Source organism: Microtus oregoni, unplaced genomic scaffold (assembly GCF_018167655.1).
Source record: "Microtus oregoni isolate MIOR12 unplaced genomic scaffold, Mior012 000049F_ref0000343, whole genome shotgun sequence".
NCBI classification, from domain to species: Eukaryota; Metazoa; Chordata; class Mammalia; order Rodentia; family Cricetidae; genus Microtus; species Microtus oregoni.
Genome location: NW_024543223.1, coordinates 2,206,151 through 2,308,498, shown reverse-complemented (window position 1 = coordinate 2,308,498; position 102,348 = coordinate 2,206,151). Strand labels below are relative to the sequence as shown.

Genomic DNA, 102,348 nt, shown 5'->3' with positions numbered 1-102,348 from the left:
AGAGCATTAACTGTTCTTCCAGAGGACCCAGGTTCAATTCCCAGTATCCACATGGCAGGTCACAACTGTCTGTAAATCAGTTCCAGGGGATCTTACACATAAAATAGTTAAATCATAAAAATTCCTTTAAAAATATAAATTTTTTAAAGCTATAAAAAATCAGCTATAAGAAAACAACATTGCTTCTGTTATAAGGCCTGAACAATGTTAAAAAAAAAAAAGGATGCATAGAAAAGACTGGACAGAAATGTAATTGCACTTGGCTTACTTGCATGCCTCACCCTGAATCAATACAAAGCACTTTACAGTTGTAAAAAGTCAAACCCTTCTTTTCCATTGGGTGGTTTGATGTATACCAAACAGGAACTTGAAATGTTGGCACAGTAGTAAGAGCACTTGGTATAAGGTCAAAAATAAAACCCGGGTTTGACTACAGGTATCACAAACAACACAGAATTTAAAACCTTTCAGAACTGAGTCTCTGTTATGTAAGACTCATTTAAAATGTTTACAGACATAAGATGATTCACCTTTGGGCTGGAGAGGTGGCTCAGTAGTGAAGAGCATTGGCTGTTCTTCCAGAGGACCCACAGTCATTTCTCAACACCCACATGGTAGCTCTCTAACTCTAGTTCCAGTCTATCTGATGCCCCCTTCTGACCTCCATAGAGATCAGGCACATACATGCGGGCAAAACACCCATATATGATTATAAAATCAATCGTTAAAAATATTCATTCTGTATGCGTATGAATGCAGGGGCTTGTTAATGCTAGGTAAAGGTTCTACCATCAAGCTATAATCCCAACTCTAATATTCATGTTGAAATGCTTATCTCAAGATCCCCTTCCTGGGATCAAGGGGATTCGTATTGGAAAGGAAGAAGTTAAGCTTTCGTTATTTGTAGATGATATGATAGTATACATAAGCGACCCCAAAAACTCTACCAAAGAACTCCTACAGCTGATAAACACCTTTGGTAATGTGGCAGGATACAAGATCAACTCCAAAAAATCAGTTGCCTTCCTATACACTAAGGATAAGGAAGCAGAGAGGGAAATCAGAGAAGCATCACCTTTCACGATAGCCACAAATAGCATAAAATATCTTGGGGTAACTCTGACCAAGGAAGTGAAAGATCTATTTGACAAGAACTTTAAGTCTTTGAAGAAAGAAATTGAAGAGGACACCAGAAAATGGAAGGGTCTCCCTTGCTCTTGGATTAGGAGGATCAACATAGTAAAAATGGCAATTCTACCAAAAGCAATCTATAGATTCAATGCAATCCCCATCAAAATCCCATCAAAATTCTTCACAGATCTGGAGAAGACAATAATCAACTTTATATGGAAAAACAAAAAACCCAAGATAGCCAAAACAATCTTATACAATAAAGGATCGTCTGGAGGCATCCCCATCCCTGACTTCAAACTCTATTACAGAGCTACAGTATTTTTTTGTTTGTTTGTTTGTTTTTCGAGACAGGGTTTCTCTGTGGTTTTTGGAGCCTGTCCTGGAACTAGCTCTTGTAGACCAGGCTGGTCTTGAACTCACAGAGACCCGTCTGCCTCTGCCTCCCGAGTGCTGGGATTAAAGGCGTGCGCCACCACCGCCCGGCCAGAGCTACAGTATTGAAAACAGCTTGGTATTGGCATAAAAACAGAGAAGTCGACCAATGGACTTGAATAGAAGACCCTGACTTTAACCCACAAACCTATGAACACCTGATTTTCGATAAAGGAGCTAAAAGTATACAATGGAAAAAAGAGAGCATCTTCAACAAATTGTGCTGGCAAAACTGGATGTCAATCTGTAGAAGAATGAAAATAGATCCATATCTATCACCATGCACAAAACTTAAGTCCAAATGGATTAAAGACCTCAATATCAGTCCGAACACACTGAACCTGAAAGAAGAGAAAGTGGGAAGTACTCTACAACACATGGGCACAGGAGACCACTTCCTACGTATAACCCCAGCAGCACAGTCACTAAGGGTCTCATTGAATAAATGGGACCTCCTGAGACTGAGAAGCTTCTGTAAAGCAAAGGACACTGTCACTAAGACAAAAAGGCAACCCACTGACTGGGAGAAGATCTTCACCAACCCTGCAACTGACAAAGGTCTGATCTCCAAAATATATAAAGGACTCAAGAAACTAGACCGTAAAAGGCTAATCAACCCAATTATAAAATGGGGCACTGAGCTGAACAGAGAATTCTCAACAGAAGAAGTTCAAATGGCCAAAAGACACTTAAGGTCATGCTCAATTTCCTTAGCAATCAGGGAAATGCAAATCAAGACAACTTTAAGAAACCATCTTACACCTGTAAGAATGGCTAAAATAAAAAACACCAATGACAGCCTTTGCTGGAGAGGTTGTGGAGAAAGGGGTACACTCATCCATTGCTGGTGGGAATGCAAAGTTGTGCAACCACTTTGGAAAGCAGTGTGGCGGTTTCTCAGGAAATTCGGGATCAACCTACCCCTGGACCCAGCAATACCACTCTTGGGAATATACCCAAGAGATGCCCTATCATACAACAAAAGTATATGCTCAACTATGTTCATAGCAGCATTGTTTGTAATAGCCAGAACCTGGAAACAACCTAGATGCCCTTCAATGGAAGAATGGATGAAGAAAGTATGGAATATATACATATTAGAGTACTACTCAGCAGTAAAAAACAAGGACTTCTTGAATTTTGCATGCAAATGGATGGAAATAGAAAACACTATCCTGAGTGAGGTAAGCCAGACCCAAAAAGAGGAACATGGGATGTACTCACTCATATTTGGTTTCTAGCCATAAATAAAGGACATTGAGTCTATAATTCGTGATCCTAGAGAAGCTAAATAAGAAGGTGAACCCAAAAAAAAAACATATAGGCATCCTCCTGAATATTAACCTTCATCAGGCAAGGAAAGGAGATAGAGACAGAGACCCACATTGGAGCACGGGACAGAAATCTCAAGGTCCAAATCAGGAGCAGAAGGAGAGAGAGCACGAGCAAGGAACTCAGGACCGCGAGGGGTGCACCCACACACTGAGACAATGGGGATGTTCTATCGGGAACTCACCAAGGCCAGCTGGCCTGGGTCTGAAAAAGTCTGGGATAAAACCTGACTCGCTGAACATAGTGGACAATGAGGACTACTGAGAACTCAAGAACAATAGCAATGGGTTTTTGATCCTACTGCACGTACTGGCTTTGTGGGAGCCTAGGCAGTTTGGATGTTCACCTTACTAGACCTGGATGGAGGTGGGTGGTCCTTGGACTTCCCACAGGGCAGGGAACCCTGATTGCTCTTTGGGCTGACAAAGGAGGGGGACTTGGTTGGGGGAGGGCGAGGGAAATGGGAGGCGGTGGCGGGGAAGAGACAGAAATCTTTAATAAATTAATTAATTAATTAAAAAAAAAGATCCCCTTCCTGGGTGACTTGTGGAAGGTAGATGTCATAGTCTGGATCTAGCATGCCCTTAAAAATCCTGCCTGTGTGTTAAAGACTTGGTCCTCAGCTTAGCACTATTAGTTTGGGCAAATTTGAATAAAGCTGCCATAAGCATCCGTGTGTAGCTAGGTGGGCGGACATATGCTTTCAACTACTTTGTATAAATACCAAGAAACATGCTTGCTGAGTCATATGGTAGGAACATGTTGAGTTTTCCTTTTCCTTCTTTTTTCTTGTGGGTGGGTGCATTTATGTGTGTACATGTGGAAGTCAGAGGCTGATATCGGTCTCTTCCTCACATTTTTGTTTTTTAAGACAGGGTTTCACTGAATCCGGAGCTCACTGATTTGGCAATTTGGCTGCCCCAGCTAGCATCCTGGTCAGTGAGCTCCAGTATTGGGACTGCAGACCTGTTCCACTGTGCTTGACTTCTATGTGTTAGGGATCCAAACTCAAGAGTCTCATTCTTTTTTTTTTTTTTAGATTTATTTATTTATTATGTATACAACATTCTGCCTCCATGTATGCCCGCACGCCAGAGGAGGGCACCAGATCTCAGTACAGATGGTTGTGAGCCACCATGTGGTTGCTGGGTATTGAACTCAGGACCTTTTGGAAGAGCAGCCAGTGCTCTTAACCTCTGAGCCATCTCTCCAGCCCCAAGAGTCTCATTCTTATGTAACAAACACTTTGCCCACTGAGCCATCCGCACAGCCCCCCCCCCTTTTTTTTGAGATGTGGTACCATTTAGGCCAGCCTAGTCTTAAACTCATATGCAGTTTAAGGTGGCTCCAAATTCCAGATCCTTCCTCTACTATAAACACACACACACAACTTTTTGTTATTGTTTGTTATTTGAGCCAGGGTCTCATTACATGTAGACAAGGCTGATTCTGAATTCACAGAGATCCCCTGCCTTTACCTCCTGATTAAAGTTGAGCGCTAAAGATGGAAACCAGGGCCTCTGAATCTGAGGTGAGTGCTCTGACAGTAAGGCTCAGCAGTTTGGTGTCTGCTTTTGTTGTTGTTTTGTTTGTTTTTCAAGACAGGGTTTCTCTGTTGCTTTCTTTGGACCCTGTCCTGGAACTAGCTTTTGTAGACCAGGCTGGCCTCAAACTCAGAAATCCACCTGCCTCTGCCTCCCGAGTACTAGGATTAAAGGTGTGAGCCACCACCGCCCAGTGTCTGCTTATTTTTTAAATAATTTATTTTTATTTTATTTTGTGATTGTGTGAGGGTGTTAGATCTTGGAGTTACAGATACTTGTGAGCTGCCATGTGGGTGCTGGGTTCTCTGGAAGAGCAGATAGTGCTCTCAACCACTGAGCCATGTCTCCAGCCTTGTTTTTAGCTTATTTTTAAAATGGGTTATTGTTTAGTTTTAACAGTATATAGCTCAGTGCTGTATAGCACTTTTCTCAATAAAATATGCTAGGTTTAGTGGTCCTTACTCTAAAACTAGCTCGTAGGAGACTAAGGTAAGAGGATTTTTGTGAGTTCACAACCAGTCTGAGTTGCAGAGATCCTGTCTCATCAAAGACAGAATTAAAAATTAGTGTCACAAGTAGTTTAGGTCACCTGTGCCGGCACATACCTGTATGTAATCTAGCATTTAAAAGGATGAGAGAGAATTCCAAGTTCTAAGGCAGGGGCTGGAGAGAGGGCTCAGTGGGTCAGAGCATTTGTTGCTCTTACAGAGGACATGCTGGCTCACAACCATCAGTAACTCCAGTTCCCAGGGAATCTCTGAAGCCCTCTTCTGACCTGTGGACACCAGGCACATGAATGGAATACACTGCTGGAATGGAATATATCTGCTGACAAAGTACTTATACACATAAAATTTTTAAAAAAAAATTAAAAAAAAACCCAGCTAAATCTAGGGCCAGGCATAGTGGTACATGCCTTTAATCCTAGCCCTCAAGAGGTAGAGGCAAGTGGATCTCTATGAGTTTGAGGTCAGTCTGGTCTGTATAGTGAGCTGCAGGCAAGTCAGGGTATAATAGTGAGACTCTGGCTCCAAAAAATCCTAAATAAATAAATCTAAAACAAATCTTGTTTTGTTTTTGGTATTTTGAGACAGGTTTTCTCTGTGTTGCCTTAGCTGTCCTAGAAGTTGCTCTGTAGCCCAGGCTGGCCTTGAACACCTGTCTCTGCCTCCTGAGTGCTGGAATTAAAAGCAAGTGCCACTACTTCCTGGCAAAAATGTATTTATTTTATTTTATTTTTTTTTTTAGGAAAAAGTTTTAGGACAGTCTGGGTTATATAGTGATTTTTTTTTTTTCCGAGACAGGGTTTCTCTGTAGCTTTGGTGCCTGTCCCGGAACTAGTTCTTGTAGACCAGGCTGGCCTCGAACTCCTGAGTGCTGGGATTAAAGGCGTGCGCCACCACCGCCCGGCTAGTGAAGTGATCTTATTTTAAAAAAAAAGTTCTAGCCGGGCGGTGGTGGCGCACGCCTTTAATCCCAGCACTCGGGAGGCAGAGGCAGGCGGATCTCTGTGAGTTCGAGGCCAGCCTGGTCTACAAGAGCTAGTTCCAGGACAGGAACCAAAAGCTACGGAGAAACCCTGTCTCGAAAAATCAAAAAAAAAAAAAAGTTCTAAAGCAGGTAGTAGTGGCGTTTAATCCCAGCACTTGTGAGGCAGAGGCAGGCAGTGTCTGTGAGTTCCAGGACAGCAGGGCTACACAGAGAAACCCTGTCTGGGAAACCAAACAAAGTTCTGGGTATATTTTGCATAATGGTCCTTAGTCAACTGTGTCTCATGCAAATATTTTCTTCCAGTGTGTTGGCTCATCCTCTCGTTCTCTTGATACTGTATTTCCCAGAGCATAAACTTTTGTAATTTTCATTAAGCCCATCTTATCAATTCTTATCAATGGTTTCCTTCATGCGTCATGCTTTTGGCATTCTCCCCCTTGCTTTTCTGTCTCTATCTAGTTATGCAACCTGGGTCAGCTCTGAACTTGGCTTCGAAGTGACTCTTAGCTGGAACTGATCACCATGGCATGGTGTCTCTACAAGTAATCACTATACTCCAAGTCATCTAGACTTTTAAAAAACCATGTAATCATGTGTGTGTTCCTTCAGCCAATGGGCTCGTACTTCAGCGACTATTGGCTTGAAGGAGTGGAAGGTCCTCCCGCAGCAGTGTGTGTGCATGTATGTGTCACAGCACACATGTGAATGTTAGAGGACTATTGCTGGAACTTGTTCTCTTCTACAATTTGGACCAGATACTCAATTCAGGTTGTCAATCTTAGCAAAATTGCTTTTATTTGCTGAGCCATCTCACTGACCCTCCATCTAGACACCCTTTCTCCCATAGAGTTTCAAGTTTAGTTTTATGTATTCTATGATAGTAAGTTAATTTTTGTTAAGGTATAATGTATGTGTCTAATTTCTTTTTCATGTAGCTGTGTAGTTGTTCTGCCATCATTGCGTATAAAAACTATCTTTTCTCCACGGTGTTGTCTTTGTTCCACTGGGAACAGTGGCAGCACACCTGCAGTCCCAGCTACTTGGGAGGCCTAAGGCTGACTCAGGAGAATCAGTTGAGCTCAGGAGTTCAGGACTGGTCTGGGCAACAAAGTGATCAGTCTGCGCTATTTGTGGGTCCTATTCTTGCACTCATCTATTTGTCTATTACATGAGGTATCTATCGCCTGTCCTCTCACCAGTAAGAGGCTGTCTCACTTGTTATCATTTGTGTGCACGTGTGGCTGGAGACTGGAAGTCAGAGGACAGCTTCCAGCTGGCTCTTGACCATTTCTTTCCAGCACATGGTCCTAGGCATGGAACCCAGGTCATGCCGCTACCTACCAGGTCTTGCCACTCCCCTCATTTTGAGTCTGAAGATCAGAAAATGTCAGTCCTCCAGATGTACTCCCTTATTTCAATGCTGGTTTGACTATTTTGAGTTTTTCTCCCTCCAGGTAAACTTTAGGATTAGTTTGCCTATATCCACAAAACAACTCACTGGGACTTTGGGATGATTCTCAATCTACAGGTCAGGTTGGGGAAGACTTACATCTTGGCAACATTGTGTCTTCCTATTCACAAACATGGAAGGTCTCTCCTTTAGTTTTCTGATTTTGTTCATTGAAGAGATTTGTAGGTGTTTTGTTAAATCTGTGCCTTATGCTTCATTTTCTACTGGTTCGCTGCTGGTGTATAGGGAAGCAACTGAGTTTCGTGTATTAACCTTATATCCTGTAGTTTCTCTACAATGGCTTATCAGTAACAGTTTTTCTGTCAGTTCTTTGGGTTTTCTAGAAATGGGTAGATTATTCCAAGCTTTGTGTCTTTTATGTCTTTTGCTATATTGCACTTACTATGCCTTCCCACATGGTGTAAAAAGGAGCAGGAGAGCAAAACCTAACCTTGTTCCTTACCTTGGTGGTGAGAAAACTTATAATTTAACTATAATATTAGTTAAAGTGTTTCACATTGAAAAGGTTCCTGTGTACTCCTAGTTTACAGTTTTGAAATCATAAATGGGATTAATTAAAAATCTTTACATTTTATTTACTGTGTGTATATCATGGTGCATGTGTGAAGGTCAGCAGACAATTTACAGGTAGGAATTGGCTCCTTCCTCCCACATCCCCACATGTGGGTCCTGGAGTTGAACTCAGCTCATCAAACCTATCAGAAGGTACCTTTCCCATTGAGCGTCCTGTCAGCTATTTCAAACATTTCTTTCTTATGTTTAAAACAACTTTTAAAATTTTATATATATAGTTTTTTTTTGTATACATGTCTGGGTCCTGCAGAGACCAGAAGGCACTGGATCCACTAAGAATGGAGTTACAGATGGTTGTGAACTGCCATGTGGGTGCTGGGAATTGAACCTAGGTCCTCCCCAAGAGCAGCCAGCACTCTTGACTGCTGAGTCTTCCCTCTGGCCCTCAAATGTTTCTTATTAATAGTCATCTCCCTGAGTAAGCCCAGTGGTAGTTATAGCCCCTTCCTTGTTCACCACAAATGTCGTTTACTCGTGTCCTGAAGAGAGACTATTTCCTGTTTTATTAATTTGATGCTGGCTGCTAATACCTTCCACATTCTAAAATTTATTTTTGTGTGCATGCAGGATCAGTTCTTTCCTTCCACCATGTGAGCTTTGGTGTCACATGTCATCAGCCTTGTTGACAAGAACCATTATCTGCTGAGCCATCCACTGCCCCCAAAGCCTATTGTCTTTGTTCCACTCTAAGTGGAATCATTCTGGAGCTTAGGGCTTGGGATTGGAGAGGAGAGGTTCTACCCTTAGCATCTTACCATATATAACCCTCTTTCTGGGGCCTCAAAAGGGCTGGAAACTGGGGAGCATAATTCTGCTCTAGCTCACTTTTTGGAGAGCTGTGTCTTGTGGAAAGACAAGCCAGTAGGTCTGAACAACTAAGAAACACGTGATCTGGGCTGTGGCAGGTATGGGGACTTCTGCTTTGTACTTAGGACTGAAGAAGGTAGCCCCAGCAGAACCCACCCGAGATTCAGAATAGTTAATGGGTTTAAGGATTGAGGGCTGGGATCATGCATCCAACGCAGGATGGCAAATTCTGAGCCACTCCACTTTCACTCACCATCACACTCTGTGTATAGGAACCCAAACAAGACTTTGACAGCTCTGGCTGCCTGTTGTGACTATGCCTGACCTCAGGCTGCCTTCTCTTAGATGCAGAGGGAGCTCATCTCTGCTCTCAATGTGGAGTCTGGTCTTCACAAATGCTGAGTCAGTGGTGGACTCGTGTGGTTGGAATTCTGCTTGTACAGTACTTCAGACCAGGGGACCCACCTGAGGCGTGAAGCCACCATCCCTGATCCTTATACAGTAGGCTACATTTCCATTTTCTTTACATCAAACTGTCCTCTTCCTCTTCCAACCTGTTTGAACTGGCTAGAGTATTTCACCATAATGTTCTCTTTTTCTCTTCCCAGAATTAGCCTCTGGTTCCAGTCCTCTGTCATCAGGAGTGCTTGAATGCATCTGACCAGAAAAGACCAGAAAGGGGAGCCATGAGGGTGGAATGATATTCTTCAGCTAGGCAAAACACACGGGCTAGGATGTGGGTTCATGGAAGAGTACTGGCCCAACATCTGTGAGGCCCTGGGTTCAATCACCATGATGACCACCACCATCCCACCCCCTCCACACTACCAACATCTGTGAGGCCCTGGGTTCAATCACCATGATGACCACCACCATCCCACCCCTCCACACTACCAACATCTGTGAGGCCCTGGGTTCAATCACCATGATGACCACCACCATCCCACCCCCTCCACACTACCAACTACATATTTGAAATGGCAGTTTTAAGATTCAGGAGACTGAAAAGTCGTATGGATGTTGTATAGTAATTTCCTTGGATAAAACACTGCATCTTGGAGGGAAAATGTGAAGATGCTATATGTTCTGGGTGGTGGTGGTGGAGATAAATATTCCATCTCGAAAGCAAACTCATTAAAACTCAGAAAGTAAGCACAAATGTTTCAGCAAGTTCCTGAAACTGACCAGATTAACTAGGCCTGGTTGTCCCCAAGATACATAAGCAATAAGAACGGGAGAGAGACAGCTCTGACCAGACCAGCTGCCTGTTGTTTATGAGCTCCATAGTTCCAGCTGCTACCGATGCACTGTGAGTTTTTGTTGATTAAAAATAAACTCACTGGTTTGCCAGGCTGGACTCTGGTGGTCCCTTTACTTTGCTCTGTCACCACTTCACAATCAGGAGAAAACATTTGCTCACATCTCCCCATCAAGAGTGTTGCACACGCCGGGCGGTGGTGGCGCACGCCTTTAATCCCAGCACTCGGGAGGCAGAGGCAGGTGGATCTCTGTGAGTTCGAGACCAGCCTGGTCTACAAGAGCTAGTTCCAGGACAGGCTCCAAAACCAGAGAAACCCTGTCTCGAAAAACCAAAAAAAAAAAAAAAAGAGTGTTGCACAATAACGGAGTTCGTCCATCCATTTGTCAGCAGTTTACTAAGGGGTTGGGAATGTAGCTCAACTCACAGAACGCTTGTTAGGAAGCCCTGTGTTCAGTCCCCAGCACCACATAAACTGTTCCAATCCTGAACCTCACGTGGTACAGTGAAAACATGGAAGAATTGGTAAGCAGAGGTCAAGCATTTGGGACAAAGTAGTGTGTAGTAGGTTCATGTCACTCAAGTGGGACAGACAAAAAAATGTAACTTGAGGCCTGAAGAAATGACTTGATGGCTAAAAGCACTTGCTGCTCTTCCAGAGGACCTGAATTTGATTTCCAGCACCCATGTCAGATGGCTTACAAACAGCTATAACTCTGCCTACAGGGGACTCAGCAGCTTCTTGTGGCCTCCACAAGTATCTATATGCACGTGGTGCACACAGACTCATGCACACACACTTTTAAAAATAAAAGCCAAGCATGTTAGTACATGCCTTTAATCTAAGCAATCAGAAGACAGAAGCAGGAAGATCTCTATGAGTCAAGGTCAGCTTGGTCTACATATCAAATTTCAGACCAGCAAAGACTACATAGCAAGACCTTATCTTAACTTCCCCACTCCCAAACAACAAAATAATAGAATGTACGGCCAGAAAATACTGTTTCTACAAAAAGCTCAATGACAGAGCACTTGCCTAGCATGCACAGTATGTCACACACACACACACACACGTGCAAAGGAGCACATGTACCCCCAGACACACATACACAGAAAGAGAACAACGTTAGGTATAATAAAACCTCCAACAGCAATAAAAATTAAGCACACTCTTCCCATCCAAGGGAAAGAACATCAAGAACAAGTAGAAAAGCCGGGCAGTGGTGGAGCACACCTTTAATCCCAACAGGCAGAGACAGGCGGATCTCTGTGAGTTCAAGGCCAGGCTGGTCTACAAGAGCTAGTCCTAGGACAGGCTCCAAAGCTACAGAGAAACCCTGTCTCGAAAAACCAAATAAATAAATAAATAAATAAATAAGCAAGCAAGTAGAAAACAAAACCTTGATGAATATCCTGAAATCCACTTCAGAATAAATGGTGAAGAGGGGATGAGTAGAGGTACAGAAGGAATATGACTGGCTATGTATATCTCTGGTCTCACAATCTGACTGATAAGTACCTGGCAGTTCAATGTACTAATCTCTTCCTTTTTGCATGTTTTAAAAACTCCTGCTAGGACGGGCGATGGTGGCGCACGTCTTTAATCCCAGCATTCAGAAGGCAGAGGCAGGCGGATCTCTGGGAGTTCGAGACCAGCCTGGTCTACAAGAGCTAGTTGCTAGTTCCAGGATAGGCGCCAAAGCTACAGAAACCCTGTTTTGAGAAACCAAAAGAGAAAGAAAAAGAAAAAAAACTATTCACTACACTAGCACACTAACCCAGTTATGATAGAGAGTTGCATTGGGATGAAGGGAGCAAGCGTGGGGGATATGGAAAATTAGAACTTTGCACGTGCTTTCTTGGAAGTTGTATATAATGAAGCCAGGGTTTGAGAGATGGCTTAGCAGTTAAAAAGCACTTGCTGTTCTTGCAGGGGACTGAAGTTCTGTTCAGAAAATCCAAGATAGCAGCTATCCTTGCCTCTTGTTCCATGAGATTTGGTACCCTTTTCTGACCTCTGTGGGCACTAGGCATGTAAATAGTACACAGACATACATACAAGGCATGTAATAAAATACAATCAATAAGCTAGGCTGTGGTGGTGCATGTCTTTAATCCCAGCACTTGGGAGGCAGAGGCAGTCGGATTACTGAATTCAAGGCTAGCCTGGTCTATATAGAGAGTTTCAGGACAGCCAGGGATAGACAAAGAAACCCTGTTTCAAAAAAAAAACCCAAATGAATAAATAAATAACATAAATAAGCTAAATGTAAAGCTAGGCATGGTAGCACATGCCTTTAATCCCTGTTTTTAGGAGGCTGTGCAGACTGCTGAGTCCAAGGCCAGCCTGCTTTACATAGCAAGCTCCAGGCAAGTGAAGGCTACATAGTGAGACCCTGTTTCAAAACAAAACACACGCAAACAATATAAGCCAACAAACAAAATTAAAAGAAAGAAAAAATTAAATGTAGCTCAGTGCCTACCTAGCATGCATGCATGGACCCTTTTTCACTCCCCAACACTGAAAAAAAAACCAATATTGTTCATCCAGGACAAGAAATATTAGGGCTGGGGAGATGGTTCTATCAATAAAGTCCTTGCCTTGAAAGCATGATGACGTGAGCTTGATCCCTAGAACCCATGTACAAAAAAAGCTAGGTGTACCCCTGCACTGCTTACAGTCCCAGTGTTTGTGAGGCAGACACAAGTGGATCCCAGCCTAATCTGTGGGGTCTAAATCAATGAGAAGGCCCTGTCTCATAAAACCAAAGTGGAAGTGTCTGAGGAACACTCCCTGAGGCTGACCTCTGGCAGTACACTAGCACAAGCACACTCACAAGAAATAAATCTGAAACCATGTACTTTCAAGCCTCAATCATCACTGGATCTCCACATAATCTTTAACTTTTATGTGTATGGGTATGCTTGTATGACTGTGCAAGCCTGGTGCCCCAGAGGTCAGAAGAGTGCACCAGATCCTCTGGAATTGGAATTAAAGATAATTGTGAGCCATCATGTGGGTGCTGGGAACTAAACCTGGGTCCTTGGAAGAACAGCAGTACTCTTAACAGCTGAGCCATCTCTCCAGCCCTGACCTTTCTTGTAAACATGGTGCTGGGGACTGAGTCATGAGCTTATATATGCTAGGTAAGTGCTCTACCATTCAGCTGCATCTTCAGTTCTTCTTAGTTTCCTTTTGCTAAGGTACCCAAGTAGGCCTTGAACTTGTGATCCTCCTGCCTCAGTCTCCCAAGTAGCCAGGATTTGAAATTTACATTACCCTTGCCTACCTCATCTGTAGGATTTAATTTCACCTTGTATAGTCCATGCTAGCTTCCAATAGTTACAAATAGTTATGCACTAACAACTTTACTGAAATGGGCACAGAACCTAAAAAGGAATGCCAGCTTTTTCAGAAAGTAAAAAGGAACTCAAAACTGTCCATGGGAAAATTACTGAGATGCACATTCTTTCTGTTGCTTAAAAGGGAAAGAGTGTTCAGTAATGATAGTAAGGAAATCCGGGGATGGGGCAGGGAGCAGGGCTGAGGAAGCACTGAGTGAATGAAGTCTTGAATGAATGTGTATTGTTTAACATGGGCACAGCTATGGAAAAATGGGAAAGTCTTCCCTGAACTACGCTCAAGGAAATGGCAATTCCTTCTCTCTTGGTGCTTGTGGGAATGTTGACAGTATATGCAGAAAATGCCCACCATAGCTCCCTGTCCTCCATGTTTACTGCCTGAAGACCCCTCCCCTACAGAGATTGCTCCTGTCAAAATTAGCTAAACCTGCCTCTTTGTTTAGCTTCATGCAATAACCCTGCCCTCCTTGTTCAACAGGGTATAGTAAAAATGCTTAATTTTCTGGATGCTGAGGCTTCTCCATTAGACAGTTCAGTGCATCCAATCCAAGCTTTTTTGTTAGTGAGTTTGTCTTTTCCTTATTCCCTTGCTGTCCCAGTCATGTGGAAGCCTGTAAGCCATGCTAGGACTTGGCAAGGGTGGGGAGTGAAGGTTATTTCTATTAGCACTGAGGTCACCAGGTTCTTTCAACAGGGCCTAGATCGTCTGGGAGTTCCTCTGTAAACACAGGACAGACTAGAAATTGCTGGCAGCCCGAGAGATTCAAAAGACAAGTTCTCTCAGTCAGTAATGGATCTCAGGAAAAGGTGTTCATGTGTGTATCCCAGCACTTGGAAATACAAGATAAGAGGTTTAATACAAGTTCTAGGCTATCCTGGGCTTCTACTTCCAAACAACAAGAAGCTAGTCATGGTGGCACAAGCCTGTAATCTCATCACTGAGGGATGGAGGCAGGAGGGTCAGTTCATCATCAGCTACACAGTCAGTTTGACCCAGCCTGGCTACAAAAGATACTGTCTCAGAAAACAACAAAAATCCTTACAATTCAGGTGGTGGTGGCTCAAGGCTTTAAATTTTAGCACTCGGGGGTCAGAAGCAGGCAGATTTCTGAGTTTAAGGCCAGCATGGTCCACATAGTGAGTTCTAGGACAGTCCAGGCTACACAGAAAACCCAACCAAACATAAAAACCCTTCCAAACAAAAAAGAAAGTGAGAGAAAATGGTTGCAATTTATCACAAAACATATAGCACTGTCGCAAGGCTCCTGAGCTTTTCTTAGCAGGCCTTCTGTCCACATCTGTCAGGAAGGGTCTGTCTAAGGGAGACGGAGCAGCCCAAAGCAGTCGCTAGCACTCCCTGACATCTAGGGGGGAAACAATACCTAAGAAGTTTGTGTACAGATCTCATAATATGGGGCCAGGCTTTGTCGTATATTAAAAACCAACAGATGAAGCAATAAGCCAACCACAGCAGTTAGGCGGTAGGACAAACACTTCTTTTTTAGTTACTATTTTATGTACATTGGTGTTTTGCTTTCAGGTATGTCTGTATGAGGGCAAAGGATTCCCTGGAACTGTTATAGACAGCTGTGAGCTGCCATGTGGGTGCTGGAAATTGAACCCAGGTCCTTTGGAAGAGCTGTCAGTGCTCTTAACCGCTGAGCCATCTCTCTAGCCCCTGGACAAACACTTCTTAACTACTTTAAATGGTAACAGTGCTGACTATTTGAGTGATCCACAAAGGAGTTGATGAGCTAAGAAAAGCAAAAAGGAGAACACAAAGTACAGATTACTGTATACAGTACTAAAATCACAAGCATATTTGGAGTAATAAAAATGACCCAGATAAAGCAGCATGCACCTATAAATCCAGCTATTTGATAAGCTGAGGCAGGAGGACACCTTGGAGTCTAGGATTGGAAGTTTGAAGCCAACCTCAGTGACACAGTGAAAATCATTTAAAAAAATAATAAAATAAAAATGTGCGGGTTAATAAAAATGAACATTTATACAGCTAATAAAATTATACAGTACTGGTATAGAGGATGTGTGTACCTCAATGAATAAAATTAAGAGTCCAAAAATAGACAGCTCTATGGACTATTAGTTTTCCACTAGGGTATTAAGACCATTTAAGAGCACACTGAAGTTTAGCAAGATTTAAAGTTTTGTACATAGGACTATCAAGAAAGTGAAGAAGGGGCTGGAAATTAACAATGGAGTGCATGTTCAGTATTCAAGAGGACCTGAAAAAAAGCAGGGAGGGGCGGGGGCGGCATTAGTCACAAGAATTCCAGGGAGCTAGTTCAAGAGCCTCAGACCCCAGGATTAGGGCTATCATGCTGTCCCATTCCTGAAGCCTGTGTGAGGACCATCACAAGAGGCTGCCAAACACTATGGGAAATTAGAGTTGCTGTGGCATGAATGAGGAAGACACTCAATGTCCTCCTTCAGTCTAATGCCTGGACTCTTAACTCAGGTCTTCAAGCTTGCAGGACTGTTACCCAATAAGCCATCTTGCCAGCTTCGTTCTCTCATTCTCTCCCTTGCTCCCCTCTCTTCTGGTTTTGTTTTTGGACAGCATCTCACTACATAGCCCAAGACAGCCTTAAACTTAGGGATACTCTTGCCAAGCCTCCTAGTGATGTAATTACAGGCATTTTTTTTTTTAACCGTGCCTGGCTTCCAGTAATTTCCTATATGTAAACAGGTCCTATGTTTGTCCCTTCTCATGGCCCTGTTCAGTCTGGACCCTCCAGACCTTCCAGATGCCCCTGGTTGAGCTCTCCCTCACATCTACAACAAAACCTTCTCCTCAACCATAACTAGGAGTGGTCGTGTCCTCATTTTCATTCAATTTTTTTGGCTATCCCAAGTTGCTTTTAAGTCAGGGTCTCTCTACATAATCCCAACTATCTTGGAACTCACTTTGTAGACCAGGATGGCCTTGAATTCACAGAGAATCATCTGCCTCTGCTTCCCAAGTGCTGGGATTAAAAGTGTGAGCCACCACTGCCAAGCTGTTCAATGTTTTTTAACACCATCACTATAAGTAAAGCACAGATTCTTTTCAAAGTTTATGCTCATAAAGTATTTGATAAACTTCTGTGTAAGTCAGTGCTATGCTCATGCTAGGTTTTGGCAAATCTTGCTTTATATTTATTTCAGTTTTTTCAAGGCAGGGTTTTTCTGTTTATTTCTGGCTGCCTCGAACTCACAGAGATCTGCCTGTCTCTGCCTCCCAGAATGCTGGGATTAAAGGCACATGACACCACTGCCCAGCATTTTATATTATTTTATGTGTATAGAATTTTGCTTTTGTTTTTTGTTGTTTTTTGAGACAGGGTTTCTCCGTAGCTTTGGAGCCTGTCCTGCAACTAGTTCTTGTAGGCCAGGCTGGCCTTGAATTCACAGAGGTCTGCTTGCCTCTTTCTCCCGAGTACTGGGATTAAAGTTGTGCACCACTGCCGCCAGGCCTGTATGGATGTTTTTCTGCATTTGTCTATATTGTTTGCATGCCTGGTATGACAGAGGCCAGAATAGGGTGTTGGATTCCCAGGCCTAGATACAAAGCACCTATTGCTCTTTAACTCATGAGCCATTTCTCCAGTTAGCAAGCCCTTTCCCCCAAAACACACATACACATAATTTAAAAATAATAATAAAATCTAAATACCTCTGGTCTATACTTACCAACTATCTCATGCTTAACAGCTAAGTTTACAGTATCCGGTCTTCCTATGACCCTATGAGCATGTTTTCATAAATGGGAAAGCTATGTAATTTTTCTTACTTCCTTTCCTTCTTAGTTTCTTTTTTCTTTTCATTTTCCAAGACAGGGTTTCTCTGTGTAACTGCTGTGATTATCCTGGAATTCGCTCTGTAGACCAGGCTGGCCTTGATTAAAGGCGTGAGCCACCACCGCCCAGCTCAAAGTTTGTGACAGGGTCTCATACAACTTAGTCTAGTCTCAAACTCCCTGTGTTCATACTCAAGGATGATCTTGAACTTGTGATCCTCCTGCCTCTACATCCAGAGCTGGGATTACAGGGTTGTACTCCCCCACCCAGTTTGTGCTGTTAGGGGTCAAACACACTATCAGCTGAGGTGTTTAAGAGGACATGGCTCTGCACTTATGAGATCTGAGTTCAAATCCTCAGCACAAACATTAAAAGCCAGGCATGGCTATGTGTGCCTTATAATTCAGCACTGGAGAGCATGGAGAGGAGGGTCCCCGGAACTTGAGTGTGTTCTCAGGAGGATCACTGGCCAGCCAGCCCAGCTTAAGTGTCCTCCTTCTGCTTCAGTAAGAAATCCTGTTTCAAGGCAGTAAGACCCGAGACATCCTGCTCTTCCTTCTCTACACACACAGGCACATATCACACACCCCACGGGGTACCGCCCCCCACATACATGCAAATTCTTTTGGGAGGGGGCATTTATTTGTATGAGTGTTTGGTCAGCATGTGTGATATGGGCCAGGCTGGTGTCTGGAGGTTAGAAGAGGGTGCTGGATCTCTGCAACTGGATACAGTTGCTTTTGAGCTAAGTGAGGGGAACTGAACCTGGACCTTCTGCAAGAACAAGTGCTTCTAAGCACTGAACCATTTCTCAACCCTTACACAATGTTTGTTTTTTTTTAAAGAAACACCTCAGGAGAGTTGGAGAGACAGTTCAGAGGTCAGGAGTACTTGCCGCTCTTCCAGAGAACCTGAGTTCCCAGGGCACACAACAGTCACATCCCATGGCCCACAACTGCCTGGAACCCATGTTCTAGAGGACCCGAAGCTTTCCTCTGAGTGCAGACACAGATAGACACACAAATAAAAATAAACGTTTTCTTTTAAAAAGACACCTCAGGATTCAATCACTTCTAATTAGTTAGAATCGTGTCAGCTTTCTACTATGATAAAGTCCATAAAACTTACTTAGCAGTGTTACTTTCCCCTCCCTACATTATTGTGGCAAGATCAAAACAGAGTCTCCCATTTCTATTCTGGGACTTGCCTGAGTCACAAGGTAGTCTTGGCAAATCACTCTGCTCTATCTCTCAATTTACTGAGGCTGCTTGGGAACTTCAACTGCCAGCCAAACTAGCTCCAAAAGTCCCAAGTTACGTGGTGGATGTGGTTTAAGGATAGGAATGCATTACTGCAACTGGATTTCCTACAGACTGGTGGGGGGAGCCATTTTACTTAATTTTAGGGCTGGTAGAAAGGGCAGACTTTACAATACAGCTAGCAATCCCAGTGTTTGTATAACATGCATTTTCAACTAAAGACACCCTCTCCGCATTCCTACTATATATGGGTACCCCAAACCTCAAATGTGAGTAAAGGAATGTGACTGACCTGACCTTGGCAAAGTACAGTTTAAATACATACATATGGCTAGAGTTGCTTCCAATATTCTTACTTGTGCTGCCAATGTGCTCTTAAATGCCTCCTGCTTTTGTAATCAGCATCATCTCTCACTACTGCTCTGGGCTTTAGCCCTAATCCAGCCCACTCCGCGATGCCTTCTGACACAATGGCTCTGTACTCACAGACGGAAAAAAGAAGAAAAGCTCTGGGGATGCAGTCGTGCAGGTCGCAAATGGATCTGCTGCTAAGCAAAGCCTGAACCTCTCGTCATTCTTGACTTGGCTGAGTTCCTCTCTTGGCTCAGGGTTAGTGATCTAGTATGGTCTAGGAGGCTTAGGACCCAGGGGGCGCCTTTTAGCTGACAAACACCTCGACTGCAGCAAGCTAGCTGGGAAGCTCCCAGTTCTAAAGAGAGGCTGTTTACCAGAAGAGCGAGCATAACAAGGGCCGGTCTCACTGCAAGGCTGGGAACTAGGAGGCAAAACTGCTGCCAAGGAGACCCCATTCGGACACTGGCTGTTCAGTCACCTGCAAGCCGGAAGAGGCAAGGATGCTGTTGGCAGTGGTACATATATTTCTTCTCAGCAACATGCTTCTGGCAGGAGCCTATGGATCTGGAGGTGAGATTACATTTTTTTTTCTTTCTGCAGCAACTTAATGAAGCAGAACGGGTAGAGCCCCCCGATTTCCCAAACGTGGCTAGGCTGACAGAGAAGGAAGCTTTTGGCTGTTTTCTTGTTATCCTACGAAAGCTCTTCTTCTCCCCTCTCTCTCCTTCCTTGCCAGAGGCTTGCAGCTCCATCTTTGCCATTAAGAACAAAGACAAGTCACTTTCTCTTCCCCTTTCCGTGTGCATGAGTGGATGGAGCTTGGTCCCCAGAGTCCTGCCCTTTTAAAGTCCTTTTGCTTGATGTGGCAGGCGCACAGACCTCCTCCCCTCTCCAGCTTCCTCCCGTGGCTCTCCGCTGAGGGGAGTGGGAGCTGAAGAAATGTGGCAGATTCCCTCAGCTGAAGTCTCAAATCATTGGCTTCACTAAATCAAAGGCTTTTGTGGAATTCTCCTGGGAGCTGGTGGTGTCTGTTAAACTAGCAGAAGGTGGCCGTACCCGCGGAGAAGGGAACATCAGTTTATATAACATGGACTTCTCAACACTGGGATGACTTCCAGGTCTGACTGCCCAGAATCAAAATCTCCACAGACCGACTTTTGCCAGTCCTCCGGCACCTCCACAGCGGCCCCAAATCCAAGAGTAACAACACCTTGCACCTGGGTAGGCTTTAAAAAAACAAAAACAAAAAACAAAAACAAAAAAAAAAAAAAACAAAGCTAAATCTCTGAGTGTTGCCTGTGACCGGACGCCGCTAGGGGCATGACAAGAGCTCTCTACTTTCACTCTGAGGTACACAGGGCTTTCCACCCCACGAGGCCAGAGAGCCGCACTCAGGGTCCCGGGCGGGTTGCTCTTCCTCACAGGCTGCTTCTGGGACGGCGGCCACCTGTACCGGGAGGACCAACCGTCGCCCGCGCCGGGTCTCCGTTGCCTCAACTGGCTGGCTGCGGAAGGCGGCCGTGGGTCGCCCCCCGAGCCCAGTGAGTGTCCGCCGGGGAGGCGGGCGGGGTTGGAGGGCGGCGGCCAGCGGTCCCTGACGTCTCTTCTCTCCGCCTCAGGCTCCGGCAACCACAACTACTGCCGGAACCCGGACCAGGACCCGCGCGGGCCCTGGTGCTACATCAGCAGCGACACCGGCGTCCCTGAGAAGCGGCTTTGCGAAGACGTGCGCTGTCCAGGTACCCGCCCTGGATCCCGGGGGAGAGGACGCCAGTCCCCCAGGCGCGAGGCAGCGGCGGCTGCACCCGCCTCGCACGTGCGGCCGCACGACGCCCGCCCCGCCCCGTCCCACCCCCGCGCCGTCCGATTGGTCAGAGTTATCTCCAGGCCGCGGAGCCCGAAGCCCATTGGCCGCCGCTGCATTCGGAGTGAGCTCATCCTCCGCGAGCACTTGTAAACAACGGTGGGAGGCAGCTTGCTTCTTCAGTGAAGCGCCGCACCAGCGTTTGCTGTGTGTAGCGTCTGCTGTGAGCTAGACACAATGCTCACAATTCCCCGGGAAGAAGCCGTGTGAGGGAACTGAGTCACCCAGAAGTTCAGGAGACCTGCCAGAGGCTGTGGGGGTATCCGGATTTGTATCCAAAGCTTTTAGGCTTAAGATAACTAAGACAGTTCTCTAGGAATAAATGCAATTATTCGTGCCCTTAACACTAATTGGCACGAATCTTGCGCTCAGTGTGGACTGTCTCCTGACGTGAAGACTGTGTCTGTGGCGACATTCTCCAGCAAGTCCAACTGGGTGTTGGAAGATAGTAAGGACTTGAAGAGACAAGTGGGAGGCAGGAGAGAAGTTGTTCCCGAAGACGCTTTCCTCACATTTGCCTTGTATCACATCCCCTCCCTTTCAGGCTTCATTTTGCCCCTGGGGCAGGCAGGGGAGTTGTTTTTTTTTTTCCCTTTCTATTTTTGAGACAAAGTCTCACTGTGCAGCTCTGCTTGACCTGGGACTCACAGAGATCCTCCTGCCTCTGCCTCCGGAGTGTGTCAATTCAGGTGTTCGCCACCACGCCTGCCCGGGGGCAGGCTTTGGTTTCAGTCTAGCGGAGCATTTTAGGGTGAACCCCTTCCCATAATGACCCCAGCAATCAGGTCAGGTTCAGCTGTAGAATGCACTCCGGGCAGTCTCTGATGAGAGCTTCTTCTCACCTCAGCTCCAGAGACGGCTTCCCAACCACCATCAGCTGCTACAACCGAGCTGGAAGAGAAGTCTGAAGCTCCAGGTGACAAAGAGGCACAGGTGTTTCCTCCTGCTAATGTCCTGCCAGCCAGGAGCGAGGCAGCAGAGGTGCAATCAGTGATTGGCATCAGTCAGCGCGTGAGGATGAATTCCAAGGAGAAGAAGGATCTGGGAACTCTGGGTAGGGTCGCCTTGGTTGGGATTCATCAGATGACGTCATTTGCTGATTTCTGGGGTGTGGCTAATAGGACTTTGTGTCCTGTCCCCCGCAGGCTACGTGCTGGGCATTACTATGATGGTGATCATCATTGCCATCGGAGCTGGCGTCATCCTGGGCTACACTTACAAGAGGTGAGTCTTTTCTCTTCCTGGCTCTCTCTAAATAGGGCTACAGAAGAGACACAATGTCATATCGGCTTCTAGGTGTCTTTCCAAAGGAGAAGGAAAACCCAGCTCAGGAGCAGAGATCTGGTTTTCGTCACTGCCAGGTGACCTTAGACAACTAGGGCAAGGACTTAAATACTGACACCCCCTCCCCCCACGCCCAGGGTAGCTCAGACTGGCCTTGAAGGAGTAGTCTCAAACTCATAATCCTCCTGCCTCCACATATCACCATGCTCTGAAGAAGACTAGATTCATTTTTGTCGAATTTTAAAATTCTGCTACTACACCGGGCGGTGGTGGTGCATGCCTTTATCTCAGCACTTGGGAGGCAGAGGCAGGCGGATCTCTGTGAGTTCGAGGCCAGCCTGGTCTACAAGAGCTAGTTCCAGGACAGGCTCCAAAGATACAGAGAAACCAAAAAAAAAAAATCTGCTACTAAGATGGGTGCAATGATGTATATCTGCTATAATCCCAGAATTCAGAAGACTGAGGCAGGGGGTTTACAAGTTTGAAGACTGTGAGACCCTGTATCAAGAAGAGGAGGGAGAAAAAAACATGTCTTTTTTTTTTCTTTTTCTAGGCAGGGTTTCTCCGTGTAGCCCTGGAACTCACGCTGTAGACCAGGCTGGCCTCAAACTCACAGAGATCCGCCTTCCTCTGCCTTCTGAGTGCAACCGCCTGGCTAAGAGTTATTTTTCTTTTCTTTTCTTGAGTTTTTGTCTGTATATAATGAATGTCTGTGCACTCCATGAGCACTTATTGCCTAGGAAGGCCAGAGAGTGGCTCTGAATTCCCTGGACCTGGAGTTCCACACAGTGAGCTATCCTGTGGGTGCTGGAAATTGAACCCCGGGTCCACTGGAAGAAGAGTCAGTGCTCTTAAGTGTTGAACCACCTCTCCAGCCCTAAGACACTATCTTTATTTATTTTTTTTTTTTTGGTTTTTCGAGACAGGGTTTCTCTGTGGTTTTGGAGCCTGTCCTGGAACTAGCTCTTGTAGACCAGGCTGGTCTCGAACTCACAGAGATCCGCCAGCCTCTGCCTCCCGAGTGCTGGGATTAAAGGCGTGCGCCACCACTGCCCGGCCTAAGACACTATCTTTAATCTCAGCAGGCAGACACTGAATTGTGAGTGAGGCCCTGTGCCAAAACAAAACATTCTGCTACTGGGAAAGGTTCCTAGCTCCTGGTCTTGCAGTCTTACAGTTGGGGCTTAGAATTTCCTCAGTGGGATGTCTTTAGTGAAGAGAAGAATGGTGACAAAAGAAAACCCATCGCCACCCCTTATCCCGTAGGGAAAGTACAGGAGACTGCTTGAGAAGCAGGGACACACTTGCAGCTGGAGGGCAGCAGGAATGCTTGTTTTGAAAGGTCTCCTGACAAAGCCCCATGGGGCAGGTCTTGGAATCAGTGCTGTGTGGTTCTGAGTCCAAACTGTTGTTACAGAGCAGGCTGTTGGACAAAACAGGGTATTTGACTTCCAGCCCCGAGGATCAGCTATATTTCTCTGACCCAAAAGCCTTCCTATAAAGGAAGTGATACAGCGGACTGCATTGTCCAGCAGTGAGAGCCATTGTCTGAGTCATATCAAAGTGCCTCTCAGCCATCATTTTATAAGCCCAGGGTATTCTTAAAGGTTCTGGGTTCAGCCCAATTGCAGACTGAAAAGGAAGTGTGATAATTACCACAGCAACCACAGATGTCACCTGCTGTTCCTGCTTCAAAGCGTGACACGCCCCAGCTTCACCTTTTGTTTTGAGACAAGGTAGTTCAGGTTGGCCTTGAATTCACTGTAAAGCAAAAATTGACTTTGAGCTCTTTGTTGCTTTCTTTCACGGTGGTGGTGGTGGTGGTTTTTTGGTTGTTTCCTTTTTGGAGACAGGGTCTCACTATGTAATAATTCTGGCTGGCATGGATCTCTCTGGCTAGATCAACCTGGCCTTGAAGTCACAGAATCCTTGAGACAGGGTTTCTCTGTAGCTTTGGAGCTTGTCCTGGAATTCACTCTGTAGGCCAGACTGGCCTCGAACTCACAGAGATCTGCCTGGCATGCGTCACTATGGCCCCACATAGCTTCTTGAACTTTGAATCCTCCTGCTTCCTCCCCATTATGCTCACAGTTGCGTTTATGAAACAAATGCTGTTCTTCCCAGTTTTCTGAGGAAACTTGAAACAAGAAAAAGTAGGTGCCTTGCCTGTGGCTTCACATCCAGAATATGGTGGAACAGACTGCCATCTGGGTGACCGGGCAGGTTGTTTCTTGTTACTAGTCCAAAGCATTCCTGGGGGTCAAATGTGTGTTAGCTCAGTGCACGGCACACAGGAAATGGTTCCTAGTCCTGTTGTGCTTATCTATACAGTGTGGGTACTTGATGAGTTATTCACCTTTCATTAGGTGGGGTGTTCGAGATGATGATGACCCTGCAGCTCTGATGTTTCTGAGAAGGCACTGTTGACTGGATTGGTTTAAATCCCAGCTCTTCCATTGGCCTGAACAGATGGCTTTGCTGGTTTCTCTGATTGTTCATTAGTCAGAGAGCAGAGAGGTTGTTCTGGGAGCATCCTGCCTCCCAGACTGAGGCTGTGTCCACAGAAGGACTGCTGACGTGCAGGTCCAGGGACACCTGCTTGTTCATTTAAAAAGTGAAGAAACAGAGTAGTTGCTTTGCCGGCACCAGCCATTGACGCAGACCATGCACTGAGCCCTGAAATACTCCCCTCTTCCTCAGCGTCTGGTAGTATTTGGCTGCCATTCAATCTGTGACAGTTTCCAGACCTTCCAGGTGCTCAAAGTAACTGCTCTTAATTCCAAGCCCAGCTGGTGCCCAGTGGAGAAACCAGGTCTTATTTCTTTTGTCTTACTCTTTTCGACTGTCATGGGACTGCCATATGACCTTGAGATTACTTTCCTGTAAACTCGGGGGAAGGCACTAAGTCACTAGACTGTCACTAACCTCGGACCACCCTTTTCCTTAGCAAACATGTTCTGAGAACAACCTGTTCAACAGGAAACCACATGTGGGTTAGAAACAAGCTCTGAGCCTCCATCTCCTCACAATTAGGGGACAGATGTCAGGGCAAGAGCTGGAAGGTGAATGGCTTTTCAGGCAGCCTTTGCTTGGTGGATATCATGCCTGTTAAGTGGGGATATTTCTCCCCATACATCCAGCTACCCACAAGTGTTGTTAAACATTGTAACAGCAGGATGATAATCAGATAGAAACACAGCATTAGCTCTTTGTTTCATGCTTTCTTGGTAAGTCAGGCCCTGCTGTGCGCCTTTCTCTGCTCTTGCCCAAGGCTCTTCCTAATGAGGAGCCCAGGCCTAGAAGAGTTAAAGTACCAGGTCCTAGGTGCCCAGACTAGACCATGTGTTCTTGTTGTTATGTGTGTGTTCCTTGTTTTGACATAGGTTCTCACTGTGTAACTCAGGCTGGCTAGGAACTCTCTCCCTCATTTATATGTGTGGATATTTTGCCTGCATGTATGTCTGTGCACCATGTGCGTACATGGAGGGTTGTGAGTTGCTATGTAGTTGCTGGGAATCAAACCTGGGTCTTCAGAAAGAGCAGCAAATGCTCTTTCCTGCTTAGCTGTCTCTTCATCCACGGCCAGGAATTCGTGGTCTTTATGCCTCAGCTTTCTTGAGTGCTGGAATTTATGAAGCATGAACCACCATGCCTGGCTGTCGATTATCTTCAGAAAGTCCAGCGAAGCCCAGTAGCCTCATTTAAATTTAAATTTCTCAGGACAGTAGGAAAAAGTGAAACTTCTCAAAGAATGACTGAGTTTGGAAAGCAAAAGAAACAAGATCTTGTTCTGGAATTCCCTCCACTTGTGGACGCCACGCACTAAGCACATCATTTACCTTTTGTGGGTCCCAGCTTACTCCCCAGGCGTGAGCTCTGATGACCTACCAGCACTGATATTTCTGTAGAGGAAACTATTGCTTGGTTTAAATCCCAGTTCTGCTCTTGGTTTACACTTCCCTCCCTCCCCACCTCCTTCTCAGTCTTTTCAGGTCTGACATGATAACAGAGGGCACATGGGTCTCAGGAGGATGGAATCAGGGTGCTTTGGATGTACAGTAGCGTGCCTGTACAGTAGCCACCTTGGTGGCACAGAGCAGCGGGGTGGCACAGCATGGCTTCTGACTCAGAAAACAGCAGCAGCTCAGAGTAATCTCTGAAGAAACCTGCACTGCCTCGAAGAGGCTCCGTTGTTTCCATAACCCAGGGGTAGGAAGCCAGAGGCAGGTAGCAGCTCTGTTTCCTTTTCTCTCTGGCCAGCCCAGCTTGCACTGGCCCCAGAGCAGTCAGGGTAATTCCTGCAAGTCTTGAACTCTGCAGGGCCACGGACTTGGCTGATGGAGGGAGCTTTCCAGAGCTGGGAAGGGTAGGCAGGCACCAGGCTTCCTCCTGCGAGGAAGAGCTAAAGGTGGGGGTAGAAAGGAACTGTTTGGCTGGGTCTTTGTCCTAGTAACTCTGGCCACGAGGTGGCTAAGCCCTTGGCTGGGGTAACTCCCTGTCCCTGCTGAGTGCTGTCTTAGCTCTGCAGGGAGCTCTTATTCTCTGATAAAAAGGGAGGGAAACAGTAAGTCAACACCATTTCACCCCCTTGGGAGAGAAGCTGAGTCGGTGAATAAGCCTTTGTTCTATCTTGGCAGCCCGACAACAGCCCGATTTTCTCACCCGCCCCCACGGCAGGGAGACGGTTCTGGGCCACCTAATGGTCAGTTTAGCAGGCCTGGCAGCATCAGCTACTTCATCTCCAGGATTCCCAGGCAGGACTCAACAGGCACGTGGGGTCAGGCATGCTTCCAGGTTCCTAAATGGATGAGGCCAATCTAGACTAGGCACACTGTCTGTTTCCTTTACCCCAGATTGCCTTTCCAGCCCTGCTTTTCCCATGAATAGAAATAATCTCTCCCCCCCCTCCGGCCCTGCGCCTCCCAGACTTGTGTGTGATGAGGCCTGACAGTTATCAGCTGCTCAGCAGGCTACAGATACATGCTTCCTACGCGAGGGAGCGGAGGAAAGCAAGGCTTCTTCATGTAGGCAGTGGACACTGCTTGCGTAAAGTGTGTGGCATCCATCAAAGGTGTAGTTGTGCTCTTTTGCTGGGTGATGACACCCTTGGTACCTTGGCTAGGTATTTCGGAAGTCATGGGTTCCTGGCTTGCCTTCTTCCTCCATCCTTCTTGTAGACTTTGAATTTTAGCCTCTGGCAAAAGATACTTGAATGTTTCATTTTTGCAAATCGCTGCTAGCTTAGGGAGGAGGATCTCTTACCAAAATTAAACCCAGACCTTCCAAATGTTTCCGTTCACGAGCAGTCTTTTAGAAAGTGGCTTTTTATTATGCAGATAGCCATTAGCCACCTCCGATAGGTGACTCAGGGTTTGAGAAAGGGAGTGGTTATTGTAGAGAATCCCCTCTTCACGAATCGTGTACCTATCTTTGCCTGTGGTGCTCCGGGAGGTTTTCTGCTGTGGGAACTGATCCCCAGGACAGATGCTAATGAAAGAGTGGGCTAGGCTGGGATTACATGTTGAGAGACTTGGTTGCCATAGGAAGATGAGCTTACTGACCTCCTTCCTGTGACCTTCCATTTGGGATCAGAGCATATCTCAGGTGGACAACTCTTCCAGAATATCCAGGGTTCTGGAGATTATTACGTCCCAAATAGGCTGAGCAGGATCCACAGCAGAGAGACATGGCTAATGAAGAGTCCTGAGGCCTCTGCGCACTTGTCTCCTCCAGTACTCTGTTCTCCAGCTTTTCTCATTGTACATCACGTGACGGATGCAGACTACAGCAGATCAGAGCTATGTCCCTGAGATCTGAACCAGGCTCCTGTGCTGCTTTTTGTTTTGTTTCAGCTGGAGGGCAGGGCAGGGCAGGGAGCAGGTTCTCCTGGAGGGAAGCAGCCCCTACTCTGCTTGCCTGGGATAAGTGGGGTCCACAGCACACAATGGGCAGGTCCGTCTTGGAGATGTAGCCGTCCTTGTTGACTGGCGTGGATGCCTTCTTGTCCATTACTCTTAGGGGTCCACATCTCCTTCCCATTCCCCAGCACCATGTCGAGTGCCTGTTGAAGGCCTTCGCCTCGCCCAGGGCCTTCTTGTTGCAACTGTTGATGAACACTAATGTGGTGGTTTTTCTTTGTTTGTTTTTCGAGACAGGATTTCTCTGTGTAGCTTTGTAGCCTATCCTGGAACCCGCTCTGTAGACCAGGCTGGTCTCGAACTCAGAGATCTTCTGCCTCTGCCTCCAGAGTGCTGAGATTAAAGGCATGCGCCACCACCGCCCAACTCAGTGTGGTGTTCTTGAGCGACTGCATGAGCAGAGAGAGGACCTTTGTTGACTTTCTCATCCTTCCACTTTCGCAGTCCCTCTGGGGGTCATCTCACTCTTGAGTTTATTGAGACTTGTGGTGGAAGTTTCACTCAAAGATCACTCCCTCCTCCGTTGCATTGCTCTGGCCTCTACCCCAGAGTCCTGTGTTTATCACCCACTTAGTTCATATCTCCTTCAGATAGTTTCCTTGGCAGCTGAGCCTAAGTTGTTGGCTTCAAAGGATCTGCCCTGGGCTCTGTACTGGTTCTGCCATGCAGTCTATTGGAGTGTGTGTGTGTGTGTGTGTGTGTGTGTGTGTTGGTGGGTGGGCAGGGGTCCATTGGAAAGCATCATACATGTCCATTAAGAAGACCTAAGTTTGCCAGGTGGTTGGTGGTGCACGCCTTTAATCCCAGAATTTGGGCAGAGGCTGGCAGAGCTCTGTGAGTTCAAGGCCAGCGTGGCCTAGAGTGAGTTCTAGGACAGCCGAGGCTACAGAGAAAAACTCTTATCTCCAAAAACAAAACAAAACAAACAAAAAAGACCTAAGTTTGAATCCCTGTACCACTGTGCCTTAGGGGCTGACTCTTAACAGCAGTCAGTGCACAGTAAACTTGTTGGAGCCTGTCCTGCATCCTTGGAGCATCCCTTAAATGCACTGGGCCATTTATTTGTTTATAGAATGAACAAGAACTAAGTCTTTGGGCTGAACTGAGAATGACGTGAGATGATCTGTACATACATACGTACATAATACACACATCCATTCATCCCCGGCATGGCGTGAGTCGTCTACGTAAGCAGAGCGACTCTATGGCTCAGATGAGTCACTGAGTATCAGGAGGAATCCAAGGCAGTGACTGAGATGTTTGATTGCCATTTTCATTGTATTCTCTTGCTCGGTGCAGCCCTGAGTCCTTTTGTCTCTGCATGGGTTGGGAATAGTTCACTGCCAGCCTGGGCTCCCACTTTTCAGGACTAAAGGATGACAAGGCAGTCTTTGAAACACACAAACTTGTTTTGTGGTGGAGAGGAACATGCCTGCTCCTGCAGTTGTAGATGTCAGATGTCAGCTTGAGATGGGTTCTTCTGAACTCACGTCATCAGGCTTGGTGGTAGGTGCCTTTACTGGCTGAGCCATCTCACCAGCCCAAAAAGGCAGTCCTGTAGCAGGATGGGCTGCTCCGTTTTCTGGACAATTTCATTGGTTAGGGATGAAGCTAGGGTAGGTCTTTAGGTTTCTGGGACCCCTGGGCTGGAAACAAAGGCCTGCTTTCTTTCAGTTCCTTCTACACTATCCCCACTGAGTCTCATGCAGCAGCCACCCCACCTTACAGTAGGGGATCAGAGACAAGAGCCGGCAGCAAGGCCTTATGGAGTTTAAGGCGGCCAGGAGGACGGACTAGCCAGTGTTAGTCCTGGCTTGGTCAGGTGATTCGCCGTCACCAGGGTGAGCTCCTGCTCAGGCTTTGGTAAAGTTAATTGAGCACAATCTGAGTGTTTTCTTTTCCTGACAGGGGGAAGGACCTGAAAGAGCAACATGAGCAGAAAGTGTGTGAGCGGGAGATGCAGCGAATCACCCTGCCCCTGTCTGCCTTCACTAACCCTACCTGTGAGATCATGGACGAGAAGACCATTGTTGTACACAGCAACCAGACTCCCGCTGACCCTCAGGAGGGCAACACCCTCCTTGTGAGCCAGGCTGGCACCCCTGGGGCCTGAGCCCTTTCAATGGACAGGAGCCCATGAAGACACTGGTACAGGACAGGCCACACTCTTGCAGCTGGGAGGAGCTATATTTTGTGTTGTGGTTAAAACCCTATCCCATTTTTCTTTTGAGCGGGAGACAAGACTCCTCATGACACAAGCAGAAGCAGGGAGCATTATGGGTGAGTGTGAGGAGGCTGGGTAGGGTCCCTCAGTGCTCCTTTGCTATCCCTTGGAGCGGACTTGCCCCTGGATAGCGACTGCCACAGTGGTGCTGTGGCAAATAAGGGCTTCCACATTGCCTGACCCAGGGAAAGACAGGGAGTTGGCGAGGCTCCCCTATGCTGTACACCTAAGGTGGCCTCAGTCTCTGCCTTTCCATTCGTCACCCAGGAACTTGAGTGGCGTATACTGTTATTCATAGTTAAGGTCAAACAGGTTATGCATGAGGCAGCATTTTTATATATAGTATTTGGGATGGAAGGTCCCTTCTGACTTCTGAGAATCAGAAGTGAATTTGTACACGAGTCAGAACTTGGGTTGCAAATGGGTTCTGGATGAGGGCTGCTGGGCGTGCTCCAGCTTGCTGGTAGTGTTGTGCCTTGACAACTCTGGGCCAGGCCTGGGCCCAAGGGACTCTTCCTGTTCTGTAAGGAAAGAAAGGGAAGAACTGCACTAAACATTTCGCTGAGGAAGACACACAAGGGCCTGCTTCTGCCTTCAGCTTCATATTTGGGTATCCAGATGGTCTCTCTCCATTTTGTGCTGATAAGAGAATAACCAGTCAACCCATGGGAATTACACATCAGCGTCTGTGAACCTAGAATAGGCCCAGAGGCTAGGTAGCAAAGGCATGGAGGGGCTTGCCTTCACAGTACATCTTGGCCCACAGGCAGCCCGATGGCCTCCAGGCCAGTGCCTTCCATAGGGCTAGGATTGCAACCTATACAAAACAATCACTGAAGCACTGGGAAGGACCTTAAGGGGTTCCAAGTTTGAGACACAGGGTCTCCAGAGAGGGAAAAGTGTCTGCATCAAAGCAAAATCTGGATGGCCAGGGGTGCCCAGCTTCCTGGCCTGGGCAGTGTTCCCCAGCCAGACGCCCTCTACCGCCCACCACAGAGAGGGGTGGGGCGGCCCACTCCCTTCCCCAGGCTGCTCTCTGGAGCCATCTGTTGAGGGGGCCTAGACCTCAGGGTTCCCATGGTGGAACTGACTATGGGAAAGAGAACAGTACTACTTCCGACTTTTCTATGAAAGTATTTCTCTGTGTATGTTTTATATACCTCATTCTGACACCTGTGTATGAACTGTGGGAAACTGCTCTGCATTTGACTTATATAAACACAAAACATAACTCTGCTTGCCACGTTTTTGTAGTGCTGGGAATGCTCCCGAGTACCAATCCATACTTCCACCTTCTTGATCACTGTGACCCAGCCACTGGGAGGTAGTAATGGCTGAACTGTTACAAACTGCAGCCCCCGCACCGACTGTCAAGGCCGCCATGACCATCTTAAGGTTGAAGCGGCAAGTTAATCCCTTTATGTCTTCTCTCCTTTAGTATTCTTTCCAACGTAGAGGACTTAGGATGGACCCTCCCAAAATCTTTTGTTGGGGACTAGAAACAAAGGGGCACTTGGCAGTTCCACAGCAGCCAAAGGAGAAACCACTGCCTGGGGCTGAGGGTGGTTCTTGCAGGTTAGGAGGGAGGCTCCGGGGTGGGGTGGCTAGGTAGTGTGTGGGGTATTTCTTCAAGTTTCAGCAGTGGACTCAGCAACAGGTCAAGTTCTAGGTATATCAAAGCAGAGTGACCTTGCCTATGTTCAGCCATTGCTGTTTTTAGATCACCAGTGTTTACTAGGGACTAGATTCTGCCCGTATTCTGCATCCTTCAGCTTCATAATACTTAGGTGAATTTAGGTTTATAGAAAAAAAATCTGGCTGTTGGCCTGACACTCACTAGGTAGGCTAGGCTGGCCTTGAATTCATGGGGATTCTCAAGTGCAGATGTGTAAACATACTGTAACACCAGGTGGAAGTTGTAGTTTGTGTTTGTGCACAGGACCTCACAACAGTAGCACCATTTGCTCCAGCCTCTGGTGTAGAAGCCTGGAAGCAGAAGGTCCCTGAGGACTGAGCCAGCAGCTCAGAGCCTGGCCTAATAGCCCTGTGGTGGGACTAAAATGAGGCCACTGACCTGCTCCACAGAGAAGGCTACCTCAAGTGGATGTGCATGACCTCGGAAGGTTTGCTGTCCAGGGGAGGGGAATCAACTTGAGACTGAGAATTCCCTGATGTGAGCACTTATGTGGCTTGGATCTGGAGGTGGGCAGACGAATGTTTCTTTAAAATTTTTTAAACAAAATTTGATAAGTGTATCTGTACCTGGGAATATATATGTGTACTGCATGTGTGCAGGAGCTCACAGATATGAGAAGAGGTGCTGAGTGCCCCTAAAACTGGAGTGCCCCCAAAACACCCATCATGTGGGTGCTGGGAACCAAACCTTGGTCTTCTGCAAAAACAGTAACTGCTTTTAAGGGCTTACTATCTCCAACTCCTCCAGGCCCTGAGTTACTTTTCCACTCTCAGCGCCTTCGCTATGTTAACCGCTTAATTTATTTAGTCTGCTTCACGGCCCAGCTCAGGCCCACCACTCCCACACTTGCTGGGGACAGTTCAAGCGTAACCAGTTGCAGGATGCTGTACCATGCTGGGAGTTCAGGACTCCCCTACAGCAAGTTTGCAAACTCCACACACAAGGACAGTCCACACAGTAAGTAAAGTGACCAAAGATGACTTCCCACCCCACAGTTCATCTTGTCTATGTACAGTATTTCACATGTCACCCAATAGAGAAAAACTAATAACAGCAACCACTCTCCAGATCCCCTTACCAGTACAACCCACCACACATTGTATTTATAACCAAACCCACTCCCAATTTGTCAAATACGGTGTGAGCTGGAGAGTCCCTGGATACCTGGCAGCCAGGGGTGGAAGGTACCCTGAGGGTTTCCAATGCCCGTGGCCCTGGAGTGTGGCTCAGGAAGCAAGAGCTGGGCCCACAACAAGGGAGGTAGAATCAAGAGGGCCCAGCTCAGGGAACTCTCTTCGTATCTCAGCTTTGGGACTCAACAGCCACCAGTTCCTGTCCCAAGTTGCTGCCTGGAGCGGACATGCTAGAGATGTGCAGTAGCTGCCACAAGGATGCCAAGAAATTGACGGGCCTCCCCTTTCCCTGCTTAGACCCAAAGTCTGAGACAGACCACATGGCCTCCAGAACCCATCTAGCATTGGACTAAGCCCACCAGCCAGGATATGGGGCTTTTTAAAGGGCAGGACCTCCTTCTCTCCAGCCCCAGCTTCTTTGGTGCTTTTGTGAGTGGCTGCTTGTTGAGACAGGACGTTGAAGTGGAAACTCCCACACACTGATGTGGTCCCTGGGCCGGTGAGCAGAACCAGTCCTTTTTCTGGATCTTGTGGGTTTTGCCACATACTAAGAGACTCTTGAGAACCTGCTCCAGAGGGCAGGGCCTGGAGTGGAGGAGGAATCACTGCTGCCACTTGGCATGCTCTGAAGGCTCTTGGTTGTCACTCAAACTACTGCTTGAAGTTCTGCACCTTGCTGGACCAGACTCCAGAGCCCTCAGGCCAGTTCATCTGTCATCCTGCCCAGCAGGCCCAGGCCATGTTGATTAGTGTAAAGCTACAGCCTCCCAGAATCTCACTGCCGCAAAGGTCCCAGGTAGTCCCTAGTAACAGACTGGTCTAGAATCCAGGCTCTCTTTATCTTCTTCACAGCTTTCAGGCGAGTGTTGGATTTACAGAGAGTAACCAGGCCCAGCACCTGTGGAGAACTGTTTCCCTGCACCCGCATGCCTCCTGGGGAGGTAGTAGGGATGGCTTATTCTGCTTCTAAGCAAGCCGTCAATCCACAGGAAGCCTAGACAGTCCTGCTCCTAGCAAGGACAGGGCGCAGAGGGGGCAATGCTGGCTGTGGAATGTCCCCCTGCAGGGGGATGGACCAGGGTTAGGGTGGCGAGTCCCGGGTCAGGCCGTACTCCATGCTCACAGTGTGGTCCAGTTCTTCCAGCTCTGCGGGCAGTGGGATGGCTAGCTCTCCCAAGTACAGAGACAGTGCCTCAAAGGAGTCCTCCAGCTTTGAGAATGCCGGTCTACAAAGAAAAGGGATGACAAGAGAGGGAGCCTGTGAGCATGGAGGGGAGGACACAGGGCTGGCTCTCAGCTGTTTCCTGGGTCTATGAGCCCTTTAACCTCTTGCTGTAAATATAAAAGGTAACGCTATGAGACGTCTAGCCAGGCTAGAGGTCCTGGCCTAGGACAAAAACATCCACAGGGAAAAGAAGCCCTTTCATGTCTTCTGAGTAGAGGCGACAATCAATGGTTAGATTGGACTTTTGCACTTACTAAACGAACATTTCGGTGCTGGTGATGTGGCCCAGCTGGTATGGTGCTTACCTACCATCCACAAAGCCCCGAGTTCAATTCTCAGCATATTAACGGGGCATGATAGTCCTAGCATGGAGGAGGTAGAGGCAAGAGAGCTGGAGGTTCAAGGTCATTTTCAATTATATATCTAATTTGAACCAATGTGGGCTACATGAGACATGGTCTCAAAAACAAATCTGCAAACACAAAGATTGTGAGGACCCCAAAAAGAACATGTGTCAGGGATGGGAAGAGCTCTATCACCAAGCTGCATCCTTGGCTCCTGTGGTGGTTACAGTGAGCTCACACAGGCTCATGTCTGATGAACTGTTCTGGAAGGATTAGGACGTGTGGCCTTGCTGGGGCAGGTGGTGTGTCACAGGGCTTTGAGGTTTCAAAAGCCCAAGCCAGACCCTGCTGTGGATCAGATAATGCTCTAGTGCCATAGGTCTACCTGCCTGCTGCCACAATCCCCTCCATGATGACATGGACTCTGACACCATCAGCAAAAACCCAGCCAAGTGCTTTCTTTTATAAGTTGCCTTGGTCATGGTGTTTTGTCGTGGCAACTGAAAAGTAACTTAGGCAGCTTCTAAGTCTATTTTTATTATTCAGTTAGGTGCTTTATGTACAGGTCTCATAGTCCTTCTCTAGGTACCTCCTCTTCACGTGTGTTAGGTGTGCACCTGCCTATGTGGTACTGGGGATAGAACCCAGGGCCCTGGACATTCTAGCCAAGTGCTGTACAGGGTGATATCCTCGCCCTCTCCCCCTTTAGATAGCGCCTCACTGTAGCTCTGGCTGTCCTGGAACTCGCTCCATCTTTCCCCTAATGTGGCATGTCAGAGCTATCAAATGGCTTCAGTGGTTAGCAGTTTACCCTCGAGCTCAAGGTTTCTGCCACTGCTTGTGCCAGGGAAGGGCGTGGGATCACTAAAGCGAGCATCTCGGGACCTTGGGACTGTATGTTGGGAGGAAGGATGAGCCACCAACCTGCTCTCAGGCTCCAGTTTGCAGCAGATAGCAGCCAGGGGGAAGAAGGCTGGGGGGCAGTCTGTTGGGACAAACTTCTCCCAGAAAAGCTTTACATTGAGGCCAAAGTCCAGTGTGCGGGGCAGGCAGTCAGGATCAGCATACACCTGCCCAATGATCTGCAGGCGAGAAGACAGCTGGTCAGGAGGGTCTACAGAGGCCGCAGACACATGGCAGGAGAAGTAGCAAAAACCTAACCTACGCTAGAGGGCAGCCTCGTGTCCCCATCTCTCTTCATCTTGCTAATCCCAACCTCTCCATGCACTAGGAGTCTGGCTAATGAGGAGGGTTTAGAAGAAGCCTCCCTGCAGCAGAAGCAATGCTGGTAACTAGTACCCGAAAGCTAGAAGCTTCCATTTACCCCACCCTGTCCATGTCCCTTTGTAGCTATGTCCTCTACCAGGGCAAGGCTCTACAGGGTGAGGGGCTGGGTCTGATTAATGTCTGAAGTCCGTTAGCAGCAGCTTAGTTTTCTGTACTGACAGCTATTCTATCGCCATCTCCTGAAGGAAGTGATGGGTAAGAAACTTTCATTGTTCCACCATTGTTTGACCCTCCTCTCCCACTCATAACTTTGTAGGAGTCACAAAAGCTGTCTGATGTGACTGCTTGACCAAGTGCTTGGAGAGATACTGAGCTATGCTGCAGCCTAACTGCTGATTTTGTGGCAAACTGTTCACTTCCAGGAGAGCTCAGATCTGAGGCAGGCAGGGCCTCTGAGCCGGGGCTCACCTCACAGAGAACGATCCCAAAAGAGAAGACATCCACTGTCTCGTCGTAGCTCTTGCCTTGAGGAAGAGAAGAAAACAGGCTTAAGGTCAGGTCTCTTACCTGCTCTGTACTGGGTCAAGTCAAGCCACAGCCAAGAACTAGGGCTAGAACACCATAAAGGCATCCCGAGATGGGCATCGCTTGGAAACCATCTTTACGGTCTCGGGTGGCCTGCCTGGGGGCTTGTAACACATTCCTCAGGATGCAGCTGTATGGCAGAAAGAACTGCACCCAGGTTCAGGTTCATCCAGGCTCTGGCTGTGAGCCACGGAAAGGCTGTTTCCAACAGTTTCTAAAGTCTGGCAACCCCACTGCTTTTCAAGAATGCAGGCCAGCATCCACCAGGGGGCACTACACTTCAGTTCTTGATCTGGAGCACCAAATGACCTGGCACTTAGCTACCCTTTGGAGACAAAAGCTAGTCAGGTTTCACCTGATGCCCAGGATGGCATGCTGCCACAGCTGAGTCTGGAAGGAAGGAATTTATTAGGTCTGGTTTGGCTGAGGCTTAAAAGAAACCCCATCCCCTACTGAGTGTCTGTCCTTAGCAGGCTTCCCCAGCTTATGGCCCTCAATTTCCCACCAGAACTCACCATTCAGCATCTCGGGGGCCATCCAGTAGGGATTTCCCACCACAGTGTAGCGCTTCTTGCGGTCACTCTTTCGTAAGGTGCGTTTCTTGGAGGCGGCCTTCTCTACTGGGGGCCTTTTCCTCTCTTCCACTATAAGACGTGACAGCCCGAAGTCTGCTACCACCACAGTCTTGTCCTGACCAAACAAGGGCCAGGTAAGAATTTGGCAGAACATTCTCTGGCCTGTCCCTGGGGTGTGGGCATAGGCCAGAAAGGTCACTGACAAGGGGAGTGGCTACATAGCAAAGGAGGGTCACACGGAAAGTTCTACAGAGAGGGAGTGGTTGGGCCTTTGTGGGTCTTTTCCTGGAAGTCTGATATCTGGCCACAGCAGATTCCAGGCTAAAGAGGGAGGAGCCCTGGACAGGTGACATTCTGGGAGCCTTCGGAGTGCATTCAGGTGGGTCAGGATTTTGTCTTGTTCTTAAAAATGACTTGTGGTTGCCAGAATAGGTTAAGAGAAAAGGTCAGGCAAAGGACCGGGGAGAGCTGTGGAGTAGTTGTGAAAAAAGGGGTAAGATTATTTTATGTTGGTTCAGAGGGAACTCAGCAGGAGAAACAACATGGGAACAACTAACTGAGGGCTGAGGGAGGAAGGCTGGCCTCAAACTGGCCACTGCAGCCTCAGATCCCGCAGGTGTCAGTGCGGTAGAATGGGGTTAGCAACTGTTTTAGGGGCCTGTTACAAGACAAGACCCGGCAGTGGGCTAGAGCTCTACATACACACAGATAAGAAATACAACCCCTATCCCCACCAAACCTGACACACTAAATTAGTGTGAAAGCTCTGGGTTGAGCCCAGAGCTTTCTGTCTGCCAGACAAGCAAGCTGATCCTTTCTAATAAAATGATTTCAAGGACTGCTACCGTGTGTGTGTGTGTGTGTGTGTGTGTGTGTGTGTGTATGTAAGAGAGAGAGTGAGAGAGAGAGAGAGAGAGAGAGAGAGAGAGAGATTGTTCCTGCATGTATGCACACATCAGAGAGCTTCCAGAAAACTGACGCAGAAGCCCCTAGGTGGTGTGTCCACAGCTCGGGCAGGAACGGGGACGTACCAACTTGATGAGGCAGTTGTGTGAGTTCAGATCCCGGTGGATGATGCACATGGAGTGCAAATACGCCTGCAACAGAAGCAGGAGCCATGGAGCCAGACAGACCCTGGCTCCGGACTGTGGCCAACGAGCCTGTTTTCCCAGGCCAGGCCTGCCCAGCTTCCCTTCCCTCAACCCCAGCCACCCTAGTGTCCCTGGAAGCTTGTTCAGCTTCCCATCCCCGCCTCCAAGCCATGCTTGGGACCCACACCAGCAGAGAGCAGCCAGCTCCTGCCCAGGTTTTCCCTATAGTCTCCAACTCTCCTGGCATGAGCTTCCATCCTTCCATCCTTTTTACTTAGACTGAGGCAGCCTAAAGGGAGTGCCCTCAGACACACTGCTCCTTCCTCCTCCTCCAGTGTCTGGCTTCAGCCCCTTTGGAGCTTTCCTGTCTGTGATGGGGAAGAAATGGCCTCCTGACTCACCTCCCCTGAGACTCCATCCGTCTGTCTGTCTGGACTTTAGTCCCCTCCCTCTTCCTGTCCAAATTGTTCTAAGCTAGTTTTGCTAGACATTCTCTTGTCACTCTTAGAAACTTTTTTCTTTCTCTCTCTCCTGCCAGTGTGGAAGGTACACTGCCCCCTTCCCTAAGCCCCTGTAGACTGTCTTACTGTTCCCAGGCCCACAGAGGTCTTCCTATAGCTGGACTACATGCCCTGGCTGCCTGCACCCGCCCCCAAAGGCTGTCTATTCCTCTCCATGCTCCCCCTGATACCCCTTGTGTGTTTGAGTTTCTCTTCCAGCCTCCTCAGGGTCAGTCCTTTCAAAGTTATCTTTTATTTAAAAGTTTTTCAAGACAGGGTTTCTCTGTGTAGCCCTGGCTGTCCTGGCACTAGCACTTGTAGACCAGGCTGGCTTCGAACTCACAGAGATCCACCTGCCTCTGCCTTCCGAGTGCTGGGATTAAAGGCGTGCGCCACAAATACCCAGCATAAAGCCATCTGCTCATGTGCTGACCACACTGCTTCAGTCTGTATACCTCTCCGTCACAGAGCTCTAGCCGCCTCTTCTCTTCGGATAACTAGGTGACCACCCCCAAATTCCTGCCCAAGGCATGCTGGGATGTTCTGCTGACAGGCAACAACTGCAGCTTTCCCGATCCTGTCCCTGACCATCACTGCTTGGTAAGTGGCAGCACCATTCTAGGGGCCATGAGGCTACCCGACTGCTAGCCTTACAATGTTTCCTCACTGCCAGCCAGTCTCTCCATTCTGACCCCACCCTGCCTCCCCACTGCCATTACCTTAACTACACAAACCTGAAATGTTTTCATGGCCTCTAACCTATTCTCTCTGCTTAAGGCTTCCTCAACTCCACCCTAACACCTTGGCGAAAGCCCAGTTCTGTTCACAACACCCCCCTCCCCGGTCTTCCTGATGATCTATCTATAAATCTAGAATCCTTAGTAGCTGATACACATGGCTCCTTACTGCCTCCAGCCTTCTCTTCCAGACTGATACTGTGTGAGCCCCCATGTGAGGAGCAATGCTAAAACCTCAGGTGTGGAGGGGTCACTGACAAGCCCAGGATCCCAACCCTGACCCTTTCTACTCCACATCTCAACTTGACACAAAGGTTACGGGAGGAATAGCCTTCCTGGGTGCTGGCCCCCGCACAGTGCCTGCCTTGTGGAAGTGCTCATTCCATCAGGACTCGTAAGCTGTGAGGACTGCTAGACTCATGCCCATAATCCACCCCATTCACTCTTCTCTCTTCCCGGTCTGCTGCTGTCATTACTAAAACTTGGGGCCTCTTTGTCTCTAGAAACCTTAATGTACTTCTGACTCTTCAGAATTCATCTAGAACTTGTTTCTTCCTCCTCCACTTCCTATTTTCTAGGCAGTGAGGTCCTGTGTTTACTCAAGGACCTTTCGCACCCCAACAGCTCTTTGGCAGCAAGGTCAGGGTACCCTGTGCTATGATTTGCCTTGTTCATGCCTTGTTTGCCGTTAAAGAGATTTGGAATCCTTTGAGAATTAGATTGCTGGCTGAAAGGCAGTAGCTGGCCAGAATTTCCTTGGCATTGAAAGAAACTCAATGAATAGCTGCTGAATGCTGCATCCCACACAGTGGGTATCTGGCTTCCAGAGCAGTCTGCGATCCCTGCACCTCACTCTACCCACGGGCAAGGCTGGTGGTAGGACTCACCATTCCAGAGGAGATGCCTTTGGCAAACCTGACCTTCTGTTGCCAGGGGAACGGGTCCTGCAGGGTAGGAGAATGTCCATAAGAGGTGTCCTCTCCAGCTCATGGTCTGGGCTCCATGGGTCAGCATGTGTGCCATAGAAACCTTTCAGTCCCTCCCAGTATACTCCTTTGAGGGCAAAGCAAGGTCCCTGGGTAATGGGCACCGGTGTCCCTCTGGTAACCCGCCAAGGCTCTTCATGACTATGGGGCCATGTGCTCACCACGTTGCGCAGAAAGTCCTTCAGTGTGCCCCCCTCGATGTACTCAGTCAGCAGGTTTAGCTTCTTGTCCTTGTACAGAACACCAATAAACTTGAGCACGTTAGGGTGGTCTAGGCTTCGCATCACTTTCACCTGGGGGGGGCGGGGAGGGGCAGAGCATCACACAGGTGGGAAAGCCTCATGGGTCCACCCACTGCCTTGCTTTTCTAGGAGTGCTCTGGGGAGCTAGGGGAGGAGGGTCCAAGAATGAGACCAAGGCCTGTGGTGACCCGGACCACTGGTGAACCCAGCTGCAGCTACCTAAGGTAGGAGGGGCGGTATAAACTAGATGGTCATAGGATGGGGTATCTGTTCCCTGGAGTCCCACTTCAGGGTGTTTGGTGGGGATCATAACAGCATGTGTATTAACTGATGTGTTCAATCACCCCCACCACCTGAATCGCATCCTTCCATTGGCTTGTACCGTCTTTAGTGAGTGTTCACTGAACAGAGGCACTCCTTTAGAAGGGACATTCCCCTTGGTCATTTTCCTCCTTCCCTTGGGATCATAACAGCATGTGTATTAACTGATGTGTTCAATCACCCCCACCACCTGAATCGCATCCTTCCATTGGCTTGTACCGTATTTAGTGAGTGTTCACTGAACAGAGGCACTCCTTTAGAAGGGACATTCCCCTTGGTCATTTTCCTCCTTCCCTTCTTTCTCATTTATTTATTTATTATTATTCTTTGTTTGTTTTTTGTTTTTCGAGACAGGGTTTCTTTGCATTGCTCTGGCTGTCCTGGAACTCACTCTGTAGACCAGGCTGGCCTCGAACTCACAGAGATCTGTCTGCCACTGGCTTGGGGCTCATTATGTAGGCAAGGCTGGCCTTGAACTCAGAGATCTGCCTGCCTTTAAGGATGCTGGGCTAAAAGTGTGCATTATCACACCTAGATCTTCCCTCACACTTTAAAACAATGGTCGAGGGCTGGGGAGATGGCTCAGAGTTTAAGAGCCTGGCTGCTTGTACAGAAGACCCCAGTTCAATCCCTAACACTCACTGTCTATAACTCTAGTCCCGTGGGATCTGATGCCCTCTTCTGGTGTGTATATATACATGCAGACAAAACATCCATACACATAAAAAAGTAGTAATAAAAGAAAGAGTGAGACAAAAGCAACTTTCAGTTCTTTAAAGAAATAAAGTAGTGGTTGAAGATAAATCTCTCTTTCTCTTCATCCTCCCCCGACTCCGTCCCTGCTCTTTGTCCCTCCCTCCTCCTCTGTCTCTTAATGGAACCCAGAGCCTTGTGCTGTTCTGCTGGCACTCTCTTACTGAGTTATCCCTAGCCCAACCCTTAATTATTTAGAACATATATGCATGAGTGTTTTGCCTTCATGTATGTATGTGTACCACGTGTGTGCCTAGTGCTAGAGAAGGTCAGTGTGGGCCTCAGATCCCTGGAACTGGAGTTATGGATGGTTGTGAGCCACCATGTGGGTGCTGAGAACAGAACCTGGGTCCTCCGTGCACACAAGTGCTCTTAACCGCTGAGCCATCATCTCTCCAGCCCCTCCCCACTTATATTTTCTGTTTTGAGACAACCTCATTATGTTGCTCAGGCTAGCCAGGCACTTCCAATCCTCCTGCCTCAGCCCCCTTGGCAGCTGGAGTGGCAGGGCTGGGCCACTAGGTCTGGCAGCCACGATTTCTTTTGGGGAAAACAAAAACAAAAACAAAAGTGTATTTGTAGGTTTCTCCCTTTTGCAACAGAGGCAGCAAACTTCCCACACTTACATCTCGCTTTCTTTTCTGAACAGGGTCTCATGACGCCACATCTGGCCAGTTCGGGGCCAGGAGCCTCTTGCTTCAGCCCCTCGAGTAGCTACAAGCTACATCTAAGTCTGATGGAAAGTCCAACCCCTTTCCTTACCTCGGTCAGGAAAGTCTTCTGTGTTTCCTCATCACAACGGATTAACTCCTTCATGACCATCACTTTGCCTGTGGCTTTGTGAGTCACCTACAGGAAGGGCATGTGTTAACAGTGCAGAGACCAGTTCTGGGGGGACTGTGAACGTCTGTGGGCCAAGGGAGGCACTCGGTGGCAGAGAACTTAGCTGGCATGCTCAAGGTCCAGGGTCTGACCTCCAGCACCGGGGGAAAAAAGCAAAGGAAATCGTTGTGGTGCACCCCCATTCCTTGGAGGACATACTAAGCCACAGCAGATTGCCCAGAGTTCATGTGTAGAGGACAAAGCAGGGGATGGGGGGACTCAGGAAGGACATGTGTCTTCTCCCCTAGATGCCAGGCATGCACAGAGGAAAGCCAGGACTCCAGAAGAGGAAACTGAGGAAGGGGGGACACGCTGCCAAGCCAAGCAGGGGTTTTGCTCATCCGGCACAGAAGTGAGTCCCCTGGACGAACACACTAGGGGCAGGGTGTCAGTGCCACAGACATGCTCCAGGGGACCGGGTGGGTCAGAGGTGAGCCTTCCAGTCTGGCTACCTGGAAAGCTGAGATACTCGGCTTACCTGACCCCCCCTCCCAGCTCTCAGCAGAGGAGGAGGAGAGAAAGAGAGAAAGGTTAGTTCCTGAGTTCACCAGGGTGGTAGGAGCCTTTACCTGGTGGCATGCCCCGCCCTGGGGCCTGTGGGCACCTGATACACACACCCTTACAGACTGGTGAGGGCTAGGGACCTGGATCTAACCTGGGTTTCCAGAGCCCAAGCTCACTAGAGCAGCAGTGCTGCTCTTAGGTGGCTGTGCGGGGACAGAAAGGCTACTTCAGATACCATCACTCACAGCCAGGAAGGCCGAGTGTCCTACAGGGTCGCAGTGTGGCACTGTAAGGTAGATTCGCTGAAAAAAGTGTGAGAGACCTAGCAAGGTGGCTCGGGAGGCAAAGGAACTTGCTGTATAAGCCTGACGACCAGAGCTGCAGCCTCAGAACACAGGTGAAGGTGGAAGGAGAGGACAGACCTGCTGCAGGGCCCTCTGGCCTCCCTATGTGTGCCACGGCACTACAGCACCCGCATGTACCCACACAGACATCACACACACAATGAAACAAAGAAAAGGAAAAGGAAGGTGGCGGCGGCGGCAGAGTCCAGAGGCTGTGCTCACCTTGATGGCCTGCCCGAAGAAGCCCTTGCCCAGGACCTCCCCGTGGAGCAGGTCGCAGGGCCGGAAGATCTGCTGTGAGTAGCTGCTGGAACAGCGCAGGGATTCAGAGCGGCTGATGTCACGGCTGAGGAGCAGGGGCTCCTTGGGAGAGCTGGGGCCAGGAGACTTGGAGATGCTGTTACTGCGCCTAAGGATGGGCAAAGGCAGGCTGTAGAGACTCAGCAAGACACCGCAACAGGGAGACACTGAGGTATACCTGGTCACTCCGGTGTCTGTAGTTGTGGTTCCCTGGGGGAAGGGAACTCTTATATCAGACAGATATGCTATTTGGGAACTGCAGACAGTATTAATCATAGTAAAAATACATTCAAAATGGGAAATCTGGAGACTAGAGCTATATCTCAGTGGTGAATTACCCACCTCGCATGTATGCAGCCCTGGATTTCAGACCTAGCACTGCGAAGTGCAGCGCTGTGCATTTGTGTGTGCACATGCGCGTGCATATGTGTGTGTATGGACAAAGAACTTCACATAGATGATTAACTATAGTCTACTAGCTTATGATACTCCGGACACAACAGCACTGTAGATAGCAATCCATTCCTGCTTGATTCAAGGTACCATACAGTGATGGAAAGCTCCATCTATAAAAGGGACAAATGCATTTTAGATCAAATTTTGAATAAATCTGTATCTGCCTGTACTGCTTACATTTTAAGATAATAAACATATGATTTTTATGGCAATAAAGCCACCGTATTTACATTTGCAAAAGCAGTCAGTTACAGCAACGGCTGGTGACTGGTTCTTCATCTTACTGAGGGCCGACAATGAGGGCCGACACTGAGGGCCGACACTGAGGACACCATCCTGTGCTGCCAGCTTTCTTGCCCCTGCTCTTCGCTGTGCTGCCTCATGCTTTCCATGCCTACGGCGAATGCAAGGGAGCTGCCTGTTCCTGCACGCGGCTTCTCTGGGCAGCTCTCCAGCCACTGCACTCCTCACCCTTTCCTGCCCTCTGCCCCTGCTGCTTTGCCTCTCCTCAGTCATGCTGGCCAAGGCCAAGCGGCTGTCAGGGTGATCTGGGGAGAGGTCGTGTTTCCGACAGAAGCCAGACGACAGGGACCTGACTGATTCAGCTCATCTGAGCAGGGGGTGGAGAAAGGATCTGGTTCCTAGTTACTCTAATGGTACATCACATTTATGGAGTGCAGACCTGGATCTGTACCTTGTCTCCTTTGCTTCATTTAACTCTTACAGAACCAAAGAGACAGTCACCTTTATTGCAACCCCATCACAGATGGAGAAACAGGGTAAAACGTAAGAGAACGTTATGGATATTTCTGCCTGAGAACATGGCACTTCTGACTCTGGTCCTCTAAGTCACCTCCATGGGCTTTGCCAGCTTTAGGTGTGGGGATGTTTGTCCCCAAGTCTTAAAACACCTGTTTGACAGCACAGCAGTGCTTTTGACCTAGCCCTCAGGAGGCAGAAACAGGCAGATCTCTCTGAGTTCGAGGCTAGTCTGGTCTCTAGAGTTCCAGGTTAGCCAGGGCTACATATTAAGATCTTGTCTTGGCTGGGCAGTGGTGGCGCACGCCTTTAATCCCAGCACTTGGGTGGCAGAGGCAGGCAGATCTCTGTGAGCTTGAGACCAGCCTGGTCTAGAAGAGCTAGTTCCAGGACAGGCTCCAAAGCTACAGAGAAATCCTGTCTCAAGAAAACAAACAAACAAACAAAATAAAATAAACAAAAGAAAAACAAAAGATCTTGTCTCAGAAAGGGGGGGAGGCTAGAGAGATGGCTCAGCGGTTAGGAGCATTGGCTGTTCTTCTAGAAGACCAAGGTTCAATTCCCAGTACGAACATGGCAGCTCAGAACTGCCTGTAACTCTAGTTCCAGGGGATCCGATACCTTCACATGCAGACAACACATGAATACACATGAAATAAAAGTAAAATTTTAAAACAACAAAAAACAAACCAAAACAATCCCAACAATACTGCCCTTCCCTATTTGTTCATCTCTCTTCTCTCTCTTTTTTTCCCCAAGACAGGATTTTCTGTGTAGCCTGGCTGTCTTGGAACTTGCTCTGTAGACCAGGCTGGCCTCAAACTCAGAGATCCGCCTGCCTCTGCCTCCCGAGTACTGGGATTAAAGGTGTGTACCACCACTGCCTGGTATTTATTCATCTCTTTCATATATGAGCCCCCCCATTTCCCCCATGTTGGATTGTAAAGATTTTTGGCATTATAATTTCCTGCCTAGCTTGAGCTTTTTTTAAAATTTTTTGGTTTTTTGAGACAAGAGTTTCTTTGTGTACTCTTGGCTGTCCTGGAACTTGCTTTGTAGACCAGGCTGACCTTGAACGCATGTAGATCTGCCTGCCTCTGCCTCCCAAGGGCTGGGATTAAAAGCACGCACCACCACTGCCCAAATGGCTTGAGTTTAATGGATAGAGCCGGATCCTCTGTTTTGGTGTGTGTAAACCTGTGCATGTGTCAGAGGGAAAGAGCACATTTGTGAGTGTGTGTGTGAGTGTGTGTGTGTGTGTGTGTGTGTGCATGCACTCATGCAGAGCTCAGCGGAGGATATCACATGTTCTCTCTCACTTTCCACCTTATTCCCTTGGGAGATCTCTCCCTGAACCTGGAGCTAAACTGGCGGCCAGCAAGTCCATTAATCCTCCTGTCTCCACTCCCAACAGTGCTGGGGTTTCAGGAACATGTCATAGCGTGTACAGCTATGCATGGCTTTTTACACGGGTCTTAGGATCTAAATTCTCCTGTCTGCTTAGCAAGTAGTTTGAACCCAGCCACAGCCTGGTCCTCTTTGAGACAGCATTTTACACTATAGTCCAGGCTGGCCTTGAACTCATGGTGGTCCTCCTGCCTCAGCTTCCTGAGTGCTGAGATTATGGATGAGAGCAATGCTTTTTTAAAACTTGTACAAGTCTCAGATCCTGTCTCTGGTCCGAGGTTCCCTAAGGCTGCTGGCCTCCAAAAGCCAACATAGCCTCTGAGAGACAGACGATAAACAAGACAGGTAGGACAGCAGGAGCACCTCAGGGAACGTCTCCTCAGTGTCCCCTCCTGATTCTCCTTGGTGTCCAGGGTGCCGAGCGTGTGAGAGTGTCCAGTACTCTGCATGTGGGGAGAAAGCCGGGTATCTAGCCGCAGCTGGTCCAGGCGCTGGGGGACAGGGTCATGCTCGATCAGCAGTTGAAGCGTCTGGCTTGTCTGGTTAATCGCACCTTCCACCTGTGGCCAACAGCAGTGTAAGGTTCGTCTCCACAACCTGTCCTACCCCAGGCTACCTACTGTCCCCACAAACGGTCTAAGCACAGTGTAGCCAGTGCTCAGTTTGGTTAGCGGTGGCCTCTAGCCACAAGAGGTCATTCAGTGCCCTCTGTCTGGCATTTTGTTACCTCGCCACCTCTCAGCCCATCTCTACTGCCCTGGAAATGTTAGGTTGATCCAGAAGGTCAGTATAGTTGTCACAGGCTCAATGCTAAGATGGTCCGCAGCCAGGTCTTCTGGGAGCCTGTTCTGTGTGCCTCCCCCACATCACACACTGGACACACACTGTACCTCCTCTACACGCAGAGTGCGGACAGGGGTCCCATTGATCTCCAGGATGCGGTCCCCAGGGTGGATGGCATTGCGGTTGTTGGGACTGATGTGCATCCGGTTGACCCTGAAGACAGACAGGAATTAAGGCAGGATAAAAGCATTCTGAGAACTCACCTGACTGCTTGTACAGGGAAATCTCACCAAGGCCCATTATGTCACAACTCTTAAGGCCACCCACATGAAAACACAGTGCCCATCTCAGAATGCTTTCTTCTCAATGAAGGGAACTGTCCTTACCTATTGGCCTAAGCCAGAAGCCTGGACATTGTCCCCATTTGGAGTTCCCTCAAATCCCTCCTTTCTTCCCCCCAACCCCCACCCACTTCTGAGAATCCTGCCTTCTCTCCGTCACCATAGTTACCAGCATCTCTCTCCTGGATCACTGGAGGAACCTCTGCTCTACACCTCTAGGCCTTTCCTCTCTCATCTCCAGCCTCCACACCAGTGATCTTCCAAATGTCAATCCACCTGGGTTATCTTGCTGCTTAAAGTCCTTCACGGACCTGCTGGGCCATCACAGTCAAGGTCCGCCATGACTAACAGCCACTTGGGCTACTCTATCAACTTATACTAAACAGTCCCAAACACCTACCTCTGGAGATAATTGGTCTCCCTCTACCCCAAACAATTTCCTCCTTTTTTTATCTACTGAAGCTACAGAACAGATCTCATCTTCTCCTGACTTCTTAACCCTAGTAATTACCCACCTATACTGTAAGACCCAGCCTCACAGTCAATATTGATAGGGCTCCCTTTCTCTTTTAGTCATCATGAGGTGAGTAGTTTTACCACACTCCCTGCTGCCAATATGCTCTGCCATCAGCCACCATGAGGTGGGAAGTTTTAGCACACTCCCTGCCATGATGCTCTGCTTCTACACAGACCCACAGAAAAAATGAAGCCAGGTATTCCATAGACGTAGTCTCTCCTCTGATCTTTGGACAAGACCCAGGGAAGGATCTTACCCTCTTTGAGGTCATGGACTTTTATTTTCTTCATCTTCCATTCAAATATGCAACCAGTAAGACAATAACGGATGACTTCCTACTAATGGCAGGCCCTTGAACACAGTACTGAACGAGCCAAACAAAGCAAGTTCCCTTCTGGAGTTTATGTTGGAGTGGTCTCTCAGTTAGGGTTCTACGCTGTGAAGAGACATCAACTCTTCTAAAGGAAATCAGTGGGGCTGGCTTACAGATTGAGATTTAGTCCATTATTATCATGATGGGAGGCATGGCAGCTCACAGGCAGAACTGCGCTAGAGAAAAGTCAAAGTTCTACATTTGGATCAGCAGGCAGCAGGAAGAGAGACTGACACTGGGTCTGGCTTGAGTTTCTGAAACCTTAAAGCCCACCCCCAATGACACATTCTAGTGCGGGACAATTCTGTATTCTGTCAATTATGTTTTAAATAAACTCTGATTGGCCAGTAGGCAGGCAGGAAATATAGGCGGGACAACCAGACAGGAAGTAGAGGTTGGGCAACGAGAACAGGAGTATTCTGGGAAGAAGGAAGCTCTTCCCTCCAGTCCTGTCTAGACACTGAAGAAGCAGGATGTGACCTGCCCTGCTGAAAAAGGTACTGAGCCATGTGGATAACACAGCTAAGAATAATGGGTTAATATAAGTTACAAGAGTTGATAAGAAGCCTGAGCTAATGGGCCAATCAGTTTATAACTTATGTAGACCTCTGTGTGATTTTCTTTGGGGATTTACCGGCTGTGGGAACTGGGCAGGACAGAAACCCCAACTAGCAGGACCTCATGTTACAACATTCCTCCCAACAAGGACACATCTCCATTAGCCACTCCCTAAACATTCAAATACATGAGCCTATGGGGGCCAATCTTATTCAAACCACCACAAGTAGGGAGGACAGATGACAATCAAGCTGATATGCATTAATCAAGCCTGATGATTTCAAGGAGCAAACATGATCTGAAACCTGACACCTGAAGGCTGAGAAGGCAGCCTTAAGAATCTGGTAGAAAGCAACTTGGGCAGAAGAAACATGAAGCACCAAGGTCAGGAGCAAGGTGGAGCTGAGAATGGAGGAGACTCCACAAGTTCTGAGCCCTGTGAGGACTACCTGTGGACTCGTACCATGAGCCTCTGCTGCAAGGCTCCCCAAACACTCACTCTTTTACTTGCACGGTGGTGGCATAGTTAGAAGAGGCACTTTCCACGGACACGGAGAAGCCACGTCTGCACTCGGTGGTGGCCGGCATGGAGATGAGTGTGACCGAATAGGGCAGCTGGTCCTGGACAGACTCCGTGGACAGCCTTTCGAACATGGGTGCCAGCACCACATCATTGTGGCACTTCCCACTGGAGAGAGGGGCAGAGAGGGAGCTGAAATCCTACCGACCAACCTGGAAGCCCCCAGCAGGCACTGTGTCACATGCAAGGAGTCTTGATGGCTTGAGGAGGCTAGGACTGGGTGGCAAGCCGAGACAGCGGCAGAGAGAATACTGGGAGGAACCCTGGCCTGGAGATGAGATGGGCTGGGTTTTCTTGCTCTGCCTAACTCACAGTAAGAACCTTGTCCTAGACTCTTGTCCCCTCTCTGGGCCCAAGCAAACTTCTTTTGTTAACCAAGATAGTTGGACAGAGGGATATGGGTGAACTCTAGGGCCTTTTCTCTAATAGGAGGCTGCTCCTAAGAGGGCATCTTCTACCCATTTTCTCCCTCTGGAAGGGTTACAGGACAGAGTGAAGTCCTGGGACAGGTCAGGATGGAGGGCAGTGATGCTATCTAGCAGTCCTCCTAGGATACCACTCCAGCTGCCTTCACCCTACTGCTCCTGCGCTCCTGTCTCACTTCCCTGGCTGCTATTACTGGCGAGGACACACAGGGACATCTTACCAGTATAGCGTAGCATGCTGCACCAAGGCATACGCATCCCCATCCTCAATGATCACCTTGCAGCTCATGCAGGCAAAGCACTCTGGGTGGTATTTAAACTCCCCAGCCACCTGTGAGCAGATCAGAAGAGTGCAAAAGGAAGAGGTGAGCTATCACTTTTGTTAGAGTGGATGGAATTAGTGGTGGGTGAGTGGCCTGCATCAGGGCTGTGCTGACTGCAGCCACCAAGATCAATTCTTTACAAGTAAGGACTTGCAGATCCCAGTCAACACCCAAGCTGTCAGTCCCTGCCCTAGAGTTTCTGTAGAAGTGACATGCTATCTCCTGCTGTTTCTGACACCACAAAAAACCGTTTCCTCAGTCACGAGAACATGTCCCCCAAGGTAATCACTCCTACTGCCAAGGCTCACCATCCCTCCGACACAGGGCTTTCAGGTCTGTCTATGCGTGAACTTCACTGTATAGAGTAGCTATAGGCAGCAGAACCTCTCTCAGCCAGTCCATTCTGGTTCCCACCATCCAGTTTCCTGATCAGGACCTAGATACATCCTCTTCCCAACCTGTCACCCTGTCCTTTAAGGCTTCATCTCGCTACACTGTGCTTTTCCCCTCTTCTCTACCTTCCCACTCCCAACAATGTACTGTAAAGTCTCTAGGAGTATAGTAGACATTACACTGCTATGTTGTCATGTGTGGTTTGAGCTCCCCAAGATACTGGCTCTGGAAGTGGGGCTGCCCGCTCCCATTTCAGACCTAAGAATATTTGTCTCTAAGTGTCTTCCCAGATCCCTTGTCTGGAAGCGGGCTTGCCCTTCTTGCTCTGAGAGGGTGGGAAGAGATTGAGAGCACAACCCAAGAAGAAAAACACTGTCCTGAGAGCAGAAGGTGAAATCACTCAACAGAGGCTACTGCTGTTAGTTCATGCTATAAAATGCAGAAGAATTTTTACAGAGAACTTGGAAGTTCCCTGGGATGCTCATCTTTGGGAGAAAGCTCAATCAGGAATGCTGACTGCTTCCAGTGTCTGCTGGATGTTTCACACACCCGACTCGATGTCACCTTTCTGTCATTTGTTCTTTACTTGGAAGCTGAGGGGATGCTCTGTTCTGCCTTGGACTCTCCGAGGAGCCTCTCACTCAGGAGCCGCAGCTGGTGCCCTCCCTGGGTCCTCCCTGGGTCGCAGTCATCTGCTGGTGTCTGTGAGCCTTTGATTTGATGAGCTGCTCCAGCGGTGTCTGCTACGTCCTAGGAGCCGCTACACTGCTCGTGCGTTGGTCTCTGCTCACCATCTAAACTCACTCGCTGTGAGCCAAGCACAGCCATCACAGAAGGTCCTCTGGCCCTCGCAGGGCAGAGGAAGGCCAGACCTGTCTTTTAAGAAGGGCTCAGCAGACACCTATAGCTGAGTGGATGATAAAGGACGGGCCCTAGCTAATGAAAAGACCAACCGTGACTGACCATGGAGAACTGGAAAGGATTATTGTTGGACTGTGGACAGGGGTGGGGGGTGGGGGGTGGAGGGACAGGGGCTCGCTCACCATGGCAGGCCCTGTCATCAGCAGGGAGCAGCCGTGGCAGAATTCTCCAAACTTGGCCCAGTAGTCCTTGTGGCAGTAGAGCCTCCCATCCTTCTCGTAGTACCAGTTGGTGAGGGATTCCTGGCATTCGGAACACCTGCCGGGACAGAAGAGAAATGCTACTGGGTCGCTAGGACAAGCCCACAGGTGGCCCCTTGGCTCCCAGCTTAATGACGAAATGGGCACGCCTCTCTTCTTTCAGAGACAGGATGGAAGGAGCTAAAGCTTAGTGCCCTCCCAAGGGAAAATGCTCCAGAGCGAACACGGCTCCAGATCCCGCTGTGTTGAGTCGCCTGCTCCTGTGAGCAGATGCAACAGGCGCTGGAGCCCTGAGAGAAGCTGCGAAGACCAAAGAATCCTCCCCTAGAAAAATGCACATATAATGTATGTGTGGGGTGTGTGGGTAGCCCTCAAGTTCATGCACAGCCCCAGTTAACAACCTCACTGCCGGGTGGTGGACCTCTGAGTTTGAGGCCAGCCTGGTTTACAGAACAAGATCCAGGACAACCAAGGCTACACAGAGACACCCTGTCTCAACAAACAAACAAACAACCTTTCAGAGCTGGAGAGATGGTTCAGCAGTTAAGAGCACTGGTTGCTTTTCCAGAAGACCTGGGTTCAATTCCCAGCACCTGAATGGAGCTCACAACTGTCTGTAACTCTACTCCCAGGGGATCTGACACCCTCATATGGATATACATGCAGGCAAAACACCAATGCACATAAAATAAGAATAGATCATTTTTAAAAATGTTAAAAAAAGAACCTTTACTCTAGATAGATGTTTCAGTGATCAACAAAATTTCAACCAACCCATCTTCAAAAGTCACAGTATGATGGTGCCCCCCCCCCCCCCAAAGACAATGTTTCTCTGTGTAACAGCTCTGTCCTAGAACTAGCTCTGTAGACCAAGCTGGCCTTGAACTCAGAGATCTGCCTGCCTCTGCCTCCTGAATGCTGGGATTCAAACCACCACCATCCATCACCACTGCTGGCTATGGCGGTGTTTCCTGAGGAGAGAAAAAGGAGGCGGGGAGAAGAAAGCTCAGCATGAAGAAGTCTGTCACCAGGCTCAGCACTCACTGACAGCATCACAGCAAAGAGCCAGAGTGTGTTCCCAGCACTCCTCACTGGTTCCCAATTGCTCACATCTTCATAGTGGGGGTCCAAACACCTCTGGCCTCTGAGAGCGCCACCTGCACTCACACACATACCTACTCACTGATAGACGCTATAAACCAAAGACACCATGGCTCCAGGGCATGGTTGAGGGGAAAGTTTTTATTGTAGATATGAGGGAGACTACAACCAGAGGCATTGGAAGGGTCCAGAGCAGACAGTCAAAATAGTAAACTGAATATGGCTAGCAGAATGGACAGGGCCATAAGAGGAGGGAGATGGGGAGATCAAGAGATTGTGGACAGATGAGACTAGGAGGGAAGGTGGGAGGGGCCAAGAGAGGGAGAGAGAGAGAGAGAGAGAGAGAGAGAGAAGCACAGCCTTAATAAATAGCAGGGTTATCAGGGAATGAGAAGCCAGCACAGGGAAGTTCAGGAGCAGTAGAAGGTTAGGGTAGATGGTGGGAGAAAAGAGCTAAAAAGAGGTTGTTGTGACACCGAATGAGCCTGGAGGCCAGTGTGCTTTGGCATGCTAACAGGCACCAGTTAGCCATTTAATTCTTAGGTTTTTTTGGGGCCTGATACATATACATTAAACTAAAATAATTAAAATTAATAAAATCTTAAAAAAGACTCAGTTTCTTTTGAGTGGATGTTTCGTCTGCATGTATATATGTCTATCAAGTCATGCACAATGCCTAAGACATAAATCCTCTAGAACTGCAGTCAAGAATGCTAGAGAGCGGGCTGGAGAGATGGCTCAGAGGTTAAGAGCATTGCCTGCTCTTCCAAAGGTCCTGAGTTCAATTCCCAGCAACCACATGGTGGCTCACAACCATCTGTAATGAGGTCTGGTGCCCTCTTCTGGCCTGCAGACATACACACAGACAGAACATTGTATACATAATAAATAAATAAATATTTAAAAAAAAAAAGAATGCTAGAGAGCATCACAGAGGGGCTGGGAACTGAACCCAGGTCCCTCTGCAAGAGCAACAAGTGCTTTTAACCACTGAGCCATCTCTGTGGTCCCAATAAAACAAAATCCAAAACAAACAAACAAGTTAAAACAAACACTTCATCAGGCTGGCTGGTGAGAGTGGTGCACCTTTAATCCCAGCACTTACCCCGCGATACAAAGAAAACCTGTCTCAAAAACAAAACAAAAACCACCTCATCCCACAAATTCAGCATATGAGCTTGGTGATCTGGGTAAGACTGGCCCCACAGGCTCATATATTTGAATGCTTAGTCAAGAGAGTGGGGCTGACTGGAAGGATGAAAAGGATTAGGAGGTGTGTCCTTGTTGGAGGAAGTGTGCCTTTTCACAGCAACAGAGTGTGCAGGACAGTGAGGAAGAATGGCTGCCAGAGGTAGTTAATACGGGGGAGGCAGTTCAGAGGCTTTTTGTTGTTGTTCAACACTGGGTCTCATGTAGCCGAACTAACCGAAGAGAACCTTGGACTTCTGATCTGTTCATCTCCACCTCCTGAGTACCGAGATTATGAACACGTACGCCATACACAATTGACAAAATATTTTTGAGCCAGGCTTGTTTGGCGCATGTCTTTAATCCCAGCACTCAGGAGGCAGAGGCAGGCGGGTCTCTGCAATAGAGGCCAGCCTGGTCTACATAGGGAGTTCTAAGGACACAGTGAGACCTTGTCATTTTTAAAAATGTTCATACAAATATACATTGTATATTCAAGCAGATTCCTCACTTCCTACTGTGGCTTTGTGAGGGGTCAGACTACACTATCAACTGTCACACCAGCTCAGCAGGGACAGCACTTACAACCGTTTACTGTGCTCATATATACCTGTGTGCTCACACAGATGCTGCTCAGGAGAGCTCTGTGGAGCTGGTTGTCTCCTCCCTTGACTTGTGCTCTGGGTCAGGGGGCCTTTATCCAAGGAGTCAGCCTTATGGCTCCCATCAGGGGATGGTAGAGCATTCCTTTAATCCCAGCACTTAGGAGGCTGAGGCAGGAGGATCTGAGTCTGAGACCTATGTTTGAGTCCTAGGGCAGCCACATAGTGAGGTTCTAAGGGTCTTTTTTTAAAAAAATAAATCTTCCTTCCTTTTTTGAGACAGAATCACAGGTAGGCCACAAAAGCACAGTGCAGCCCCAGGGCAGACTCCTAATTCTTCTGCCTCTAGTTCCCTGCAATAAGCTAGCCGCCACTAGGCCTTGACTATTGTCATTAATATTTTCTCTTTCTCTCTCCTTTCTTGAGAAACTTCTATTATTTCTTACTGTTGGCTAAACTGGCCTCAACTACTTGGCAAGACTTGAAAAAAAAGCCCATTTCATTGGAGTTGTAAATTTCAGAATAGATTGTGCGAGCGCACGTGTGCGCGCGCGTGCGCGCGCGTGCGCACACACACACACACACACGCTTTTTTTCTCTGTGTAACCCTAGCTATACTGGAACTTGCTCTGTAGACCAGGCTGGCCTCAAGCTCAGAGATCTGCCTGCCTCTGCCTCCTGAGTGCTGGGATCATTGGCATGTGCCACTAATGCCCAGCCACAATTTTTAGTATTGTAATTAGCCTGAGTTGTTCTTTTCTTTTCTTGACAACTTAAGGCTTTTCCATAGTTTATTGTACCATTTTTTTCATTTAAATATTTTGGCACATCTATTATACACATTTATACAGATTTATTAATTTTATGTAAAATCTCCTTTTTATCTAAACAGAAAAGGGGAGGTGATGTGGGAGTCCCCTCTGTGTGTTGCTTGTATTGGTTAATGAATAAAGAAACTGCCTTGGCCTAATAGGGCAGAACTTAGGTAGGCAGAAAAGACAGGACTTATTTCTGGGAAGAAGAAAGCAGAGTCAGGGAGAAGCCATGGATCCTCTGCCTGAGACAGACGCAGGTTAGAATTTTACCCGGTAAGCCACAGCCATGTGGCAAGATACAGATGAACAGAAATGGATTAAATGAAAATATAAGAGTTAGCCAATAAGAAGTTAGAGCTAATGAGCCAAGAAGTGTTTTATTTTTTTTTAAATATTTATTTATTTATTTATTATACAATATTCTGTCTGTGTGTATGTCTGCAGGCCAGAAGAGCACTAGACCTCATTACAGACCGTTGTGAGCCACCATGTGGTTGCCGGGAACTGAACTCAGGACCTTTGGAAGAGCAGGCAATGCTCTTAACGACTGAGCCATCTCTCCAGCCCCCAAGAAGTGTTTTAATGAATACAATTTCTGTGTGGTTATTTTGGGGCTAAGCTAGCCGGGCAGCCGAGACGAACAAGCAGCCCCCTGCTTTGTAACAATTTGTGTATGAGTGTTTGCCTTGATGTGTGTCTGGGTACCTAGTACCTGTGAAATGAGAAGGTATCAGATCTCCTGGAAGGGGTTATAGATGGCTGTCAGCAGCCAAGTGGTTCCAGGACAGGCAGGTAGAGTCTCACTATGTAGTTCTGGCTGTCCTGGAACTCTCTCTGTAGACCAGGCTGGCCTTGAACTCTGGCCTCGGCTCTTGAGTGCTAGGATCAAAGGTGGGCGCCACCACGTCTGGTGAAATTTGTTAATTTTCTTAGCCTTAAGAGTAATAGCTGTCACCTGGTGGGCTAGTTCAGTCGGTTCAGTGTCCCTCAACCTGTGTTTGCACTGGCACCTCCATCTCCTTCCTGAGCCTCCCAGCACACACAGCTCAGAGCCGGCTCCCTGGCCACCCAGTCAATGTACCTCCTTCCTTTCAGTTAGACTCTCTTTTATTGAGATGGGTCTTACTATATTGCCCAGCCTGGTCTTGGACTCAAGAGATCTTTCTGCCTAAGCCTCTCAAGTAGCTGGGATTGTAGGCACCTACACTGTGAGGATAGACTGCCTACTGTAAGTGGCAAACGCTCTGCCTCCCCTACACTGGCTACCTGCTGTAGCCCCTTGGTAGGGCTCCTAGACCTGCCACTTACTGACTGTGCCTGGGTAAGATACTTTACCTTTCTGCTCAGTTCCTCACCTGTGAACAGACCGCTGTGGAGATGAATGAGACAACAGGTATATATGGGTATAAACGCACAGATAGCTTATATAAAAGGCCCAGCACAGCAGGGACAAAACAAATGTTAACTGAAGTTAGAGGTGACAGCTCATGTCATTGCACTAGTTAGGCAGCTTTGTACAACTTTTTTTTTTTTTTTTGAGTCTTTCTGTGTACTCCTGGTTATCCTGAAACTTAACTATATAGCTTCCAACTGGCTGGCTTCCAACTCAGAGAACCTCCTGTGTCCGGCTCCTGAGTGCTGGGGTTAAATGTATGTTACCATACCTGGCCTTGTTATTGTTTTTTTTTTTTTGTTTGTTTGTTCTGTGATAGATGTTCACTCTGTAACCCAAGATAGTCCTGAGCTCACAGTAATCCTCCTGCCTTACCTCCCACTATACCCAGCTTGGACAAGTTCCCTTAGAGGGCTGTGTTTGAGACAGGGTCTGACTATGTAGCCCTAGCTTCCATGGAACGCAGAGATGTCCATCTTCAAGTACTGACAGTAAAGGCATTCATCACCATGCCTGGCTTTCTTAGAAGCTTTGTTAGCCAGATGTAATTAACAGCCAACGTCAGGATCCTGCTCCAAGGTCTAGCAGGACAGCGACTCTTACATAAAACAACTGATCAAAGCGCAGGGTTCTGGAGTGCTCTCCCAGCCGAAGCATCTACCTGGGCTCAGGGAGCACCGTGCAAAAAGGAACAGAAAGACTGAAAGACTGATCTAGAGAACAGGAAGTTGGGTTTGTTTGTTTGTCTGTTTTGATTTTGGTGTTTTGAAACAGAGTTTCTCTGATTAGTCCTGGCTGTCCTGGAACTCACTCTGTAGACCAGGCTGACCTCAAACTCAGAGATCCCCCTGCCTCTTCCTCTTGAGTGCAGGGACTAAAGGCATGTGCCACCGCTACCCAGCCAGGAACAGGAAGTTTGATTGTGAAAATGTGTCTCCTAGAAGTGTCCAAGGAGCTACTTGAGGTCTCTTATCTCAGAAACACCACCTGCCACCTACCTGATCTGGGTTATCCCCTTTCTCATCTGTGAAACGGTAAGATGGTCTCAGGCACTCAGAGTGGCTGTGAGGGTAAATGGTTCTGAGTGACTGGGAGGCACCTAGCAGGAAAGCCAGCACTAGAAGCAAGGGCTTCTCGTCTTCCCACTCCTGACTTCACACTCTTGTGTAAGCGGCCTTCTCTTTCATCAGACTGTAAAGTCCTTGAGAGGAGAGACAGGGTCCTAGTCCCTCTTGGTACACTCAGTATCCAGGCCATGGGCTAGGCAGAGTAGGCCTTCAGCAAATGTTTTCAAGCTGAAAATGGTGCAGGAACCATGTGTCAGGAGTAACCATGAGCTAACGCGGGAGTACTAAGGTCCCAAGTCATCAGACCTGTCCCTTTCCAGTCTGCTGTAGTGAAAAGCTGGTGCAGGCATATTTGTACCCGACTGCAGGCCTGGGCTCTGTTACACCCTCACAATGGTATGTGCGCCACCTCAGGGTATGGGAGCACCAGAACACACCCTCCTTTCTACTGCCAGTATCCTGCTTTTGTTCACTGCAAGTAGCTCTTGCCAGGCAAGGGAACAGGCAGAGAAACAAGTGTAGGCACGCAGTAGCAGCCACACCAGCCTCCTGGGAAGCACACCTGGCTGGAGAACGACATCGCCAACGCACGTTGTGTGTCATGGAATGTCTTTGTAGAGTACGGCCAGATACTGCACAGGTGCCTGAAGTACAGGACGGCGAGCAGCTGACAGAACTGGCTGCAGGTCCCTTAAGCTCTGCTCTTGACAAGGAACTCGACGGGACTCTCAGGCCACTGGAGACTTCAGAGCGCTAGCTGAGCTATTAACGATACCTGCTATTAGTTGATCAACACCCAGGTGACGAAGCTGTGACCATCTCCGCCGCAGCTTACCTCAGACACGGCATGTCTAAACTGCCAGGCTTCAGGATTCCTGTCTCCAGTAACTGGAAGACTGGAACCGTGACAGCCCAAGTTGAGTGCTAGCCCTTCATGCTGTTTCCCCCTTAGCTTAGCCAGTGTAACTGGGAACATCCATTCTCTTCATTCATGGACCCACTGTTCTGTTCTCCAGTGGTAATGTCTGTCACAGACTCCAAAATACACCGTGGAAAGGGGGCACCATGCAAAGATGTCTGTCCCACCTCCGAGTCTCATAAGCCATGCCTTTCCTCCCCGCCCCCAGCTTTCAATTTGTGAGAGCTTCAACAAGTCAGTCTTCTCTGGCTCAGACCCCAAAGCACCCAGCTAGGAGGCAGTAATGGTGGGTCAGAAAAACCAGGGCTCCTGAGGAATCAGGTATGCAGAGTTAAAAACCTCAGAGAGACACACAGGAGGCCAGGGACAGGAGCTGAACCTAAGGGGAGCCTTTGAAAGGCTGGGCAGACAGACAGGGTGAATGAGAACAGGGCGCTACTTCCCTCCGCCCTGACTCTACAGAGAAGGCATCAGTGACCAGCTGAGACTTTCCCAGGTAACCGCCACCTTTCACTGAAGCCAGCTGCTCAGTGACTCTCGTGGAGCTGTGAAAATGACATCAGGTGAAAAACCCCCAAGGGGCAGTCACAGCAGCTGCCCAGGAAGTCTTCCATTTCCTTTCTTCTCCAATTTGAGAACAGTAAGGGCAATGGAGATGGACCCTCTTCCCTCCACACCCAGGGAATACAGATCTATTCACCTAGAATTAAGCAGGCTTCCGGGAGAAAGGAGAGGTGCTGGAATGAATTTCGTGGAGTCTTAGCAATCAGGGCCTCATTACTGTGCATCTACAACACCTAAGGACCAACCGACCAGGTAAGTGCTGAGAGAAGCCAAGTGATACAGGCCCCACCTTCACACACATCCAAACCAGACCGATGTTTACAGGTAAGCTCTCAAGCCTGTGGCGTGAGGGAACTGAAGAGCCATCACTTGGGTGGGTTTACACAAATTAAAGCACAGGCCCTCCCATGTCCTGGGGACGGCGGAGCTGGATGCTCTCATCTCTCGAGAAGTAGCTCTGGCTGCTGCTGTCAGCCTCTTGTCTCTGAGTTTGGACTAGGCTAAGTAGGAGAAAAAGAAGCTACATAACCGGAGGGTACCACGAAGTAGGGGTGCCAATTGTCCTCCAGGGCCCACCAGGGTAGATATGAACAGGGTCATGGATCCACCGCCACACCCCCTCTGGTGCTTCTCCCCGAAGACCCTATGGATTGAAATCATCTGCAAATACACTGCGCCTCGTGTGGACTAAAGTTGTTATTCCGTTTTTACAGAATCCACCCGACATACACCAAGTTTCTGCTCAACCATGGCGTGAACTGTAAAGCCAGGAGGCTGGCGGTTCAAATAAAGTGTGCAGCTTCACAGAGGGCTTCCTCTCCCCGGGAGGGGAAAGTCTGCATGCCTGAGTAGCCAAACAAGTTACAGTTAGGAACCATTTACCTGATCCAAGCCCTTCGCTTCTTCAGATAAGAAAGTCTCAGAAGGCTGAAGGGAGGCTGCCAAAGCTTATTACTATGTTGAGTAAGTTTTCTTTTTAAACATGGGTTGCTAATTTATAATGCAAAGCTGTGTTTGTTTTCTTCAAGAGATAATGTAGGAAGCAAGCTCATTAAAGCAATGTTGGACATTAAGGGAAATTCTACACTAGGGAATTTCTTCAAAGATGGGGTGAAGAGGGCACCCGTCACTCTTCCGACTGAGGAACATAACTCAGTGGCAAGAGCTCCCACTGATAAATGTGTGAGGCTGTGGCCTCATCGGCACTACACAAAAAGACCACTCCCTAATTTACGTCTTCTGTAAGCGGACAGTCTGAGGTGTTTCCTTACCTGGGGCAGACAAGGAAGACCATGTACTCTCTGCTAGTGAGGACTGCCAGGCCGGGGGGTGTACAGGGTACAGGGATGACACCCTTCCTTCCCATCTCCCTCTTTCCCCATCACATGGTCACGCCTGATCACGTCCCATGGAATCTGGTTGCGTCACCTTCCTTGCAACCACAGCCCAGAACTCCAGGACTTTACTCCTCCGGAGGCCTGAGGGTCAAGGACTTAACTTGTTTGACACAATCCAGGAAGGGCTCTGGTTCAGGAGCCCAGGAAGTCTCATCCCTGCCTTCTGTGTAGGAACAAACAGGCCTCGGGAGGGGACAGGCACTTGGTCACAGAGGAGCACACATAGGAAGGAGGGGGCTGGTGGCAGGCAGCTTTATGACCAGGTAGTGATTTAGCCCGAAAGCTTGGAAAGCAGAGAGTTCAGGCGGTCCCTCCCCTGGGGCACAAAGCCTCGTGCTGCCCCCCTTCAGCAGTAGCTTCAGGAATGTGGAGAGGGCTGAGGGTCCACTGCAAGCCAGTGCCCTTTTGATTCCAGCTGGGCAAACAGAGCCTGGGGAATGGAGGTGAGGTCATCAGGTTTCCCAGAGGCTGGTGTAGAACAAGACAAAGGACTGTTGGACCTGGGAGGCCCTGGGGACCCAGCTCTCAGAAGTTCATTACCTGCTCCAGCTCCAGAGAAGCTCATGACCACACAGATTAAAAGGGCACAGTGTTCCTGGTCGCCAAAGGAACAACCCTTCCCCCAAGATTCCTTTCCAGGACTTAGAGGAACAAGGACCCGAAAAAAATGGCTACTACACCACTTGGCATTTGGATTCCGCAAGGTAAAATCCACCTCCTAAACTCAGAGCAACTTCTTTCCACAATTCAGAAAAAAACAAAACTAAGACCTCAATAAACCTGGCAAAAACATCCCTTTTCTGCTCTGCTGAGGGGAAAGTGAACCTGAGAGCAGGTGTGTGAGGGAGATGTGGACAGAGGCAGCTGCAGCCCTCTAACCCCCAAGGACGAGAAACTCCAAAACCAAAGCAAGCCTTGCATTTTGCCGCTGTTGAGTCTGGGAGCTTCATCAGTAAAATGGGGCTTCACAGTCTCTTTTCAGGCTTGACAGACAAAAGCCTGAAGTGCCTAGCAGGATGGTTGCTGTGTCACTGAGACCAGTCCCTCTCAGTCTCTGCTTCCCAGAACTCTACAAGGGCCCAGTCATTCACTGAAACCTCGTGGTAGCAGCTCTTCTGCCCAGGGACAGCCACAGATTACTATCCTAGGAGTGAGATCTGGTCACCAAGCTGGGCTGGGGAAGCTGGAAGAAAAAGTTAGGCAGGACTACTGGTAGAGGGGAGGCAGCCCTCAGAAAAACAGGTTTCTCCCAAAGAATAAAAACAAGCCCCACCCCAGGCAGGAATGGCTCCATTCAGAAGGGACCCAGAGGGCCAGAAACCCCCTGGGGAGTTTCTCTTGAAGGTGGGGTGGGGCAAAGAGCAGAGACAGACAGGTCAGGGGAAGAAAGTTTCACGCCTCCTTGTGGAAGGGCCCACAGAGAGCCCCTGTGGACACTCAGACCTGGGGGCTGACCCAGAAACTTCACTCACGGGAGCTAAGAGACCATTCAAGGCCAGGGCAAATATGCTTGCTATTAAGAGAACACATACACAGTGCCTACTGTGTACCAGGCTACTTACACCCAGGCCTTGCCAGCTTTCAGTTTGGCAAAACCTGCCCATCCTGCTTGTTGGGACTAACTCCTGGGCAGGCAGCACGGCCTGTAGGTAAGACATGAGAGGGTTACAGAAGGCAACCCACTTGTGGTTCTCCCCAGAAACGGCAACAACCAAGGTGCGTTAGGAAGGCAAGCCCGGGCTCCTAGGCGCTTCCTTCACCTCCCTGTTTTCAGGACATCGGGGTGCTCTTTCCAGGCCGCTTCTGCCCTGGTATAAGCTCTTCTGGCAAAACCAGGCACAAGTGAAGTCAGGAGAACAAGGAAGACATCAGCCTTCCCCTCAGGAGCAGGGGCCGGGAGAGGGGATGAGGAGGAGGACTTGGAGAGCAACTCACCTAAAGGGGTCTCTGGAGGTGAAGTAAGCCGGGACAGACAAGTAACTCCCCATCTTCTTCCCACACCAGATAAACAGGCTCAGCTGCAACCCCGTCTGGGAGTGCCTCAGGCTGGCTGCAGACGGCCACCATGACAGGCGGGGTTCCCGGCACCTCTGGTTGGAGCCGGCCGCCCGGTGCTCACCTCTGCCTCCGGAGCAGGAGAGAGGACTCTAGGCCCCTGGCTCCCTGGCAGATTCCCGCAGGGGCACAAGGGTGGTGCTTCTCCTCCCTAGTGCTCGGGAGCCCCGTGGCTCCTCGGGGCTGCGGGAGAAGCACCTCTCTTCAGAGGCTGTGGACACTCAGGCATTCTGGGGAAGGGGCCGGTGATTAGCTAAAAATGAGATGCTGCTGTCAAGTTAGTCCCGGCCTTCAGTCCCACCCACCCCGAATGAGGGAGGGAGGAAGAGGAGGGGCTCGGGCAGAACCGAGGTGTGTGGTTGGAGCAGCTCTTAGGAAACAGAGCTCGCAGTGAGGGGTGGAGCCCGGGCGGGAGCGAGGCTGCAGGCAAGCGCGGTAGACAATAACTGGAGGTATCCGCGAGTCCACCGCACAGCTCAGGGCGGGACAGCGCGGGAGGGCCAACACATCCGAGTCCGAATGTCCCCAGCCTGAAGAGCTGCCCGCGGGACTGACTCGGCAGAGACGTGAAAAGCACGTCAGCCAGCATCGGCAGAGAGACACCCACGGGAGGTGGGGGTCTCTCCAGAAAGGGAGGCCGCTCCCTAGAAACATCTTCAGCTCCGGACTGGTTCTGTCCTGGTGTGGGGACTCCCATCCACCTACTCCCTCTGGCTTGGTCTGGGGACAGCCTCAAGGGAGCTGGTCACTTCCACTCTGGGGCAGGGCTGTGCTGCCGGACAAGGAAACAGGGCCCAGGGTAGGCATTCTCTGAGATGGAATCATCCCCACTTTATATTATAGGAAAGTGAAGTGGCCAGAGATTAGGTGACTTGCTGCTGGCCGAAAGCCATTCAGTGATGAGGCTGGGACACCCAGCTTCGTTCCCATAAGTCACTTATTGATCCCAGTAAACAGTGGTGTTTCTTCCACCGTCTGTACAAGGGAAACCTCAACTGAAGAATTACCTCAATCAGACTGGTCTGTGGCCCTGTCCCTGAGGAACTGTCTTGATTGATGATTGATGTGGGAGGGCCCAGCAGGTGAGTCTAGAAAGTGTAAGAAAGCTAGCAGAGGGCCAGGTACAGTTGCCCACACTTTTAACCCGGAGAAAGCGGCAGGCCCAGTACTACGTAGGAAGCGTCTGTCTTTTTGTTGTTTGTTTTGTTTTCGAAAACAGGGTTCATGTAGCCCTGGATGCCCAGGAACTCGCTCTGTAGACCAGGCTGGTCTTTGAACTCGGAGATCCACCTGCCTCTGCCTTCTGCGTGCTGGGAATAAAGGTGTGTGTCATCACCTACAGCAAGACCTTGTCGTAAAAAAATAAAATAAAAATAAAATAAAAAATAAATAAAGCTAGCAGAAAATGAAAAGAGCAAGTAGGAAGTAGCTTTCCTCAAGATTTGTACTCCAGGCTCCTGCCTTGAGCGCCTCTCCTGACCCCTCAAGGAAGGGCTCTGACCTGGAAGTGTAAGCTGAAATAAACCCTTCCCTCCCCAAGCTGCTTTTGGTCCTGGTGTTTACCACAGCGACAGAAAGTAAAGTAGGCTAGTGTCCAGTGTTACTATGCTTCTCCCACCGGAGAATGGACAGGTGGAAGAGACGATGATATGAGGAGCCGTCCAGGAGAGCGAAAGCCCTAGATATCTGGGATAGGAGCAGACCAAACCAGAGCCTACATGAAGATCTCCTCTCCCCGAGTCTAGAGGGCTACAGAGGGTAAAGGGAGACTGCTGGAGGGGACGAGGAGCCACCCAGGCCTTGATGGACAGGAGGGCTGAGACACAGGCTCTTCCCACCTGGTATGCACACCTAGTCAAACAGCAACTATTTGTCACAGTGAAGGGTGACAGGGAGGTCCAAGACAGAAGTGATCCCTAGGTGACAAGGGACTGCTTTTCCATTTCTCCCGCTGGGTGTGCAGCCTGGCTGGCCTGTGTGGTAAGAGCCTAGGTCTGTATCCTGGCAAGGAGCGTTCACTGAGCATGTAGTATGTCCTTGGCCCTGGGTTAAGTGCTCACCAAACATTCTCTACTGTTTTAAAATGGCCCAGTCTGGCAGTGGTGGCACGTGCCTTTCTTAATCCCAGCACCCAGGAGGCAGAGACACGTGGATCTCTGAGTTTTGAGGCCAGCCTGGTCTACAGAGTGAGTTCCAGGACAGCCAGGGCTGTTAAACAGAGAAAACCTGTCTCAAAAAACAAAACGAAATAAACAAAAAAGCCTTTGTGCGGCATACATGTTGCATACATGTTACATACATGTTACACCCACTGAACAAATGACAAAAACACAGTTCTGAGGGGTTATTGCCAGCTTGAAAACACCTTGTTAATAGTGAGGATGGATCTCAACCCCAGTAAGAATAATGCCTCTGGAGGGGGGCAAAACACTTTCTTCTGTAAGGGGTTAGAGGTCAAATAGGTCAAAGATCATATAGACCCTGTCCTAGCTACTCAATATTCAATAACACAGCATCCTCAGTAAAATATAAACAAATAAATACAGCTGTGTTTCAATAAAACTTTATTTGTGGATACTGATATTTGAATTTTGTATAATTTTCTGGTGATGTGAAATAGTCTATGGCTTTCTTATTTGTTTGTTTACCCCCTCAACCATTTAAAAATGTAAAAACTTAGCCTGGTGGTGGTGGCGCACGCCTTTAATCCCAGCACTCAGGAGGTAGAGGCAGGTGGATTTCTGTGAGATTGAGGCCAGCCTGGTCTACAAGAGCTAGTTCCGGGACAGGCACCAAAGCTACAGAGAAACCCTGTCTCGAAAAACCAAAAAAAGGGGGGAGGGGGAGGGAAATGGGAAGCGGTTGCGGGGAGGAGGCAGAAATCCTTAATAAATAAATAAATAAGAAAAACCAAAAAAAGTAAAAACTCAAAGACAGTGCAGAAACATGGTTAAAAATGGCTCTGAGTGCTAAGTGTGGTATTCTAGCAGAGACAGGTGGATCTCTGGGAGTTTGAAGCCAGACTGGTTGTCATAGAGAGTTCCAGGCCAGCCAGGCTGCATAGTGAGACCCTGTCTCCAAAATTAAAGGTTTTGGCATCTGTAGTGGATGCTGAATTCAGGTTTGCCCATTTACCACTGCAGACAGCACTGCAGCTCTAGAAGCAGTGGAGAGCGAGCGGGGAGGGGGCATGCAGCCTGCACCTCATCAGTGGAGAAGAGTGAGCACGGGATGGCCACGCAGCCTGCACCTCGAACTGCTTGCAACATTGGGAATGACGGTTAACCCACTATTTGGTAGTGCCGTACCCACCCCACCCCCCTTAGAGAGGAAGGAACTGAGGTACACTGAGGTTATCTAACTGAACAACTAGGAAGGGAAGCCAGGATCTGAACCTAAGCTAGACAGGATAGGCTGTGCTTCACCATGCTGGACTGGGGTAGTGCAGCCTGGGCCCAGAGCCAGACTGTCTGGGTTTGAATGCAACAATGCACTCCCCTTAAGCCCTTGGCATTGAGTCTGGAACACATTAAGAGTTGATAAATGCTAGCTGTTAATATCATTGAGACTACTGTTCAACTTCTGCACTAGATGCGTAGCCTTTAGAAAGCCTCTGCCGGTCTAGGCTTTGGGTTAGGTCTCTACATAGCTTCAACATCCTTTCATTCCTATAAGGGGCTGGTGGGCTCCCTGTTTTCCTTGGACCTCAAGTTGAGATTAAATCTCTTGAGCCAGTCTCGAAGGAATCAGGATCTTGGCTGGGGGCCACACAAGGGCCACAGGGGGGTGAAGCAGAGTGGAAAGGAGGTACCACAGGACACTGAGGGCTGGTGGCTGGCTGGAAGCTCTTTTTCCTCCAGCTACAGAGCCCAGATGTACTACGCTCCCCTGTAATTCAATCAGGCAAGGAGGGAGCCCCTATTTAAATCTGCAGCTAACATCAAATTTATCCTTTGATTTTCATCTGATGAACGGAGTGTAGATGGAAGAAAATCAAGGCACAGAGGCCAGGGCCAGGGAGCCCCTGAGCATAACTCCTTTTGACATTTCCCAGGGCTCTGTTGCTCCGGTGGCCGCGGGCTGCAGTGAGTCGGTGTCTAGGAATGCAGGCTGGAGGCTGCAGGCCTTCTCCTCTTCCCTCTCTCCTCACAAAGGATATGGTGGGTGGAATAGTGGGGAACTAAGAAGAGGATTCCTCAGCGCCACGTGAGTGCCCCTCACCCGGAAGTGTGGCAGCCGTCTCCCCCAGCTCTGGGCTGCAGCGGAAACCCCTCCCTGCTGGAATCTATCTGACCCCCATAAATCTGGCTTTCAGGAGATGCCTTTAAAGGATTGATCACCAGATAAAGGGAACACTGGTTAGTCAGATGCTGGCTACTCATAGTGAGATTCCTTCAGGCCAACCTCAAAGGGTCCAAACCACTCAGAACCAGGAGGTGGAAAGCCACACTGGGGGATACACTTTCCCTTTCTGTCCAGAAAAGGGAGCTGCTCTGAAAGGTCCAAGGAGCAGCTGGGAGGGACCCACAGTCACAGATGCCCAACGCAACAGCAAGGACCCTGGGACTGGCAGTTATAGCTCAGACAAAACGGCAAGGTGGTGCTAATCTCCTGTACATTTCACGATTTGGAAACGAACTGCCCAGAACCAACTGAGACTCCAAGGTGCCTGGATTTGGTACAGGTTGAAGAACAGTTTTCAGAGCTGAGAGCCTCCAGAGGTCATCCTGGCGAGCTGTGGTGAATGAATGGATCACTCACCCTATCCTCTGCCTGCATGAAAGCTTCAGACAAATGAGCTAAAACTCAGCGACCTGTGTTTGCTGCACGAGGCCCTCTGTTGGTGCGGAGGACTCCAAGCAGGAAAAGGTTGCTGCCTGCTTGCTTGCTTGCTTGCTGGGGACTACTTGAGCACACTGGGCTATAAATTCATAGCTCCTTTTCTTTTTTAAAGAAAAATTTAAATTTTGAAACAGGATCTCAGAATGTCAGGCTGTCCTTGAATTTGTAATCCTCCTGTTTCAGCCTCCTGAGTAGCTACAGGCACACGTATCATGGCCGTCTGGGATCCTGTCTCTTATCCTTGCTGCTAAACACAGCCATCCCCCTGAGCAGACCATCCGGTCTCTGCTCTTCCCCTCCCCAGCTTACTTTCTAGACTTTGGAAGCACCTAGAAAGAACACTTACAGCATGGCCCGATAGCTTTATGTCACCTTGACACAAGCTAGTTATCTGAGAGAAGGGAACTTTAATTAAGAAATTAACTTCATACTCGGGGTGTGGTGGTGCACATCTTTAATCCCAGTACTCAGGAAAAAGAGTCTCTGAATTCAAGGCCAGCCTGGTCTACCTTGAGTGAGTTCCAGGACAGCCAAGCCAGGATTACACAGGGAAACGCTGTCTCGAAAAAAACCCAAACCCGAACCCAAAGAAGAAAGGAAAAGAAAAATGAAAGAAAGGCAAAAAAACCCCAAAAAACAAAAAAACGCCCCCACAAAATAATGCTGTAAGCAAGCCTACAAGGCATTTTCTTAGTGCCTTAGTGGGAGGGCCCAGTCCATTGTGGGTGGTGCCACCCCTGGGCTGATGGTCCTGGGTCTAAGAATGTAGGCTGAGCGAGCCATGAGCAGGGATGAGGGAGCATGTGCTTTCTGCCGTTCACACACCGCTTCACCGTCACAGAATTCCTCAGCACAAATCCCTCACACACACCGCATCCCCCTCGGTGCTGTCATCCTACCGAAAAGCCTGGCAGGACCACCACACCAGGACCTGAGGCTGTCACTTTAACAACTCCACCAGATAGGCTGCTTTGACCATATCCTGCCCTGACCACAACTGGCTTCCCTCAGGTACCCCCAAACCTCTGCTCTTAGCTCCTCCCACAGCCTCCTGTGCCTTCATCTGGCCGCTGTCTTTTTTTTCTTTCACCCAACTATAATGGAACACTCATTCCCCTCATGGGTTTCGACATGTCTCCAAGCCCTCCACACACAAGCAAGGTTCCGTGTCCATGTGCGTCCAACACTCTGCCATATCAGGCTCGAAGAGGGTAGGTGCCAGGTACTAGGTTTTGGCACAAGACAAGCCTAGCCATGTGCTCCGTAACTATGGCTCTAGACTCTCTATGTGGGTGTGACAACAGTCCAGAGGGCGGACGATAACTAACATCTTCAAGGCATGCTCAGTTCCCAAGGAGTTTAGTCCCTCACAATGGTGGGGCACGGCAAGCCAGCTCAGCGGCGTCAGGCAATCCACCACATTCACATGGACTGAAGTACAGGGCTGAGGTAGAAGCAGCGCCCGCTGATCTTAAATCTCAAGGCCTTTCTCCTCCACAGACCGAGTCAAAGATTTGGGAACAGGGCCTGCACTGGTAGATGTGTTGGGTCCTGCTTTCTGGTTTTTTCCCTCCCTACAATTGTATCGTGAGGATAAAAATGGAAGGGTAACAAACCCCTGGGAAACCCCAAGAGAACTGCATGGCCAGCAAGCCCCTGGGAACTAGAAACATCCACTTCCTGCGGAGCCTAAGCAATCGGCTCCTCTCCCAGGGGTTCAACTGCCACCTGCCCATCATCTTCCCAGAACTTGTATGGTGTCGACAAGATCATAAACTTACTTTTTTCAGGATCTCTCTTTCCCTGTTTAAAACAAAACAAAACAAACTGGGCCACTTGTATGTGTTTTTCCCTCTCAGATCCCCATCCAGACAGGCACGGAGACGGAGGGGGCAGCCATTAGACTCTGGGCATGACCACCCTTCTCCGGTCTCTCTAGAGCTACCACAGGGGCTCCACCACTGAATGTGCTTTCCAGCTGCCCCCTTTCAGGGTATTAGGATCATCTAATATCACACACATCATATAATGGGTGCAACTGTACATTTGGGCTTTTCTATTTGCCATTCCTACTTTTGACTTAGTTTCCATCCAGAAGCCAAGCTGTATGCTCTTTCTTCCCGTGAGAGCTGGTTAGTGTGATGCCTTCGTCAGGGCTGGTAGGGCAGCTTGAGCCCAGGAGCTCATAGTCACCCAGTAGAGGGTACTTAGTTTTCATACTAGGAAACGCGGAGTTCCACAAGGCAGACACAGAGGTGAGCTTGGTATGCACGCACATACGGTCACTAAATTCCCACACTGGGGGCTGTCACCTCCTTTTTACAGAGGAAGAAATGAAGGCTTTTCTTCAATTGAGATGGCCTGTCAGAGAGGCTCCTGTAGAAGAACTGGCAGGGCTGGGATTTAACTTGAGTATCCAGGTTCAAACACTGAAGTTGTAACAAACAGCTATTCTGTGCTTACTTCTTGATCACAGTGGTATTTCTCAAGGTGTGGAGGAAAGAACAGCTATTCTGGAGCCCGCTAGGAAAATGACGCTATCCCCGGCAGTGCCCAGTACACAGCACCACAGTTTCTGAGGCTGGGGGAAGACAGTAGTTGTGGTACACACCGAAAGCCGAGGACACAGCTTTCTTCTTTCCAAGCACTTCACTTGATTTCGTCTCCCTGCCACGCTAACCCTGGATGTGGACAGAATAACTATCGCTCCCTCGCTGCAAACGTAAACGTGAATGTACAGAGAGATGCTCATTTTATGCTGAAGGCTGTTTGCTCACTGTCAGGGTTAGGGTTGCTTAAGCCTCGACTTACTGGGAACTTTTGCCTTCCTCGTGCTGCTATTACTCATTTGAAACTCCATGGCAACTATCACCCCCTTTTTGCAATGACACTGTATGGAAGAGGAGCTTAGGAGACATGGCCATCCTGTTCCAACTGGAGTTGCAGAAGTGACTCAGTGATAGAGCTTTTCTAGTATGCAGAAGGCCTTGGGTTCCACCTCCAGCAACACATACGTGCACATACATGTAAGCTCAAACAAATGCGTACTGTTAACTTCAAAACCCGTTGTCACGTCTACAAGAGTCAGTCACGGAGGAGGTGGGAGGTAGACCTCTGAGCCAATCACGTGTTTCAGAGCACTGTCAAGAAGGCGGAGCCAGATGATGACGACAGAGACACAGAAGGAAAAAAAAAACCCTAATTTAAGTCTGACATGGGATGCCGAAGCTGTTTGGTCATCGTGCGGAGAGAGAAGACAGGAGAATTGTGCTGTGGCACATGCCTTGCGTTCAGGAGACAGACAGGAGGATTTCTGTGAGTTTGAGGCCAGTCGAATCTACATAGTGAATTCCATGACAGCCAAGGCTATGCAGAGAGACCCTGTCTCAAATTCCTGCCCCATCCCAAAGAGAGAAAACTTGGTAGCACCTCTCTAGCATGACTCAGAGAGAGAAGGGGGGCGGTTCTAACATTTTGTGGGGGTGAAAGAGAAACAGCAGAGTGGATTGCTATGGCAGCAAAGGGGAGGGGGCTTTGATTGTTTAATACTCAGTCATAGTATAGACAGAGGTCTTTCCGTTTGTCTGTTTTGAGACAAGGTGTTCTCTGTGTAGTACTGGCTGTCCTAGAATTCACTCTGTAGACCAGGCTGGCCTTGAATTCAGAGGCCTGCCTCTGCCTCCCGAGTGTTGGGACTAAGAGCGAGGGCTACCACCGCCTGGCTCTAGACAGAGGTCTTATTACACTGTCCATCTCAGAAGAAAAGCTTGCCTGGGGTACTGCACAGCAGAGAGGATGAGGGTGCACACGAGAAGGACTTCATTCAAGCTCTCTGAAACATCATTTCACAAGGCACTACTCACCGAGCAAACACTCTGACACCGCTCCATTCTAGGCAGTGTGCGAAGCCACGCAGTGTGCAATGCCACGGGGCACAAAGGTAGATTAGATATGGTTCCACCCTTGGAAAACTATACTTGAAGACTACGGCTGGGTGCACAAACAAATACAGCAAGGGCTATAACTCAAGTATGAGGAAGATTAACAAGGAGGGTGAAAAAAGTCTCCTCTGATTGGTGGGGATGGACATGGGGTGGGGTTCCTCCAGAGGACAAGCTGGATCAGCTGACATAGCAGGCTGATTGCCATGCAGACAAGAGACTTCTAGCTTGAAGGAACAACATAACCCTGAGCCTGTCCAGTAGCAACAATGTAGTTGAAGAGGGGGGATGGTGAGACCGGATAGATTACTAAAGACCAGACCCCTGGGCAACTAAACACACACACAGGCAGTGAAGAGTTATCAAAAGCATTTAAGCAAGTGGAGGGTCTCAATGGCTAGGGACCTGCTAATATCTGTTTCTAATATCTGAAACACCAAGGTGCTGTCTGAGCTCAAGTCTTTGTCCTGAGGCCACATCTCCATGGACCTGGCTATTTTAACCACTGACATTTAGCTGTATGGCTGTAAGCACTTAGAATCAAATGGTGGCCCCTGTAGATAATCATCCACTGCTCTGTGATACTGGGAAATTCAGGGCTGGGATGTGGCTCAGTGGTGGAATGTTTGCCTAGTACTCATGAAGTCTGGAGTGGATCCTCACTACTGAAAACAAACAAAAACATCACAAGAAAAGGGCTGGAGAGATGCTCAGTGGTTAAGATGCAGCAGATCTGGGCTTGATTCCCAGCACACAAATGTCTGTAACTCTAGACCGGGAGATCTAATGCCCTCTGCGGGCACCAGGCATGTACATGATGCACGGACACGCAAAGGGGAAAAGCACCCATAAAAATGTTTAGGTATGTGTGTGCCTGCTTGAGTTTATGTGTGCCAGGTGTGTGCAGGTGTTCATGGAGTCCAGAGTGTGTCAGAACCCCCAGAACTGGAGTTAGGGGGTTCTGTTGTAGGTGCTGGAAACTGAAACCAGACTTTCTGCAAGAGCCACAAGTGATCTTAACACTAAACCATCTCTCCAACCCCTATTTAAAAAAAAATTAACAAAAATAACAGCAACAACAACAACAACAACAAAAACCTCGTAAAACAACAGCAAAACTGTTGGCCATTCAGTGTCAAATGCTTCATCCGCGTGGACATTCTTCTCCTGGGCACTGGGAGGAAGAAATCCTTTTGCTATGCCAGCACATCTTAAGGCAATGGCAGCAGAGTCCATAAAAGACCTGAGATCCTTCCCTAGTTAACAACAGCTTACTGTGTGATCTCATCAAGGCTTTAGCCCTCTCTGTGCTTCAGTTTCTTATTTGATAAAGGGATTAAGGTGAGAAAACAATTCCACACCCATTAGGTCAATGCTCAAAGACGCCATCGTAGTCAGAGGAAGGCCGGCTGCTAACCACCCATAGCCCTCTCTACAGCTGGCATCTTGGTGAATGAACTAAACTGGGCCCTTCGGTAGAGCAGCAGACGTACCCCAGAGAAGTGGAGACACACTGTGATGGTTTACCAACACCATTGTCTACCTATACAATGACAAGAGAAATCAGCACAGGGAGGACTGAGACCTACGCTGGGCATCGCTGGGCATCGTAGTACACACACTTAGAGCTCCAGTCAATTGGGAAGCTGGGGCAGAAAGATCAACTGAGTCAAGCCTTAGGGCTTAAAACCAGCCTGAGTGACGGAGTGAGACCCTATCTCAAAAACAAACAAACAAGGGGCTGGAGAGATGGCTCAGAGGTTAAGAGCACTGACTGCTCTTCCAAAGGTCCTGAGTTCAATTCCCAGCAACCACATGGTGGCTCACAACCATCCGTAATGAGGTCTGGTGCCCTCTGCTGGCCTGCAGGCATACACACAGACAGAATACTGTATGAATAATAAATAAATACTAAAAAACAAACAAACAAACAAACAACAAACAAAACAAAGCCTGTGTGGCTAACTTGGGCATCAGAAGGCTGTTTTGTGTGCATGGACAGAGATTTTTTTTTCCCCTCTGAGATGTAATGAGTTGGTCAAACTAGCTCTGTTTCCATATAGAAAGAACCTAGCCCCTTACAGGCACAGCGATGACTCTGCCTTGTGGCCTTTTCACTTCTACCTTGCTGCTGGCCACTTAGTTACTCATTTTTCTTTTGTGTGTGTCTTAGTTAGGGTTCCTATTGCTGTGTAGAGGCAGCATGACCATGGCAACTCTTATAAAGAAAACATTTAGTGGGGTGGCTTACATCTTCAGAGGTTTAGCCCCTTATTATCATGCCGGGATGTGGCGGCATGAGGACAAACAGAGTGCTGGAGTTGAGAGCCCTACATCTCGGTCCTGGCAGCAGGAAGTGAGCTGACCTACTAGGCATGGATTGAGCATATATGAGTCCTCAAAGTCTACCTCCACAGTGACACACTCCCTCCAACAAGGCCATACTTGCTGCAACAAACTCACATCTCTTAATAGTGCCACTCCCTTTGGGGGCCATTTTCTTTTAAATCACCAGTTTGTTTTACTGTTTTGTTTTTTTTCTACGGCAGGGTCTTATGTATCTAATGAAGCCCTGAGAGTGTGATGTCCTGATTCAGTACATGCTGTTGACTTGAGACAACCAGTCAAGGACAAAGTCTCAGACCCACAGGAGATTGGCAAAGCCTCACTGTCCCCTATCCCCTCAATGAGGCTCGGAATGGTGGCAAAGTCCCTCTCCTCGAGAATGAATGTTGACAGTGTGTGCAGAAAACGTCCACCATAGCTTTCCCTACCTGGATGTTTACGGCCTGGAGTCGGCTCCTCTACAGAGACTGCTCCCACAGAGAGTAACTAACCCTGCCTCCTCATTCAGCTGTATATAATAACCCTGATTGTTTAGCTGGATATAATAACCTGCCTCCTTGTTTATCTGTATATAATAACCCCACTCCCTTGTTCAGCTATATAGAATAACAGTGCCTCTCTGTCCAACCCTATATAATAAACACACGGGAGCCCAGTCCACCCTACCCCAACTTTTCAGTACATGTGTCTGTCATTTCTTCATTTCCTTGTTGCCCTAGACAGAGTTCTAGGATTCAAGCCATAGCAACCCCCGGGCCGGCCTCCAACTCACTATGTAGCTGAAGAGGACTTATCTTTAGTGTCAACTGATAAAACACTTTTCCTCAGATTGCCCTGTAGACAAGTCTGTGGGAGCATTTTCTTCATTAATGACTGACGTGGGAGGGCTCCATCCACGGTGGGTGGCGCCACCTCTCAGCAGCTGGTCCTGGCTTATAAAAGAAAGCAGGTTGAGCAAGCCCTGGGAAAAAACCAGCGTGCAGAGCTCCTCCTTGCTCCGCTTCAGTTCCTGCATCCAGGTTCCGGGCCTGACTCCCCTCAGTGACGGGCTGTACTGTGGAAGCATGAGATGAAATAAACCCAGGTGGCTTTTGGTCCTGGTGTCTACTGCAGCAATAGAAAGCACACCAGGGGAATGTACAAGGCCCGTTTCCAGAGCCACACGCACTATTTCACTTGTGCACCCCCCACACTGTAACACTAGCGGATAGGACACAAGTTAGATCTCCAGTTAGGAATGAATTAACAACTGAAGTCTGAGCACGGAACCTGGAAATAGGAGGGGAGACAACAAGTCACAGAAAGTACCTGCAGTGCGCAGCCAGTCAGGGCACAGCCAGGATGTGCCCCTGGAGTCTGGCCTTACCACATGTTGCTGCTCTCATGGGCTGATCATAGGCACAAGCTTCATTTTCTTAAAGAACTGCCGTGTATTCGCCATCCCCACCACAAGCCAGCTACGGCATAAGTCAAAGCTGCCATTCAAGTATTCCATTGTTTCCACTCTATGTTCGGCAGTATCTTCAGCTAGTGCCGTACTTTGCAGGTAAATTATTTTGTTTTAGCAGTGCTCAGGACCGAACTCAAAGCCTTGTGCATGTTGGGTACATAGTCTACCACTGAGCTAGAGATACCCTACCCTCCCCTACCCCTGACCCAAAGGTAACAGTAACACTGCCGAGCAACAAAGTAGCTTACTACTGGTTGGGACTGAGAGTTTGCACATTCTAAACAATTTAGACTTGGTGTGGATTAGAGCAGCTGGACTTATTTTCCCTACTGCATTCTTCCCAGAGATCCCAGGCACCCAGGACTTGCTCCTGTCTGGGCTGTACCTACAAACGCAGCTCAAGGCTGCTGGAGAACAGGCTCTCGGGTCTCTTCACTGCAGGCTAGCCCCTCTGAAGGCAGAAGACAGGCTTATCTTCTTACCTGACCTCACAATTCTCCAGAGCCCAGTGTCTGGCCCAATTCCTCCCTGCCATTTACGGGAATCGCAGCCACAGCCCGCTAAGGGAAGGATGTGGAAAAGCGGAAGTGCAGGAAAGGCCGCACTTACATCACAGCTCAGGCAACTCTTTCAACGACTTGTTTCCTATACCAGTGATGTGTCGGTGGTGACACAATGAGGGACAAAATGCCCAGAAGTCCCTGAGGTCCCTTACCATGAGAAGTCACAGGGTACCATAAAGGAAATCATTGCACAAATCTAAAACTTCAAGAGACGCGTCAGATGAAACTGAAAGCTCGGATGGGGAACTGAGCAGTATCCTTCAAGGGTGAGGAATACCGGTCCCTGAGCCATCCAGGGACAGACCTGACCTATGAGCAGAAGCTAATGAGGCAAAAAGAGGGAGCTGGCATTCCAGGCCCAGGGCACAGAACAACACAAGCATTGTCAGCAGGAAAAGCAGGGGGGTTCAAGTGCAGAAAGCAGGAGGCCCTGGACACACACCGCTGTGGAAGACAGTAGAACAGAGCATGTGCAGATCCTTTTCAACACTGGGGAGCCCTGTGCATGCCAGGCGATCACTCTGCCACAGAGCGGCAGCCTCAACCCGTTTTTTTGTTTGTTTTGTTTTTAATGTGTTTCTGAGAGTTGCAACTGAATGAATGTATTTGTACCACAAGTGTACAGCACAGAGAGGACCAGCAGAGGGTGTCAGAACTCTAGAACTAGATTTACAGACAGCTGTGAGCTGTCATGTGGGTGCTGGGATTGAACTCAGGGGCCTCTGCAAGTGTTCTTAACCTCCAAGCCATCTTTCCAGTTCCCAGATTTTTTTCAAGATTTATTCTTTTTTTTTTTTTTTTGAGACAGGTTTTCTCTGCATTAAAGAGCTCTGGCTGTCCTGAAACTCATTCTATAGACCAGGCTGGCCTCAAACTCACAGCGATCCACCTGTCCCTGCCTGCTGAGTGCTGGGGTTAAATGTGTGCGCCACCACTGCCTGGCTATTTTAGTTTTAATTGTGTGTGTGGGTGAGCATGTGCAGGTGAGTAAGCTGCCTGCGGAGGGCACGGATGCCAGGTCCCCTGCACCTGGAGGTGCAGGAAGTTGGGAGCTCCTTGACATGGGTGCTGGCAACCCAACTCAGGTCCTCTGCAAGAGCGGTCTATGCTCTTAACTGGTAGGGCATCTCCTCTCAGATATTCTGTGAGTCACACACTTCGGCTGCTCTGGAGAGAATGAGTGGCTTGGGAGGTGGGAGAGTGGGAGGGGAGATGGACAGCTTGGGATGGGGCAGGAGAATAAGAGACAGAATAAAGTGAATACATTCATAAACAGTGTACGCTGGAGATAGAGCTGAGAGGCCAAGGCTAGAGATGACTTAGGAGCTAAGGGCACTGCCCGCTTTTCCAGAAGATCCAAGTTTAGTTCCCAGTGCCACATCAGGTGTCTCACAAGCACCTTTAACTCCAACTCCAGGGGATGCAATGCCTTCTTCTGGCCTCTGAGGGCATCCCCACCCATGTGGTACATATGCTCACACACACACAAACACACACACACAACCACACAAATACAAATAATAAACATAAACCCTGGGCCAGGCATGGTGGCGGACACCCTTAATCCCAGCCCTTGGGAGGCAGGAACAACCTGGTATACAGAGTGAGTTCCAGGACGGTCAGGCTATATAATAAGACCAAACCTCAAAACTAACTAACTAACTAACTAAATCTGAAAAAAAAAAAAAAGACAAACAAAAACTGACAGAGGCTGGGCATGCGGAAAACGGGGGCATGAGGAATGTCATGGAAGCCAAAAGCTGGGTGTGATGATTTAGATGGAGAATCCCAGCACCAGGAAGCTGGGAAGTGTGGCTGCGGTTGTGGACAGCCTGGACTATGTAGCTAATTCTAAGCCAGTCCCAGAAAGACAGAGACCATGTTATACACACACACACACACACACACACACACACACACACGTCAACTATTCTTCCCAGGCCTTTCTGTTTTAGTGTAAGGTGGAGGTGACCATGAGTGTTATATCAGATGAGAAAGCTCTTAGTGTAGAGCCTACCAAATGTCCACAAATGTCCCCCTATCTCTTTCCACCTCTTCACTTCTGTCGGACAGTGACAGCAGGCCTCCTCACTTCACAAAGAGCAGTGCAGGATGAAGGCACACTGATGGCCACAGACTGCCACATCCCAGAGACTCAAGGGGGACAAAGAGGGGTCAGGTGTCTGTTCTTCCTTCCTTTCTGTCATGCAGGCTCGGCTCCAGCCAGCATCCAACAGTTAGCTTTGGTGACCTGCCTGTGCCTCATTTCCTCAAAGATAAACTGGATAAACAATCTCTTTCCTGAGTCATCACAGCCAGAATTGAAGCCGGGGCTAGCACCAGCAGTGAACAGCAGAGGGCGGAGTTGCTCTATAACCTGCGGCCCCAGGAGCCCAAGGCAGAGAGTTAGCTGCAGGTAGAACTGGCGCTGGGGAGGGCAAGAAGACTTCAAGGTTATCTGACACAAGTGGTGTGCCCCCCTCCCCCTTACAGAAGCAGAAGTGAGGTTAAATGACATAGCCAGAATTCAGCAATGCCAAGGTTCATGACAGCAGATGCCTGGGTTCAGATCCCAGATGGGTGGGTGTCTAACCGGCTGCACAACTTTAGCAGATAACTCTCGCTTCTCTAAACAGAGGCAAATAGCAATTTAAATGCATTTACATCTGTTGATTTGTTCATTTTGAGGCAGGGTCTCACTCGGTAGCCAAGAATTCATGATACTTTTGCCTCGGTGCTCAGATTACAGGCAGAAGGCACCGCGCCTGGTTTGGTTCTGCCTTTTGCATTTAAGACAAGGTCTTACTGCACAGCTCAGCTGGTCTCAGGCTCACAGCCCCCCGGGGCAGCCTCTCAGGTGCTGGAATTATAGGTGCGTACGAACACTCCTCAGCTGTCCACTTTCAAAGGTAAGACAAGTAATTCATTTACTGAGTTATCTCCAAGATTAAATAACACAATGCTTGTAAAATGCTAAGCCAGTGCCTGGCATGGGTGCTAATTTGTGGTTCCTAGAACTGGAAGTAGGATACCACACCTACATAGAGTATGGTCTGGCAGTTCAGAAAGTTCCTTTGCCAGGCGATCTGCTCCACTACAGCTTCGGATTCTCAGCCATTTCCTCGCTGACATTTTTAAGGTCACAAGCGGAGCAGAGAGTGGCATTAGCCCTCCCAGAGCACAGGCCTTGTCAAACACTTCTTACAAGACACAGTTCAGTCTGTGCTTGTCATCCTGAGAAAAGAGGCTGGACAGTTTCCAGGGCCCTGGGAGTGGTGAATTCCTTTTGTTAATTCAGCCAGAAACCAGTTCCAAAAACAGCAATTCAGTAAGGGCCATGAAAGACTAACAGCTGCTCCTCCTTCTCCCAGGACCCTGCTTACAAGGCTGACCGCCTGTGGTAAGAGCGAATCCGGAAATCTGAGAGCTAGCTTGTGGTAATGCGTTCCCAGAACTCCAGAGGCTTAAACAGGAGGCTCTCAAATTTGAGGCCAGCCCGAGATGCTCATAGACTGGACAACTTCGTCTCCAGATAGCTCAGTGGTAGAGCACACTGTGCAGTATGTAAGGCCCTGGGTTCAATCCCCAACAACGGAACAACCACAAAGTCACCAAGAGGCGGGTAGGGTAGGCACGCCTGTAATCCCAAAGCTAAGGACACTGAAACAGGAAGGAGTTTGAGGCCCAGCCTGGGTTACGCTGCAAAACGCTCTCTCAAAAATTTTAAAAGGGCTAGAGATGTAGGTCAGTTGGTAGAATACTCGCATGGCACACGGGAAACCCTGGCTCAATCAGCACAGCATAAGCCAGGCATGGTGGTCCATACCTGCAGTCCCAGTCCAAGGCCAACCTGGGACATGAGACTGTCTTAAAAAGAGGGGGAGATGGACAAGAGAGACAGGCAGGCCAGCCAGGTCACCATTCACAGTTCACATGCTAATTTCAGCTGCCAGCGTGTGTTTGGGTTCCTCTCTCGCCCCAGGAGGCACCCAGGCCAGGAGCTTCAGAGAGAACAGCTCCAGATTTAGACTCAGTGGCATTCTTCAAAGAAAAGCAGGTCAGAGGCGCTCACAGTTTAAAGGGGAAAAGGAACGAGGGCAGGGCTGGTCAGCCATGTCTCTGATAGTTCAGAAGGATCCTGGCCAAGTGCCAATGCTCTGAGCTACTTCCAGGAGGCCCACCAGGTGGACATCCCTGAACCTAGGGGAAGCCTCTCAGAGGTGGGCCGACAGATGTCACTCCAGATCAAGGTGGAACCAGTGAGGGAAGGGGGAGGGGGGGAGCAACCCCAACAACCTGTTCATTCAATCCAGCCTCGCCCAGTTACAAGGTGTGTGTGGTGGTGAGGGATGGGGAGCAGGGGGATGGGACACACATGTCCCTTACTTTTCTTTTTTCTTTTTTTTTTATTTAAATTTATTTATTTATTAAGGATTTCTGCCTCGTCCCCGCAACCGCTTCCCATTTCCCTCCCCCTCCCCCGATCAAGTCCCCCTCCCTCATCTGCTCGAAGAGCAATCAGGGTTCCCTGACCTGTGGGAAGCCCAAGGACTGCCCACCTCTATGGCCCAGCTAGGAAGAGCAAGCCTAGAAGGAAGTCATAAAGAATGAACTTTTCTGAAAGCCACAAAGGGAAGGTCCTGCCCCAGCGGGCCCACACCACATACTCTAAACCAGATTGCAGGCGGGCTGGCTGGGTAGGAAGACTGTAAAGGACTGTTCAAACCCCTTAGCCCCACATTCCCCTTAGCCCAGTTTGCCCCTGAGGTCAAAAAATGCTCATTCCTAGGCCTGAGGAGCTTTCTCTGATTTGGGCAAAAGTAAAACTGGATCTAAAAGACAGCAACCCTCCCGGAGGCGTGTGAGCATACTCTGCGGGAGGGTATCCCACTTCTACCATGAGAAAGCTCCCGGTGAGAGCCGGTCTCCTTCAGAAGAGTCCATTACAGAGCTATCTTCAAGGCAAAGCAGTCATCAACAGGAGCAGATGCTCTACCTGCCACCCGCCACGACCCAAGTCCCCACCCCCACCCCACCAGTCCCCACCTACCAGCCCCTCCACACCTCCCCCCAGTCCCCACCCCCACCAGTCCCCACCTGCCCCCCACGGTCCTCACCCCCACCAGTCCCCATCTGCCAGCCCCCCTACCCACCCCCCCAGTCCCCACCTGCTCCCCACGGTCCCCACCCCCACCAGTCCCCATCCTCCACCCCCACCCGGTGATCTTTGCACCGCAGCAGTTCAAAGCCACCCTCCAGAAACTCCGACAAAGGGCCAAGAACAGAAAGAGACAGCTACTAGTTATTAAGGTGTTTTTTTATGGGCAAATTATCTGCAGAGTAATTTAGAGTATCGATTACCCGCAATGAGCCTGAGAGCTGAGTAATGGTCTTATCTAAGGCAACAGGACACCTTGAAAGGCTCTGAGAGCTTTGCCGTCCCACTCCAGAGCCTGCAGCCTTATGTGGTCATCTGCGTGCTAACAAGATTTACCTTTTGTCTTTTTAAGGTAAGGGTATTGCTTTGTAGCCCAGATTCGTTTCAAACTCAGAATCCTCCATCTTAGTTTTCTGAGAGCTGGAATGACATGCACGCCACCCCGCCCTAGGTCTAGTTCTCCTCACACCCTCACAAGCAAACATCTGATCAAAACTTCAAAGGGTTTCAGCCCTTGTCGTCCACGGCCCAGCAACCCTGAGCGGTCTTCTAATCTTCAGTGTGAGAGGCTACAGATTTAACAGGTAGCCTCTTCTAGCCATCTGAAATAACAAGAACTAGCATATGTTTAGTGAGAGGCCAGCCTGGTCTACAGAGCAAGTTCTAGGACGGCCGGGGCAAAAGAAAGAACGAACGAACGAAAGGAAGGAAGGAAGGAACAACAAGCACTAGCTTGTTCTACCATGCTCTGCTGATCCGAACAGAAAACAATATTGATAGGAATGTGGACAGGGACAAATTGTGTGGGTCAGAGGCCAAAGCAAGGCTGGCCTCAGCTCTGAAATGAAAGCACTAACTAGCCAAAGGCTTTTCCTACAGGCCCCTTAAGGCTCTGCTAACCTCTGCCTCTAGCATATAACATAGCACAGAAAAGGCAGAATCCACTTCCCCAGGAGCAGAGGGAGGAGGAGCTAAGGCAATGAGAACTGTGAACAAAACAAGAAGTCTGGGTTGGACCTAAAGAACAGGAAAACACTGGTCCATCTCCAGCCCTTTGGCAGTCAAATCGCTCCAGGCCATCCCCCACCTTGAACCTGGAGGGTGGAGAGAGGCAAGGGCTTAAAGGACCCTTAAATTATTTGACACCAGCTTTGCACAGAGAGCTGTGTGGGCAGCCAGAATACACAGCACGTGTTCTCTTGTCAACATCCATCTCATTCTCAGGACACGAGCCTAGGGGCGACACACTCTCACCCCGCCTCTGGAGGGGACAGTACCTCATCCACCAGTTCAGAATGACTGTGGGCTAGAACTGTTGTCTGCAAAAACAAGGCTCCTCCCCTTGAAAGGAGATCAGTGTTCAGTGGGTGTCTACTAAACACTGCATACTGGGGTCCCTAGGAACATCTCTAGTTCCAGATAACTGAGCCCCAGAAAGCAGGAACAAATGTGGCTTTGGAGCCTGTAATATTTAAAAACATCTATTTGTCTGTCTGTCTGGTTGGTGTGCATGTGAGGTCAGAGGACCACTGCTCAGAGCTGTCCCACCACAAGGGCCCGAGCATGGAACTTGGTGGCAAGTACCTTCTTGCCTGCTCTGACACTGTCATTATTAAGAAACTGAGCTGCTTCAATAATAATCTGGAAGCAATAAAAAAAGTCACACAAAGGAGGGCCACAGGGAGGCATCCTGCGGGACAGAGATGACACTCACGAGGCACCTCATAGCCAGTGGTGTGGCCATGGGGACAGTCACTCTCTCTGGTCTGCTCCCACACCCTAAGGTGAGGGCGTTGGAGAAACCCTAGACAGCCCCCCTTCCTCTAGCTGTCCTCGACTCACCTGTGGCTCCTGCACTTTAATCTGGCCTCAGGGGTGTTCCTCCTTGGCGCAATCCTCTCCCTGCCCCTAATGCCCAACTGAGATTAAAGTTCTCGGGCCAGAAAACTGTGTTTTTCCAAACATGAAAACAGTGCAGGGCCACAGGATGGCGGTGAGGGGAGGAGGGCAGAAGTACTTACCGGAAGCAGGAGCTGTGCCAGGCTTCACTGGTCGTCCTGTACAGTCTCTGGCTCAGAGGAACATAGCCCCCACAGCCCCGGCACCTCCAGGCTTCCTCACCTGAACACAAAACCAAGACAGTCAGTCCCTAAGTAGCAGGAAGCAAAGGACCGGAATCTCAGTCATGTGGAATAAGATCGAGTTAACAGAAGCTCCGGCTGAAGGAATTAGGCTCTATCCATGCTTGGTCCACCCCTCCACAAGACCGCTGCTAAACACTTGCAGGGAAGGGAATTTCTGACTTCAAAAGTAATCTCAACCAAAAAAAAAAAAAAACAAAAAACAATGGCTCTGACTGGGCCACTGAGATAGACCAGCGAGTAAAGGGATCAGCCTGGGTGACCAGGCACCCACATGGGGGACGGAGAACCTGCTCCTGTGAGTTGTCCTCTGTCACACACATGCCACAGTGTGTGTAATAAACATTAAATATTAGTCTTCTCTATCAAACATGGTAAAACTTGTATGACAAGGAACTCAAACCTTTTTTTATCGTCTCCACCTTGTAAAACCTTTCTGCAAATGTTTTAATGCCCATCTGGTTAAAGTCTTGTTTGTCCTAAGGCCTTGCAGCATTCTTGGAACTAAGTGACTGTGGCAGCGGGCCCCATCCCGCTGTCCTTCACTGCATTCTGAACTAAGTGACTGCAGCAGCCGGCCCCATCCCGCTGTCTTTTGCTGCAATCCATTTAAAACTAGTCGCTCCGGTTACAATAAAAAGCGAGCTGCCTGTCCTCCTGCGTGAGCGGAGGTCCTTTCCGATCATGGTGGTCTCTTCTGTGCTCCTGAAATCATGTGCACACACAATAAATTAAAATGTCAGTTAAAATGACTGACTGTTTCTATCTCTAACTCCATTATTTTTCTCTTCAAAACGGGTTTCTCTAGATAGCCTTGGCTGACCTAGAAAACTCAATATGTAGATCAAGTTAGGCTCAAACTCAAGGACATCCACCTGCCTCTGCCTCCTGAGTGCTGGGATTAAAGGCGTTTGCCACCACATCTGGCCCTATTTCTATTTTTAACTAATATAAAACCAGCCTTTTATAGGTAGGTGTCATAGTACATGCCTCTAATTTCAGTGCAAACAGGACTTTGAGCATGAGGGCCTGCCTGGGCTACACAAAAACTACGCTGGCGAGACAGCTCGGCGGTAAAGGCACTTGTCACCAAGTTGATGACCTGAGTTTGATCCCCCTGACCCACACAGCAGGAGAGGGCTACTCCCTTAAGCTGTCCTCTGGCCTTCACCACGGCACACGCATCCTCTCCACACACAAAGAAATGTAAAAAACAAGAAACCAAACCAAAATAAAAATTCCAAACCTAAGACCTAAGTCTACTAACCAACAACAAAACCCAGCACTTTTCCCCTTTCAGTAGAAGCGAAAGGGTCCCCTCCCCAGCTCCTTCCTATGACTGTCCCCAGCTGTACCCAGAACCGCTCTGTTCTGGCTCACACAAGCTATTGTCTTTACTGTCTCCCACCTCCATCACCTGGTCCAGGAGCTCACTCATTTAAGCAACACCACGGCGGATGGACACTGCCTCGCTGTTTAGAGAGCAAGTCCACTGGAGAAGAAGCACCCGTCCGTGTTTTGCTTCAAAGGTAGAGCCTTTCAGAGGTAGAGTTCTCTTTGTTTGGTGACAGAACAAACAGACAATGCATGTTTCCCGACTCCTGTATACCAAGAGCTACTGCTGATTTCACAGAGCCAATTGGGTTTTATTCTTCTCAAACAAGCTGCATTCTTAACGGATGGATGGGAGACTGATGCTGAGGGCTGTGTGTGCACATTTGTGTGTGTGTGTGTGTGTGTGTGTGTGTGTGTGTGCGCGCGCGCATGAGAACTGATGCTGAGGGCTGTGTGTGCACATTTGTGTGTGTGTGTGTGTGTATGTGTGTGTGTGCGCATGAGAACTGATGCTGAGGGCTGTGTGTGCACATTTGTGTGTGTGTGTATGTGTGTGTGTGTGCGCGCATGAGAACTGATGCTGAGGGCTGTGTGTGCACATTTGTGTGTGTGTGTATGTGTGTGTGTGTGTGCGCATGAGAACTGATGCTGAGGGCTGTGTGTGCACATTTGTGTGTGTGTGTGTGTGTGCGCATGAGAACTGATGCTGAGGGCTGTGTGTGCACATTTGTGTGTGCGTGTGTGTGTGTGTGTGCGCGCATGAGAACTGATGCTGAGGGCTGTGTGTGCACATTTGTGTGTGTGTGTGTGTGTGTGTGTGCGCGCGCGCATGAGAACTGATGCTGAGGGCTGTGTGTGCACATTTGTGTGTGTGTGTGTGTATGTGTGTGTGTGCGCATGAGAACTGATGCTGAGGGCTGTGTGTGCACATTTGTGTGTGTGTGTATGTGTGTGTGTGTGTGTGCGCGCATGAGAACTGATGCTGAGGGCTGTGTGTGCACATTTGTGTGTGTGTGTATGTGTGTGTGTGTGTGCGCGCATGAGAACTGATGCTGAGGGCTGTGTGTGCACATTTGTGTGTGTGTGTGTGTGTGTGTGCGCATGAGAACTGATGCTGAGGGCTGTGTGTGCACATTTGTGTGTGCGTGTGTGTGTGTGTGTGTGTGCGCGCATGAGAACTGATGCTGAGGGCTGTGTGTGCACATTTGTGTATGTGTGTGTGTGTGTGTGTGTGCGTGAGAACTGATGCTGAGGGCTGTGTGTGCACATTTGTGTGTGTGTGTGTGTGTGTGTGCATGAGAAGTAAAACAACATTTAAGCAGAGGTCTGGCCTCTACTCCCTCTGTTCCACCACATTAATACTGTTCCTTCAAATGAGGGGCAGAAAAGTCTCTGCAGAGGAATTGGAGCCTTGAGCCGAGCCTTGAAAACTGGAGATTTCCAAGGATGGAGAGAGGATGTTGCAGGGCTATGCGGGTGGAGGTCCATGATCCTCCAAAACAGAGGAAACCCAAACAAAACACAGTACTCTTGGGATGGAATAAAATAGGCAGCTGAAATCAAGCCATGGTACCTAAGTCAACCCTAGAAACAGGGGCAAAGTTGTTACAAGACCCCCTTGTGCACTCTGTATTCAGCTTTGTTCTGTCTGGGTAACTCCAGACTGCCACAGGCACAGGGGCCATGAATAGACAAAGCAAGGCTCCAGGGATATCAGGACGGCTCAGCACTCCGGGGGCAGCCAGGGTATGGGCTGTCTTCTTTGTACCCCAGAGGAAAATTAAACGAGTGCTCAGGATTTGAAACTTGCCCCTCTCCACTCCTTCCTCAAGGTGGGACATCAATCATTCTCCTTTCTCTTTCTGTGCTCCTGGGATTTGTTCCAAGGCCCTGTTTGTTCATACTAAACAAACACTCCACTGCTGATACCTTACTAGTCCATCTCTCTCTCCCTCTCTTTTGGTTTTTTGAGACAGGGTTTCTCTGTGTAATAGCCCAAGCTGTCCTTGGAACTCAGTCTGTGGACCAGGCTGGCCTCAAACTCAGAAAGATCTGTGTGCCTCTGCCTCTTGAGTGCTGGGATTAAAGGCATGCAACCCCTCTCCTGCCACACACACACACACACACACACACACACACACACACCAGCTTAGCCCTTCTCTTTTTAGACAGAATCTTATGACAATGTCCACAGTGGTCTCCAACTCATTCTGTAGCACAAGAGGACCTGAGATAGCCCATCTACCTGCCTCACTCTTCCCATCAGCCAGGATTGCAGTCCTGTGCCATATCAGATCAGTTTATAAACCATTCTTCCTGAATCTGATTGTTTTTTTCCCTTCTTTTAATTTTTTTTTTTTAAGACAGGGTCTCTGTATGTAGCCCTGGCTGGCCTGGAACTTGATATGTAGACTGGGATGACCTAGAACTTAGAGATCTTCCTCTATCTGCTTCCTGGATACTGGGATTAAAGGAATATACTAAAAAGGCCTTATTATTTATTAGTATGTGTATGTGTGTGTATACAATGTATATGCATCTAGATGTGATGCATGTTGTGTCAAAATAATAGTACTCAGTGTATATACATTGTTTTTCTTCAAAACTACAAAGTAGCTGGGCGGTGGTGGCACACACCTTTAATCCCAGTACTCGGGAGGCAGAGGCAGGCGGATCTCAGTGAGTTCGAGGCCAGCCTGGTCTACAGAGCTAGTTCCAGGACAGGCTCCAAAGCTACAGAGAAACCCTGTGTCAAAACAAACAAACAAACAAAAAAAGTAAAACCTTTTAAAATTTATTTATTTTTATTTTATGAGCATCAGTGTTTTGTCTGCATGCATATCTGTGTGAGGGTGCTGGATCCACTGAAAGTGGAATTATAGGCAATTATTGTAATGGTCTGTCCTGTCCCTTTAAGAGACAAGCCACGCCCACTCCCCCCATCCAGGCAAGCTCATCTTCAACTTCCAGCCTGAGTCTCTCCTCCCTGAACCTCACAAAACAAATTTCAGCAAAATACAAATACAAGTTATTAAGGCATGTACCTGCAAGTTATAAAGGTGTGAGGACAAGTGCACACTATCAAAATTCTCTCTCACACTGACTTTCATAGTCTTAAAGATACTTTCCATTATGCAAAAAATATCTGTCACAGTCATTCTGATATAAGTATGCTGCTGTTTAAATTTTCACAATCTCAAAAAGTTCTTATGAGTTCCAGGGAGCTGAATTGAAGGATCCACCTTAAACAGGTCAGACACACCCCTCTCAATTCCCTGGTCCTAAATTTTTTTCCCCCCGAACTTAACTTTGTCCTCTGTTCTGCCAATACCTTAAACAGGTGTAAGAGACACCAGACATTTCTATACCACAAACACCAGACAGGAGCAAAGAGACCAGCTACCCTGCCTTCTCAGGTTCCCCCCAAAGATGACACCCACAAATAAGCAAGAAGCAGTCTTGAGAATCCACGGCCCTAATTCCTTTAACCTGTTGTACCTAACCTCCCGCCTTTTAATTATAAAAAAGAGATGGGAATGTAACGGTCTGTCCTGATCCTTTAAGAGACAATCCCTGCCGATTCTCCCATCCCCCCTCACTGCTGAGGCAGGCAGATCTTCCTATCTGCAGCCTGAGTTCTTCCTTTCTGTCTCTTTCCCAAAGAGGTAGCTTTGGCATGCCTATCCGTCTCAGTCTCTCACCCACCCCGTGGTCTTGGGACCCACTGCAGACCCACTGCCTACCCACTGCTTGGAGAGGGGGGCTGCAGTGTGGTCTCATCGCCTGCTGCCCACTGCCACCACTCGGGGACCTGCAGAGTTTCTGCCGCTGCACCCCTTAGGGAACAGCGGCATTTTATCTTTAACATAACAGTTATGAGCTGCCATGTGGGTGCTGGGAATTGAACCTGGGTCCTCCAGAAGTGCAGCCAGCACCCTTAACCACTGAGCCATCTCTCCAGCCCCCAAAGGCCCAGACCAGGTCAGACACTGAACAAGAAGATGAATCAGTGAGGAAGAGGGGATCTGTGGTGTGCTTGCGTTGAGGATCAAACCCAGGGTCTCAGGAATGCTAGGGAAGTGCCCTATGACTAAGTCACACTCCCACTCGAGCGAGAGGGGCTTACATGTATATACAATGTTTACTGTGTGTGTGATGTGTGTGCGCATGCATGTGTGTGAATGGCGGGGGTAATATGCGTGTGCTGCAGTATGTATGTGGAGGTCAGAGGACAACTTTTGGGAGTAGTTCTGTCCTTCCACTACGGGTTCCAGGAATGGAAATGGGCCACAGCCAAGTCAATCTCTCAGGGCTTAACAGCCTGCTTGAAACAGTTAATGCTTTCCAGCGCCCACAACAGCCTGCTTGAAACAGTTAATGCTTCCCAGAGCCCACAACAGCCTACTTGAAACAGTTAAATGCTTCCCAGCGTCCACAACAGGCTGCTTGAAACAGTTAATGCTTCCCAGCGCCCACAACAGGCTGCTCACCCCTGCTACCTGTAACTCCAGCTCAGGGGCTCCAACACCCTCCTCTGGCCTCCTTGCCCCCCTCCCCAACACACTTTTGATTGATCGCAGAGTACAAGCACACACACAAATAAATCTATTAAAAAAATTTCTAAGGGGCCGGGCACACCTTTAATTCCAGCACTCAGGAGGCAGAAGCAGGAGGATCTTTATGAGTTTGAGACCAGCCTAGTCTACAGAACAAGTTCCAGGACAGCCAGGGCTATAAAGAAATTCTGTCTTGAAAAACAAACAAAAAAAAACAAACAAAAACATCCTTTTAGGATTCGTTCAGGAGATGCCCATCTCATCTTCCCTACAAATGTCATTACTCTGAAGCCTAATGTAATAGAATACATTATGTACCTGAGGGTAATCTTGAACTCCTGATCCTCCTACCTCCTACAGCTCGTACTTCCTCTCGTTTTTACTCTATAATCCAGGAGAAATAGGATTTAACCTGACTACCCACCTACTGAACAATTCAACAACACCTTGGTTCTGAATGAATAACGTCTGTTTCCAAAACTCAGGGCACCTAGGCTTTCTATGTACTGCCTCTCTCGTGAGCGCGCCCTATTTCCTCCAGTCCTGAGAGACCTCAAACACACACAGGAGACTCTTAGGTCAGTGCCTGCTCAGTGTTCACCCCTAATGCCCTCCTTCCCCAGACACAGTGTCGGGTCCTTTCCTGTCTCTACCCTTTGAGCAGTCTACTGTACAATAGCTGCTGGCTCACCCACACTCTGGGCTATCTCAGTTCCAGGTCAGACTCAGGACAAGAGCTGGGCTGTCTGACAGGGCCCTCTGTTCTAGATCCCTACACCACTCTGTGAAGATACATTCTTTCAGTTATTGCCTCCCTCCCACCCCACACCCGCTCCTTTCCATTGTCATTTAAATAAGCAAGTCTTTCCTAATAGAAATGGCTGCAGCGGCAGCCATTCCCGCTTCTCCCTCTCACAGTCTAGGAAAAAGCTGTCTACACCTTACCGGTAGCACTCAATGCCTCACTTTCCGATTTCTTCACAGTCCACTGCCATCCACCATCCACCCATCATTTCTCTGAAACTGCCTCACCAAGTGACCATTTATTGCTAAATTCAATGGATGCCCTTCAGGCCATTATTTGAGGACATATTTATTCCATGCCAGCTACGCCTCCAGCCTGTGTTTAGAGCGCAACCCTCAAACAGCCTAATTGTGTTTATAACTGGGGCAGTGGCATGGAGGCGTAGTGAATTCAGAACTGGGAAAACAGGAGCAGGGAAAAAGAGGATTCCTTGAAGAAGTAATTTCTAAACTGAGCTCTGAGGAAATATAAATGAACTGGTGTGGGGGGATAATGCTAGAGATGGAAGGGGTGACACAAAAATTCACACAGTGTTAAAGTTGGCCTCTGCTGACTTCCAGGACTCGGGAGCCAACCAAGCCTAGGTCTTGACCTGTACAGTCCTCTGATAAACATTTCTGTAAGGAGGGAATGGGGGCTCGGGCTGTACATAGTTCAACTGACACAGTGCTTGCCAAGCACCGCAAAGCCCTAGGTTCAAGCCCCACATAAGCAGATGCCTGGAATGTTGTAGCCTGTAACCTTGACTGGAGCCAAGAGAGTCAGAAGTTCAAGGTTATTCTTAACTACACAGGGACTCGGAACCCAATCCAGAATACTGAGCTCAAGTCTCAAAATGGGGGAGGCTTTCACAAAGTGACCACAAAGAACCTATATGTCTCATTGCTCTTTACAAAGGGGAGCCTCGTTACAAGATGGTCTGCATTCCTGCCCCATGTTCACACCCTTGCGCTCACTGTTCACACCGCAAGCTGCCATCTGTTCAGCAACCTTCTCCTCTGTTCACAGCGTAAGCTACTGTCTCTGATCAGCACGCCTGCCTTCTCCTCTGTTCACACCGTAAGCTACTGCCTTTGTTCAGCACACCTTCTCCACTGTTCACACCGTAAGCTACTGTCTCTGATCAGCACGCCTTCTCCTCTGTCCACACCGTAAGCTACTGTCTCTGTTCAGCACTCCTTCTCCTCTGTTCACACTGTGAACTGCCGTCTCTGTTCAGCACGCCTTCTTCATTAAATGTCTTTCTTGGCGCTTCCAAAGGCATGGCGAGTTTCATCTGTCTGCACTCACCGACACAACCTATTCTTTCATTACAGCTCGCAGTGCAAATTCTGCCTCTCTTAACCCCTTACTCGCAACTCTAAGGGGCAAACTGTGTACCTTGGTCCTCTTTCCTCCAGGGCCTAGCATAGGTCTGGCACAGAACGGACAATATTTTGGCAGCAAATCCATCCGGAAGGTTGGATGTAATTGCCACCTATAAAATTACCAAAGTGGAACTCCAAAGGTCAGCGAGGCAACCACTGAAGTGGTATTCTGGCTCACGGGACCTATGGAAAAGTCTCCTGTGAATGAACCTGACCTTGGTTTGTTTCCCAGTTACATCACTGGAGATGGAGATGGCTCAGCAGGCAAACACCTGCTGTGCATGCCTGACAACCTGAGTCTGAGTGTAATCCTGCGACACACTTGGAAACCCCAGGACTCCAGGGAGAGACAAGAAGCTCACATGTGCAGCACAACCATAGCAACAAGACCCGACCTCAAAACAACACTGCACTGTGGCCTTCATAGGCTGGCATACAGGCGCGTGTGCATGCGAGCACACCCCCCCACACACACTGCTTTTCCTATAAATGGTATTAGGTAGAAAGATATACACACCCAGATATACCCTACCTCCTTCCCTTCTTCCAGTGTCCTCATTGCACAGAACTTCATGGCCCCTTAGAATCCCGCAAACCAACAATCCCGATTCTTTTGCAACCTTTAGTTCAGGAACTACAAGAACAACATAATAGTATGAAGTCTTGGGGAGTCCTGTAAATCCTAGTACCCACATGATGGTTCACAGCCATTTCTAACTCCAGTTCCAGGGGATCTGACACCCTCTTCTTGCTTCCACAAGCACTAGGGACACATGTAGTACACAGACACATGCACATAAAATACATTTAAAAAACGAGACCGAGAGAGACGGAGAAAAGAGCACAAGACAGGGCTCACTGTGTAGCCCAGGGTGTGCCAGAACTCCCCAGGGAGACCTGGTCGCCCTCGAAAGAGATCTACCTGCCTCCTCCTGGGAGGCAAAGGCAGGCAGAGATCTCGGTATCTCTGTGAGTTTGTGGACAGTCAGGGTTGCACAGAGAAACCCTGTCTCAAAAACAGAAGAGAACAAAACAACAACAAAAAAGAAGCAACCAGGTATGCGCCTTTAATCCCAGAACTCAGGAGGCAGGCAGATCTCTGATCTTGAGGCAACCTGGCCTACAGCGTAAATTCAGGACAGCCAAGGCTACACAGAGAAACCCCATCTCTAAGAAAACAAAATGGAACGAGGGAAGATTAATGCTGAGAACAGTAGCAAATGGCTTACTATAAGGATTCCCACCTTCAGGACTTCCTATTTAATCGGTACTGTGACTCAAACAATCTGTGACTCTAGACAGACAGACACTAGGGCAGCGGAATGGCTGAGGGCGGAAGGGCTTCAGTCCCTAATTTAGACACAAGGTCTCGCTACATTGTCTAGGCTGGCCTAGAACTCATGACCCCCTGCTTCAGCTTCTCAAGTAGCTCGGAATACTGGCATGCAGCATGGCAGACTTAGAGAAGAGAACCTTTAAAATAATCTAACCGAATCATTTAATTTTTGTAAAAGACACACAGACTTGGAGGAAAGGGGAGTTGCCATCACAGAGCTCCCAAAAGCTGGTCCCACAGGAACCCCAACCTTTAGCCCAAGACCACCAGGCCAGTTGCGGTTTTTATTACCCTGAGGAGCCTCAGGCAATGTGAGACTTGCTCAGACCACAGTCGTTCAGTGGGAGGGCTTGGTGAGGTGCCCTAGCCCAGAGTCCCCACTTAGCCTTGGCTCAAAACTAAACACAATCTCTTCAGATTGGACCCCAGGCTTCAGGGTGGTGAGAAATCCACATGCAGGAAGAGACCCTGATGCCTGAACGAACACGTACAAAGCCCAGACTCGTGTTTGAAGACAAAACAAAACCCTTTGAATTGTCTCATGTTCCACCTGACAGTGAGAACCAGGAACAAAATGCAGCCAATTCAGGGCAACGTGAAACAGGTCTGGTAACTGCTGGACCCCTTTGGGAAGGGGCAGATCAGGTGTAGAAACCCCACCTGTCCTGGGACAAAGCTGAAGGGTAGGCAGGGCAGCAGTTCTGGGGAACAGCCAAAGAAGAAAGATTCCATTTAATGATGTAGCTCCCAACAGGCCCGGGAGCAACAATTACCATCTTCCGATATTCTCCCGGCATCCCAAATCTTTTCTTCCTCACCAAGTGTCACCACAGAGAGGGTCTCACTATACAAGATAGACGGACTTTAAAGGGGCGCCTGGGTTTCTCTAGACCTTGGGTTCTTTTCTGTACAAGGCTCTGATGCCTCCTTCCAGCCCAGAGAGCCTGTGACACCACACCCGGCCTCTCACTTCCAGGTTGGAGTACTGACACGGACAGGAGACTTGGCGGTGTCTTTCTTGGTGTTGTTATCTTCTTTCTCTTTTCAGTCTATCTGTGAGGGTCAAGAAGAACTGGAACTAAGAGCTGGACTCCAGGGCTCAACTGGTGGTTCAGTGGTTAAAAGCACTTGCAGGTCTTCCAGAAGATTCGAGTTTGGTTCTCAGCACCCAGTTCAGGTAGCTCACTTGCCTGTTAACTCCAGCTCCATGGGTCCAACATCTTCTGATCTCCACAGGCACCCACATGTAAACAGCACAGACATGCACATATACACATGAAAATTTTTAAAGATTTATTTATGTGCATGTGTGTGTGTCACATGTGTGTCTGATGCCCACGAAGGTCAGAAGGCACTGGATCCCTCTGGCATGGAACCTACTGATGACTGTAAACCATCACATAGGTGCTGGGATTTGAACCTGGGTCCTCTGGAAGAGCCACAAGTGCTCTTAACCACTGAGCTATCTCTCCAGCCCCATGCACGTAACATTTAGACTAAAAGAGAAAAGGGCCAGCAAGACGGCTCAGCCAGAAAAGGTGCTTGCTGCTAAGCCTGACCACCCGAGTTTGATCCCTGCAGTCACATGGTAGAAGGGCAGAGCTGACTCCCACAAGTTGTCCTCTGACCTCCACACACTCCACACGAGTCATCAACAGCACCACCCCATCAAAAAAACATCAGTGTAATCAGGGCCGGAGATCACCCAGAGGACTCAGGCTTGATTCCCAGCATCCATGTGGTGGTTCACAACTTCCTACAGCTATAGTTCCAAGGGATCTGATGCCCTCTTCTGGCGGCTACAAGTGGTGCACACCTACACACACACAAAACCAAATAAAAACCTGGATTTAAAACCTGGCTCCATTACTGACTCTATGTCCTTGAACAAATTATTTACCTTCTCTGAGCCTCTCTCCTAATTTTCATTTGCTTGTTTTTGGTTTGAGAAAAGGTCTCATGTAGCCCAGGCTATGTGGCCAGGGTTGGTCCTCCTACCTGCACCTCCCAGGTACTGGGATCACAGATGGGCACCACCTTATTAACTTCTCTCCCCATTTTAAAGAAGTATTATTTATTTATTTATTTTCATTTTAGGTGTATTTGTCCAAATACATGTTAAGTGCACCATGTGTGTGCCTAGTGAGTGCAGAAGCCAAAAGAGGGTGCAGGATCCCCTGAAACTGGAGTTACAAATGATTGTGAGTGGCCATGTGGATGCTGGGAACAGAACTTGGGTCCTCTACAAGAGCAGCAAGTGCTCTTAACTATTGAGCCACCTCTCCAGCCTCCTTGCTCACTTAGGTTTTTCTTCCTTCCTTCCTTCCTTTATTCTTTCTCTCTCTTTTTCAAGGCAGGGTCTCACTATGTAGCCTCGGCTGTCCTGGAACTCAGTATTAGACCAGGTTGGCCTTGAACTCACAGAGATCTGCCTGCCTCTGACTCCAGAGTGCTGGGGTTAAAAGCATGTGCTAACATCGCCCAGCGTCCCTTTGCTCATTTTTAAGGAGGCTAAATAAAGTCACCACCTTTCAGGATTAACCTTACGGGAGACTAGAAGTAGTAATGGCCGTGTGAACATCTCTTGGGTGCCTGGCTCTAAGCTGGGCCTGTCTGTGAGCTTCTTCCCCTCCTTCCTGCAAGCATGTCCAGAGGTTAGCCAGAGAAAGGGCTGAGTGGACTGCCTCCCCAAATCCAATGTTTTCAAAACAAGTCCTGTGAATTTGTTCTAGGTGCCGATGTGCAAGGCACAGAGCAGGCCACAAACACGCAGGGCCTGGTGAGTGCTCCCTGGGTGAAGGATAAGTCAGAGATAAGTCAGGTTCTGGGGACAAGGTGAACTGTGCACAGTAACAGTCGGCACTGCAGACCAGTGGGACGAAGGCTCCTCTGGCTGATTGTCAGACTCCGACTTCATTTGCTGTGAGCAGGCGTTTTCTTATCTGGGGAGCCCCACAACGGACCTCTTATCAGAGAACCCCAGTTACTTAATTCACGGTTTCTCATTCAGCAGTTCCCTACCTATTGTCGATGACAGAATTGCTTTGAGTCCTCACCAATCTGCAGCATCCTAAGCACTAGTCAAGTATGGATTAGCCAATCAGAGGTCAGGACCATACCATCAGACTCCAAACCTATGGTGTTGGTTAGAGTTTAGACTTCCTTTCATTTATTTATTTATTTAGAGCCAGGGTTTCTCTATGTAGCCCTGGTTGTCCTGGAACTCACTCTGTAGACCAGGCTGGCCTCGAACTCAGAGATCCACCTGCCTCTGGAGTGCTGGGATTAAAGGTGTTTTAGACTTTCTTTTCTGATCCATCGGATTAGAGGAGGAAAGTTACCTCATCAAATAGAATCTCAGGGTGAAGTTCAAGGAATGCGCTAAGGGAGGTAGGTGAGGTCTCCTGTCCCAGCTGTTAGCAGCTGAAAACTGATAAAGGATGTGACTCCCACCGCTACGGAAGTGTAACCACAGGAAGACCTGTGACTGCTACAGTCTCACTGAAGTATCAAAGCGACAGGATACATAGAGGCAGTCCCCATCCTTCCCTAATATGTCTCAAAAGACCTCTTCCAGGGCTCATTGACCAGAGCCAGCCCTGGCATGGTAATCACCAGAAAACACAAAAAAACATATCATGGATGTGGAGGCCCCAATCAGCATCCTAAACATGATGGGTTTTATTTTTTTAAAAATATTTTTATGGTTTATTTAACCTTATTTTATGTGCATTGGTGTGAAGTGTCAGATCCCCTGGAACTGATCTTCAGACAGTTGTGAGCTGCCATGTGGGTGCTGGGAATTGAACCCGGGTCCTCTGGAAGAGCAGTCAGTGCTCTTAACCACTGAGCCATCTCTCCAGCCCCCATGATGGATTTTATAATCACCAGAAAACACAAAAAACCCATCATGGATGTGGAGGCCCCAATTGAGCATCCGAACATGATGGGTTTTAGTGAAGTTAAATATCTTGTGATTATCTTAGGTCCGACCCTGGTGTCTTCACCGCACATCGAGGGCCACCCAAGTCACCTTGCCCTACCGATGCCATGAGGCACCTCCTACCGGTCAGTGCTGCCTTTATTACCACTAACACCTCGTGTCAGAGGCCACTGTACCCACCTGCAGACTGGCATCCTGTGCCCATGCCATGACGTCTATGAGCCTAACCCCAGAGTGTCGGCTGTGGGCTGGAAAACTCCACAGTCCCTAGCCTGCTACTAAACACTCCACAGTTGCCAACCCCAGCCTCCTGCTTCACGGTCTCCCCAACTCCCATTCGTTCTGAAGATTGAAAGTCACTCTATGGTTTCTTCACTGTTATGTTCTCATTCCTCTCACATTAAAACAAACAACAACAAAAACCATCTACTATTTCTCAGATGTTGCCTTCAAGAAGTATTCTCTGGTACTAAAGGCACAGCTCATTGGGAACATTGGTGCCTAGCACTTGTGATCAGTTCCCAACACACACGCACGCATGCATACACACACGTGCACACATGCACACACACACATGCATGCACACATACACAGACACCACTCCTCCACACGCATAGTGTCCCTGGTCCCATGCCTGACCAAGACTGGCAGCCATTCAGCACACTGCCGTATTTCCACTCTCACGGTTGCGAGCACACCTACTGACCGCCCATTGCTCCTCGCCCCTCTGACTTTCAGAGCACCTGTCCTGATGACGCGCTCAGGTTTTAATGTCTAGCTGCCATCAGCACACACTCCACAGAGGAAGGGGCTTGTCCTATCCTGCCTCCTGCTTTGCCACTCATGGCTAAACATGCGAACACAACTTCTGACATTCCATTATCACACAGAGGCTTTGCAGCAATGCATCTGGATTTCCATCTTCTTAATTACCCTGACCAGGCATCAAGTTTCTCAAAAGCCACAAACCACGGATTATTCACTTCCACAGCTACTTCAGTGTGTGCACGTGAACATGGGTGCATGTCCATGCATTAGGGTGCATGGGCATTGCATGAGTATACATGGGGTCAGCCTTGCATGTTATTATCCTGGAACCACTCACTCTGGTTTTTGTTTGTCTCGATTACATTTATTTATTTATGAGGGGTAACGATGTGCACACCACCAAATACGAATACAACTTACAGAAATTAGCTAGGCTTCTGGTGACCAAACTCAGGTCTTCAGGCTTGACAGCCATCTGAGCAGTCCCAGACATCTTGTTTCTTTGAGACAAAGCCTCTCACCAGGACCTGGGGCTAACCAGTCCAGCTAGGGGTCCACCTGTCTCCGCCTCCCCAGCACCAGGCTTATATACGAGCACCACATCTGGCTATTTAAAGGGGGTTGGGGATCAAACCGGGATCCTGATGCTTGCAGCACCTCACCAACTGAGCTGCCCCCTCGGCTACTCCACGGGTATTTTCTAAGGGTCTGTAGGTTGCTGCCTCCAGATGTCTCCCTATGTCCTGGCCGACCCTGGACAAGCCTGTTTTCCTCCTGGAGCCTCAGTTTCTTCAGATGTAAAACGAGGAGACGGCACATAGTCTCAAATGTCGTTCCTGGCTCTGGCATCTGTTAAAATTTGTAAGAGGTAAAACTTGGCCTAGCCAGTTCCAAAGACTTCACAGGCACTTGGTAAATATTTGATTTCCTTGTCGTTGATTCTCCTGTTACACAGGAATGCGAGGTGTCCGAGAATGTATCTGAACAGAAGGAACAAGTAAGTTCCAGGCCCCACTTCCTTCTCGGACTCGCTGGACAACCTTATTCTGTGGCTGGTAATGCAGAAGAGATGAAACACTAAACTGAGACCGCAAAACAGAGTCATGGCCTGTGAACAAGGCACTTCAGGCCTAAAGTCTCCTTAACAAAAATAAATACATGATAACAACAATAAAAAAGTAAAGCCACTTTCAGGGCTGAGGATAGAGCCCAATAGTAGAGTCATTGTCTAGCACGTGCAAGACCTCAGGTTCCATCCCCTCACCTATTAAAAAACAAACAAAGCCTGCCTGCCACTTCAGCAGGTGCAGTGCCCAGGAGACTGAGGGAGAACCAACCTAAGCAATGTAACAATGAGCTGCTGTCCTGAAACAGAAAAATAGCGACAGCACTAGATGCTCTTGCAGAGACCAGAGTTCAATACCCAGCACCCACACGGTGCTTACATCCATCAGTAACTCCAGTCCGAGAGGATCTTCTGGCCTCTGCAGGCACCAGGCATGCAAGAGGCACATGTGTGCACATGCAGGCATGCACATAAAAGAATGCTTCAGTTAAAATGCAGGGAGGTTTAAACGGTGCTGAGGATGTAGCTCAGGGGCAGAGTGCTCAGCTAGCTCACACCGGGCCCTGGACTCATCCTTAGAACCACACACAAATCAAAAATGGCTAAATTCTTTCACAAATTTCTGGGAATCAAAGATCAAAGTTGAGACTCTACAGCGGTTAGAAGAAGTCACCAAGGTGCACACCTTTGATCCCATCACTCAGGAGGCAGAGGCAGACAGATCTAGGACAGCCAGGGCTGCAAGGAGAAACCTTGCCTCAAAAAAATAAAACAAATAAATAAAAAGAAGTCACTGAAAGTCAGTTGAGCTGAAGAACACATCTGTAAATTAAGGGACCGATTTTATTTCTGTGTGCGCTCTGTGTGGATACACGCCATGGGAGTGCAGGCACTGTAGAGGGCAGAAGGTGTTGGGTCTTCTGGGGTAGCAGAATTGAGAAGCAGCCGGATGTCAGGAGCCAAGCTCTGGTCCTCTACACGAGCAGCACACACCTTAACCTCTGAGCCATTTCTCCAGCCTCATAAACACAAACACAGGATCTCTTGTTTAGCCCAGGCTGGCCTCACAGTCCCCACGTAGCAGTGGATGACCTTGAACTTCTGATCCTCCTGAGCACTGGGAATGCAGGCACGCGTCCTGTAAACGTCTAGGCAGTGCTGGGGATGAAGTCCTGTGTTCCACCAACTGAACTGCAACTCCCAATCCCCAACTCATTTTTGCTTTGTTTTGTTTTTTATAGAGAGAGACATGGTTTCACTGTGTAGCTCTGGCTGTCCTGGAATTCACTATGTAGACCAGGCTGGCCTTAAACTCACAGAGATCTGCCTGCCTCTGCCCCCCGACTGCTGGAATTAAAGGCATGTGTTACTAACGACAGGCCTCATTTTTTAAAAATGAGTTATTTATTTAGAGACAGGGTCTTATTCTGTATTCCAGATTGATCTAGTTAGCACTCCACACGCAGACCAAGCAATTCTCCTAGTGCTGGGATTACAGGTGTGCACCACCACAACCAGGCAGGGAAAAAAAATAACTAAAGGGCAAGACAGAGGCATTTCCGCCCGGTTCTTTCTTTCTCCAGAGCATATTATCACCAATGAAAACAAAAATCCCATGCTCCCATAGAGAGGAAGTGACCCACTGGCGGCCCAGTCCTTGAATTCAGGATGGAGGAAGTGACTGTCCACAGGCCCGAAAGCCAGGAAGTGGAGGCAGCTATCCAGTCCCTCCCCCACTCCTAAAATTCTCCTTTGGCCTTTCTGGAAAGCTTTTGAAAATCGACACTGGTAGACCCAGAAATTGAACCATTCACACAGGTGGCTGGGAAACAGGCAGCAGAAGGCTCCTGGTGCCGCAGGGCAGGAAGCTGCAAGGTGATGCGTGAAGGGACTTCAGACCCAGCCAAACCAATTCTGAAATTACCTTCCTACAACCCTTCCTCTCAGGGTGCCCCGCTGGCTTCCGAGACCACTGAGGACTCAACAAGTCCCCTGAGAAGACTTGAAACTTCTCCACATGATGTGGCGAGCTTTGCGCCTCGGGAAAAGGGTTCGCTCTCTTCTCCACAGTCCACATCTTAAGCTCTATACTCCTATTTCCAGGACCCTCCAAAAATCCTTGGCTCCAAAGACACCTTTAAGAACTTTGGATCTACAGAAAACCCAGGACCCAGAATAACTCGGAATCTCATATCCTGAACCCTAGAAGACCCTGTACTTCCCATTCCAGACTCGCCCATCACAGAGAATCTCTGCCGTCGGCTTCCGTAACCTGGAGACCTGCCCCGACTGCAGTCCCGGGGACCCACCTCGTGGGAAGCTCCCCACGCGCAGGCCACTAGGAGCCCTCAGTCTGCAGGACAACCCACTCTAATTCCAGAGTCCCAGGACCTCTAAGTCCCGAGCAAGTTCGGTCCTCCCACCCTGCCAGGACCCAAGAGGATCAAGCCAGCCAGAAACCCGCGAGCGGTGGGCAGGACGGCGTGGCCCTTTCTTACCCGCCAGCGCCGCCATGGTTCCGGGCGCGGACACCAGGGGAAGGACCAGCCGGTAGCAGCAGCTCAGGTCCGCGCCCGCTTGCGGTTTAGAGAGGAGGTTGTCTTTGCCTCTGCTGCAAGAAGGATGCACCGCCTACGGCGCCCGGGGAGGACCAAACCGCACCTGGCACCGGGACCCGCCTGCCGACGCCCCGCCCTGAAGCCCCGCCCACTCAGGTTCCCGCCCCGACACTTGCCCCGCCTCCCGCACGAGATCCGCCGCGTCTCTGGCGCCCCTTAGCGAGTGGCGGTCCCTAAAAGCGTTCGGATTGATTATTATAGGCTGGGGGTCGCAACACAGAAGACCCTCAGCGCTCAGTGTAGCCCAGTTTCCCTTCTACACTGCTTGAAAATGGCTTTATTCATCAGGTGCAGAGCGTGGATGGGAGTCTCAGGTCTTTTGACCCCGAGTTTGTAATGAGCAATGTGAACACGGAGAAGCTCTCAGCTAAAAGAAACCACTTTTGCATATCAAAGGTAATTATTGTGGAAGTGAGGTCTCCAAGAGCAGGTGCTTCTGGAGACTAAGTAAATACAGTCTATTCTGAGTTACTGGAATGTTGAGTCCAGGACTCTCACCACCCATATAAAACCCCTGAATAGTTAAGTCTCCTAGTAAATAGCATACGCTTTGCCTGTAATCTATGCATAATCCTCATATGCTTTATTTTATTTTATTTTTTGTTTTGTCACCAGGTCTTAGTATGTAGCCAGTCTGAACTTGAACTTCAACACTCAGCTTCTAGAGTGCTGGGATATACTTGCTTTAAATCATCTTTAGGTTGCTTCTAAAACCCAAAACAATATAGATGCTATAACATAGTTATCTTATTCTGGGACAAAGAATAAGGAAGACAGATCTGGGCACTGGATCTGGGGCGCAGTTGGGAGAATACTGTCCTAATAAACACCTGGGTTTGATTCTGAGCACCATGAAGCAGCTAACTTGTGATGCCAGCAGGAGGTGGGAAGACCAAAGTTCAGGTCATCCTCAACTTCATACCAAGTAGTAGGCCAGCACAGGAAACAAAAGACTTTATAAGAAAAAAGGAAGACAGATTCAACGCAATGCCCAGCAAAATTCTGGAAACAAAAGACCTCGAAAGAACGGTACTAACTTCATTTGGAAAAGCAAAAAACCCAGGGTAGCCAAAACAATCCTGTGCAATAAAAGAACTTCTGGAGGCATCACAATCCCTGACTTCAAACTCTACTACAGAGCTACAGTACTGAAAACAGTCTGGTACTGGCATAAAAACATACAGGAGGACCAATGGAACCGAATAGAAGACCCAGATATCAATCCACACGTCTTCGAACACCTGATCTTTGATAAAGAAGCAAAAAATATCAAATGGAAAAAATAAAGCATATTTAACAAATGGTGCTGGCATATTTGGATATCAGCATGCAGAAGAATAAAAATAGACCCATATCTATCACCATGCACAAAACTCAAGTCCAAATGGATCAAAGACCTCAACATAAAGCCAGCCACACTGAA

At 48.7% G+C, this 102,348-nt stretch overlaps 2 protein-coding genes across 3 annotated transcripts; one reads left to right on the top strand and one right to left on the bottom strand.

Moving 5' to 3' along the window:
* Positions 1-18,808: 18,808 nt before the first annotated feature.
* On the top strand, positions 18,809-31,329 carry LOC121436590 (phosphoinositide-3-kinase-interacting protein 1-like). The gene is made up of 6 exons (XM_041636606.1): positions 18,809-19,388; positions 20,243-20,359; positions 20,438-20,557; positions 21,530-21,736; positions 21,828-21,906; positions 29,793-31,329. The coding sequence occupies exons 1-6, from the start codon at positions 19,319-19,321 to the stop codon at positions 29,995-29,997; spliced, it is 798 nt and encodes a 265-aa protein (XP_041492540.1). The 5' UTR covers positions 18,809-19,318; the 3' UTR covers positions 29,998-31,329.
* Positions 31,330-32,580: 1,251 nt separating this feature from the next.
* LOC121436566 (LIM domain kinase 2) lies at positions 32,581-100,930 on the bottom strand. Of its 2 annotated transcripts, XM_041636569.1 has the most exons (16): positions 100,806-100,930; positions 83,012-83,111; positions 51,512-51,647; positions 49,974-50,083; positions 49,247-49,435; positions 47,066-47,171; positions 46,539-46,735; positions 43,476-43,662; positions 42,286-42,372; positions 40,369-40,500; positions 40,109-40,165; positions 37,925-37,990; positions 36,834-37,008; positions 36,202-36,257; positions 35,431-35,588; positions 32,581-34,163 (listed from the first exon to the last, which is right to left on the bottom strand). In XM_041636569.1, the coding sequence occupies exons 1-16, from the start codon at positions 100,819-100,821 to the stop codon at positions 34,019-34,021; spliced, it is 1,917 nt and encodes a 638-aa protein (XP_041492503.1). In that variant the 5' UTR covers positions 100,822-100,930; the 3' UTR covers positions 32,581-34,018. The 2 variants fall into 2 exon arrangements, with proteins under 2 accessions (XP_041492503.1, XP_041492504.1); XM_041636570.1 differs by lacking the exons at positions 83,012-83,111; positions 100,806-100,930 and adding an exon at positions 62,571-62,973.
* Between the last annotated feature and the right edge of the window lie 1,418 nt (positions 100,931-102,348).

What these genes read in the sequence shown, in the direction of transcription:
- LOC121436590 (XM_041636606.1), top strand. Translation starts at nt 19,319, where the DNA reads ATGCTGTTGGCAGTGGTACATATATTTCTTCTCAGCAACATGCTTCTG. An exon ending in CGAAGACGTGCGCTGTCCAG is followed by an intron (nt 20,558 to 21,529) that starts GTACCCGCCCTG and finishes TTCTCACCTCAG; the next exon opens with CTCCAGAGACGGCTTCCCAA. An exon ending in GAAGGATCTGGGAACTCTGG is followed by an intron (nt 21,737 to 21,827) that starts GTAGGGTCGCCT and finishes TGTCCCCCGCAG; the next exon opens with GCTACGTGCTGGGCATTACT.
- LOC121436566 (XM_041636569.1), bottom strand. An exon ending in TGGCACAGCTCCTGCTTCCG is followed by an intron (nt 51,648 to 83,011) that starts GTAAGTACTTCT and finishes CTGTCCCGGCAG; the next exon opens with GTGTTCCGAATGCCAGGAAT. An exon ending in ACCACCGTGCAAGTAAAAGA is followed by an intron (nt 47,172 to 49,246) that starts GTGAGTGTTTGG and finishes GTCTGTCTTCAG; the next exon opens with GGTCAACCGGATGCACATCA.